Below are 144,179 nucleotides of genomic sequence, written 5' to 3' on the forward strand. Positions count from 1 at the left end.
GAGTAAGATTCCGACCTCCTGCTTGAGCCATCTAATTGGAGGATATAAACTGTAAACCACCGGCTGAAACCCTGTAAGAGTCAAAAGTGACGTAGTAACAGTACCAGGGGGAGGGGAGAGAGGGGAGTTGGCAGAATTACTCTGGTTGGTGCTGACCGGGAAAAATCAGCGAATATTTGACGCTGTTGATTACTTCCCCTCTCAAACGCACTCTTGGTTTGTGTCCTCTTGACTTCCCCTCTCTTTTGCCATATTTTCCCGACTTCGTTTCACTTGGTTTTTCTCTTATCTCTTTGGCCATTCCTGGTTAGCCTCCTTTGTAGGCGCCTCTTTAGAGAGTGCCTTAAATGTTCTCGTCCCAGAGCCCTCTTTTTCCATAAAGGAGCTCTCTTGGGCGATCCCCTTCACTCACTTGTTTTCAATTTACCAAGGCCTTGGTGCTGATGACTTCTGAATCTGTATCACCAACCAGTTCTGTTTCCTGGGGCTCCAAGAAATTACAAGAAGCCTGGATCAATTCCATTTTTTGAGGCTTCCAAGCACATTAAAAAAAATTTTTTTTTTAAATGCCGAACAGGATGACACGAAGCTACAGTAATTCTTTTAACACACACACATAGAGAAAGACACTATTCACAAGATATTTACAAGGTTTAACCAAAAACTCATTACTTGTGTGCTGTAGTGTATTAGTGTGTATATTGCTTCATTTGAAGGGGATGGGAGCCCTTGCAGGCCTGTACCCCTCAGCCCTTCACCAGCTCCAGATCTGCCTGCCTACAGGACATCACCACTTGTATATACTTTAGGAACCTCAAACTCACCTGTTTCATGATATTCACAGCCCTTCTGCACTGGCACAAGAATGGATCCAGGAGCTATCTAGGAGCAGATTGCTGACCAGATTCTGTCTCATTCTCTCAAAAGTCCTCCTTCTTTTCTTTCCCATTTTTCTTTTTCCCCCTTCTCTTTCTCTTCTTTCCTCAAGGTAGATTTCCCAGAACTAAAGCACCGTGTACAGAAGGAAAAAAGCAAAGAACAGGAGTGCAGAGTTCCAGGCTAATTTACAGCTGTGCCCACTGAGAAACTTGGAACTTGCTCTTCTCAGCTCTCTACACCTCACAGGCCCTCCCTTTCCCCTTCAGACATGCACCTCTGGACCAGAATAGGAGATGAGGTCTCCTAGTGAGGGTGGTGGAGCTACCTTCCATAGAAGAGGAGGATGTGAGTTATGAAACATATCTGAGCTGTACCCCAGAGAGTAGTATGCCTCTGTGTGTGTGTAAGCCTGAGACTGCTATCCTTAGAAAGGCCTGCTTACAAGGTTGGCCTTTGGCTGGCACTTGGGAACTTGACTGGTAAACAGTTCCCTACACTGATATTACACTTTCCCTAAATGGTAAGGATGGCTCACTGTGCCTGAAATGCTTTTTACAAACAACGTGGTTGATAATGAATATCTTCTGACAGTCTGGAATCTTGACATGTGCTCGGTAGACGGTGCATATGTGACCAGCCCCCAGTAACAACACAGGCTTCTCAAATGAGCTTCCCTGGTAGACATGTGTGTGTTATTACAGTTTGATGCTGGGAAGGAATTAAGTGCATTCTGTATGACTCCAGAGGGGAAGGACTCTAGGAAGCTTGTGCTTGGTCTCCTCAGGATTTTGCCTCCTGTGCCTTTTCCCTTTGCTGATTTTACTTTCTATCCTTTCACTGTAATAAATCATAGCCATGAGTATGATTATATGCTGAGTCCTGGAGTCCTCCTAGCAAATCATTGAACCTGAGGATGGCTTTGAGGAACCCCCAACGCAATGTATGTATTTTTTAACCTTATAATAGAGAATTTCAAACACACATAAATGTAGACAGAATAGTATAATGAACTTTCATTATGTAACCCCGATAAGCACTAACACGTGGCCAATCCTGTCCCAACCACACACCCCATCTGCTTTTCCCTCTCCATAGTGATTATCTTAAACTTTTTATTTTAGAATCGTCTTTTAAAATAGTCTTGCAAAAGGTAGGATAGAGTTGTCATACTCTATGCCCATTTTTCCCTATTGTTAACATCTTACATTACCACAGTACATTTGTCACAATTAAAGAAGGAACTTCAGTATTATTAACTAAACTCCATACTTTATTTCGATTTCAGTAGTTTTCCCCTAATGTCCCTTTTCTCTTCTAGGATCCCACCCAGGATACCACATTACATTGAGTTGTCCTATCTCTTTAGTCTCCTCTGGTCTTGCAGTTTCTCAGAATTTTCTTGGTTTTGATGACATTGACAGTTTTCAGGTATACGGCTCGGGTATTTTGCAAAATATTCCTCAGTTGGGATTTGTCTGATATTTTTTCTCATGTTTAGACTGTAGTTAGGGGGTTTGGGAGGAAGACCATAGAGGTAAAGTACAGTTCTCATCACTCCCTTATGATTTTGAAGCACATCCTAGATATCATATCATTTCATCTGTAGATATGTCAGAAGGCATCTCTATAAGATAAGGGCTCTTTTTCCTGAGACATATCTTTGGCCGGGCTGTAGCAGTACAGGTTGATGATGCTGATTCTTTTAAAGCTAATTGTAATATTTTCCTTGATTACCAACACTTCAATATATTTTGAATAAAACCAGCAGATTAAATTTTTACATGGTTTAGGTGGTGTACAATATTCAATAATATATTTATCAAATCATATGATGAAATATTTTCTTCCAAATAAAGTCAATCCTCATCTTATAAAATATGTAATATATATTACCTCTTATTAACTAAACAAGAGAATTAGATGTTAGCTGCTGATCAATTCGTTTTTAGCAGTACATGATTAAATGCCTTTTTAGTCATTTGCCTTCCACTTTAGTTACTTACATATGAGAAGTTTGGTCATAATGTGTAGCAAAAGTAGTGGTGAGGGCAGTGGTAATGATGGCAGTTTCTACTTTATATTTTTATATAATACTTATTTAATTTTTTCCAAAGGTGAGTGCCATAATTACACACACACACAGTTACTGCAAAAATATTTAAAACTTTCATTATATTTCTCAATTTATTATAACATCATTTTGACCATACTTATATTACATTATTATACTTCAAGAAAAGAGGAGCAGCATATAAATTTATTCTTGTTTTTATAGCTATTATGAAAATGGGTAATTTAATTATATTGGTATTATTTTAATATCAATTGACTGCTTTTAATCATTAGTTTTACAAAATGTCTTCCAGATTTTCTCTCCCAGTGTTTTTTAAGACTATTTCTTGAAACAATATTAATATTTTTGTTTGCATTGAAAAACGAAGTTGGATTTTTTCTAACAGAACAGTAAGTGTGATTTAGCCAATTCATTTACAATGAGGACAGGCTTCGCTAAGTGTTATGGGGTGGATATTTCTGGACATTGAATGACCTAAATCTTGAACTCTGAGGTTTTGGCCAACATTTATCTAAAGAACATTATAAAATGAAAGAAGTTTATTTTCAAAAATTGTATAAGCAAAGGTTTGTTGAAATTAACTTTTTTTTTCTTCTCAAGTTTAGGAAAGATTTGGACAGCAGAAACAGAGTGAGGAATCCTCAGAAGAGATGGTAGGGCAGCCTTAGGAATAGATGTGATCACCCAGAGAGCATCTGAAGAAAGAGAAGAAGGTAGGTCCAAGCATGAGACCCTGGGGAATACCAGCATTTAAAAGGAGGCTGAGGGGCATCCTAGGACTTCCCTGGTGGTCCAATGGTTAAGACTTCACACTTCCAATGCAGGTGGCCTGGGTTCAATCCGTGGTCAGGGAACTAGGATCCCACATGCTGCAGGGCGTGGCCAAAAAAAAAAAGGAGGTTGAAGAGGAAAATGCCATGGGAGAGACTGGGAAAGAACAGCCAAAGAAATAGGAGGAGAATCTGAAAAGCCAAAAGAGAAGACTCTGGAACTAGTCATTGTCAGTGGTAAAGGCTGCAGAGTGGTCAAGGAGGACAGAGACTAAACATGGCAGAAGGAGCTTCAGTGATGTGGAGGGGTGGAAGTTAGATTGCAAGGGAGTGAAGAGAGCAGAGGAAGCAGAGTGAGTGGCGACCACTCCTTACTAAGTTGGGCTACAAAGACAGAGTGGATTATAAGGGACGTGCTCTGCTCTGGGTTGAGAGGCCCTTGACACAGGCTTTGGTGCTTTTGAAACAGTTGGCTGTTGGAGCACAGGTGCAGGGAGAGAGAGCCAGTCAGCAGTTACTCTCTCCCTCTGGCAACTGAGGAGAAGAGGGGAGACTACATGGCCCCCACCATTTGCGATGGAAGGGGTTATCTCACTCCACAGAGGCCTCCTGTTACACCCTCTTCCACTCATACGGCCAGGGTTACCACCTATGGTAGCAAGGCTGCTGAAACCCAGTCAAACTCTACCAGCCCAGCCAATCGCCCTGGTAGAGAGCTTTGTTCCAGATTGCACAGAGTTACTAGATGGGCTAGCAGTTTCCCTGCATATAGCCCTTCTCCAAGAAAATTGGCCTTAGCTAATCCTACTTGTCATCCCCAAAAGGCAAATATGGGGAAGTCTTTTACTCTGCAAAAGTATGTACAATAAAGGAGTACTCACTCAGAACCTTGCACCAGAATCCAGTTGTACCTGGAAGGACGTTTTGTATGCGGAGTAATTGGCATAGCTTCAACAGTTAAGCACATGGGCTCTGGATTTGAGTCCTGGCTCCACTACTTAAGTGATCTTGGGTAAGTTACTTAACCTCTCTGTGCAATAGGTTTTCTATCTGTGGGACAATAATAGAAACCATTAACAGCACTATCGTTATAAAGAGTAAATAAGATAATATGTATAATGAGTTTTTATCTGAGGGGTAATAATAGAACCTGCTAATAGGGCTGTCATTGTAAGGATTAAAAGAGATAATATGTATAAAGTGCTTCATAATATGTGCAAATATGCCTGGCACATATTAGATATCATACTCATATTCTATTTAGCCCTCCTCAGTACTGATTCATTATAATGCTATTTATCTCTGAAATATTTTCCATAAAAATATATTTGTAGGGGAATTCCCTGGTGGTCCAGTGGTTAAGATTCCGTGCTTGCACTGCAGGGGGCATGGGTTCGATCCCTAGTTGGGGAACTAAGATCCCGCATGCCACGTGGTGTGGCCAGACCAAAAAAAAAAAACATATATATATATATATATATATACTTGATGACATAAATACACTACGGTATAGCATGTGTGTGCTCTGTGTGTGTGTGTGTGTGTGCACGTGCGTGCGTGTGTGTGGTGTGTGTAACCTTCCTTTAAGTGCTCCTATGAGTGCTCAGCCAAAGAGAACTGTGTACTCTGTGTACTGTGTACTCTGTACCAGTAAAGGTTGGTTAGCCCACCACACCGCAGAACTGCACATCGCCATCTGCCGAAGTGAGTGTGTTCTGCAACTCACCGTATTAGGACTACCAGCTGGAGATGGGTGGAAGATGGATGTTATGAAGGGCTTCATAAACATCACTGCCACTTGGGAGGAAAGATCAAGAATGATATGACATGTGCCTGGGAGAAACTTTGGCCCAAGGCATGTCTTAACTTCAGAGTTATTGAGGAGATCCAAGAGCAAATGCCAGTGTTCCAGGAATGCATTTCCCTAAGGACTGTGCTATGAGGACCCAAGTAGGGCTGATGTGGCTGGCATTCCCATTTGCAGGGACCCAGAGACCCCTTGGCAACATGGGATATGTGTCCATTATGATTAGACCTGTCTCCTTACTGTCTCACCTCCACCGTGAGACTTTCTGACCTCCCAGCCTACAGTCCTCTCTCCTTTCTCTGAACTCTGGAAACATTCCATCTCCCAGTTGGCACACGTAGTTTTCTGCGTGATTAGGTTGGGTTTTTTTCAGGCTGTTATCTTTTGGCTTGATATCAAACATTTTTATTGACTGATTAAAACTGGGAACTTGGGAAGACTTAACATCTCTAAGAAACCAAAGGGCACATTTTCTTAAGAAAAATTTTTATTATAGAAAATTTCAAATATATTAAAAAGTAGAATAGAATTATGTACCCCTATGTATCCATCACCTAGTTCAATCTTATTGGATCTATAACCCCACCATCTTCTCCTGACATTAAATTATTTGGGAAATTTCTGACATTGTATAATTTCTTTTGTAAACAGTCCAGTATGAATCTCTAAAAGACAAGCATTCCTGTAAAAAAACATGCAGCCACTATATCAGATGCTCTTATGTACCCCTTCAGGTCCTCACCTGTCTCTTGTTCCAGTTCCATGAGGGCTCTGAGCCGCTTGATGGTATCTCCTGCCCTCTGTGCCTCTCAGGTTTCCCTGTTGTCACCACAGAGGAACTGGCTCATGCCTCTTAGAAGCACCCTGGAGGAGAGAGGGAGTCAAGGTCACACAGAATCTTTGATCAGTGGGAGAGGAGAGTCAGTGGTTAAATTGCTTTCCCCTAACCAATCCCTTACATATGGGTATGTAGGTTAGGTTAGGGTTTTTCCCCCTCCCTTCTTCCCCTTGCCCCCCATTAGAAACAACAGTGCAATAAACCTCTTTGTATGTGCGTATTTCTGGAGGATAAATTTCTGGAAGGGCTGGTCCTAGGTGAAAGGGAATTAATATTTTCGATTTGCCTAAACTGCCAAATTGGTTTTCAATAAGGTTGTACCAATTTATTCTCTTACCAATGCACAGGGCATTTTCATTTTAAGTGAAATAAGAACCTTAAGCCAAATGGGTTAAATTCTGAGCTTAGAATTACAGGTTGCGGTCTGTCAGTGAGAAATGATTATTTGGGTAATAGAAGCTACCTGGTACCCCAAAGTCTCAGCAATCCCCAAACTTTGCTCCATTCATTCATTTATTCAATCATGCAACAAATATTTAATGAGTACCTACTGTGCATCAGTACCAAGGTACTACTGATACTGCAGTGCCTGTCTGTTGTGTAGCTTATATTCTAGGGGGCCAGGCTGAAGTGGAGCACACTGAAAACTTGGATAGGATTCATTCCTTCTTGCTGTTGAACCTCAACCAGGTAAATTGTTTCTGTTACAGTTAGCCCAATAATGACCCAGCGTTTTATAAAGAGATAAAACCCATCTTCTTGGCTTGAAATTGAAAAAGGAAATTTTACAACCCATTCTTCAAGACAAAAAGAGATTCGTACTTTTCACGTGCAGTTGTGGCAGGCTATGCCGGCATCAGGGGCTAATCATCCATCTTTTATCAGCCCCAGGAGACTCATTCTGGGCCTATAAGACTGGTGGGTTGACAGGCAGCTCAGAAAAAGAGGCACTTACAAGCAGCTCACATACAACCAAATGAAACATTTTTCTGATCTGAATGCAAGTCCACCAGGTTATTGTGAATAATTAAGTGAAAGAAAACAAAAAAGAAACACAAAACCAAAAAGAACCCGTGCTCCTTTCAGCGGTTATAGAGGATTGTATGACTGATAGCAATGTTTAGAAAGCATTGCATTGCACAGTTATGTGGGAGGCAATAAGGACAGCTAGTCTGATTCCTAGCATGGCTTCAACTAGAATATCTGAGAGTGTGTGGCATGTGTGGGTTTTGTTGTTATATTTTTAATTAACAGGAACAAAGGGCTGTAGTGCTTCGTGCTGCTACTGGTTCTTTCTGTGCTACAGCTCAGTGTATGAATCCTGTCCTTCAGTCATCAGTGTGTTGGGGTATCCTTCAATGGGCAGACATTTCTGTAGATAGGGCTCTTAGAAACTTACAACCTAATGATGGAGGCAGGATATGAATACAACTAAAAATTGCAGAAAAATGCAAGTATACCAAAATACATAAAATATAAAGTGATATGAAAGTAGAAAGTTGAAATGGAGGATTCTAATTAGGATATTTTCTGTAAATTGAGATAACCTATGGGGAGGCAAAAAAAAATCTTCCATTCCTTATTTTATAGTAAATTATAATTTTAACAATTGCAAGTAATACATATTCAGAGGGATACAGATAAATAAAGGCAGAGAGATATAGATAAATGAAAAGACAATAAAAGCCACCCCAAATTGTATCACACAGAAATATTATTGGTTAATATTTTGATAAATATTGGGTGGGCCCAAAGGTTCATTCGTTTTTTTCTGTGAGATGGCTGTAGTAGCACTTAGGTGTCTTTAACTTCATTCGAAACAATTTTGTTAGATTGTATGTGACAGCTGTCGTATCAGCGTGCATTTAAAAAAAGACTTATCAGAATTGGTGAATTTTTTTTTTTTTTTTTTGGCTACGTTGGGTCTTCGTTGCTGCGCACGGGCTTTCTCTAGTTGCAGCGAGCTGGAGCTACTCTTCATTGCGGTGCACGGGCTTCTCATTGCGGTGGCTTCTCTTGTTGTGGAGCACGGGCTCTAGAGCACAGGCTCAGTAGTTGTGGTGCATGGGCTTAGTTGCTCCGCGGCATGTGGGATCTTCCTGGACCAGGGCTCAAACCTGTGTCCCCTGCATTGGCAGGCGGATTCTTAACCACTGCGCTACCAGAGAAGTCCTCACAATTGGTGAATTTTTGTGTAGCCATTTTAATATTGAAGATGGAAGAAAAAAAGAAACATTTTTGGCATATTATGCTTTATTATTTCAAGAAAGGTAAAAACGCGACTGAAACGCAAAAAAAAGATTTGTACAGTATATGGAGAAGGTGTTGTGACTGATCGAACATGTCAAAAGTGGTTTGCGAAGTTTCTTGCTGGAGATTTCTCGCTGGACGATGCGCCACGGTCGGGTAGACCAGTTGAAGTTGATAGCGCTCAAATCGAGACATTAATTGAGAACAATTTATGTTATACCACTCGGGAGATAGCTGACATACTCAGAATATGCAAATCAAGTGTTGAAAATCATTTGCACCAGCTTGGTTATGTGAATCGCTTTGATGTTTGGGTTCCATTCAAGTTAAGCGAAAAAAACCTTCTTGTCTGTATTTCTGCATGCGATTCTCTAGTTAAATGTAATGAAAAATTTCCATTTTTAAAACAAATTGTGACGAGCTATGAAAAGTGGATACTGTACAACAATGTGGAATGGAAGAGATCGTGGGGCAAGTGCAATGAACCACCACCAACCACGCCAAAGGCCGGTCTTCATCCAAAGAAGGAGATGTTGTGTATATGATGGGATTGGAAGGGAGTCCTCTATTATGAGCTCCTTCTGGAAAACAAAACGATTAATTCCAACAAGTTCTGCTCCCAATTAGACCAACTGAAAGCAGCACTCGACTAAAAGCATCCAGAATTAGTTAACAGAAAACACATAATCTTCCATCAGGATAATGCAAGACCGCATGTTTCTTTGATGACCAGGCAAAAACCGTTACAGCTTAGCTGGGAAATTCTGCTTCATCCACCGTATTCACCAGACATTGCACCTTCGGATTTCCATTTATTTAGGTCTTTACAAAATTCTATTAATGGAAAAAATTTCAATTCTGTAGAAGACTGTAAAAAGCACCTGGAACAGTTCTTTGCTCAAAAAGATAAAAAGTTTTGGGAAGATGGAATTATGAAGTTGCCTGAAAAATGGCAGAAGGTAGTGGAACAAAAGGGTGAATACATTGTTCAATAAAGTTCTTGGTGAAAATGAAAAATGTGTCTTTTATTTTTACTTAAAAACCGAAGGCACTTTTTGGCCAACCCAATATATTTCAGTATTATTTTAATGGCTATCTAGATTACTATAAAGTCCACCCCTGTAGTATATTTTTACAAATTTAATTTAAATCTTTAGATTTTTTGAGGAATTAATGAGTCAAAGGGGAAAGCATTTTAATACTCTTGATATGTGTTTTCAAACTGTCCTCTAGAAAAATGATACACTCTCTCCAGCACTGTGGTAGTACCATTGCCATTTTTTCCCTCCTTGCCAATTTAAAAAGAAAAAATGAGACCACATTTAGTTTTTACATGTATTCTAACGATTTTCTGGGGAACCTCACCAGCTTTCAATAAATACAGTTCAATGGATTGCACTAAATCCGGATTTCTTTGATTGTTCCATTGTGGCTTATACAAGGGTATGCTCTCCTGTTGCATTTCACACAGAGGGTGAAACTCTGAGACTACATCTTCCTCATTGTCTTAGTCCTTAGAAATGGATTCTGAGACAGAGATTTCTGTGCAGGAGATTTATGGGGGAGTGCTCTTGGCATCAATACCTAGTGGAGTTAGGGAAAGCACAACCGGGTAGAGGGAGAAATTGAACTGCGATGCAGTTGCAACAGAGACCTCAGCTGATCCCACAGATAGCCCTGGAGGTCAGATGGCCCCTCAGAGCTGTCCCAAATAGAGGCAGGGGACCGGGCCTTTGACCCCAGCATCAAGCAATCATTGGATGCAGGCTGCCCTTGGGGAGGAAGTGTAACTTTAGGTGGAGCACCTTCCTTCGGTCAAGGGCAATTCCTAGAAAGGGATATGGCTGTGAGTTTTCAACAGCCAGCACTCCTGTGGCTGGTGGTGAATGAGGTCCTGAAGAGGGTGTCTGGGTGGCACGTCACAGAATCCACTACAGCCCACGCTTGCACCTCTCAGATCCACTTGCTTCATATGGTAAGTAACTCTGCATCTGGGAACAGCATCTCCAGGATCCTGGTTGGCTCTTTTCCTGGAGAAACTTACAAGAGGAAGGTTAGTAGGATGAAAGACAGCCCTTGCAGCTGAAGCTGATCTTGAGGCTACAACTGATACTCATCATGACTCCTCCTCTACCACTCATTCTTATCTTTTTTTTTTTGCGGTACGCGGGCCTCTCACTGTTGTGGCCTCTCCCGTTGCGGAGCACAGGCTCCGGACGCGCAGGCTCAGCGGCCATGGCTCACGGGCCCAGCCGCTCCGCGGCATGTGGGATCTTCCGGACCGGGGCACGAACCCGTGTCCCCTGCATCGGCAGGCGGACTCTCAACCACTGCGCCACCAGGGAAGCCCTACCACTCATTCTTGATTCCCCTCACTCTCAGCCAGCACCTTTGCTGTAGGTGGCTTACCTGGTGCGGTGACAGAGAACTTTGTACTTGAGGGACCTAAGCTTTTGGTCACCATACCTTTCTCAGGTCATGGCTAAAACTGGTTAGCAGATGTACGAGGAGAAGCCCTACTGGATTATCTGATGTCAAACATTTTCTTCTGTCCCAGCTGCCCTTCCTCCTGCCAATCAGATCAAATAAACCTGCCAATATCGTGTCTCTTCCTTGTCTCCTGCTTTCTGGCATGAGGAACCTGAAATGGCCAAACAGCAGTTACAGTTTCTAGTTTATGGGGCTCTATTGTGTCTCCTGGTGGAAGTGCTAACTCTCTGGAATCCAGGACCTCTAGATCCACACAGTCTCATTCTGTGGGGAAGAGAGCACTAATTTCCCAGGTGGACCACTGGAAGAGATGGGGAGCAGGGCCACTCCTTTCACCTCTTGTATCCCGGACCCTTGTATTCTACCTTATGGGCACCGTGCATCTTGCAGTGGTTGTTAACTTAAGGTGTATAACATGTGCTGGAGGTGGTACCCCCTCCTTGTACAATATCTCCACACTGGCACCTTGGTCGAGCTTTCAAAAGGTCCCTCTGTCCTTCTGTAAGACTTGAAGCTTCTGGGGACGTGCAGTATGTAATAGATCAGTGTTGGGAGCTCAGCTGAGTTGGGAAAGAGCTAAACTGTCAAGTGTCTGAGTAGCTGAATAATGAAATAAGCCAAAAATGAAAGAGCTAAACTTGGGCCTCTCACTGTTGTGGCCTCTCCCGCCGCGGAGCACAGGCTCCGAACGCACAGGCTCAGCGGCCATGGCTCACGGGCCCAGCCGCTCCGCGGCATGTGGGATCCTCCCGGACCGGGGCACGAACCCGCGTCCCCTGCATCGGCAGGCGGACTCCCAACCACTTCGCCACCAGGGAAGCCCCAGAGCTAAACTTTTAAGCGCTTATTGTAATGGTGTAAGCAAGAGGCTAAACCCAGAGAAAGCAGATTCCTCTGTTCCTTTTCCCCCACGGAATGATGAGTGGTGGATCCGTGCAGATGTGGGGGTCCTCATTGTTGAGGAAGCCTTGAACAAAAGGCTATGATAGTTTTAGGATCCTGAGGTGGAGGGTGGGGTCAGAGGGAAGGGCTCGGAGGGAAAAAGTCCTGGGTACTGAGTTGGAATGGGAAAAGACATCTTCAAGGTCCACCCTCCTTACCCCCAGCCTGCCACTTCCCCCTCAACCCATCTTCTATTAGGAGGTCTCAGCAAAGCTGCCTAAAGAAGACTTCTGCCCAAGGCCTCAGATAAAGAGACTTAGGAATGAAGGTGCCTGGGCTACGGATGTAAATATGTGGAGTATGACCAGCCAAAGGGGTCTGCATCCTTGACTGCATCTCCCTTCAGAGACTGCAGTGCATTCACCGTGCAACAACTCTGGTGCGGGGAGGGCAGCTTTCTCTGTCAGGTAGAGCTTTTGTAACTGGGTCTGAAAAATCACCCATAGGTTTTTAACCAGAAGCCAGACTCCTCAATCAGTAAATCCCATGGTATGGTGCCTAATGCTTTGTTATAAAGTGGGACTCAGTCTGAGTTTTAGTGTGGGATTCCATGTTGGTGGATCAAATTTGGTAAGCCCCTGGACTGCTACTAGATGCCATGTGGGCAGGAAAGGAAAACTCATAACCTGATGTATGCATTGAGTCAACTTAAGGTGAATTGCTGTTCTCTCCAGGGTGGAAAGTTCCAAATGTATTCAACTTACTAAAAGTAAAAGGTTGGTTTCCTCAAGATATGGTGCCGTACTGTGGCTCAGCATTGATTTCTGTGCTGGCCTAAAGGACATTTAGCAGTGGGAATAATTAGCTCAGCCTTGGTGAGTGGAAACTAATGCTGGGCTCAAAGCCTCTCTCTGCCACCTGGTTACTCTTTCACGAGGCTATTGTGCCAGGCTTGCAATGGCTGACAACAGAGGCTGGCTGACATCAACTGGCCAAGACATTCTGTCTACTAGTGCCTCTTGTGTGGTGGATATTCTCTAGTGGGCATTAACATGTGTTACTAAGATCTTTACATTTTGTGCCTATGCCCATAGATCTATCCATATGCTTTTTCTATAAGCCTCCTTATTGTCAAATTTCCAGTCTTTTTCCTGGCCTCTGACTAATCAGCCTAGCCATTCACTGATGCCCACAAAGGTTATGTATGGTCTTACATTGGACCACTTCTCTTTCCATACAAAACAGACAGCCAGAGGCACTGTACTGGGCAGGTTTCAAGCCTTTCAAGGCCACCCTTGAGTGGTAGTAGTGCAGCAGCAGCAGCTACTTGCCGAGTCAGCCCAGCCATGAGCCAAACATGGCCCCTTTCCTCCTCTGCCAGCTGGTCTTAAGGAAGTCTCCTTGTCCCCCATGCACGGCCATAAGTTTCAGCAAGGAGAAGCACTGAAGCAACAGTGGTGATGACAAGGGACTCTGGGAGTCCTGCCTATCCGGCTTACTTGGGCCCTTTTCTATTCATGCCCAGTCTCAGACATACCAACCACTATCTTATGATGGATTGCCTTGACCCTTATAATTTGGTGGATCTGATAGAACACATAATGGGAAGGTCCGGCTGCATGATCACTTGATGTCCTATAGTCACATGCTCTATCTCCACCAGGGCCCTGTAGCAAGCCAGGGGCTGTTTACTGAATGGTGTATAGTTCTCTGCTGAAGATGACATAGCCTTGCTTCAAAAGCTAACGGGTCTATGTTGTGATTCTCCTATTCAGGCCTCCTATAAACTCCACATGGTACCTTTTCTCACCACTGATACTATTACAACTGCAGGTTCTACTACTTGAACCACAGCCTGGAGCTGCTTAAGAGCCCTCTCCTGTTCTAGGCACCACTCAAACCTGATAGCATTCCATATAGATGGGTCAGAGCGAAGTGTGAAGTATTCTGTTCAACAGTTATTAGTTCCATGTATACTAGACTTAGAAAGTAAAAATAAATTAGGATATTATTATTATTACACTTTTTGAATGTCTTATAAAAAATGGGGCAAACATAAAAATGTTATGGAGGAAATATCTCTTTAATCCACAATCATAAAACCAGCACGGTGCATTCTGCAAGTACTGCTGTGTAAACTGTCAGGGCAAAGGGAAGGAATTCCAGGGAACAGATCTTCTTTTAGGATGCTCTTCTATGATAGGTTTCTTTCTTTCTCTTTTTTTGTTTTTGCTGCACTGGGTCTTTGTTGCTGCGCGTGGACTTTCTCTAGTTGTGGTGAGCAGGGGCTACTCTCCATTGCGGTGCAGGGGCTTCTCATTGTGGTGGCTTCTCTTGTTGCGGAGCGTGGGCTCTAGGCATGTGGGCTTCAGTAGTTGTGGCACGTGGGCTCAGTAGTTGTGGCTCACAGGCTTAGTTGCTCCATAGCATGTGGGATCTTCCTGGATCAGGGATCGAACCTGTGTCCCTTGCACTGGCAGGCAGATTCTTAACCGCTGGACCACCAGGGAACTCCCTATGATAGGTTTCTTTAAAAACATTCAAGAAATGTTTTACTTTCTCATCGCCTAAAATAAAAATTAAAAAAAGACCCAAACACACAGAACCTTCAGCATTTCGAATGATAAAGTCACACAGGCATTTTCAAAATCCATTTTGTGTATATGTTTAGCCCCAGCATGTCTGCTTTGCCTTTTTAAATATTCGAGTGACAGTAATAAGAAAACAAAAGAACTTTGGAATTAGCATTTTAATGCTTCTCACAGGTGGAAAATACAATTACATCTGGTTCTGAAGGAAATATTAAGTTGGATATATGGAGGCTGTGGCTAATAACCAGTCAGAGCAGCAATAAATCTATGTGTGCATGTCTACGGTTTTCCTGCAAATTGGAACATGTTAGCTATCCCAAATTAGATCCAGTCACAGCCCAGGTGCAGGAGTCTGTAAGGGCATAAAGCATGTTCTGAGTTACGCTATTTAAGAAAACCGACAACTAATCTCATTTAATTCCTAAAACTTGTCTCTGTTCAGCAATTTCTTAATATGAATTGCTGCACGATCAGCTCTTCTTTGTTAGAACAGCTTTAAAGAACACTCATACAAAGATATGTCTGGCTGAGTATGTTAGAAAAGTAGAGTGGTTAATTTGGAAACTTGTATAAAGATCTGACTAAATTAGAGAAATGAATAACTATTTTGAAGCTCAAATAATCCATTAATACATGTAATCCACTTATTTTTAAAAGCAGACAGGAAAAAGGCAAAGGGCTAAAAACAATGTTATGTTTATATCCTTTCAGACCTCTCTTGGAGTGCATATACATATTTGGATATGTACATATAGTGTTCCATAAACAGTGTGACGTGGTATCTAGGCTAGGGTCCTGGTGGGAAACATGGCACACTCAGGAGGAGTATGCTTGAAGAGCGTTTTGTGAAGAGGCCATAAACAAAGGTTTGGGAGGCTTTAAAGGAAACCAGGAAGGGATAGTGAAGCATCCAAGAGCCAGCAACCATAGGAAGCTATTACCCACTTTAGGCCTGAAGGGGCAAAGAGAGGGAGCAGCAATGGGACCTGAGAAGAAGCTGTGGTTGTAGGGAGGAAGCTGTGACCTTCTGCTCCATGGAAGCTGTAGCCTTCAGGAGAAGAGAACAGCCAAGGCCAAAATGTAGCCCAGCAGAGAAGAAAAATAAATATCCTGATCTTTCTCTTCTCCCTCCACCAGATCTCCTGTTGGTGGCTTCCAATGACCAAACCCAATTAGAAGACATTGGGAAGGTTACCTGGTTGATGTAGTCCATAGAAGTTGGCTTCCCTGGGCACACAGCAGAGAGGAGAAGGGGCAAATAATGTCCAGCTCCCAAGAGGAGTTTTCAATGACAATGAATACACATATATGTAGTCCTAGTTTTGCATGTTTCTGATAAGTACGATTTTCAGTTTCAACTGTCTTGTTAAATCACACCAGTCCCCTAACAACGTGGTTCAAATTTCAGTTACCTTAAAATACAAACATGATTACTAGCTCTTTAGTCCACATATCACTCCGTAAATAACAGATGTTTGTCATGATCTGTGACCAATCATGTCACTTCTTTCAAAGCTTGTCAGTGACTGATCACTGCACGTTATTCAGTTCATACAGAGAGCAAAGCATGGTAGTTATGTTGTCTCCTACTGATGAACCCATGTGATATTTTGCAAAAATAGAGAATTGAAAGTGGGAATTGTCTAACAAAAATAAAAGTGTAGCAAAGAAACAGAGTAAAATTTGAATCAAACATAAATGGCTTTATAGAGGAAATGAGAACATGGGAGTGTTGACACTGCCACCATTTGAGAAACTCCAGATATGAAGCTAGATGAACTTCTTGACATAAACAAAGAAAGTGGCTGTGATGGAGAGGATGAAGATATTTCACATGAAATGATAACAGCAAAAAACTTCACAGCAAAACAACTCTTGGAGATATTTCATGACATTGAAAGTACAAAGGGTAAAGTGTCAGAAGCTTATCTGAATTTAAGAAGTAGTATGAAAATTCACCAAAACATAGGAGAGGTGGCCACTCCATACTAAACAAGAAGACGGGAAACACTGTCCAAATTACTCTTAATAGATTTTTTTTACAAAGGACTAAAATTTTAATTCTTAATGTTTCTAATATTTTAAATTGTAATGTACAATTAAGTAAATATTAATTTTACTATTTTTAAATTTCCCTATACACTTGTAACTAACACTAAGAATTTTTAATACTTGACAGATTTTTAAGGTCACAGAACAATCATATTTTCCCCCTTTGATTTTTGACATTGCTTTGCACAGTTTGGGTTTGTATGTTCATTTTTAGGGTCCTGCACAACTATGCAAAGCAAGGACTGCCTGTATTGTGCTTTTCAATGACTGATTAACATTCTATAATATGAATAAAACATTATTTAATGACCTATTAATGGAAATTTAGGTTGATAACAATTTTTTTCCCACTGGTATAAACAATGCTGCAGTAAGTATTCCTATAACATCTTTTTTGAGTGTTAAATTCTAAGAGTGAATGTTTACAGGGTCAAAGGCAGTGCACATTCACATTTTGGATAAATTCTAAGAGTGAATGTTTACAGGGTCAAAGGCAGTGCACATTCACATTTTGATACATACGGCTGAACTGCCTTCCGGAAAGGCAGGCTGAGGGCCAGTTTACACTCCACCAACAATGCCTCAAAGTTCCCAATTCTCCATCCTGTTGCAAACAATAAGCATGTCTTATCATCACTGCCAGTTTGATATCTCACTGGTGTTTCAATTTGATTGCCAGGGAAGTTGAACATCTTTAAGAGATAAGGTTTTAAAAAGTTATCTGGAAAAAGAGTTCCCTAAAGACTACATTGAAAATAGACAGAGCATTTACTTCCTCTAGGGACATAATGACATCTTTTTTTTTTTAATTTATTTATTTTTTTAACATCTTTATTGGAGTATAATTGCTTTACAATGTGGTGTGTTAGTTTCTGTTTTATAACAAAGTGAATCAGTTATACATATGTTCCCATATCTCTTCCCTCCATAATGATATCTTAATCTATGAAAAACAGAGGCAGCCACTAGTCCAAATTTCTGGGCAGCAATTAAGAGTCTGGCTCACTTTAATTAAGCAAGGTACAAACAAACAATGATTTGAAGAGAGAGTATATTAAAAAAATGGCAAGACTTCACAAACTGGTGGCTACCACTCTTACCTAGATGGCTTGTTTTAATTTTTTTTAATTTATTTTTTATTAAAATTTTTTTTTCTTAGAAAAGGTTTCCTTTTATTTGCTTAAGGAATACTACCCATTCCAGTTCTTATGAATGCTGGCCTGAACCTCAGATGCGTTTTGAAATTCAGTAGTCTTTAGGCAACAGAAATTTTTAAAATTAAGCCATTACAAACTGGAAGAAAATAAAGGCAATTTAACTGGTCTCTAGGTGGAAAAATGCATTCTAGCTAAAAAGTAATAGGAGATTGTATAATATATGTGTACATATGTATACATATTCCTTACACACACATATATATATAAGAAAATATATATCTATATATTAGACTACCTAAAAATTTAAAACTCATGTCAAAATATAAACAAAATTAAATAAATACACTTGTGATATTAACTCTTCAGTGTTTTTGTTGCAATATGATAGACAACAAATATGACAAAACGCTATTCGTATCGTATAACAAACCCATAAAAATCATGAAGAAAAATACTAAAATTTGAATTTAAAATATGCAAAAGACACACAAAGAAACATCAAGAAGGAACTATAAATGTCTGTGGTGTATTTTCCAAGAAATCTTTCCCAATATGATGTGGTGTCTGGTTTGTAAGGATCCGCATGAGGGCTCTCTCCCAGGTCTCTGCTTTTTCTGAGCAAATTTCTCTGTGAATTGTATACTGTCCCTGTGTCCTTGTTTTCAGTGATTACTGGGAACGTCAAAAACCATACTTAGCATGGGTAAAATATCTTAATACCACACCGTTTGTATATCCCCGGTTTTCCTTTCTTTTCTTTTCACCAATTTTCTCACTTATTATTATTTTGATATATGGTTTTATTTTGTAAACTACCTCAAATACATTTGGAATGACATAGGTTTTAAGTAAATCATTACATTTTATAACTTCTGCACATATTGCATAGCATCTCTCTGCAGTTTACCTTTGTAATTCTCTTGATTCTGTACACAGAGTTGTAAACAGTCATAGGTATAAAGAGCCAGCCTCACTCCCATTGTCCCACTGCTTCCCTTTCCTAGTCCAGCTTGGCGTTCAGAATGAAAACTCAGCTGTTCCTGTTTGGCACCACCTGGTGGCCAGTTTGGGGGACTCTTTCGGCTATTCTGATTCTTCCTCACAAGTAGCAGGTGGCAGCTTCTAGTTGCCAGCACGAGTGCAGCTAATCCAGTCCTCCCACCAACTTTCTGGTCTGTGCGTTATTATCTCCATTTACAGATGGGAAAACAAAGAGATAAAGTAACTTGTCCACAATCACAAATTGAAGAAAGGACAAAGCTAAGATTTGAATCCAAGTCAGCTAGTGTATTAGTTTTCTTCTATTACATAACAAATTATGACAAATTTAGGGACTTAAAACAACATCCACTTGTTAGCTCACCATTCTGTAGATCACAAATCTGGGGGGCTTGGATGGATGCTCTGCTTAGTGTCTCATAAGGCTGAAATCAAGATACCAACCAAACTGGCCTCTTCTCTGAAAACCCTTGGAGAGGCATCTACCTTGAAGCTTCCCCAGGTTTTTGGAAGAAATCACTTCCTTGTGGTTATAGGAGTAAGGTCCCCATTTTCTTGCTCCCTGTTTTAGATGGCTTATTTTTAAATAAGGCCTTTGGGTCACACTTTGGTGTTTTAAATAAATATACATTTTCACATTTAAATGAATACAATACACTGTCAGAGGTGAATATAAAAGTAAAATTTCTGTGTAAAACTCCTCTTTATCCTGGGTTAATTATTAACATCTTCTTTCCTGAACTGTCAAAATTAACCAGCCAATTTATAACTAATATCAGGCACATGTAATTTTGGGGGGCAGGGGTAGGGCAAGGAATAGTGACTTTATTTGGAAAGTCTTCTCAGCAGACTGAGAAGATGGTGGACTAGTGTCTCAAAGAACCATCTTCCCTGAGTTAGAATTCAGGCTTCTTTTATACTAAAAGGGGAGGTGGTAAAGTCCTGGAGGGGATATGCTAATTTCTTCCTTCCTGCAGCCTTTCACAGGCGAGCCTGGTCAGGATGTTTCCTGTGAGCCCAGCTAACGTGACAGATGAGTGCATGGTAAGTAACATTATGTGTCCCTCTTTCAGTCAGCTGAAGTTCAGGCCCTTGTTCTCTCCTGGTTTTAAGGAGGACTTGGTCTCTGGGTTGGAAAGGATGTAAGGCTACTTCAATTGGATATAGGCAGACCATACTGTAATAAGCCTGTTGGTCTATTCCTTGCTCCAACTACTAAACACTGGGGCTACTGGTGTCACTTCGGGGAATTTTGAAGGAAAGATCCTCAGGACAAGTGGTCCTGGCAGCTGCTAGCACCTTACCCCCAAAGTTCCCCAGCCAGGGCTGGCTGGCAATGAGCAGCCAGCCTCCTGGCTGACCTGGGAGCTGAGTCCAAGCTTGCACTGCTCACTGCATGACAGGCCAATAAATCAAGAGACAAGTTGTTCTAGCAAGAAATAGCGATTTTATTTGGAAAGCTAGCAGACGGAGAAGATGGTGGACTAGTGTCCCAAAGAACCAAGCTCTGAATATGGGGCTACAGAAAGGTTAAGACCAGGTGCCTGCCCTTAGCATTAACAATACCTGTTTAGTGAATACAATTTATATCTTGGACCTGTAAAAGAACTTTTACCTATGTGTCTCATTTAATCCTCACAATTCTGCAAGGTAGGCATTAACTCCACTGTTCAGATGAGGAGATCTGAGACTGAGAATTATTTTCCAGCCATTTTTTGACTCCACATTGCTACACCAAATTGTTTAAAAAATCCAGTTGAAGAAACAGCAGGAATGAAGAGTAACAGGAATTTTGGAGAAAAATTAAGTGCAAATCCATGTGGTCTTGATAGTAAGAAAATATAGTTTTCTTTGGGTTGAATACCCTGCAGTATAGTCAATTGCCTAGATCAATATTTATTTATCTACCTACCTATTTATTTATTTATTGGCCGAAACATCTATCTATCTATCTATTTATTGGCCGAACCACACAGCATGCTGGATCTTAGTTCCCTGACCAGGGATTGAACCTGTGACCCCTGCAGTGGAAGAGTAGAGTCCTAACCACTGGACCACCAGGGAATTCCTGATAGATCAGTGTTTATTATTATTATTTCATTGGGGTATAGTTGCTTTGCCATGTTGTATTAGTTTCTGCTGTACAATGTAGTGAATCAGCTACATGTATAAATAGATCCCTTCTTTTTTTGGATTTCCTTCCTATTTAGGTCACCACAGAGCATTGAGTAGAGTTCTCTGTGCTATACAGCAGATTCTCATTAGTTATCTATTTTATACACAGTAGTGTATATATGTCAATCCCAATCTCCCAATTCATCCCACCCTCCTTTCCCCCCTTGGTGTCCATATGTTTGTTCTCTATGTCTGTCTCTATTTCTGCTTTGCAAATAGGTTCATCTGTACCATTTTTCTGCATTCCACATATGTGTGTTAATATATATTTGATTTTCTCTTTCTGACTTACTTGACTCTGTATGACAGTCTCTAGGTCCATCCACGTCTCTACAAATGACCCAATTTCGTTCCTTTTTATGGCTGAGTATTATTCCATTGTGTATATGTACCACACCTTCTTTATCCATTCATCTGTTGATGGACATTTAGGTTGTTGCTATTTCCTGGCTATGGCAAATACTGCTGCAATGAAAATTGGAGTACAGGTCTTTTTGAATTATGGTTTTCTCAGGGTATATGCCCAGTAGTGGGATTGCTGGGTCATATGGTAGTTCTATTTTTAGTTTTTTAAGGAACCTCCATACTGTTCTCCATAGTGGCTGTATCAATTTACGTTCCCACCAACAGTGCAAGAGGGTTCCCTTTTCTCCACACCCTCTCCAGCATTTATTGTTTGTAGATTTTTTGGTGATGGTCACTCTGACCCATGTGAGGTGATACCTCATTGTAGTTTTGATTTGCATTTGCTAATAATTAGTGATGTTGAGCATCTTTTCATGTGCCTCTTGGCACATGTATGTCTTCTGTATGTCTTCTTTGGAAAAATGTCTACTTAGGTCTTCTGCCCATTTTTTGATTGGGTGGTTAGCTTTTTGATATTGAGCTACATGAGATATTTGTATATTTTGGAGATTAATCCTTTGTCAGTTGCTTCATTTGCAAATATTTTCCTCCCATTCTGAGGGTTGTCTTTTCCTGTTGTTTATGGTTTCCTTTGCTGTGCAGAAGCTTTTAAGTTTAATTAGGTCCCATTTGTTTATTTTTGTTTTTATTTTCATTACTCTAGGAGGTGGATCAAAAAAGAACTTGCTGTGATTTATGTCAAAGAGTGTTCTGCCTATGTTTTCCTCTAAGAGTTTTATAGTGTCTGGTCTTACATTTAGGTCTTTCATCCATTTTGAGTTTATTTCTGTGTATGAGGTTAGGGAGTGTTCTAATTTCATTCTTTTACATGTTGCTGTCCAGTTTTTCCAGTACCATTTATCGAAGAGGCTGTCTTTTCTCCATTGTATATTCTTGCCTCCTTTGTCATAGATTAGGTGACCATAGGTGCGTGGGTTTATCTCTGGGCTTTCTGTCCTGTACCATTGATCTATATTTCTGTCTTTGTGCCAGTACCATACTGTCTTGATTACTGTAGCTTTGTAGTATAATCTGAAGTCAGGGAGCCTGATTCCTCCAGCTCCATTTTTCTTTCTCAAGTTTGCTTTGGCTATTCGGAGTCTTTTGTGTTTCCATACAAATTGTGAAACTTTTTGTTCTAATTCTGTGAAAAATGCCATTGGTAATTTGACAGGGATTGCATTGAATCTGTAGATTGCTTTGGGTAGTATAGTCATTTTCACAATATTCTTCCAATCCAAAAACATGGTATATCTCTCCATCTGTTTGTGTCATCTTTGATTTCTTTCATCAGTATCTTATAGTTTTCTGAGTACAGGTCTTTTGCCTCCTTAGGTAGGTTTATTCCTAGGTATTTTATTCATTTTGTTGGAATGGTAATTGGGATTGTTTCCTTAATTTCTCTTTCTGATATTTTGTTATTAGTATATAGAAATGCAAGAGATTTCTGTGCATTAATTTTGTATCCTGCCACTTTACCAAATTCATTGATTAGCTCCAGTAATTTTCTGGTGGCATCTTTAGGATTTTCTATGTATAGTATCATGTCATCTGCAAACAGTGACAGTTTTACTTCTACTTTTCCAATTTGTATTCCTTTTATTTCTCTTTCTTCTCTGATTGCCATGGCTAGGACTTCCAAAACTATGTTGAATAAGAGTGGCGAATGTGGACATCCTTGTCTTATTCCTGATCTTAGAGGAAATGCTTTCAGTTTTTCACTGCTGAGAATGATGTTAGCTGTGGGTCTGTTGTATATGGCCTTTATTATGTTGAGGTAGTTTCCCTCTTTGCCCACTTTTTGGAGTTTTTTAATCATAAATCGGTGTTGAATATTTTCAAAAGCTTTTTCTGCCTCTATTGAGGTGATCATGTGGCTTATTCTTCATCTTGTTAATCTGGTGTATCACATTGATTGATTTGCATATATTGAAGAATCCTTGCATCCCTGGGGTAAATCCCACTTGATCATGGTGTTTGATCCTTTTAATGTGCTGTTGGGTACTGTTTGCTAGTATTTTATTGAGGATTTTTGCATCTATGTTCATCAGTGATATTGGGCTGTAATTTTCTTTTTTGTGTGATATCTTTGCCAGGTTTTGGTATCAGGGTGATGGTGGTCTTGTAGAGCGAGTTTGGGAGAGTTCCTCCATCTGCAATTTTTTGGAAGAGTTTGAGAAAGATAGGTGTTAGCTCTTCTCTAAATGTTTGATAGAATTCACCTGTGAAGCCATCTGGTCCTGGACATTTGTTGGAAGGTTTTTAATTACAGTTTCAATTTCATTACTTGTGATCGATTTGTTTACATTTTCTATTTCCTTCCTGGTTCAGTCTTGGAAGTTTGTACCTTTCCAAGAATTTGTTCTTCCAGGTTGTCCATTTTATTGGCATATAGTTGCTTGTAGTAGTCTCTCATCATCCTCTGTAATTCTGTGGTGTCAGTTGTAATTTCTCCTTTTTCATTTCTAATTGTATTGATTTGAGTTCTTTCCCTTTTTTTCTTGATGAGTCTGGCTAATGGTTTATCAATTTTGTCTATGTTCTCAAAGAACCAACTTTTAGTTTTATTGATCTTTGCTATTGTTTCTTTCATTTCTTTTTCATTTATTTCTGCTCTGATATTTATGATTTCTTTCCTTCTACTAAATTTGGGTTTTCTTTGTTCTTCTTTATCTAGTTGCTTTAGGTGTAAGGTTAGATTGTTTATTTGAGATTTTTCTTTTTTCTTGAGGTGAGACTGAATTGCTATAAACTTCCCTCTTAGAACTGCTTTTGCTGTGTCCCATAGGTTTTGGGTCGTCATGATTTCATTGTCACTTGTTTCTATGTATTTTTAAATTTCCTCTTTGATTTCTTCAGTGATCTCTTGGTTATTTAGCAGTGCACTGTTTACCCTCCATGTATTTGTGTTTTTTACAGTTTTTTTCCTGTAACTGATTTCTAATCTCATAGCATTGTGGTCAGAAAAGATGCTTGATGAGATTTCAATTTTCTTAAATTTACTGTGGCTTGATTTGTGACACAAGATGTCATCTATCTTGGAGAATGTTCCGTGTGCACTTGAGAAGAAAGTGTATTCTTCTGCTTTTGGATGGAATGTCCTGTAAGTATCAATTAAGTCTATCTGGTCTATTGTGTCATTTAAAGCTTCTGTTTCCTTATTAATTTTCTGTCTGGATGATCTGTCCTTTGGTGTAAGTGGGGTGTTAAAAGTCCCCTACTATTAGTGTGTTACCGTTGGTTTCCCCTTTTATGGCTGTTAGCATTTGCCTTATATATTGACGTGTTCCTATGTTGGGTGCATAAATATTTATAATTGTTATATCTTCTTGGATTGATCGCTTGATCATTATGTAGTGTCCTTCCTTGTCTATTATAACAGTCTTTATTTTAAAGTCTATTTCATTTGATAATGAGTATTGCTACTCAAGCTTTCTTTTGATTTCCATTTGCATGGAATATCTTTTTCCATCCCCTCACTTTCAGTCTGTATGTGTCCCTAGGTCTGAAGTGGGTCTCTTATAGACAGCATATATATGGGTCTTGTTTTTGTATCCATTCAGCCAGTCTGTGTCTTTTTGGTTGGAGCATTTAATCCATTCACACTTAAGGTAATTATTGATATGCATGTTCCTATTACCATTTTCTTAATTGTTTTAGGTTTGTTTTTGTAGGTCTGAAGTTGGTCTCTTACAGACAGCATATATACGGGTCTGTTTTTTGTATCCATTCAGCCAGTCTGTGTATTTTTGGTTGGTGTTTTTTTTGGTTGGAGCATTTAATCCATTCACATTTAAGGTAATTATTGATATGCATGTTCCTATTACCATTTTCTTAATTGTTTTGGGCTTCTTGTTGTAGGTCTTTTTCTTCTCTGGCGTTTCCCGCCTAGAGAAGTTCTTTAGCATTTATTGTAAAGCTGGTTTGGTGGTGCTGAATTCTCTTAACTTTTGTTTGTCAGTAAAGCTTTTGATTTCTCCGTCGAATGTGAATGAGATCCTTGCTGGGTAGATTAATCTTGGTTATAGGTTTTTCCCTTTCAACACTTTAAATATATCCTTCCACTCCCTTCTGGCCTGCAGAGTTTCTGCTGAAAAATCAGCTGATAATCTCATGTGGATTCCCTTGTATGTTGTTTTTTTGCTTTTCCCTTGCTGCTTTTAATATTTTTTCTTTGAATTTAATTTTTGTTACTTTGATTAATATGTCTTGGCGTGTTCCTTCTTGGGTTTATCCTGTATGGGACTCTGTGCTTCCTGGACTTGGGTGGCTATTTCCTTTCCCATGTTAGGGAAGTTTTGACTATAATCTCTCAGATATTTTCTCAGACCCTTTCTCTTTCTCTTTTTCTTCTGGGATCCTATCATTCGAGTGCTGGTGTGTTTAATGTTGTCCCAGAAGTCTCTGAGACTGTTTCTTTCTTTTTTTCTTTATTCTGCTCCTTGGCAGTTATTTCTACCATTCTATCTTCCAGCTCACTTATTCTTTCTTCTCTCAGTTATTCTGCTATTGATTCCTTCTAGTGTATTTTTCATTTCAGATATTGTGTTGGTCATCACTATTTGTTTGTTCTTTAGTTCTTCTAGGTCCTTGTTAAACATTTCTTGTAATTTCTTGATCCATGCCTCCATTCTATTTCTGAGATGTTGGATCATCTTTACTCTCATTACTCTGAATTCTTTTTCAGGTAGGTTGCCTATTTCCTCTTCATTTATTTGGTCTTGTAGGTTTTTACCTTGCTCTGTCATCTGTAACATATTTTTTTGTTGTCTCATTTTTTTTTGATGGGTGGGGCTGGGCTCCTGTCTTGCTGGTTGTTTGGCCTGAGATGTCCAGCACTGGAATTAGCAGGCAGTTGGGTGGAGCCAGGTCTTGGTGCTGAGAAGAGGACCTCTGGGAGAACTCACTCCTATTAATATTCCCTGGGGCCTGAAGTTCTCTGAGTCCAGTGGCTTGGACTTGGCGCTCCCACCATAGGAGCCCAGGCCCGACTCCTGGCCTGGAAGTGAATATCCTGCAAGCCATGTGGCGTGGAAAGAAAAGGGTGTGTGTGTGTGCAGAACAATAACTAAAAATAAAAAATAAAATAAAATTAGAGAAATTTTAAAGATTTAGTAGAAAAAATAAAAAATATGAATGAAACAATAACATGGTAAAACAGGACTACAACAGCAAAAAAAAAAAAAAGCTTTTGACAAAATCCAACATCCATTTATAATAAAAACACTTAATGAAGTGGGTAGAGGGAATATACCTCAACATAATGCTATATATGACAAACTTACAGCCAACATTATATTCAATGGTGAAAAAAGCATTTCCTCTAAGATCAGGAACAAGCCAAGGTTGCCCACTTTCACCAATTTTATTCAACATAGTACTGGAAGCCCTAGCCATAGCAATCAGATAAGAAAAAGAAATAAAAGGAATTCAGATTAGAAGGACAGAAGTAAAACTGTCACTGTGTGCAGATGACACGATATTATATACAGAAAATCCTAAAGACACCACCAAAAAAACTATTAGAATTGAATTCAGTAAAGTTGCGGAATACAAAATTAATATACCGATATCTGTTGTATTTTTACACGCTAACAATTAACTATCAGAAAGAGAAATTAAGAAAACAATTCTCCCTATAATTGCATAAAAAAAGAATAGAATACCCAGGAATAAATCTAACCAAGGAGGTAAAAGACCTGTACTCAGAACACTATAAGAAACTGATGACAGAAACTGAAGATTACACAAATGGAAAAATATACTGTGCTCATGGATTGGAAGAATTAATATTGTTAAAATGACCATACTTCTCAAGGAAATGCACAGAACCAATGCAATCCCTAGCAAAAGACCAATGGCATTTTTCACAGAACTAGAACAAATAATTCTAAAAATGTGTATGGAAACACAAAAGACCTGAATAGCCAAAAGAATCTTAAGAGGTGGAGTTATCATGCATCCTGATTTCAAACTATACTACAATGCTACATCATCAAAACAGTATGGCACTGGCACGAAAACAGATACGTAGATCAATGGAATGAACAGAGAATTCAGAAATAAATCCACACTTACATGGTCAATTAATTTATAACAAAGGAGGCCAGAACATACAATGGGGAAAAGACAGCCTCTTCAATAAATGGTGGTCGGAAAACTAGACAGCTACATCCAGAAGAATCAAACTGGACTACTTTCTCACACCATATGCAAAAATAAACTCAAAATGGATTAAAGACTTAAATGCAAGACCTGAATCCATAACTCCTAGAAGAAAACATAGGCAGTCTGCTCTTTTACATTGACCTTAGCAATATTTTTTTGATATGTTTCCTCAGGCAAGGGAAAGAAAAATAAACAGATGGGACTACATCAAACTAAAAAGTGTTGCACAGAATAGGAAACTATTAACAAAATGGAAATGCCATCTACTGAATGGGAGAAGATATTTGCAAACAATTTATCTGATAAGGGGTTAATATCTAAAATATACCAAGAACTCATACAACTCAATATCAAAAAAAGAAACCCAATTAAAAAATGGGCAGAGGATCTGAATAGACATTTTTCTAAGAAAGATATACAGATGGCCAACAGACACATGGAAAGATGCTCAACATCGCTAATCATCAGGGAAATACAAATCAAAACCACAATGAGATATCACCTCATACCTGTCAGATGACTACTATTAAAAAGACAACAAATAACAAGTGGTGGTGAGGATGTGGAGGAAAGGGAACCCTTGTGTACTGTTGGTAGGAATGTAAACTAATATAGCCACTATGGAAAGTATGGAGATTCCTCAAAAAATTAAAAATAGAACTACCACATGATCCAACAATTTTACTCCTGAGTATTTTTCCAAAGAAAATAAAAACACCAACTTGAAGAGATATATGCACCTCTTTGTTCACTGCAGCATTATTTATAATAAGATATGGAAGCAACCTGCATCCATCAATAGATGAATTGATAAAGAGGATATATATATATATCCTCTTTATCCATTATATATATATGTAACCTCTTTATCCTCCAGTATATATATTTGGTATATATACAAAATGGAATACTACTCAGCCAGAAAAAGGAATAAAATCTTGCCCTTCGTGACGAGTACCTAGAAGATATTATGCTAAGTGAAATAAGTGAAAGAGAGAAAGACAAATACTATATGATTTCACTTATATGTGGAATCTAAAAAGCAAAACAAGTGAACAAACAAAACAGAAACAGACTCATAGATAGAACAAACTGGTGGTTGCCAGAGGGAAGAGGGTGGGGAGATGAGTGAAACAGGTGAGGGAGATTAAGAGGTACAAACTTCCAGTTGTAAAGTAAGTCATGGGGATGAAATGTACAGCATCGGGATATAGTCAATAATATTATAATAACTTTTTATGGTGACAGACGGTAACTAGACTTATCTTGGTGATCATTTTGTAATGTATAAAATATAAAGTCAGTACATTGTACACCTGAATCTAGTATTATAAGTCAATTATTAATTTAAAAGTTAAAAATTAAAATTTTAATTAAAAAATAAGGCTGACCCATGGGCAAGACAACTGTAATGGTCTAAATACTTCCAGATATGTCAATTATATCTCAATAAAGCTGGTAAAAAATGAAAACAAACAAAAAACCCCAAACCTTCCAGAGCTTACAGGAGCTTCTGTGCTGAAAAATATATTCCTATCTGATCCATCTATACAGTAATGTACTGTATATAACAGTCACTTAAAGGAAAAATATTTTTTAAAAGTCTTAAACATGTTTCAGCTTGAGTTAACAAAGTTTGACTTCAGAAAGTACTGTTACTATAAGTTAAAGAGAAAAAGAAATCTGAAATGCAGGAAGTCATGCAATACAAGAGATGGGTCTATGACAAAAGCCTCATTACAAATTTGACTCTACTCTAGCAGAGTGCTTTGTGCTCCATGCAACAGCTAGACAGAACTTCCTGTGGAGCCTGCTACACTCAGCCACTGCAAATGTCAACTGGTAACAACTTAGTACAAAAACTACTGTACTAGGAGATAGCATCTATTCATTGTTTAAGCATTATTTTCTTCTTTCATATTATAGTCACCTTCCTCAAGATGGTCCAATGAGTTTACATGTGATAACCCCTTCTATGTAAACACGTGTCAAGAAGAGACAAAAACAAAATTAGACACAGGCAAAAATATTTTGTAGTACAATGTAATAAAAACTGAAAGACACAAATGATGGCATAATTGTCACCAAAGAATGTATGAACAAAAATAGACATAAATGAGATAAAAACTAATTAGAAGCTTTAGACGTGAAAAATATAGTCATTGAAATAAAAAAATACAACAAATGAGGTTAATTTTAGACAAGGCATATTTGAAGAATAATTAAATACATCAGAAGACAGGACCAAGGAATTCATCCATACACAGAATAGAGACAAAGATGAAAAATATGAGACAATAGAATGGTTAGAGGCCCAAATTTAGCTGTTGAGAGTTTCAAAAAAAAAAAAATGGAGAAAGTGGTGAAGAAGCAGTATTTGAAGAGAGACTTGCTGAGAATTTTCCGTAATTGAAAACAGATATGGGTCCTAGACAAAAGGCACACTGAATACTGAACAAGATGAATAACTGTCAAACAGATCATAAGGAATTAGTAGAATATCAAAGATAAAGAGGCAAGTTAGATGCTACCAAGGAAAGAGGCCAGATTATCTACAAAGGAAAAACAACTATACGGTACTGACAGCAAACTGTTTGTAGGCAACAAGAGGATTTAATAGTGTAAAAAAAAAAAATAAAGAAAGAAGCAGAAAGAAGAAAAATGATACAAGAGCAGAAATTAATGAACTAAAATACAAAAAATAGGATTAATAGAATCAAAAGTTAAAAATGTCAGCTGAAGAGATTTTAACAATAGATAAATGTCTAATAAGACAATTTTAAAAAGTTAGAGAGAAAAGGCACAAAATGATAAGATTAATTTTTTTTAAAACCATGAGAATACTATGATTATTCCATTAAATATAAAACTCTCTCTTGGGAATTCCCTGGCGGTCAAGTGGTTAGGGCTCTGTGCTTCCACTGCAGGGGGCCTGGGTTCGATTCCTGGTTGGGAGAACTAAGATCCTGCAAGCCGTGTGGCCTGGCCAAAAATCAAAACAAAACAAAACCAACTCTCTCTTAAACTATTTCAAAAATCAGAGACTGATATGCCATAGATATCCAAATTGAAAGAGAACAACATGAAAAAGAACACAGACATAAACATAGATATAAAATCTTTAAATATAAAATTAGCAACTATTAAGTGGACTGTAAATGTTAAGAATGTATATTATAATTATTAGAGCAGTCACTAAAAAAAAATAGAAATAAGTTTACTTAAAATGCCAACAGGAAAACTAAAGTGAATTTCTAAAAACTATTGAAATAGTCATTTAAAAAAAGACAGGAAAGGAAAAATAGATAAAAAAAAACAAGAGGGAAGGAGGAAACAAAAAATGGTAGATACAAATCTAACCATATAAATAACTACATTAAACCTTTTGGGATAAACTCTCCAATTAAAATGTAGATTGTTAGAATGGATAAACAAGATCCAACTATATGCTGTCTATAAGAAACTCATTAAATATAAAGACAGAGGTGGGCTGAAGGTAAATTATGGAAAAAGATGTACCATGTAAACAATAACCACAGGAAGATGGGAATGGCTATATTACTATCAGATAACACAGATTTCACGAGAGAGCATTACTGGAGTTATAAAGTGGCATTTCATTAGATAAAACGGCCAATTAATCAGGAAGACATAACAATCATATAAGTGTATATTCCTAATAACAAAGCTTCAAAATACATGAATCAAACATTTACAGAGTTACAGGGAGAAATAAGACAATTCCAAAATCATGTTTGATTTCAGCAATTGAAAGAACTAGACAAAAAACCCAGTAATACTTTTTATAAACACTCTATCACTACAGTCAACAAGGACAGAATACACATTCTTTCCAAAAGCACATGGTTAGATTTACAAAGAGGTATGATGAACTAGTACACTGAAAACTAAAAAAAAATATTACAAAAGGAAATTAAAGAAGACCTTAAAAAAAATGGAATGTTTTATATTCATGGATTGGAAGACTCAATACTGTTAAGATGGCAATTTTCCCCAAACTGATCTATACAGTCAGTGCCATCCAAAACAAAACCTCAGCAGGCTTCTCTGAAGAAATTGATGATATAAAAATATAAAAGGAAAGGCACAGGACTCAGAAGAGTTAAAATAATCCTGAAAAAGAAACAAGGCTGGTGGACTTAAACTCTCTGATTTCAAGATTTATTTAAAACTGCAAAAATCAAGACACTGTGGTTTTGGTGCAAGCACAGACACACAGATCAATGGAATAGAACAGAGTTTAGAAATAGACCCATATTTATATAGTTAACTCTTTTCCACAAAGGTGCCAAGTTAATTCAACAGGGAAAGGATAGTCTTTTCAACAAATGGTCTGGATCAACTAAATATGTACATGAAGGGGTGGGGGGTAAGAACCTTAACCCTTACAAATACCGTAGACAAAAATTAACTCGAAATGGAAAACAGATGTAAACGTTAGAGCTCAAATTACTAAAATTATAGAAGAAAACATAACAAAAAATACACGTGACATTGGGTTAGTTAGAGATTTCTTAAATAGACCACAGGAGCACAACTATAAAATCAAAAACTTCTGCTCTTTGAAAGGAAACTAAGGAAAAAAAGAAAAGGCAAGCTTCAGACTGGGAGAAGCTAGTTGCCAAACATATTTGACAAAGCACTTATATTTAGAATATATAAAGAGCCCTTATCAAGTAGAAGACAATCAACCCAATAAAAGAAACGAGCAAAAGATATGAAGACAGTTCACCAAAGAAGATATACAAATGGCCAATAAGGACATGAAAAGATGCTCAACATCATTAATCACAAGGGAAATGAAAATTAAAGCCACAGTGAGATACTACTATACAACCACTAAAATAGCTTAAGTTAAAAAGACTGACATTTCTGGGACTTCCCTCATGGCGCAGTGGTTAAGAATCCACCTGTCAATGCAGGGACATGGGTTTGATCCCTGGTCCAGGAAGATCCCACATGCCACGGAGCAACTAAGCCCGTGTGCCACAACTACTGAGCCTGGGAGCCACAACTACTGAGCCTGCACGGCGCTACTGAAGCTTGCGCGATGTAGCGCCCGCGTGCTGCAACTACTGAAGCCTGCGTGCCTAGAGCCCGTGCTGCACAACAAGAAAAGCCACCACAATGAGAAGCCTGTACACCACAACAAAGAGTAGCCCCTGCTCACCACAACTAGAGAGAGCCCGCTTACAGCAGTGAAGACCCAATGCAGCCAAAAAAAAAAAAAAAGACTGACATTTCTAAGTGTTGGTGATGATGTGGAGCAGCTTAAACTCTCATTCACTACTGGCAGAAATGTAAGATGCTACAGCTACTTTGGAAAATGTATGGCAGTATCTTATAAAGCTAAATGTAACTTCTTATAGTTCGCAGAAATTTCACTCCTAGGTATCTACTTAATAGAAATGAAAACAGGCCTGCACAGACTTGCAAGCAAATGTTCATACCACCATTATTCACTACAGATTAAAAACTGGATGCTACTTATATGTGTATCAACTGGTAAACAGATAAGCAAATTATGGCATATCCATCCTATGGAATACTACTGATCAATAAAAAGAAGTACACTATTAATATATGCAACAACATGGATGAATCTCAAAAACATCATGCTTAAAGAAAGAAGTCAAACACAAAAGACTATATATTGTTCCATTTATATGAAACTCTAGAAAAGATCTTTGTTGCCAGAGGTGGCAACTATAAAGATGCACTGTGGAGATTTCTAGGGCAATGGAAATGTTCTGTAGTTTGATTAAGGTGGAGGTTACCTGACTATATAAAATTACCAAAATACATCAAACTACACACTTAAGATGAATGAATTTTGTTGTATATATTAGCAAGTCTAATTCAGTAGTACAGACACAAAATAAGACATCATAATCAAGTAGTATTTATTCCAGAAAAATATCAGGAATTTGTATTACTATCATCTGTCATATTCAAAACTAAAGGAAAAAAATTGCAGCAAATACAGAAAAAGTATTTGACAAACTCAAGACTCATTCTTTTTTTTTTTTTTTGCGGTACGCAGGCCTCTCACTGCTGTGGCCTCTCCTGTTGCGGAGCAAAGGCCCTGGACGTGCAGGCCCAGCGGCCACGGCTCACGGGCCCAGCCACTCCACGGCATGTGGGATCCTCCCGGACTGGGGCATGAACCCGCATCCCCTGCATCGGCAGGCAGACTCTCAACCACTGCGCCACCAGGGAAACCCTCAGGACTCATTCTTAACAGAAACTCATTAACCTGATAAAGGGCACCATACACTGCAATGAAGAGTAGCCCCCGCTCGCTGCAACTAGAGAAAGCCCATGTGCAGCAACAAGACCCAACACAGCCAAAGAAAAAAATAAATTAATAAAAGAACATGGATCCCAGCTTCAACTTAAAAAAAAAAAAATTCAGAAACAAGAAAAGCATACCCACATCACTGCTTTTATTCAACATTCTACTAAAGGGCTTAACTAATACAATAAGTAAATACGACACAAGAATTAGACAGGAGGAGCTAAAACTGTCTTTATTTGCCAGACACTATTCTATGCGCCAGGTGTTGTTCTAAGAGTTTCATGCTTTTTAATTCCCACAGTAGTCCCATGAGATATGATTATGAAAATAAGGAAAGTTGAGGATAAGCAAGTTACCCAAGGTTACATAGCTAGTAAACAGCAAAATCAGGATCTTAACCCTAACCCTAATCCAAGTAGTATAGCCACAGAATCCATACTTTTTACTACTATGCTATCCTTCCTTGTATCTGGTTGTCTACTTTGAAAATACAAGACACTCAATAGAAACTATAGAACTAATAAGAGTTCAGGAATGTTGCTGCATAAAAAAAGTAAATAAAAACTGATAACTGATAGTGTTCTTATGCCTAACAATTTAAAAAAGAGAAAAACAAGGTCCCATTTCCAATAGAAAAAAATGGTAAGGTTTTCTAGCATAAACGAAAAATTAAAAAGTAATTTATTTAATTTAATTAAGTAATTTATTTTTGGCTGTGCAGCGCAGCTTGTGGGATTTTACTTCCCTGACCAGGGATCGAATCCGGGCCCTGGGCAGTGAGAGCATGGAGTCCTAACCACTGGACTGCCAGGGAATTCCCAATTAAAAAGTAATTTTGAAAGATATTAAAGAACATCACAATTAAAGAAAAAATAACAAAAAAGGAAGGAATATACCATGTTCACTCATTAGTAGACTGAATAGATGAAAATTCCAAGTCTTTTCAAATTATTTATAAATTCAAGGTAACTCCATCAAAATCCCAGAATACAGATATCAAATAAATCTGCAAAATACTAGACAATGTTTATAGAAACAAATATTTAGTTAAAATATAAAAACATGGAAAAGAGTTTTAAAAAACCCACTGAATTGATATAGTAGTTACACTAGGTAGGAAGGAATAGGATCAGGGTGGGTAAATGGGAAACCTTAACTGTATCCACTACTTTTTCTCTAAAAAAGAAAATAAAATATCTGAAGCAAATATGACAATGTTAAGATTTGATAACGCCTGGTGGCAAGTATAGGGGTGTCCTTTTTATCATGCTCTAATCTGGTTGACATGTTTGAAATACTTTATAAAAAAAAATTACATACAAAGATTACATCATTCTAAGACGTTATAAACCATTTATTTTGAAAGAAGCTATAATTCTATGAACTTGAGAAGAATAGCTCTAGGGCTGTTATTATTATACTATTTTGGGGCTTGGGGATTATGCAATACAGAAAAAAATAGGTATAGTTCATTTTATTCTTGGTGTAGCTTAAATGTATTTAACACTTCTGGGGTGCCTACCAAACTCAAGATACTTTGGTAGGTTATGAAAGAAAGATATAAAAATTGAGTCTCTACTCTCAAAGAGCTCATAATCTAGATGGTGAAATAAATTAACTTTAAAAAATAATGGGCAGGGCTGCCCTGGTGGCACAGTGGTTGACAGTCTGCCTGCCAATACAGGGGACATGGGTTCGAGCCCTGGTCTGGGAAGATCCCACATGCCGCAGAGCAACTAGGCCCGTGAGCCACAATTACTGAGCCTGCACGTCTGGAGCCTGTGCTCCGCAACAAGAAAGGCCGCGATAGTGAGAGGCCCGCGCACTGCGATGAAGAGTGGCTCCCGCTTGCTGCAACTAGAGAAATCCCTCGCACAGAAACGAAGACCCAACACAGCCATAAATAAATAAATAAATAAACTTTAAAAATAAAAAAAATAATGGGCAGATATTTATGATCCAAGGTAATGTTCTACCTTTCTGACCCTCTTACTTTTTTCTGTATTATTTTTCCTTTTCCTGTAGGAAATATCTGCATTACATTATTTTGTTCCTCACCATTATGTGTGGTTCACCATAAAATTAACATCAGCATCAACATATTTAAAACTCTAGAGGAAAAGTGTTTCTAACTGTAATTCTTAAACAGAAATTTCATTTTGGGAGGGAAGTGGGAGTGCATTTTAGTGACATTCACGAAATGCCAGTACCAGTTAAAAACAAAAACAGAAAATTCTGCAATATTTAAAAAAAAAAAAATTTTTTTTGTGGTATGCGGGCCTCTCACTGTTGTGGCCTCTCCCGTTGCGGAGCACAGGCTCCGGACGCGCAGGCTCAGCGGCCATGGCTCACGGGCCTAGCCGCTCTGCAGCATGTGGGATCTTCCCGGACCGGGGCACGAACCCGTGTCCCCTGCATTGGCAGGCGGACTATCAACCACTGCGCCACCAGGGAAGCCCCTCTGCAGTATTTTTTAATCTATGTGAAATAAACTATTAAAGCAACCCAAGCTTTCAGCTTTAAGAACTGTATCCTTACACCCATCTGAATTTACCTCTTGATTAATACATGTTATGCATATATCAGTTTTCATTTGCTTTTAATCATTTGCATAAACGGGATGTCTATTTTTTTTCTTCTCCCAAATTATAAATGCCAAGAACCAGTTATAAAATCACATTGCCATGAAGTTACACAGAAACAACTATAATTAGCTTTAAAATTTTATTGAAATTCAGGTTTAGATTTAACAATGTATTATATTATATATTTTCTAACCAGTATTCTCACCTGCTTTACATTTCTGAGCACAATTTTTAAGAACTGATATTTTCTGCCTAATTTTCCATGATATGCCAATTATACATTCATTAAAATCTCAGATACTACCCTAAAATTCTTACCTCAACGTCAGAATTTAAAAAAATAAGACCAAATATTGAAAATGTAAGACATTAATATTGTAGCCACTGCAATATAGAAAAGAAAATTTACACAATATTAACTGTTTAAAATTGCTGTTAACATTTATTGTAGTAATGCAATATATGAACGTTTAACATAACAATATGAATTTTTCATTAAAATGTTCAACCATTTCCTACTGAAGCATGTCCAAAGTTATAAAAATCTTCTCTTTTAAAGTAACCATACTGAATTAGTCCAAAAGTAATTGTGGCACTTTGGATAAGACATTTATTTTATTGCATATTTTAAGTACCTAAGGTACAGCCTGATTAATAGCAGGTACTGGAAAGAATAAAAAGCAACAGTTTCCTTAAGGAGTAAGTCGTTTGGGGTCACGGGGAAACATTGAGGTCTGACGAACATTGTGCAAGCCCAAAAACAGCATAGTCACTCGTTCCAACCCTGGAGAAAACAAAATAATCATTAATTCATTTTCTGAAAATCTCCCAGGGTCTTACCTATTGAATACTACCAAAATAATATCACTGATCAACAAAATGCTTTTCCTTGTTAGGAAGAAAAATGACTTCTATTATTTTGAGTTTAAAATGGAATATTTTGGGTCTGATTCAGAAACAGATGATGCTGTATGTGGGAAGGACTAAATGAGATATTCTTAAGCTGTATGGATTCTGTGAAATGTGAACTACAAAAATCTATGTAAATATCCAAAATTTATGATCTAAACAAACAAAAAATATTTTATAAGCCTATTATTATGTTTTCAAATGAGACCAGATTTTAATTATGTAGTCCAGGCCATCAGTGTAAGACGAAAGTCATAAACTTGTTCACGGAAATTTGATTTAACAGAAGTTACCAGAAATTTATTATAATTCAATACACATGAAACATGATGGTTCCTAGCATAAAAGACTCTATAATACATTATTTACTAAATGTTTTGAATGTAGAAGAGTCTGATTTTGACATGTGACTTAAATACTATTATTACTGACAAGAATTAAGAACAAGTTATCACCTGGGAAACACAGCAAAACTAGCAAATGAAACTTTTTGTGTGCAATATGATATATCTAGTTCACTGAATTGTAGCAAGCTAATACATCCCACAAAGAAGGCAAGGTCAAAGAATACTTTTATATATCAACAACTTTTAAGTTTAATACACTTAACATCTAAAAGTAATATAAATAAAAGAATTAATACTTATATTTCTATTCCTTACTCAAAAACATCTGCAGACGTAAATTTGAACCTTGTATTATAGTAACCTAACACTAATCAAAAAAAAGAAATCACCATATCCCATCTTCCACTCAAATATTAATTAACAAAAATAGGTAGTATTTTGATAACCATTCAAGTGTCTTTCTTCATAAGCACGATGAAAATTTACATAGTCAGTTACAAAAGTCTGTAAAATATCATGCAAAATGCACATCATTCAATATTCTAAGAGAAAATAGCCATAAATTTCCCATTGAAATTTAAACTATGTATATATTCAATGTAGCATTGTTTGTAATAACAAAAGGCTGGTAATACCCTACATTTCTATCAATAGGAAGCTGGTTAACAAGATTACCATGCACCCTTTCAATGGATTCTATGTAGTGATTAAAAATGAATGAAAAAGCTCAAGTATTGATAAGGAACAACTTACAAAATATAGTAAGTGAAAAATGCAAGGTATTGAATGGTTTATATAGTATACTATAATTTGTATAAAAAATGTATTTTAAAAAGTGCATGTAGCTTTGCATATTAAAGATTATCTTTGCAAAGGCAAAGAGGAAACTAGAAACAATAGTTTTCTGTAGGGAGGTGAATGTACACTCTTCTATATGCTTTGAATTTGAAATTTTTGTAAGTATATTACCTGTTTACCAAAAACCCCAAAACAAACAATAGAAAACTTAAGAGTTTTTGATACGGACATCCAAAAGTTGAGTAAGTTAAATATTTACCCATTTTCAATCATAGAGCAGCATCTTACATATACTCTAGAAGTGGTTCTAAAAGCCAATGAAATGTTACATTTCAACAAAAACATTTAGCAGCAATCTGAACTAACCTGAGGGAGAGCTTTAATCTGGGCTAACCTGAATGAACTCATGGGTACAGAAAGAAAAGAGGATACTCAAAATCAAATTTTCATTTAGTCGTAACTCACTTAAAAAATTCTTATAATTCAAATTTGTATTACACTTAGCACTTGTGAACTTATTTGTAAGCAATAACAATATACAGAATTTACTTTTTGGAGTCTAATGCTGAAGAAATTTCATTAGAACTGAATGAACACTTTGACAAATGAAATCTGGGTTGGAAATATTGTCATAATACAAAGAAATATTACCAATGCCTCCACCAGCATGAGGAGGGGCTCCAAAGCGGAAGGAATCAATGTATGCCTTAATTTTCTCCAAATCTACAAAACAAACATAAAAAAAACCCCACATAATTTATCATCTTATTTAGCTTAAAAAAATTGCAAAAGCAATTACTGTACAATGAAGATTAAAACAAATGACTGTTTCTGAAAATTCTTTAAAGGGTTTTAAAATTTATTGTTTTCAGAATATACATGGCCCTCCTCAATATATTTAAGTTGTTTACCAATTCCATGATGTAAGGCTCTCTCTGTTAGCAGCTGAGGATCATGTATTCTTTGAGCTCCTGACAGTATTTCTTCTCCTCTCATGAACATATCATAAGAGTTGGACAGTTTCTGCAGGAAAAACAAATAAAAAAATACCACTCAAGTGGCTATCACCCTATCACACATATGTGGAAAAACACCCTTTGTTGCATGAAGAGCAAGTCCATTTTTTCCTACAATTAATGATGGAACCTGCTCCAATAAACATGATTTGTTTCTCTAAAACAGGATTAAACTAGTGAGGGTTGAATAATAAGTTCTTCCTTGCCTCTATCAGATTTTATGTTCCCCTTCTCCCACACCTTCCAACAACAAATCAGAACATTATATCTTCTTTCAAGAAGTAGTGTTGATTCTTATTTCACTTTATCATCTGAAATTTTTTAAGTGTGATATGATTTTGAGATCACTTTTGGAACTTCAAATTATCAACAGGTGTTAGTCTTTTTAACTTTTAAAACGTCATTATTTTAAGGAAAGTAAATTGAACATCAATTTACCATAGCTCAAACTATTCCTTATCAGGTTTTAACTTCTTTCCTTGTCTTTCAATAAACCAATCGTTCTCAAAGTGTGATTCCTGGACTGGTAGCTTCAGTATTACCTTATCAGAAATACCAGTTATCAAGCCCCACCCCAGACCAACTAATCAGAAAGTCTGGTGATGGGGCCCACCAATCTGTGGTTTAAAAGCCCTCCAAGTGGTTCTGATGCCCACTAAAGTTGGGGAACCAGTGCAGAGGAAAAACAATGAAAAGCCACAAGACATTATTTAGATTAACTACAAGGATAGAATGTGAATTCTTAGTTCAAGGTCAATAATAAAATGATTTGGTAAAGCCTTCAAATCTATTAATAGTATTTGTTGTTTATATAGTGTTACTTCCTCATATATCTTTAAAAATGACATGAGGAACTTCCCTGGTGGCGCAGTGGTTAAGAATCCGCCTGTCAATGCAGGGGACACAGGTTCGAGCCCTGGTCCAGGAAAATCCCACATGCCGCAGAGCAACTAAGCCTGTGTGCCACAACTACTGAGCACCTGCGCCACAACTACTGAAGCCCACACGCCTAGAGCCCGTGTTCCGCAACAAGAGAAGCCACCACAATGAGAAGCCCACGCAGTGCCACAAAGAGTAACCCCTGCTCGCTGCAACTAGAGAAAATCCTGCACACAGCAAAGAAGACCCAACACAGCCCCCCACAAAAATAATAATAATAAATTAAAAAAAGAAACACATGAAAATTATTTTCAATACAGGTTCTGTGGACTAATTTTCTAGAATATTCAAATTTCACAGTATCATTTTGACCTGACAGAAACTAGTAGCAATACATATAAAAACATGTCCATCAAAACTGCAAGTTACTAATGAAAACCATTATTCCCATTGTACAACTTGACACAGTGACAATAAAGTTTTCCCTCTTCCCCCAAACAGGTTATTTAAAATCAAATTACTTACAGGATTTCTTGGGTCAGGCATGGTATAGAAAGGTCTTACAGCCAATGGATATTTATCAAGAATATAAAAATCTGTATCATACTATAAAAAGAATAAATATGATTAAAACAGATTTTTAAGAAGTTTAATTAAAGTAAAAAGAAGGCTACCATTTCAATTAACTGTCTTTTTTTATACATGTTTTGTTCTTCAAAATTACTGTAATTACACTCTATATACAGTAACTATTCTGCTTCTTTCAAGTAACACCTGTATCCTACAGTATTTTGCCATGTTATAAATTCTTCCAATATACTTAATTTTTAGGAGTTGTTGACTATTCGATCATAGTTCAAATATGCATTTTTCATTTTCTTCTTTTGGACATGTAATATCTTTATAATTTCTCCTCCATTGAAAATTATGCTGTGATAAACTTCTTTGATTTTCATTTTTTTGCATTGCAATTCTAGCTCATTTAGTTTTTCAGATGCATTTTATAACTATTTTTGTTAAATTATCCCAAATCTCATTGGGTATTACAAAAACTACATTAAATCTATAAATTATTTTGGGAAACACTGACGTCTTTTACTATATTCATCTTAAAAAAACCTTGATTATTCCCCCCAGTAATTTAAATTTTCACTTAGATATCTAATATTTTAGATACTAATTTGGTAGTTTTCTTAGATGAAAACTACAATTGAAATAAATAACATTAACATGAAATTATGATACTTTTGTTAGAAAGAATATGTGACCTACATTTAGTTAAAAAGAAACCAGTCACGTTTCAACTGTTTTGATGTTAAACATTTTTCCTAAAACTGGAGCATAGAGAGAATGTCAACAGAGCTGACAAATTAGAAATGGCCCTACTGAAACATCATTTTAAAGGTATAAACTCAGTACTATGCAGTTTCACAAACAGGCTAGTTCCCCAGTCATTTGAACAGTTTTGAGTGCAACCAGCAGGAGGGGCTCAAGGACTGTTTTTATTCAATTACACAATTTTCTTAATTTCTTTAAAGATCACACTAAGTTTAGTTTTTCTCTTCTTTGGAATTTTAGAAAATGAGATAGGAAAGTAGCTTTCATGTAAGAGGCATAAAGGAAATTCATTCACCCTCTAGTCCCATGAATTAGCAAGGGTAGTCAGGGAAGACCATTTCTAAATAATTTAAAATCATCTTGAGGTCCTCTCTAACTAATCTGACAATCAGACCTAGACATCACTTTAGAGGTACCTCAGTACAACTTATACAAAAATGAAATACTGAGCTAATCATACCATTTGGGCAAAGCCTGTCTGAGTACTTTTTATTTTCCTAAGAATTAAAAAAAATATATTATCCCCCTTGGTTTTTATTTATTCTGGAATATTACCATTCTAGGAAGATTAGCCCCCCCTTGCAACTGTTCTCTAGTTCCAGGGTATGTTTCAAATTTATAAAAAGAAATCCAGCATGTACAAGAGTCCTTACCTTTTCCTTTACCAAACGACCCAACAGTTTTTCATTTGGTGTACTGAAAAAGAAACAGGAAATCAGATGTTTGAATATCAAACAGCAACTTAAAAGAGTTTTAAGTTAATAAGGAACCTCTTCTATTTGAAGTTCTCAAAGGATAAAAAATTTAGCCAAAATACATAGTTGTCTATTCTGCTCCTTTTTAAAAAGGCAACTACTACTGGAAACCAGTTATGAGTGCACCTGGTACAGTTAGTAGGTGCTGCTCAATAATATTTAAATAAATAGAATTTAGCAATTCACTGATTCACAAATAGCATGGATGAAATAGTTTCCTACAATTACAGATAATGAAAGTTTACCATACCAACATAGGCTTCTCTTGCCATTAAATGGTTCTACTTCAAAATGGTCTCTGCTTTTTTACTCTTTATCAAAGATTTACAAAACAAAAATCAGTATTTCCAAGTAAAATGTAACAGTGTATATATATAAACCAATTACATTTCTATAGCCAGGACTTTGCTACTTTAAGTTCTATCCTATTTAAGAAAAATTTCCAAAATACTTACAAAAATATTATCCAACTTAAAGTAATTATAGGATTTATGGTTTTCCTTAAAATGTCATCTAGCAATGTACAGGATGATTAAAACAATATATATACATATGTGTACACACAAACACATATATATTTGTTAAACAAATAAAGGTAAATGAAGGGTTTTGGGTGAAATATGTTTTTAAAAAAACCCTAAAAAAAAAAACCCTCGCTTCCTATATTGATATGAATTATTGTGTTGGCTTAAATATTTTAACTTAAGAACCCTTGAATAAAACATAAGTAGACAGAAATCTCTAATCTTTATTAAACTATATAATTAATTTCAAAATTATAAATTGTTTGATCTGAATTTAGATAATATAATACAGTTATATCAAAGATCAGTGACTAGTATAACTTTTAGAGATCTTTAAAAGTTTCATACCCTAATCCTGTATGGGGACAGATTTAGGCTGTTGTCTATACCCTCTAACACCACTGATTTAGAAAGAGAGTTCACATATTAAATGATAAAATCACAGGCAAAAGGCCCTATATTTTCTTTAAAGCATTACAAATATGAAGCAGGGGGGAAAATGCACAAAAATGGTGTTTATAAACAAAAATACTGAAGCTTAGGCAAACCACATTAAACATAACATTTTTTTTTTTTTTTTTTTTGCTGTACGCGGGCCTCTCACTGTTGTGGCCTCTCCCATTGCGGAGCACAGGCTGCGGACGCGCAGGCTCAGTGGCCATGGCTCACGGGCCCAGCTGCTCCGCGGCATGTGGGATCTTCCTGGACCGGGGCACGAACCCGTGTCCCCTGCATCGGCAGGTGGACTCTCAACCACTGCGCCACCAGGGAAGCCCTAAACATAGCATTTTATTTCAGATCACACACTGAACAAAACAAGCATGATACTATATACCAAAATTAATAAAACTGAAGTTTATCAACTGGGTGAAAAAACCATCATTCATCAGTATATTTATTCTTTTGTATCTTAAATCTAATTACTAAAGTTTTAAAAATCACAAAGACAAACAAACCTTAGATCTTCTTCATCTCCCATTTCAATTCCAGCTTCCCTAAGCATAGCTAATGCTTCACAATACTCCAGTCTTAAAGTTGGCTCCAAAAATTTGAATGGCTCACATGGGAACTGTTTATTCACCGTCTGAATTTCAGTTTGAAACCTATTTGTACAATGATTAAGAGTTAATAAAAATGTATGAAATAAATGTTTTCCCCACATGAGGTCACTGTGGCAATACATAAATGTAAAAAAATTTTTTAACCAATACTGGTGAAATAAGGAATATACAGCTTTTTTTCTTCCACACACTCAATACACATTTTTTTCTTAAACAAAGAAGCAACATTTTTAACATTTCATTGGAGTTATTATATGTGCAGTGACTTGAACAGGTTCTGGGGTAGAAACATGCCCTTTCCAGCTGAACGGGCTCATTGCCACAGATCTCCTAGCTGTCCCGGGAGCCTGTAGTCAAGCGGCCAGGTGACATGGACCCAAGAGCCTATATACTATTAGTTCCACGGTTCCACTGATAACAATTTTGAATTCAGAGACAACTCAAAAGGAAATGCTTTTAGAGCAAAGCTCTTTCATGTAAAATCAGCCTCAGTATAGAAATTGCCTCAGGGACTTTTAGGCTCTTCAGTAGTAGAAACAGCAGCTAAGAAAAAATATCTGATAGGTATTGAATATCTGTTCATGTCACATAAAATCATGCTTTGAAACAGTGTATGTACCAGAAAAAAACTGTTATCAAGAAATTAAGTTAAATAAGGAGATTTAAATACTTAAAAAATATTTAGCACCATTTCTCAATCTCATTTGTCATCACAGTGGCATTAAAGGATAAAAAACTTTTATAATTCATATCAGCTCACATTGTTAGAAACATAAAATACCCATTTTATGAGGCATTAAAAAATCTGACTTTTTAATACTTTAATAACACTTGTTATCATCAAGGAAGACCAAATTAATGAACACTTATCTTCCCCCATTCCCACTATACCGTAAGTTTGTTTAGGAGAGTGCCTATTTCTTTCTCATTTTAATAATCACTATAGTATGTTTATTGTCTACCTTCTAAACAAGAGGCACAAGACAAATGTTTACTGCACTAAACTGCTGCTGTGGAAGATGCTAAGATTGAAAAGGTATATTTTTACTAAAGTATTTATGGATGAAATGATAGCTGAGGTTTGCTTCAAAATAAGAGGGCAGGGGGGAAATGGGTAAAACAAAATTGGCCATGGACTGACATGGTTGAATTGGGTGATGAGTATATGGGGTTTCATTAGGCTAGTCTATCTACTTTTGTAAGAGATCTAGAATTTTCCATGATTAACAGAATTGAAAAAAGTATGTTTACATTCTATGAAAACAGTAGAAATAAAAACACTACTACTTCCTGATTAGTCTTAACGTTTTAATGGAAGTAATAAACTTTAGCCATTGATTTATTCAAATCTTGATATAAGTAGGGTTAAGATGTCCCCAATAATTAATTTTTAAATTGCTTTGCTTTGGATATTAACCCCTATTCATGTTAATCAATGGTAATACAAAAATATGAATATCAATATTTTAACACATTATTGACCGGAGATGTATTAATACGTCTTTTGTTACTCATATGTCATTGACCAGAGACGTATCAATATGTTTTTAGAGAGTGATACAATTAACATCACCGTGCGAAGTTGTTAGAGCTTAAAATTGATCAAGGACAGCTTATGATTGTCATTATCATTCACATTTTGCTCCATTAGGTTTTTGTTCCAACTTTGTGTATATTATAAATGCAAGTTTATTACCATAAAATTTTCAAAAATGATACATCACAAAATTTTGAGTGAAGAAGAATTTTTCAGTGAATTTTATGCAGATACTTTTTCTGACTATCCGAGCGACATATATACTAGTGTCTCAGAAGACGACAGTTCTTCAGAATGTAGTTCTGATTTAGACGTGAATATCAGACCAACAAAAAGACAAAAAACCTTAGTGATTGATCCTAATAAGGAAAGTGAAAATGAAACTCAAGGTGCTAGAGAATGCTCCTTTGCTTCTACAGAAGAGTGGATTGAAGACAACATTTCACGAAAATTGTAACATTTTACAGATGTGTTAGATGTAACTATTAATGTAACAACACACAAAGTGTTAATGAAATAACAGAATTAATTTTTGGTAACAACTTTTTCAAGCTGGTTGCTTCTCAAACAAACTTGTATCGAACACAGAATGAAAAATCATATAAAAAGTATGATAAGGCTTTAAAATGGACAGATGTAACCAATAGTGACATGATGAAGTTTCTTGGATTAATAATTTTGATGGGACAAATAAGAAAGTCACACTGGAAAGAATATTGGTCAACTGATCTTGAAACACCTATTTTTCCAAAGATTATGACAAGAAGAAGGTTCGAACAAATAATGACATTTCTTCACTTTAACAATAACTCAGAAAGTCTACTTCCTGCAGACAGAATTTCAAAAGTTAAAACTTTTTTGGATTATTTTCTACCAAAATTTCAATTGATCTATATACCCAAACAAGAGCTATCACTTGAGGAGGCAATGATAAAGTGGATAGGACGACTCAGATTCAAAACCTATAATCACAGAAAACTTACAAAATATGGAACTTTGGTCAGGATGGTTAGCAAAAGTGAAACTGGATATATATGCAACCTTGCGATTTACATGGGTGAAGGAAAGAAACTGCAAGAAACTATTATCGGTCCTACAATCACCTTGGTTCATGGCACCATGTTTACCAAGACAATTATTAAAACAGTATGTCCACATCTGAAATATTGTTGAAAAATAAAACCAGAGTTTGTGGGATTATAAGAGAGAATCGTGGTCTACCACACCAATTAAAGGAGAAATCTAAAAATCCACAGGGGGAGAAATGACATTCTTACGGACGGGAGAAGTAATTCTTCTTACGGAAAGACAAGAGGCTAGTCCACACAGTGACAACTATTCATGATGCCTACACAGCATCTACAGGAAAGGAAGACAGGAGGACTGGCCATTAGATAACTAAGCCCACCTGAATATTAGAGTATAATAAATATATTAAAGGAGTTGATCAATCTGGTCAGTATCTGGCAAACTTCAATATCCTCTGGAAAACTCAAAAATGGTATAAGAAAGTGAGTTTCTATTTGAGTAATTGTGGTTTATTCAATGCATTTAAAATTAACTGTAGCATTAATGCACAGAATAAAATGACTTACAACCAATTTTTGCTAGCAGTAGCTAGAGAATGGGTAAGTGACCATTCTGGTGAATATAGTGGCAGTTCTGTACCTGGTCTTTCTGTGGCATTTCTAAAAGAGCCCCCCACAAAGATCCACCTTGTTGACTATCAGGTAAAAGCACATATTCTAGAGGAAATAATACCCACAGGACTAAAAAAAAAATGCCGCCAGAAAGTGTAGAGACTGCTCTTCCAGGGGAAAGTGCAGTGAAACACAGTACATTTGTAATAGTTGTTCTGTTCCCCTGCACAGAGTTGACTGCTATACTGCCTATCACACTCTAATGAAATATTAGAATGCTTTAGTAAGACATGTACAAAGTTTCAAATAAATACATTAAGTGCAGGGCTTCCCTGGTGGTAGAGTGGTTAAGAATCTGCCTACCAATGCAGGGGACACGGGTTTGAACCCTGGTCCGGGAAGATCCCACACGCTGTGGAGCAACTAAGCCCGTGTGCCACAACTACTGAGCCTGCAAGCCACAGCTACTGAAGCCCGCACGCCTAGAGCCTATGTTCCGCAACAAGAGAAGCCACTGCAGTGAGAAGCCTGTGCACCACAACGAGGAGTAGCCCCTGCTTGCTGCAACTAGAGGAAGCCCGCGTGCAGCAACAAAGATCCAACTCAGCCAAAAATAAACAAATAAATAAATAAGTTTATTAAAAAAATACATTAAGTGCAAAAAAAGTTGATATATACTCAAACGTGGGTGTTTCAATATTCACTTACATAACAAATCGCTGGCCACAGGCGTTCGTTTCTGCAAAAATCCGAGTCAATGATGTGTTAAAATACATTTGTATATTCTTCTGTGAGAGATAAGTACTAATGATAAACAGGAGAGGGATACGACAAAAGCCAGATAACCCAGTTTACAACTGACATAGAAACTTAAAATTCCTAAATGCTATATAGAAGACAGAAAGAAGACTTTTATTTCCAAGTTGCCATGTTAAGTCTACTGAGAAAGCCCAGTGATAATGGTGTCTGAATCTCTAATTTGTAAGTAGAGATTTGATTTTAATCCCAAGGGCCCAATTCATGCTTGGTCTGTTGTTACAAAAACCAAAGTGGAAATTTCATATTCCAATATTAAGTAGCGAAGATGTCAATACCTAAAATAAATGAGTTTCACAAACCTCCTTGAATTATAAATGTAAAAAGAAAATGAGAAAAGCTCTATTCCTTCATTATAGTTTCAAAAGATATTTTGTTTTATAGGGAAACATCTGTCGTTCTGTTGACCATCTGAATGAAAAGTTGCTTAAAATAAACTCTATTGAAATGTTTCAGAGAACAAAGGTTAAAAGAAAAGGCTGGGAGGACTGGCCAAGATCGTAGAGTAGGAAGACCTTGAATTCATCTCCTCCCATGGGCACACCAAAATAACTATTTACAGAGCGACTATTGATGAGAACAACCAGAAGACTAGCAGAAGAGATCTTCTACAACCAAAGATATAAAGAAGGAACCACAAAGAGATGGGTAGGAAGGGCAGAGATGTGGCATAGTCCACAACCATACTCCCAATGTAGGCAACCAACAAATAGGAGGATAATCACAACTGCAGAAATTCCCCCCAAGGAGTGAGAGGTCTGAGTCCTATATCGGGTTCCCCAGGCTGGGGATCCTGCACCAGGAAGACAAGCCCGCTAGAATGTCTGGCTTTGAAGGCCAGTGGGGCTTGCATTTGGGAGAACTGAAGCCCCCACGGGAAACAGAAAATCCACTTAAAGGGTGCATGTAAAATCTCACATGCTCTGAGACCTGGGGCAGAAGTGGTAATCTGAAAGGAGACAGGGTCAGACCCACTTGCTGATCTTGGAGAGCCTCCTAAACAAGCAGAAGGCAACTGGGACTCACCCTGGGGACACAGATGTTAGCAGCAGCCTTTTTTGGGAGCTCATTCTATCGTGAGGACACTGGTGCTGGCAAGCGCCATTTTGGAATCCTCCCTCTAGCCTGTTAGCGCATGGACAAGGCCCAGCCACCAGCCAGTCAGCACTAGTCCTGGGAAGCCCCAGGCCAAGCAGCCAACCACACAAGGATAAAGCCCCATCTACCAGCAGGCCAGTAGTAGCTGTAGACCCCTTTCCTCCCAAGCCCCCAGCCACCCTAGGATCTGGCCCTGCCCACAAGAGGGCCCAGGATTGGGCCCTGCCAAATAGTGGGCCAGCACCAGTCCTGGGACCTGTGCTGCCCACCAGTAACCAGCAGGCTCTGCACTAGGTAGCGCTTGGCAACCAACTGGGCTGGGGGCCAGCCAAGCCTACCAGCATGCCCACAGAAGTCAGCCCTGCCATAACAGAAGGGCCTACACAGCTCATACCGCAGGCACCCCCTAGAGCATATCGCTCTGGTGAATAGGGGTGAGTGTGTTGCTGGGCCCTATACGATGTCTCCTACATAGGGCCACTTCTCCAAGATCAGGAAACATAATCGACCTACCTAATACATAGAAATAAAAACAGAGAATCAGGCAAAATAAGGTGACACTGGAATATTTTCAAAACAAAGGAACAAGATAAAACCCCAGAAGAAGAGCTAAGTGAAGTGGAGATAAGCAATTTACCCAATAAAGAGTTCAAGGTAGGGAATTCCCTGGTGGTGGTCCAATGGTTAGGACTTGGTGCTTTGACTGCGGGGGCCTGGGTTCAATCCCTGGTTGGGAAGCTAAGATCTCATAAGCCATGCAGCATGACAAAAAAAAAAAAAAAAAAATCAAGGTAATGGTCATAAAGATGCTCAATTCACTTGAGAGAAGAATGGATAAACACAATGAGAAGTTTAACAGTTATTAAATATAAAGAAGAACCAAACAGAGATGAAGAATATAGTAACAAATAAATACACTAGAAGGAATCAACAGTAGATTAGTTGATACAGAGGAACAATTTAGTGAACTGGAAGACAAAGTAGTCTAAACCACTCAAGTTGAACAGAAAAAAAGAAAGAATTAAAAAAAAAGAGGACAGTTTAAGTGACCTCTGGGACAACATCAAGCAGACTAACATTCACATTATAGGGGTCCCAGAAGGAGAAAAAAGTGGCAGAGAATGCATTTGAAGACACAATAGCAGAAAACTTCCGTAACCTTGGAAAGGAAACAGATATCCAGGTCCACAAAGTACAGAGAGTCCCAAATAAGATCAACCCAAAGAGGTCCACACCAAGTCACAGTGTAATTAGGCAAAAATTAAAGATAGAGAATATTAAAAGCATCAAGGGAAAAGTAACTAGATACATACAAAGGAACTCCTATAAAACTTTTCAGCAGAAACTTTGTAGGCCAGAAGGGAATGGAACCATATATTTAAAGTAATTGAAGTTAATAAACCTACAATCAAGAATACTCTATCTGGCAAGGGAGGCTATCATTCAAATTTAAAGGAAAGATAAAGTGTTTTACAGACAAGCAAAAGCTAAGAGTTCAGCACCACGAAACTGGCTTTGTAAGAAATGTTAAAGGGACTTCTCAAATGGGGAAAGAAAGGCCACAACTAGGGAATTCTCTGGCGGTCCAATGGTTAAGACTCCACACTTCCACTGTGGGGGCCCGGGTTCAATCCCTGGTCACGGAAGTAAGGTACTGCAAGCTGCGCAGAGCAGCCAAAAACAAACAATCAAAAGGCCACAACTAGAAATAGGAAAATTACAAAGAAAAATTCTCATTGGTAAAGGCAAATATATGGTAAAGGTAGTAGATCAACCACATATAAGGCTAGCAGGAAGGTTAAAAGACAATAGTAGTAAAATCATCTATATCCACAATAAGTAGTTAAGAAATACACAAAATAAAAAGACATAAAATATGTCAAAAACATTAAATGTGGGGGAGGAGAGTAAAAACACAGGGTTGTTGAAATGCATTTGAACTTGAGAGATCATCAACTTAAAATAATAATGTATGTACATAGGTTGCTATATATAAACCTCATGGTAACCATAAGCCAAAAATCTATAACAGATACACACACACAAAAGAGAAAGGAATTCATATTAACACTAAAGATAGTCATCAAATCACAGGGAAGAAGAAAGCAAAAAGAAGAAAGAACAAAATAGAAATACAAAAACAACCCGAAAGCAAGTCACAAAAAGGCAGTAAGAACATACCTATCAATAATTACTTTGAATGTAAATGGACTAAATGCTCCAATCGAAAGACACAGAGTGGCTGAGTGGATAAAAAAACAAGACCCACAAATATGCTGCTTCCAAGACTCACTTCACATCTAAAGATACACTCAGACTGAAAGTGAGGGGATGGAAAAAAGTATTCCATGCAAATGGAAATGAGAAAGATATTACATAATGATAAAGGGATCAATCCAACAAGAAGATCTAACAATTATAAATATATATGCATCCAACATAGGAGCACCTAAATACATAAAGCAAGCATTAACAAACATGAGGGAGAAATTGACAATAACACAAAACAGTAGGGGACTTTAACACCCCACTTACATCACTAGACAGATCACCCAGACAGAAAATCAGTAAGGAAACACTGGCTTTAAAATGACACATTAGACCAAATGGACTTGATAACAGATGTATATATATATATAGAACATTCCATCCAAAAGTAGCAGAATGCACATTATTTTCAAGTACACATGGAACATTCTCCAGGATAGATCACATGGTAGGCCACAAAACAAGTCTCAGTAAATTTAAGATTAAATTCCTATCAAGCATTTTTTCCGATCACATGCAATGAGACTAGAAATCAACTACAAGAAAAAAACCTGCAAAACCCACTAATACATAGAGGCTAAACAATATGGTTCTCAACAACCAATGGGTTACAGAAGATATGAAAGAGGAAATAAAAAAATACCTGGAGACAAATGAAAATGAAAACACATCAATCCAAAATCTACAGAATGCAGCCAAAGTAGTTCTAAGAGGGAAGTTTATAGCGATACAAGCCTACCTCAGGAAATAAGAAAAATCTCAAACAAGCTAAACTTACACATGAAGAAATTAGAAACAAGCAAAACCCAAGGTTACTATATGGAAAAAAGTAATAATGACCAGAGTGAAAAATAAATGAATTAGAGACTTAAAAAAAAAAAGGAAAGATCAATGAAATTAAGAGACGGTTCTTTGAAAAGATAAAATTGCTAAAACTTTAGCCAGACTCATCAAGAAAAAAAGAGAACCCAAATCAATATCATCAGAAATGAAAAAGAAGTTACAATCGATACCACAGAAATACAAAGGATCGTAAGAGATTACTATGAATAGCTATATGCCAATAAAATGAACAACCTAGAAGAAATGGACAAACTCCTAGAGATCCTATAAAATCTCCTATAAAATCTCCCAAGACTGAATCAGGAAGAAACATAAAACATGAATGGACCAACTGACTATGATGATATTGAATCAGTAATAAAAAAAACTCCCAACAAACAAAAGTCCAAGACCAGATGGCTTCACAGGTGAATTCTATCAAACATTTAAAGAAGAATTAACACATATATTTCTCAACCTATTCATAAAAAATTCCAGAGGAAGAAACACTTCCGAACTCATTATATAAGACAAGCATCACACTGACACCAAAACCAGACAAAAAAAGAAAATCATATGCCCATATCCCTGATAAACATAGATGCAAAAATCCTTAAAAACTAGCAAACTGAAGCCAACAATACATGAAAAGGATCATACATCACGATCAAGTGGGATTTATCCCAGGAATGCAAAGATGGTTCAACATCCACAAATCAATCAATGTGATACACCACACCAACAAACTGAGGAATAAAAATCATATTATCATCTCAACAGATACAGAAAACCTTCTGACAAAATTCAATATCCATTTATGATAAAAACTCTCAACAAAGTGTGTACAGAGGGAACATACCTCAACATAAGGCCATAATGACAAGCCCAAAGCTAATATCATATTCAATGGTGAAAAGCTAAAAGTATTTTCTCCAAGATCAGGAACAAGATAAAGGTGCCCACTCTCGCCACTTTAATTCAACACAGAATTGGAAGTCCTAGCCACAGCAATCAGACAATAAAAAGGTATAAAAGGAATCCAAATTGGAAAGACAGAAGTAAAACTGTCACCGGTTCAGATGACATGATACTATACATAGAAAATCCTAAAGACGCCTCCAGAAAACTATTAGAACTCACCAATGAATTCAGTAAAGTTGCAGGGTACAAAATTAATATACAGAAATCTGTTGTGTTTCTATACAATAATATTTAACTATCAGAAAGAGGAATTAAGAAAACAATCCCATTTACAATTGCATTACAAAGATTAAAATATCTAGGAATAAATCTAACCAAGGAGGTAAAAGACCTGTACTCAGAACATTATAAGACGCTGATGAGAGAAAGTGAAGGTGATACAAACAAATGGAAATATATACCATGTTCATGGATTGGAGGAATTGATATTGTTAAAATGACCATACTACTCTAGGCAATCTACAGATTCAATGTAATCCCTAGCAAAATAAAAGTGGCATTTTTTCCACAGAACTAGAACAAATAACTCTAAAAGTTGCATGGAAACAGAAAAGACCTGAACAGCCAAAACAACCTTGAATGAAGAACAAAGCTGGAGGTATCATGCTTCCTGACTCAAACTATACTACAAAGCTACCATCATCAAAACAGTATGGTACTGGTACAAAAACAGACAGACCAATGGAAGACAACAGAGAGCTCAGAAATTAACCCACACTTATATGGTCAATTAATCTACAACAAAGGAGGCAAGCATATACAATGGGGAAAAGACAGCCTCTTCAATAAATTGTGGTGGGAAAACTGGATACCTACTTGTCAAAGAATTAAACTGGACTTTCTCACACCATATACAAAAATAAACGCAAAATGCATTGAAGACCTAAATGTAAGACCTGAAGCCATAAAAGTCCTAGAAGAAAACATAGGCAGTACGTTCAGTGACATTGGCCTTAGCAATATTTTTTTGGATCTGTCTCCTCAGGCAAGGGAAACAAAAGCAAAAATAAACAAATGGGACTACATAAAACTAAAAAGCTTTTGCACAGTGAAGGAAACTATTAACAAAATGGAAATGCTGCCCACTGAATGGGAGAAGATATTTGCAAATGATATATCTGATAAGGGGTTGATATCCAAAATATACAAATTACTCATACAACTCAACATCAAAAAACCAAAAAACCCAATTTAAACATGGGCAGAGTATCTGAGTAGACATTTTTCCAAAGAAGACACACAGATGGGCAACAGACACATGGAAAGATGCTCAATGTTGCTAATCATCAGGGAAATACAAATCGAAACCACAACGAGATATCACCTCACACCTGTCAGAATGACTATTATCAAAAAGACAACAAATAATAAGTTTTGGTGAGAATGTCGAGGAAAGGGAACCCTTGTGTACTGTTGGTAGGAATGTAAATTGATACAGCCATTATAGAGAACAGTACAGAGGTTACTCAAAAAATCAGAAATAGGTACGATCCAGCAGTTCCAATTCTGGATATTTTTCTGAAGAAATAAAAACACCAATTCAAAAATATATATACACCCCTATGTTTACTCCAGCATTATGATTACAATAGCCAAGATATGGAAGCAACCTAAGTGTCCACTGACAGATGAATAAAGAAGATGTAGTGTATATATACACAGTGGGATATTACTTAGCCATAAAAGGAATGAAATCTTGTCATCTGTGACAACATGGATGAATCTAGAGGGTATTATGCTAAACGAAGTAAGTCAGACAAAGACAAATACCATATGATTTCATTTATAAGGGGAATCTAAAAAACAAAAGAAATTAAGAAACATAACAAAACAGAAACAGACACCACAGAGAACTAGCAGACCACAGTGGAAGAAGGGGGTTTGGGGGATGACTGGAATAGGTAAGGGGGATTAAGAAGAATAAACTTCCAGTTCCAAAAAAAAAGTCATGGGGATAAAATCTACAGCATGAGGAATATAGTCAATTATATTGTAAAAGCTTTGTATGGTGACAGATAGTAACTAGACATATCATGGTGATCATTTTGTAATGTAGAGAAATATGGAATCACTGTGTTGTGCACTGGAACTAACACAGTGATGTAGGTCAATTACACCTCAATTTTTAAAAATGCATCAAAATGTTAATGATGGTTATCTCTGGGGGGTGGGATTATGGGTGACTGTTAATCTTTACTTTATGCCTTTATTTCTAGCTGTCTGCAATAAATATGTATTGCTTGTATTAATAAAATCAGGAAGAAAACAATAAATGTCATTAGGGAAAAAAAAAGGCTGTCTACAATTAACTATTCATCAAAGGTACAATGCAATGAATAGAATGCCTGGAAAATACTGGTGCTATGCTACAGTATTTTTATAAGATCAATGATTAATTTCTATGTTCTTGAAATTACTCATTAGACTTGCAATGGTGTAAAAAAGTTTCAAAATATTTTTGAACTCTTTAAGTATTAATGAAGCATATCCAAATACATCAACTAATAGTTAAATCAATGGCCTTCAAATAGAAATTTCAAATATAGTCTTTTGTCAGCTATCAAAGTGCTAGATAAATCTGTTATATCCAACTTAATACTGGCAGTACTGTCACAAGTATGGCAAAAAGAAAAAAAAAAAGAAAAGACTCTCTTGATCCCAGTTAACTTGCTTTCCATCTTCTTTTCTTATTTTCTCTATTGTAAACATCACAAGTAAACAACTTTCAATGTCCTTTTGAGCGAGAAACTATTCTGCCAGTTTAGAGGGTGTACCTGAAGTGAACATTTTACACAGTTCAATTTTCTGAACACCCAGAACATGCCTAATAATTTTCTATAAATGTGTCAATTCACCAGGCCCAAATAAGCTGAAAGTCCCTTCAGTATACTAGTTTCTAATCTCTACTGAGCACTCATTGTAAATATTAATTGATCTAAGAAATTAACATTCCTGACACAGGCTTAATTTACACAGATTCAGTAAAGATCAGAAACTGAAAGACTAAAGGGACTCTTGGCCTCTGAGTTAAGTAGTAATATTATCGTCACTTAAAACAGCAGAGGAAACTGAGGCACAGAGTTAACTTGCACAATGCCCACACAGATAATAGCAGAGTTGGGATTTGATCCCACAACCTGGATCTAGCTGAATCCAAGCTCTGAACCCCACACTACCTCCCAAATAATAAACTGCTATAAAAGTAACATATGCTCTATTTCTGAGAAATTCAGGATGTCACTATAGAGGAAAAAACAAATATAGTTAGGCAATTCACGATCTGGTAAACTTCTCCACGAAGATTAGGTTAACTAGCTGTAGTCCCAATTGGCTAGGATTCAGAAGTTACTATTTCGAGTGTGGATTTTTCCACTAATTAACTGATCAACCAACTGGCAAGTCTTTTTTTTCCTGTTCCCAATAAAAACTTAGTTTACATATTTCAGAACTGCTTTATTTTGAAGAACTTAAACTAATTTGAAAATTATACCCATCTAAGGTTATAAAATATATATTTTTTACCTTTCTTGAAGTCCTTTGAATATTTGTACTAAAGTGTCAGCAATTTCTTCCACAACTTCATGATAATGGTAATTAAAAGCCATTTCAATATCCAAGCCAACAAATTCAGTTAGATGTCTGTGGGTATTAGAGTCTTCAGCTCTGAATACTGTAACATTAATAAAAGAAATGCATAGTACATGTTGTTTAAAATTTTGGAGAAATTGGGATTCAAATATCAAATCCTATTTACTAGTACTCCAATGGCACTATTTTCATTATCATTATAGGGTTGGAAAAATCTTTGATAAGACATCTGTTTCAGCTTTCTCATGGACGGCAAGATCATTACAAATTCCTACAGTCACGTAAAAGCTGTAACAAATGTAAATTAATAAATGAGGCTAGTGAAAATCCCAAGAGAATGCAAGATACTGAAGTGCCTTCTCAATAATTAAAATAGATTCAATATAGTGAGTTCTCAATGTTATTAAAACTGGACTCAAGCTAAATGAAATCTGTGCAAATGAAGTAACATTATACACACTCTAGCCATTACCTCAGTCCAGTTCTTATTATCCTCACTGCACTTTCCTCCTTTCCAGTCTTCCTGACTCTAGCTCTGCTCCATTTTTCATACCACTGCAAGACTGATATTCCTATGACACATCCTTCCTCAGTAACTTAACAAATGGTTCCCAAATGACTACTGTAGTAAGACATAAAATGACAAAATGTCTAAAACCTTTATGCTTTCATAATTTAGTCCTACCCTGTATTTCCCATTTCTTAATATTAACTAGTCTTATTTTTATTTTCTCCCATGCACTTTACTCATCCTGCTTCCTCTGACTAGAATGTCATCTCCATTGTCTATATCTCCCACTCAGTACTTAGAACCTACTTCAGTATGAATTCTCTTTTATGGTGACTCTAGCAAATTCCATCTTCTCCCTTTTTTTTACACTATCTACACTATATAATTAACGCCAATCTGCTGATTGTACAGCACAATCTGATTTTTTGCTGTGAAAATCACTTGATTACTCCCTGTGAGTGCTCTATGTATGCATGTCTCATTCTGTCTTGGAAGCAGGGACAATGTTTATTCCCTTGTCACTCAAAGCATGGTCTCTCTGCAAATCAGCAGCATCAGCAGTACCTGGAAGCTTGTGAGAAATGCAGAATCTCAAGCCTCACCACAGACCTACTGGTCAGAATCTGCATTTTAACAAGGTCCCCAGGTGATTCATGTGCACATTAACATTTGAGAAGTGCTGGTTGATTCTTCTCTTATGTACATGGAACCTAGAGCAAGGCTGTATATGCAGCAGGTGTTCAACATATAATTGTTTAATGAATTCAGAAAATTAAGAAACTTAATGATCTCAGTTTCTCTATTAGCAGGTATTTAATTTTTATTAAGCTATCAAAAAACTTACATATATAAAGTAATTTGGTAAGTTTTAAAGAATGAGGTAAAGCTAGTTTTTGCTTATAATTAGCTTCATAAAAGAGTTTGCCGGACTTCCCTGGTGGCACAGTGGTTAAGAATCTGCCTGCCAATACAGGGGACACGAGTTCAAGCCCTAGTCTGGGAAAGTCCCACATGTCGCGGAGCAACTAAGCCCATGTGCCACAACTACTGAGCCTGCGTTCTAGAGCCCGCGAGCCACAACTACTGAAGCCCACACACCTACAGCCTGTGCTCTACAACAAAAGAAGCCACCGCAATGAGAAGCCCACGCACTTCAATGAAGTAGCCCCCCTTTGCCGCAACTAGAGAAAGCCCGCACGTAGCAACAAAGACCCAATGCAGCCAATAAATAAATTAATTAAAAAAAAGAATCTGCCACATGATTATGTGTCCATGTTTGACTTGTAACAACTATATCTTAAAAAACATGTTAATATAATCTATTAAATATCAGACATTTGTAGTAATTTCTAATGGACTTTAGCATATTATCAATACTAAGAACAGTATGAACAGTAATAGTAAAACATAACAGCTTTGCAATAAAATTGGTAGTGAAATAAACAGTGGCACATTTGTAAACTTACAACAGTAGTAAAGGAGCTATCAAGGACAACAAAATATATTATTTAGAATGTCTACCTAAGTACCTTGTCATTTTTACCTCAAAGTCTAGTGTTTATGTAGTCAGCATATAAAAGGATTTAAGCTTTCAAAATGTTTTTTATGTAAAATGTGTTTCTAAAACCATTACTATGGTACAATTAATGAATTTTGAGAAAACCGTAACTGCCAAAAACCTTACCTGGTCCAATACAGAAAACCTTCTCAAAATCAGCACAAATACACATTTGCTTGTACAGCTGTGGAGACTGAGCCAGGTATGCATTATTTTTAAAATATGACACAGTAAATACATTGGCTCCTCCTTCACTGGCAGCTGAAATGCAAACACGTTATAATTAACCGTAAGCTTATCAACGCAAACTTCCAGTAAAAAGTTTATACTTCTGATTCAAGTACTTCACTAAAACAAAACAAAACAAAAAAACTGGAAAATCAAGAATTGCAGAGAAACCATAATCTATATATGTCTTATACCTGATTCTAAACAGTTTATATTTAGGACAGACTTACTTCTTTGGCTATATCTCCATTTTACTTCTTTGGATATATATGCTCTCTTTCTGCATCAATTTCAAATCTATTAAAGCTAATCTGGAGTTGTAAAAAAATTTTTTTAAACCAAAAAGATATGATATTCTTAATAATTTTCTAATTATCAATAATGCAATGTTCAATTTTTAATTTATAATTAAATTATAACATACTTTTTCTTGTTATTTAAGTAACTCTAAAAAGGTTAAATGATTAAGAATGATTAATATAAGTTTCTCATGTAAGAATGAGAATTAATGAGATTTTCCCATCTGTAGTATTTAGTAATTTTACAATGTAGTTTATACAAAAAACAACTGCAATACCAATTAGAAAGAAACCTACATAAGGGAAGTAGTTTCTGGTGTACCTTACATTAATAAAAATACTGCTTCATGTGTTATTGCCTCATTTTATAATCATTATCACATAATGACTCCTGAAATAAGGGGATTTAGTATTACTGGTGTTAGTGATGTGTGATTGCTGCTATATAGCATAGTCTTCAAAATAGTCTCATGGCGATAAACCTCAAGGGACACTTGGGAGTCTCAAATTAAAAAACCAAAACCAAAACCTAATATGAATCAACTTGGGGGAAAGCAATTTATTTTAAAAAACTAAGAGAAATATCTTAAAGCATACCTGAGATGATTTTAGGAGTTTGGATCTCCACAAAACCCTTGTTAATTAAAGTTTCTCGGAAAAGATGGCAGATGCCAGACTGGAAACGGAAGACTGCCTGACTAGTTGATGTCTATAAGACAATAAAAAAAACCTAATTAAATCAATTTGACACATTAACTGAGATGGAGCATTTTCTAATCAGGTCACCTGCCTGGAAAGTTCAGAGAGAAAACAATTCACTATATGAGAGAAAAGTTAGGTTACATGACAATCAATATAAGGATATATCTTGGAATTTTTCATATTATAGAAGGAGAATGCAAATTTTGCCCTTTATTTCCAACCTCTCCAACTCTTGACTTTGCTAAACTGAGAGCCTATTAAAAAAACTGGTTTGGAGTTAAATTAGATAGTAGTTTAGACATAATCTAAGGTGTGTAAAAGATTTCAAGCTACTTATGTATAGAAGGCTTCCCAAAATGTAAAGTCAAAGTAGGGGTTAAAAAGGTGAATGCTTACAAGGGCCAGACAAATAACAAATGGAATGAATGAATGGTACTTCCTGGGTGGTGCAGGGCACGGTAGAGAACAGAATGCTCAATATAGAGTACTAGCTAATTTTGCTACATGGGTCCAGTATTGATGGGTTCACCTCCAACTTTTTGAGAAAAGCCATCTAGATTTAACGCGAAAACCCTCCGTTTTTCAATGATGGCAATGAATTTAAATTTTAAAAAAAATGTGGGTCAAAGAAAAATACTCTTCAGGCCAAATTCTAGAGGCACAACCAATAACTTGTGTGAGCAAATAGCAAATACAGTAGGATGTCTAAGTACTGTGGCCAAAATTATGAAAAACCTGAGGTTTCTAGGCAGTACCAAAAGGACTTGATTATTGCTAGCCTTTTCTATATACTATAAATTAAAATGGAAAAGGTAAAAGCAGACAAAAAGCAAATAATCAGGTGAAACACTGAGCGTACAATAAGGGCAGAAAGGTTGGAAAGAACTCAATGTGACAAAGCATTTAAGTTTTAGGTAGATTATTTAAGTAAAGGAGATGATATGGTCAAACATTAAGAAAGAGAGATGATATTGGTTTTACTACAATGATGAAACCACTGAACTCTTTCACTTGTTACCAAACCAGAAAGGGAAACAGAAGACCTATGAGATTACTATATAAACCACCAGGGCCAACTACTTCTTTGTTATTATTATTAACTCTGTGCTCAGATCAAATTCAAAGAGTTGAGGCATTAACTACTAATCTCCACCTGGTCGTTCTAAAATGTACACATAACTTCTTTCACAATTTTGTAGTGATATTAATGGTTATGTTTTCACTTGCTGACTACCTTGTTTGAAACAGGTACTACCTGGAAGCAAGACCATTTATTAGCTTCATGTTCCTTTGTCATTTTAACATGAAGCAAGTCAGTATCTTGTGAACTATTACTCAACTCTCCTTGTTGCCTACAATTCTTTTTAGGGGAAGGGTCAGTCAGAAAGGTAAATTACTTCTTGTATTATCATATTACATACAGGCAAATGCCGATTTTTTCTATAAACCTGAGTCAGGTATGGTATCCTTGCCCACCTTGATGTCAGCACAATCATGTCACTAAATAAACAAATGAGGCATACCCTAAGATCAATGACTCTGTTGTCTAATCTTGTATCTTGGTTAACAGTAGCTCTTCCTTCCTAAAAAAAGATGAAAAAACAGATTTTACTAATTTTTTTAAGGACACAAACAACACTTGCAGAAGCCACGTTAATTTTTAAGTAAGAATAGGTGTGTTCACGTGTGTTCATGTTATACCCCCAAATCAAAGATCCAAGATACAAGAAGTGGAGCCAGAGAGAAGTTATTGTTAAAAGGAAGAGCTGGAAAGAAGAGAAATGAGAATGAATTGAGGTTAATGCTTTTCTTCCACCTCCTGCCCCCAAACCCCTTGACTCATTATTGGGATATCAGAATAATTAACAACCGGCACCTTCATTGATCCCTGGATTTTGCCTGCTAGTTGAAGAGTGAAGGAACAGATAAAAGCTGACATAGTATGTTCAGGGCACCAGTGAAGGTACCCCATACACTTTCAGGGAGTCTGTTAAGTCACACTTATTTTTCATAATAATACCTTTTCACTCTCATTTTTTCCTGACTATACTGAGAAATTTTCCAAAGGCTTCATGATGTGTGCTATCACAACAGAATGAATGTAGAGGCAGATATGAAAATCTAATTGTTGTGTATTGAGCCAGATATTACCAACAATGTAGACATGTGACACAATGTCACTCTTGACACTAAATTATTTTTTGTTTTTGAAAATACTTTTCATAAAATGTTACTGCTGTTTTTATTATTTATATAGGAATACACAGACACATAATCTAATTATATTATTTTTAATAATGTCATAAATATTAAAAATTTTGTTTTAACTTCTAATACTGTAAATATTGATAGGTATACCTATAAAAACAAAAGCTTGTGGGGTCAATTATTTTTAAGAATGTAAAGGAATCCTGAGACCAAAAAGTTTGAGAATTGTTAATGTAAGAGTACGTTTAAATAAAAATGAAGCTCAAATCAATTCATAGGTACCCTTCCTACAAAAGTAGCACATCAAGTTTTCAATGTTTTGCAAACTAAACATACAGAGGAAACACATTATTTCAAAAGTGTAATTTTCACCTCTTCTCCTTCCACCTCAGGACGAACGGCATCGTCCAGCTGCAGGGGCAGGCGGGGTTCAGCTGAACTGATCACATAAATCTGAAAGTGAGAGATTACCAAAAATATCAAAAAACACACAAAACCTGTTATCTTGTGTTTAAAAAAAATCTACAGTTGACTTAACATGAGAAACAATGTTTGCATACATCTTTAACTGAAACTACTTGCTAAAATCAAAGATGGTACATGTTTTTTCACCTATAAAATGGGGATAATATTTCTTGTGTACATCCCTGGGTTGCTGGAATAGTCAAATGAGATAACATAGGTACAAATACTTTGTAAACTCTAAGGTGCACACCAATGTCTTAAAAAAGTAATAACTGGAGTCGAGGGCTCTGGCTTAAGGCCTCTCTTTGTCACATAAAAGCTGCTGTTAGGCAAATCACTTTACCTAGCGCTTCAACAGTCTTCTGTAAAATAAGGTCTGCGGTAAGAATCAAATGGAATAATGAATAAAAAAACACTTTGCTCGTTTGAAAGAGCCATTAACAAATAAGTTATTATAATTGTTAACAGCATCTGGCCATTTCTACCACTAGGACCAAAGTCAGCTCAATTCTGCTGTACCTCTCTTTCCTTTCCTCATTCATTTTCTAAATATCCCTCAATGCTTTCTTTCATCAAGTATGTTATAGCTCATTTCCTGCTGCTCTCCTGGCTGGGAGCTGCTGTAGAAAGTGTTCCTTTATGGTGTTAAAATCCCTAACTCACACTAACTGCACATTTTAGTGCTAAAAAGCAGTTAGGGGGCTTCCCTGGTGGCGCAGTGGTTGAGAGTCCGCCTGCCGATGCAGGGGACACGGGTTCGTGCCCCGGTTCGGGAGGATCCCACATGCCGCGAAGCGGCTGGGCCCGTGAGCCATGGCCGCTGAGCCTGCGCGTCCGGAGCCTGTGCTCCGCAACGGGAGAGGCCACAACAGTGAGAGGCCCGCGTACCGCAAAAAAAAAAAAAAAGCAGTTAGGTCATAAAGAATGAGCTTGGGTTTTTTTAGCCACTCTTAAAAAAACATGTTACCCTATTAGTTATTCCCAACTATGCCTGGAAAACCTGCTAAAGCACAAGAGGGAAAGAGACCTTATTTAGTTAATTCCAGAAAGGAAATTATATTCTTCCAGCTGGTAAATCACATTTAGCATTCAGCTCAGACACTTGAAGAAAAGGTGTCAGAAGGATACTCCAGTCCTCTTCATAGCATTAAAATAGAATTATTTGTCACCACCCCCTATACCTAAGTTGTCATGCTTCCCTTTGATGAGTTAACAGAAACTTGATCTCCAATGCAAAGTTGGAGAACTGGACAGCTACCTCTTTCATTTTTCTAACTACTGGAAATTCATCATCTCCATTAGGTCGTGAGCGCTTTCATCCCCAGAACTTCACATAGTGCTTGGCACAAAGTATACACTCAGTAACTGCTGGCTGAATAAATGATAAAAGAGAGTCACTGCTTATTATAAAATTCTATTTAGTATATAACATTTTATGCTTTGTGAGATACTTTATAATTATTTTTATTCAGGCAAAATTTGTGGGTAAGCTCTTTAGGCTTTATATTTAACATTTATTAAGGTTGAACCAAACACTAGATAATTAGAATATTTTAAAAATACATTTACTTGGGCTTCCCTGGTGGCACAGTGGTTGAGAATCTGCCTGCTAATGCAGGGGACACGGGTTCGAGCCCTGGTCTGGGAAGACCCCACATGCCACGGAGCAACTAGGCCCGTGAGCCACAACTACTGAGCCTTTGCGTCTGGAGCCTGTGCTCCACAACAAGAGAGGCCGCGATAGTGAGAGGCCCACGCACCGCGATGAAGAGTGGCCCCCGCTTGCCACAACTAGAGAAAGCCCTTGCACAGAATTGAAGACCCAACACAGCAAAAATAAATTAATTAATTAATAAACTCCTACCCGTAACATCTAAAAAAAAAAATACATTTACTTGCTCTACTCACTAAAATCTTATTTATTCAAGTGTTGAAAAACATGTTATTCGAAGATAGGGTTTGTTTTTTTGGTCAGCACATCTTTAGGTCAGTTTGCCTTTATTACGTTGCAGACTTCATGGTGGGGTTAGTTTGAAATAAGACTTACACAAAGAGAACAAAGTAATTTGGCAAGTTAGGTTAGTAAAAAATACAAGATTTTCTAAGTCTTGAAGAGTTCCAAGACAGTCAATTTCAATTAAATACAACCTTACTCCCAAATTACTGTGTATGGATGAATCTGTCTTTCTGCATCTGTCTGTTTGTTCTATCCCATATATGTGTGCTCGCTCACGCGCGTGCCTAAACACACACACATACACACACACACACACACACACACACACACAGGGGTAAGGGTGGGAAAGGACTACTCTGTAAGAGAAATTCAATGATGAATATTGTAGATATAAACTAGACCTGGATCTGAGACTGCAGGTTCAAAATTGCAGGATTATTTCAATAGTATTAAATACATGTGAGTTCACTTATAAGATTTTAAAGGTCAATGATGGTGAGCATTTTTAGTTTCTATGTCTAAGAAAATGATGTGGGATAAATCTTGTATGAAAAAGTTATTGCTGGAATGTAAGTCCAATATAGTATTGTCTCTTGACTTCTTTATACTATAAAATATTAGAAATACAATGATTATAAGGAAATATAATGATTAAGAGTTAGTATAACTAATCAACCTTCAGAAGTACATCATTAAAAGAAAGTTCACAGCAAAATAGGTTCATAATAGTGAATGAAGCTTTTTAGATGTGTTTTATACTTTTCTGTATGTGACTATGGTAGATGTACCATGTCAACAAGCCTGGGCAAGCCTGCTGGATGAGGAGAGGCCACGGGGAGATGTCCCAGAAATATCAGTGACCCCAGGCAATGTCATGTGGTGCAGATGAGCCATCCCAGATAGGCTGACCCTCATTCCCAAACTGCACAGAATCATGAGCAAATAAATGTTTTTGTTGTTTTAAGTCGTTAAGTATTGAGGTGGTTTGTTATATAACAAAAGCTGAGTCAGTAATCAATTTATAAATCTCAATATTTTACATCAACTCTAATTATTAAGAACATATAGGGATTTCCCTGGTGGTACAGTGATTAAGAATCCTCCTGCCAATCCAGGGGACACAGGTTCGAGCCCTGATCCCAGAAGATCCCACATGCCACGGAGCAACTAAGCCCGTGTGCCACAACTACTGAGCCTGCGCTCTAGAGCCCGCAAACCACAACTACTGAGCCCACGTGCCACAACTACTGAAGCCTGCACGCCTAGACTAGAGCCCATGTTCCACAACAAGAGAAGCCCCCGCAATGAGAAGCCCGTGTACCACAACGAAGAATAGCCCCTGCTCACCGCAACTAGAGAAAGCCTGCGCACAGCAACAAAGACCCAATGCAGCCAAAAATTAATTTAAAAAAAAGAACATATAGACTTGATGTGACTAGTGATAAGAACTAGTTCATCTATTTCTGTATACAATTTTATATTTTGAAAAAAATTACCTTTTGAACATGTAACTCTACATCTTGCTGCGTACAGCTTCCAATTTTCTGATTCACTTTTCTCACAACACCTTCCACATCTATGATGCTCTCTTTGTTAATGCTGTCGAAAGAAAAAAATGTCCAACTTTAATCATCTCATCAGAGGTGTCAGAATTCATTTGGTGTTGCAACAGTGAAGCTGAATATATTAAACTCTTCTTTAACATAGTAAGCCACTTGAGATAAAGCCAGTCTCTTTAACCTATTTACAATAAGCTACTATGTAGCACATCTTGTGAGATTTCTTGAGGAGATGATTTTCCAGATTCCATAATTTAGTTACCATGTATAAAATACTCTAGACATCAGAGGTAACAGGACCAGCACTGAACTGTGAAAAAGTCTTTCAATTATTTATTTTATTTTATTATTTATTTATTTTATTTTAATTTTAATATTTATTTATTTTATTTGGCTGCGCCGGGTCTTAGTTGCAGCACGCAGGACCTTCGTTGCCATGTGTGGGATCTTAGTTGTGGCATGTAGACTCTTAGTTGCGGCATGCATGCGGCATCTAGTTCCCTGACCAGGGAACGAGCCCAGGCCCCCTGCACTGGGAGCTTGGAGTCTTAACTGCTGGACCACCAGGGAAGTCCTCAATTATTTATTAAAGAACATTTCCCTGCCTATAGTTGAAATTTACTAAGATCAGCATTTCCTATAAGGAGAAACACTGGCTTCAGTAAATACAATTACGGTATGTAATGGAATTAAATAATAGAAGGTCAACTGAAAAGATTTCAAGGTAATAAGAGGACATTAGGGTGCTGCGATTAAATCCTCATTGCCTGTAGTTTCTGAGTACACACTGTCATTGGATTTGTGACAGATAGCCTATTGGATTGTGCAATTCTAGTTAAGAATATCTATATGAAGCTTAATATATACTAAGAATAAAATAAATGCATCTCCTGACCAGTTTAATTCTATAACAAACTTGAATTTTGAACACCAGACACTCAAATTCTGAGATAATTTATTATTTGTGTCATAGTACATTTGTGGAAAAGGATAAGATTTAACTTTCAGATCTTGGAAAGTGATGTCGGTATGATGGCAGCTCAATAGGCCAAAGGCAATTCCCCATGTAAAACTATTAATTAAAACTCGCAGGGGCTTCCCTGGTGGCACAGTGGTTAAGAATCCGCCTGCCAACGCAGGGGACACGGGTTGGAGCCCTGGTCCGGGAAGTCCCACATGCCACAGAGCAACTAAGCCCGTGTGCCACAAATACTGAGCCTGCGTGCCACGACTAATGAAGCTCATGCGCCTAGAGCCTGGGCTCTGCAACAAGAGAAGCCACCGCAATGAGAAGCCCGCACACCACAACGAAGACCCAATGCAGCCACAAATAAACAAATAAATAAATAAATTTACTAAAAAAAAAAACCTCTCAGGTGGTAACTGGAGCTGTAGAAATGAGTTGAAAAGAGAAGGAAGGAAGAAAAATGCCGAAGTGACAACTGGGAGAGAGTGGACTTCCTGCGGCAGCTGATGTAACAGAAAGGGCAAAAATGGATTAGGAAAATCTGTCCTGGACTCCCTGTTTACCTGCTGTCATAAGGCCCAGTTAACTTTTGTGTTATGGTCTCATGGCTCAAGTCCCTACTTAAAATCCTGCAAGATGGATGACCAGAATCTAAACAAAGCAAAGCAACAACAAGATATAACTTTCCTAAGAAAAAGTCTATTCATTCTGAAAAGGAACTGGGTCCTTAGTAGTTGTGGTGCGATTTGACAAGATTCCAGAAATCTAACAATACTTATTTTACATAGGAGAACACTACAATCCATTTCAACAAACATTTGGGTTGGAAAAGGATCATAATGAAGATAATAGGTGAAAAATGGTGAACTAAGACAGAAAAATTTTCACTTTGCTACACTGCCTGGAGTTCTATAATGTCTGTTACCAACTACCTTAAAAAAAAAATCAACAGTACACATACCTCTTGCACTCTCATAAATCTTCTGCACTAAACCTATCACCTAATATCTAGCTAAAAATCTTGTGTACTGAAGAAACTCAAAATTTATTATGGTAAAAGAGGTGGTTGGTGAACTAAAATAAGACTCCTCTGAGACATGAGGGGATTAAGAGGCTTCAGTTAATTGATAAAAGGGCCTTCTAATACTGGGAATCTTTCTTCAGTATGACTGCCACCTACCATTGCTTCATCTGTTTGCATGGGTAAGCTTGATACCTGAGTATATAATTCAGATCTTGTGAGAATTCTGCTGCTTATCTCACATGTTTCTATGAGGAAGGTTTTCTCTTCCTTACTGATCAGTGTATTGCTTCATGGAGTAATCTGACCTGCCCCTACTAGACCCCACCCTGAGACAGTCCAGCTATGTCCCTGACTCACTTGGTTCTCTTATCTCACCCCCTTGGACTCGCTAGTAAGAGGCCTTGCATTATCAGGAAGTTTTCTTCAAGCCAACTTCATGTTAAACACATCTACTCTTAAGGATTGAGCACTAAGCGAGTGTCCTTCCAAAAAGAAGCTGGAATGTGGTCAAATACACTGCCCAAGGCTAGCTAACAGTCCAATCAAAGAAAACAAAATTTTCTTTTCTTCCTCTCTCAAAAGTAACCAGATGACGCCTTTTATCCAGAACCTGAAACTTGAAACTAAGACTACCTTTAGTTCATTAATTCAATATTATGTGCTAAAATACTTCATCAGCTAGACTAGAAAACTACCAATAGTTTAAACATTGTTTCCAGTACTAAACAACTGACAAAAGAACTTCTGAAAACCAGACATATTTCTAAGCTAGGGCCAAAGCTAAACTTCTGCTATCACAAATTGCTCTACTGCATAAATCAGAAAGAAGGTAGGCTTTAACTAGATATAGAAGATTCCTATAATTAATATTTTTGCCCTTCCAATCTCAGTATTTTTCCATATTATTTCTAGCAGCTATATACTATTAATAGAATAGTAGACTTAGATCTTGGTAAAATAATTTAGTTCTAATATCTCTATATCCTCATCTATATCTATCTATCCCTATTGTTGATGTGAATGAATTCAGAAGAAAAAACATTAAGACAAAATTAAAAAGAGTCAAATTTATGAAAAAGGGTGAGACTAGAACTTGTTAGTTAAAACCAGTAAAAGATTATGTGGTCTTTATGTGTATACGTGTGTGTATAATTAGACTCAATACAAGAGGTATTGGAATACTTGAATAAGCTAACTGCCAATAGAAGGATAAAATTCCACGTTGTAGAAAAAGTCTAACACGATTTTAACTGACACTGTGTGTTAAGATGGCTTAATACTATATTGTGTATAGACTACAGCTTGACTGCTGCCATAAAAAGATCCTATTAAAGTCTGTTTTACATTTTGAAACAAATATGTCACTATGTCTTGTTATGTATAACAGGCAACTAAAAGCCTTCGGTTTTTATAGACCATATGGCAGGAAAAAAAAAATCCATGGTGGAAGCTCCTGGGAGCTTCCTGGGAACTACTTTATAGTAGGAGAAATGGATGAAGTAAATTAAACATAGCTTTTCAAGAGCTGAGTCAGCTATTTTTATTATTACCAACACCTCCCAAAACACACTGTCACAGAGTTTTTTTAATACCTCTTCCATTTTCCAAATACACTTTTACCCCCTGCATATAAGGAACCACTCTACAAATAAAATTAGTAGAGCCTTGATATTAAAAATGCCTTAATAAGCACAAAAGAGTTTATGTCATCTATTAGGAACTGTCAACCGTTCAATTTCATTTGTTTACTTTGAACGTAAACTGCCTTTAGGAAAAAAAATGTAAAAATCACCATTCTTTATATAAAGTATATTATAAAAATATTTTGAGTGGGCTATCAAGTTTGTGGGCTTTTTCAATTTTTAAACAAATGATATAATGTATGAATTACTGAAGCAATTATAAAACACGCAACTTGGGGCTTCCCTGGTGGCACAGTGGTTGAGAATATGCCTGCCAATGCAGGGGACATGGGTTCGAGCCCTGGTCTGGGAAGATCCCACATGCCGCGGAGCAACTAGGCCCGTGAGCCACAACTACTGAGCCTGCCCATCTGGAGCCTGTGCTCCATAACAAGAGAGGCCGCGACAGTGAGAGGCCCGCGCATGGCAATGAAGAGTGGCCCCCGCTCGCCGCAACTAGAGAAAGCCCTCGCACAGAAATGAAGACCCAACACAGCCCAAAATAAATAAAATAAATTTTAAAAAAACAACAAAAAACCCCACGCCACTTGGGGAAAATAACAAACAGTACTCAGTTATCTGAAGGAATAAAATACCATCTTTCCAACATGAGTGCCATACGGTTTACTATTTAGGGCCTCCCTAATGACCACAGGGATACTTCTGTTATCTGTAGTTCTATCAATCTTGATTGTAAGTTTTCATGTCTATATTACATAAGAAGCGACAAACTAAACAAAAGTTTGTTGGAACTATTAGAAGTAGGCCCAACTGTTATATTAAGCAACAGCTGACTGCTGAAGAATATATATTAAAAAACAAAGCAAAACAAACAAAAACATGAAAGTGGCAAACAACACATTATAATCTAGCACAGTAATAGACGTTCACAATAGTGGCCTTGTGCCATTAAGAAAAAGGAAGAATGTAAAAAAACAGGCTTCAAAGATACTGTTAAAGTTGTCAAAATAGTTTCAGTACTTGAAGGAAGTAAGCTTCACAGTCTAAAATAATGCACTACTGCGTACTACCTTATTCTTTAATGTGGTATATCATCACATACACACTGCAAACCTACAGTGGGTATCATGCATTGTAAAGAGATTTAAAAAAAACAGATACACAAAATTTGACTATGAAACATTAGGGTTGATTTCTTATCAAATACAGCAGAATTTATCCATTTCTTATCAAATACAGCAGAATTTATCTAATACTGGCCTCTTCAAATTGACTACTCAAGGTAAGGACGTAGGGGTTATAAACACATTTCAAAATCAGCACTGCCTAAAACAATCTTAAAACAACTTATCTGGAATTACTTCTTGGTTTTGTCACACAAATCAGTTTTTGGGGGGCAAATCTCACTTATACCTATTGTTTACTATCTTTCAGAAATGCTGAAGATCATGACAGAACTCTAGGTGGGAGAGAAGAGACTTAAAAAAAAACCCAAAAAACTAAATGAATGGCATTAGAGGTCCAAGGAAGTAACATGTTTCAAAAAGGAGAGAATACTTAAATATATAAATTATAGGGTTAATAGACAGACATTAACCTCATATATACACTTAATAATGACAGCTATAGATAGTTAATGTATCAACTATAGGGTTGAGCAGCTTAGCTATAGATAGTTAATATATCAACTATAGGGTTGAGCAGCTATCTACAAACATTTTTTTTTTTTTTTTTTTTTTTTTTTGCGGTACGCGGGCCTCTCACTGTTGTGGCCTCTCCCGTTGCGGAGCACAGGCTCCGGACGCACAGGCTCAGCGGCCATGGCTCACGGGCCCAGCCGCTCCGCGGCATGTGGGATCTTCCTGGACCGGGGCACGAACCCATGTCCCCTGCATCGGCAGGCAGACTCTCAACCACTGCGCCACCAGGGAAGCCATACAAACATTTTTGATAATTTGATTTACTTTACCAGTAAAAAAAAATGGGGAGTATGCACCTCAATATGTATATATTTTATTTATTTTAAAATTATATACATGTAAATATTAGCTTTAGGCAAATATAAACTTGGGGAGAGATTCATAATTAGCAATAATGATCCATAATTAGCAATAGCAAATCCATACTTCACACAGTTTTCCTTATAATTTCTATCTAGCTAGGGGAGTACTGAAATCTTGTCAGATCTGATTGGATTATCATTAAAACACCACCACCACCACCACCACCACCACCACTTCATAATATGGCTGATACAAAGATCCCACACTGTAAGTGACAGTGTTAACATTTTCTTGTTGTGCGTATGTTTTAAGTTTTATCTTCATTCTATAGTCTCTTGATAGAAATCCTTTGTCCATTTTCTGAGGGTCAGTCTGTTATTTTAATAAATATACTCCCCCCAAACCAGTTAGCCAGGCACAGTAAACTTCAATTGGCTACAATATGCTGAAAGTGAACCAGAGAGTTGGGGTACCAGTGTTAGCTCCTTTGTGTTACTGGAATCCTGCAGTCTTCCTTCAGAGGCCTCACATGCTATAGGTGACATGTGACCTTCTGAGATGCAATCCAAGTGATAGGCCCAGTGTTTATCTATAAATTAACTATTAGAAAAACTCAAATTTTTGCTTACATTTTTAGATCAAAAAGAAAGGAAGGAAAGGAAAGAAACAAGTTTAATTATTTTCTTTCCTTCAGTGGGTAATCTTGAGCAAATCACACTTTGGAGAACACTGGGATAGGGCATAAGAATCACAATGACTGAGAAAAGGCCATTGGTGCGGGTAGCTGATTTATAGATGAAAAGGAATTTAACAGTATGGGACTCTAGTCAAAGAGGTCACCATCTTGCATACAAATGGTGGAGAAACAGATCTGGGAAAGAAGTACTTCATCTATTTTTTTGTCACTGGGTCCCAGTGGGAGGTTCTGACTCTGACAAGTCCTCTTGGAGAACAAAGAATAATCACCCCCAATTCACACTACCCCTCACCAGTGAGGGATGGAAAATGGCAAGGTTTGTTCTTATATTTTTAAGTTATTTTTTAAACAGTGTTTTCTAAACATTATTTCAAAAACTTATTTTTTATTGTAAAAGAATATACTTTTTTATTAACAATTCCAATGTTAAATAACGTGTAAATTTAAAATTTTAAGTTCCCCATCATATACCCAACCCCCTCTTCCTATAATCACTGTTTACCATACTCCTCCACATTTTTTCTCATTTGCAAAAAATATGGAATGCATCATAAATTTTGTGTCATTCTACTACATTAGTTTTGTTCATGTTCTCCGTATTTAAGGTTGAAGAAGCAGTTTTATTTTTACAGCTCAAACGAAATTGATCTTAATAGATACAAATACCTAAAGTATAATTATTCCCATGTCACTTTGGCAATTTCCTTTTATGTTCCAGTTCCTGTGTGAAGTTAGGTGCTACTAACAATTTATAGTTGAAAAAACTGAGACTCTGAAAGGTCAAGTAATTAGCCCAAGATCACACAGCTAGTAAGATCATGTACTGATTACTGCACTCGACAGTTCTGTTACAGACTCATAAATTAGCACCAAATTTTAAATACTCCAGAATGCAACATCAGCTCACTTTGAAATAATGCATTCTCATTTTTAGAAGCTCATGAGCTGCCAGATTCCTTTATAGCTTATGTGAAAGAAACTGAAAATAACAGGCCCTTCACAAATAGTTTTCAAAATGCCCAAGAATCATACTGCCTTCTCCGGTAACGCTGATGTATCTTGATGTTCTGTTGTTGCCAGCCTCAACATATATACATCAGAATCTTTGTATAAAAGAGAATAAAGTTATTACTTAAAGTTATATTTAGCTTAGAAGAATTAATCCCATAAACTAGGAACTTTTGACACCAGATTTTAGACCTACTTTTTTTTTTTTTTTTTTGCGGTACGTGGGCCTCTCACTCTTGTGGCCTCTCCCGTTGCGGAGCACAGGCTCCGGATGCGCAGGCTCAGCAGCCATGGCTCATGGGCCCAGCCGCTTCGCGGCATGTGGGATCTTCCCGGACCGGGGCACGAACCCGTGTCCCCTGCATCGGCAGGCAGACTCTCAACCACTGTGCCACCAGAGAAGCCCCCTAGACCTACTTTTAAAGCACATATTTATCAAAGTTTTCAATACAAATGTTGAACTGGACAGGGCCAATATAGTTCTGTTTCTGATCCAATAGATAAGTACCTCATTCCAACAAAGAGGTATAAACTATCTAGGTACAGTTGTTCAAAGAGCTGCAATCCAGAACAATATAATAACCTCACCTATGTTCACCAACTTATCCACATGATGCTCAAGGGGTACCCAAATGCCCACCACCCTCTGGGCCTCAATTGTGGATGATATATACATATACTTCCATCATAGGACCTGTAACATGCCTCTGCATGCAGTTGTTTATTTTTGTCCTGTCCCCAAATTAAGTTCCTTATGTGATATACAGAGTCACTGAATACCCAAGCCTAGCAGAGTGTCTAGACTGGAGCAGGTGCTAATAAAAGTTTTCTAAATCAATGAACCTTCTTCTGAGTATTATTTTGATATTTACAGTTCTAAAAATTAACGTATAAACTGAAAATTTAACCTACCAAGTAAGTAAAATAGTTATTTTCAGGTGAAAGATCTAGAAAGGAAAGAAAATAAACTTGTATGCAGCTAGGTGACTCATTAGAGAATGAGAAACATACTTGTGACTCACAAGCTACCAATAAATAACCTAACCACAATGACTAATATGAAGAAAAAGAAAATAAAATACATACATATACAAATATTACAGCCTGAGTAAGCCTTTTATTCAGAATCCAACATCGCTATGCTAGGGGTGGGAGATGTTACATAAGCACGAATAGCAAAATTCAGTTTTTAACACCTGCACTTCAAACGAACTGTAGCCTTTTACAACACTTTAATTTTAAACTTAAAAACCTGTGTTTACATTCACTATAGTGAATACAGTTTACATTCACTATAGTCCTTAATAGCAGTCAATACAAAAAGGCCTACAGGGCCACCTTTAAAAAAACTTGTCTTGGGCTTCCCTGGTGGCGCAGTGGTTGAGAGTCCGCCTGCCGATGCAGGGGACACGGGTTCGTGCCCGGGTCCGGGAAGATCCCACATGCCGCGGAGCGAGTACGCCCGTGAGCCATGGACGCTGAGCCTGTGCATCCGGAGCCTGTGCTCCATAATGGGAGAGGCCACAACAGTTAGAGGCCCGCGTACCGCAAAAAAAAAAACAACACTTGTCTTTTCAAGGCTCAACCATAACTAACACAAACTACTCTGCTCATTATTTTTAAATGGCACTAAATAAACAATAATTTTAAAAGGAAAAACGGGATGACTTCTTGCCTCAGCTCAAACACCAGCTACTAAACATTAGAACATTAATGTCAACATAAGATGGGGATCCAGAAACACTGGCCTGGATAGGTATCCCATCTTCCTGCTTCCAGACAAATTTCATTTAAAGACCTCAAACCATTTCAGAGAACACAATTAAGAATCCGTTCTTAAAGATCTCTAGGGAATGAGATGTGCCAACCTTCCCATGTAACTCATTTAGTTGTTTCATTTCTGTATGCATTTAACCATAAGAAAATTGATCTTTCCAACAAACTGATTAAAATAATGTGTTGAAGAGTCCTGTGGCACTTAAATCCAATTAGTGAGTCAACTTTTTGGATTAGTATTTTGATGAATTGGATATTCCTAGGAAAGATAATTTTGGGAAAACTGACCCCATATTAAGCTTTAATGTAGCTCTTAAGGAAAATACTAAAAAGCTAGAAACTGCTAGTGGTACAATCTAGTCAGTAAGGGAAAGATAAACACCTCAGATTTAATATCTAAAGTAAATGCTAAGACAGTTATCTATTTAAGATATTAAAAGTGACCTCACAGTTTGCCTCTTAAATGATTAGGAAACCCCAGCTGGAACTATCTGATTTGATATTTTTAATAGTGGAGTCCTTGCTTTTTTCCACCTGGTATATGGCCAGAGGGAATAGAGTTAAATGTAGGGCCTCATGGAATTAACATATAAATACCATTATTTCTCCCACTTTTTTGTGTAGGAGTTCACATGTTTTAAATGTCCAGCCTCTTTGGGTTGCCCTTCAAGACGGAAATACCTTGAGAATAAATAAACAGTCCTTAGGCACTCCCCTAGCACTAAAGATAATTACAAGCATTTAATATAAAAAAAGATCTAAGACAGTATGAAAATTAAATGAGGATTAGAAATGGCCTTTTCCTCATGAACGTATTTCTAGCTATGCTGTTTCCTAAACCAAAGATTCTAGCAGAATGTTTAGTTGGCTTACTAACTAAACTGCTAGCCTCCCAAAGTGAATGTGTTACTAAATATTCATTTGAATTATCTCATGTTTCACTGATCCTCAAATTTCTAAAGTAAGCTAAAAACATCTATAAGTAAGAATTTTTGCTTTATTTAATAAGTAATAGAAGCCACTAGCATTTATATGTTGCTGTTCATATGCTGGGTTTTTTTTTTTTTTTTTTTGCTGTACGCGGGCCTCTCACTGTTGTGGCCTCTCCCACTGCGGAGCACAGGCTCCAGACGCGCAGGCTCAGCGGCCATGGCTCACAGGCCCAGCTGCTCCGCGGCATGTGGGATCCTCCCGGACCGGGGCACGAACCCATGTCCCCTGCATTGGCAGGCGGACTCTCAACCACTGCGCCACCAGGGAAGCCCCCATATGCTGCTTTTAATCATAATAGAAGGCTGATAATATATTAAGCAATGAAACTCACAAAATTTTCCAAATTTTTATTTTATTATAATTATACTCAGAAACTAAGGGATAAAGAGGAATGAGATCCTGAAGAGTTCAGTGAAACAATGAAAAGAGGTGGCCTATAAACCTCTATTTTCATTACAAAAGTGGAATATATTCTACTGGTCCCAGCTGAGGAATAAAAATCAACTGTTCTGCCACAAATACACAATACACTCTTTAAGCTTGGTGTTAGATTATGGGATCAAGAGTATATGGGGCAGGGAGTTAGTAGGGCATCTGCAGGGCAAAAGAAACAAAGAGACAGAGAACAGTGGATAAGGATGCAGTGAGAGTAGTTGTAGGAATGGAACTGGCGTTGTGTGAGGTCAAAAGGGGACAGAAAAAAACAGGAGAAAATGGGGAGATTGATAAAAAAAATACAAGCCTTGATGAGGTCCAACAGAAGATTAGGAGGCATTAGAGGTAGAAAGGTGGAAATTATGGTTAGAGAGAATGGCTACTGGAGTTTAAAATGAAATTCTAAGGGGCAAAATCCAAGCTGTGGCCACAGGAGTGAGCTGTCAAAGTGAAGCAATGGTGAAGACAGGGGAGGAAAAGTAAGGAATTTTAAGGCCAACTTGTTCCATATAGTCACTTGAGAACATTTAGAATGAGAGGATGACTCGGAAGAGGAGGAGCAGAATCCTATCAGCCAGAAAAATAAAATGGTTTCAGTAAAACAACCTATTTCAATCTTTGGGCTTTTCATGAACTCAAAAGGTTGGAACTTCTCTCCAATTTACTCAAAATAGTAAGCAAGTTTAGGAGATACTACAGCTGTCTATCCAAATCCCTCTCCCCTTCTTCATTGCTAACAGAACCCCACCCCTGTTCAGTATCCACACTTTCCCTGGCCAAGTGCTCTAAGGGAAGCTGAGCCCATCCAGCTCCAGAGAGTGAATTGTGTTTAGTCCCAGCCCATCCTGGGAATTTACTCCAGATTGATGGTGTCTTTTCCAGAGTTTCTCGAACTAGAAACTCTGAAGTCATTTTCCACCTCTTTCTTTTCCTCACCTCCACACATAAGCAGTCAGCAAACAGATAAGACGCTTATATTTGGACCCACTCACTGCACAAGCATCATTATCTCTTTTAAGAGTATAGTTTTGCTTTAACACTTGTTCTGAAAATGTGAATTAATTCCAACACAATTGATATATTAGGTATCAATCTGAGCATAATAAGAATTTTGTGTTTGCCTATACCAGATTTCACCTGTGAGAAAAACTAGGTCAATGCAGACAACTGTACTCAGGTGAACTTAGCCACACAGGAATACATAAAACACACACCCCTCAAACATCTACCTGCGTTACAAGCCACACCCATCCCCATCTGGTGGTCCAACTTTCCTTCCAATTTCAGACAGCCTTCCTTGTACCACTTGATAATAATTTCCAAGCTGCAACTCTTCTGATACCCACTTCCACTCAGAAACAGTATGTCTTTGTAAAGATAAAGTGAGAGATTTATTGTATTCATGTATTTCTCCACCATTCAATATGTATAAAACTATTCTATGTTTTTAATAAAATTAGGTTCTTTTTATAAAACTATGTCACTGATGAAGGTTGTTTTTGTTTTTGGCTGCACAGTGTGGCACGTGGGATCTTAGTTCCCCGACCAGGGATCAAACCCATGTCACCTAAATTGGGAGTGCAGAGTCTTAACCACTGGACCGCCAGGTAAGTCCCTGAACTTTTTGACTGTTGTGCTATTTACCTATTTTCTGCACAAACCTTAAGGTTTTTATTTCATACTTTTGCATAGCACAGTATTTTTTTAGGAATACATTTATTACAATAACAGAACTGACTGAATATTAGCACCACTCTACAAAAAGTTAACCCAAAAGGACACCCATACCTCAATGTCTGAGATCTCCTCCTTTGCTGACAACAGAGCAATTCTAGCAGACAGAAGTTTAGTTTGTACAAGTGTGTTACAAAGAGCGTGATATGTTAAGGAACAGTATCAGTTATCCATACAGCCAAGCTCTTTCATTTCCTTCCTGAGTCCAGAATCTTGGTAAAGGATAAATTCCTATTTTAAATTCTGAGTGTGGTCTTATTTCCACATCACTTGCATACACCACACAGCTGCTTTGTTGAGTGACTTTGTGTTTTACTTCTCACAGCAAGAGCGATAAGAATATGTATAAGATGCACTGTGTGGCAGTGCTGATGATGATAAGGAAAAGGCAACAGATTAAGCAAAAGAAGATGTAAACTTGCCTAGTGAGCTTTAGGTTTCATATTTATAATTATAGCTATCAAATATTTTTATATTAAAATTATTCAAGAAAAATAACTGTCTTTGCAAACATGAAACTCTACTTTCTAACTACCTTCCCCCCACCCCACTGTTTTTATTGCATGCTTTTTAACAATGGGGTGATTCCTTAGGAAGGCAACTACTGCTTTATGCTAGAGGAGACAAGCTCATTAGCATTACTGATGGTTAGAAAAACATTTCATTCCTTCTTTGGAACTGTTTTTAGCATCAATTTATGACAACACAAAAATCTTTTTTTATTACTTTATTATCAGCTATACTTTTTAAAACCAAAATTATTATTTTTCACCAGTTTTCGTTCTCAAAAACTTGGGGACAGTATTTAAAAGTCATTATCACCCTCAAGAAAAAAAATAGCTATCTACTCCTTGAGGATATATACCAGAATAAACTGCACACTCTAGAAAAGATACTTTTGAGGCAAAAAGCAACAGGGTTTCCCTTTTCCAGTCACCAACGTATTTCAATGACATTAAGGTTGTATTCTAAGTGAGCTACATATAATGTGGAGGGCTTTGAACTAATATCCTTATGTAATCTTAGAGAGGCAGGATGACACAGAAGCATGAGCCTAGAGTCAAAGAGACCTTAGTATTTTAAGTATCAACGTTCTTATCTGTAAAAAATGAATAGACAAGAAAAACAAAAAAAAGACAAAATGGTATCCACACCTCACAGTACTGCTATGAGGACCAAGGGGGAAAATGCAAGTATGGCACTCTGCAGCTCCATACTTAGTATACAGTAATAGTTAGCTATTATTGCTGCTACTGTTGCAATCAAATCTGTTATTTCCCCTGTACATGAGATAGGGAAGCTACTGGTGACCACTGCACTGAACCTTTACTGGGGTGCACCCCATAAATATAAAAATTCATGGTAGATACTGGAAAGCTTGGCAAGATAAAGTAAGGGCAATCATCATACTAAATTTTAATTGTAGATTAAGTTTCTTAAATATTAAAAATAATTATTTCACATGCAATAAAAGTCCAAGTGTAGGTGTGTATGGGGGAGCTTTTTTCCATGGCCTTTCATTTAAAAAATATAAGGTCACTGAAGAGTACCCCATCATAATTTATATAATCTACTCAATATACACAAGATAATGATGGGAGGTTAGCAGCATACGCTTTGTATGAATAGTGTTTTTACCTTTTATTTTACATTGTTTCAGGCACCACAGTTTTAAGCCCCTCAAAGTGCTTTTTTATACTAGGATGTCACAATAAAGGCCTAAAATATGTAAGAAATCCTATTCTATATTGATATATGCTGACTGTTATTATTAATAGTACAGATAAACTTGAGAGTTGGTGAAAGCTAGGTGATGACCAAAATTATAATTTTAGGCAGTCAATAGCTCATACATTTCAAAATGATTTCCATTTGATTCTTATTTACCCCCTTCTCCTCTCCCCCTCAACAATGAATAATGGTGAAAAAGACATATTCTAAGCTTTTCTTTCTCATATTTACATATTCTAATAGCAACAAAAACTATTAAAATTTAAACACAGAAACTTGAGTATTAAAATTTTTCAGCAAAACTGGCAACAAATTTATTAGGTTTCTGGTTGTCAGAAATAATCTGTTGAATATTACTGTACTCAATGAGAAATGAGCTCCACAGATCTACATAGCTACCCATATTCAAATTAATAATTTTAAAATCCTGGGCAAGGTATAATAAAAGATTAGTTGAAAAGAGGACAGGCTATAAAGTTGCTACATACTAGTTTTTCAAGTAACGTACCAACATAAAATGCTTTGATGATATAAACTAACAATTCATTGAGGCAAAGAACTCAAAATGCCCAAACATGAGAAACCATGTATTTGCCAGTTAAATCAAAACAGCACCCGTAAAACATCAATTGTGTAAATATTTTTTGAAATAATAAACCACCTTTTCACAATAAAAATCTGTATTCCAATTCCGAGACAGGCACAAACTTGGTTTATATGTCAAGTAACTTCTTTCAATTACAGTGAATTAGTGCCACACCTAATCTCAGGCTTTAATATTTCCCAGGCAAGTAGAAATAAAAATGTTCAAAGAAGGGTCTTAGCTGTAAAGAATGAAGAAAGACTAACATACAGTAAACAATTTATGAAGTCATGTGCCTAGTCAGTGAGGAGCTGAGTCTCTGGGCCACTCTTACATTCCATTGCCCATTGGCACGTTGTAGAAGTTAAAGGTTTAAATCATCCTAGTAGTTCTATGATGACTTATTTTGTGAACCCAGTTTTCTTCACCAAAACCCCAAGAATTTTAAGTTCAAAATAAGCTTGGTAAGAATTAAGCACAACTAAATATGGCATAGATCAGTGGCCTCTCTTGGCAATATCAGGGACCCTCAGTAAACACTTAAATTAGTTTTATCATGTTACTTAAATACCTACAAATATAAAACTAGTAGAAATAAATGCCTTATGGTTATAGCCCTTAACTTGAAATCAAAGCGAATTTTTACAGTCTTTTTTTTTTTCCTGGGCCATGCTGCTCACCTTGTAGGATCTTAGTTCCCAGACCAGGGATAGAACCCGGGCTCACGGCAGTAAAAGTGTGGAGTCCTAACCTATGGACAGCCAGGGAACTCTCCTCAAAGCGAATTTTTAAAGAAAATTGAAACAAATATTAAAAACAACAAAATTCAAATTAACAATATTAATTTAAGGTTTGTTAAAACTAAATTGCTGACATTTGGTTTACTGTATAAAGCTGTAGCCTCATATCCAGCTCTAGATTTAATTTTCTGTATTTTTATTTTAATACTAGTAATATGAAGAATGCTTGCTCATAATTCCATAAAACATTAACTTTGAAGTTGACTCAGGATAATTTGGCCTCATAATTAACCAAAGTTCTGCAAAGAGCAACCAAGAATGACAATTTAAATAAAATATCAGCTGATAATTTTATAAAAGTATCTTATTCCAGTGAAAGTTAATAATGTAGTATTGTTAATTGAAATTTGAATCAAATGGGTATCTAATCTGATAAATACTAGAACTGGAAATAGAAACATTTTTCCTTATATGGAAACTATTGTACTATTAGTTATATGCTGCCCCTATACAGATGAAAATAGGATTCAATAAATGTGCTTGAGCGGCACAGGCTTTTAAAGTTCATAATACTTCTTAACTACCAAGTACCACCTAGTAACCCAACTTGTCAGCATGTCACTATTCAAACTACAGTGAAATCTTCATTTGTACAGAACATGGATATCATCGGCTTCAGCTGGCATGAACACAATTTACACAGCAGTTCTCTGCTGTAAGTTAGCCTATAAAATGATATGGCATAGTATCCTTATGGAACTTTAAGATAATCACCAAAATGTACACTAAAATTTAAAAAAATATAGAAAACTTCCAATCTCCCAAGAACACATTTGTGGACCCCAGAGAAATGAAAAGAGAAACCAATCAGTGAGGATCATGAAGAACATGGGCTTAATAATAAGCTAAGTGACAAAGAATGAGGATTTAATGAGTAAAACTAAAGCCTTTAAAATAAGAAGTAAAATTAGAAAAGAGGTCATTGTAGACATGGAGAGATTGTCCAATCTGAAGCATGTATATTGAGAAATAGTGGGAAATAACAGGGGGAACCAGCAGGTAGAATTAATATTGAACATGGTTGGAAATAGGAAGCCATTAAAGATTTTAGATAAAAATAGCACTTAGAAAGAAACTTCTGGCAAGTACGGACTTTTTTTTTTTTTTTTTACGGTACGCGGGCCTCTCACTGTTGTGGCCTCTCCCATTGCAGAGCACAGGCTCTGGACGCACAGGCTCAGCGGCCATGGCTCACGGGCCCAGCCGCTCCACGGCATGTGGGATCTTCCCAGACCAGGGTACGAACCCGTGTCCCGAACCTGTGTCCCCTGCATCGGCAGGTGGACTCTCAACCACTGCGCCACCAGGGAAGCCCAAGTATGGACTTTTTAAGAAAAGGATTTTGAAGGATGAAGAAAAAAACCAACACATCTTTTTCCTAAAAGTTCTGAAAGTTCTTTAGAATTTATACTACAATTTCACTTGATTTATTATTATTTATAAATAGAGCAGGTAATTTTCAAAGTAAAATTTTTCTGCTCTTGATTTTCTTCTTTAAAAATTGGTACTTTGAATATAAGATCATACTACTGCCTTTCTAACAGAAAGGACATGTGCTTTAGACTTGTTACCAAGGAAGATCAGGATTTCTGAACTACCTAGAAGTAGAGCAAAATCACATAAAGACAAGCTGACTGACATACCAGGAGCAACAAATCATGTTCCTAAGAAAATTATCTTATCAACCAGCCACAAAAATTAAAAACTCATCATTTTTCACCATAGGGAGTCATGAGAATTTTCCTTTTTCACAAGGTAGCAAAAACTATTATACATTTATTGTTAATAACTCAGGACAGATACCTTAACATATGAGTAGTGCCAAAAGTTAAATAATTGTAACTTAAGTTCTACATGTTAAACCTATTGTATAAAATTGGGTCCATTTTGGGGGCTTCCTTGGTGGCGCAGTGGTTCAGAGTCCGCCTGCCGATGCAGGGGACATGGGTTTGTGCCCCGGTCCGGGAGGATCCCACATGCCGCGGAGTGGCTGGGCCCGTGAGCCATGGCCGCTGAGCCTGTGCGTCCGGAGCCTGTGCTCTGCCACAACAGTGTAACACACACACACACACACACACACACACACACACACACACACACACACACACACACACACACACTGGGTCCATTCGCCTGTATATAACCAGTCAAAGGCTTTATAATATGCAACAGCTCTATTATGAAACCATCTTTTCCCACACATTACTAATTATATAAAGTCCAGTTTTTTAAATGAACTAAAAATAGCTACATTGTTCTTTGCTTTAAAAAAGAAATCAAAGTCACAACTTAATTGTTAAACCTGAATTAAGATTAAAATCAGATCTCAGGAATCCCCTGGCAGTCCAGTGGTTAGGAATTGGCTCTTTCACTGCCGGGGCCTGGGTTCAATCCCTCGTTGGGGAGCTAAGATCCCGCACGCCAAGTGACGCAGCCAAAAACAAAAACAAAACAAAGAGATTAAAATCAGATCTAGATCTTGATTGAGTTCCATCCACTTCAAGATTATGAAATCCAGGTTAAATTATCTAAATTCTTCCCTTATTCTAAAAAAAAGATCACGCATACACTATCCCTTTTAGATAAAAGCCATTCTTTAACATATATTATAAGGGCATTAGTGAACTAAGTTCTGTGCGCAAGTATCTTTTCCAGCTGGTAAGCTTTGGTTGACATCTGATATGGTCAACTGCTGTCAGTCAAGTCCCAGGAGTTTCTGAGAAGATCCAAAATAAGAAATAACTATTTGTGGACTACTTTAACATGTCTGCCTCTAGAGATATCAAATGAATTGACTGTTCTCTTGATAGTAGAATGCCTCTTAGTGATTAAGGGTAAATGGGATTTCCAAAAGACTTTCAGACGATAATCCTTTAAGAATGTAATACGGAGGTTATAATGCAGTTGAACAAAAAAATATATTCTATATGAAATATCAGCTTCATATATTAGTTTTCAGAACCAATTTAATATATAAAAGACAGAAGCCATAAAGTTTGTTGACTCGAAGTTGACTTTTCCTCAGTATTTTCCAGTATATTGAATATAATTTAGCATATATGTCTGTGGTTTTCAGGGGCTCTCTGTGTAGACAAAGTTTATTTCTAGGGACCACATTTACTATGTCCCACTTCATAGGATACAGATTGACCTGAAAAGGCTAGGTGACAAATGCACCCCACAAGCATATACCCTTAAGGACTAGGTATTAAAACAGCAAACCTAATCACCAAATGATACAGGTAGAAGAGATGAAAGTGACAGTCTCTGGGCAGCAGGACTGGGATATAGGGAGAGGTAGGGCTAATGGTACTGAGACCTCTGAGCACATCAGTAAATTGATGTAATTCATGGCACTGGAGTCTTTAAACCAGAGGGCAGGTATTGCTATGATACAATAAAACTAAATTGGATAAATACATCTGTTAACCAAAACCAGTTGCTAAGCATCCATTATATGTAAACCACTGTGCTGAGGGAGTCAGGGAAGGCCCAACCATAAATTAAGATATTAAATTAGATGAGTTTTTAGTCTCCTTCTAGTTCTAAAATTGATAATTCTATCTATATTAACTCATCTTTGAAAGCATATATATATATAAATAACAGAGATAAAAATCAATAGAAAATAGGGAGGGTGGGAGGGAGATGCAAGAGGGAGGAGATACAGGGATATATGTATACGTATAGCTGATTCACTTTGTGATACAGCATGAAACTAACACATCATTGTAAAGCAATTATACTCCAATAAAGATGTTAAAAAAAATCAATAGAAAAAATGTAACATTTACTCAACTGAATTTCTTTTAAAAAATATTTACGCCTATGAAGTACTCTACTACTTAAAATTTTCCATTTTTCTGAGTCTTCTTTGATCATTATCATGGAAATAAAATTTCAATTAAATTGAGAAAAACATGCAAACAAAACTAGCCACATCACCAACTCTTATAACTTTAGAGCTCCAGCAGGCACAACCACTACACTATCTCTGTATCCTGCCCCTTGAAAATTGAACAAAACAATAAGCTTCTATAGGAACCCTGAGCCAGCCAATAATACTTTTATGGGGGAAAAAAAGCAAACTTTACTTTTTTTTTTTTTAAACCTTTTTGGTGTCAAAGTTAAAAGCTGTAACATGTTAGCGCATTTGTTTTACTTCTTCAGGATGGAATCATTTGCAAAATCACATTCTTTTATTTTAAACACTTCTATTATTTAGTTAGAAAACTTGTTGCTTAACATGCAAATCTCAAACTAGGGGAGGGAGGGAGGAAATGAAGCTCAACAAACACAACAAAATAAAGTTGCTTTGCAGTGTTGACGCTGCCAGGCTTTTTGTAACTCTACTTGAAAGTAAATGTGACTTGTCTGTATAGAGTGCTGCTTCAGCAGTTCCAAATGAATTTCAAGTCTGTGCTCCATATTTTCTCTTTTATAACTTTAATGTATTCAGCAACACTGAACTGACAATTTAAATAACTACATTTTTAAACAAAGGAAGCGTTGATGTTAATGCATGAAAATGGTCCAAAGCCCTGGGAGCCCCGGTTCCCACCACTGTTTATTCTGACAACAGGATATAATTGCTTACTTACTTGGCAGCAAATTTAACCATCTGCTTGCTTGCGTGGTCTCCCACGGCTGCAAGAGCCTGGACATTAAACTGCTGCTGACGTAGGACTAAGAAGCACTGCTTCCCTGAAGAAGACAGAAAGTACGTAAGGGTATTAAGGACATGCTACTTCAGGTTTTACAAAGAAGAAAAATGCTTCTCTACTTTATAATTGGGCCCAAATCTACTATCCCCAGCAGGGACATACACATAGGTATCTGGCTTTGACAGCCAAAATTCCCATACTCAGTTAACAAGCTTTAAAGAAACCCAAGTTTCTCCTACGCTTTTAAAATGCTTGTTATGAGGATGTAGGCAAAGCACCAATTTCAAAAAATATTATCAACCAAGAAAATTATTTTGTCATTGTAGGGACTTATTAAACAAATTTCAAGTAACTTCAGATCACTTTCAACATTCATTCAATAGCTAGTATATTCTACAGGCAAAGGTACTATGCTAACCATCATAAGAGCCTCAATGATGCAACCATAAAAGTAGTAATAAAGTGCTTAGTCACAAGAACATAAACATTCTACGGGGGTGGTTCATTTTATTTCCTACCAAAGTACATTTCAAAGAGCATTTAGAATAACAGGCTAGCTTATTTCCTGTTCTATTTTTCTCATTTTTCCTTTATCGTCTTCCTAATTCTTCATCCTTTATAATAGTTCCACTTTTTTTTTTACTCCAAGTAGTTTTTTTTTTTAATTAAAAAAAATTTTTTATGTTTTTGGCTGTGTTGGGTCTTCGTTGCTGCGCAGGGGCTTTCTCTAGTTGCAGCAAGCGGGGACTACTCTTCGTTGCGGTGCGCGGGCTTCTCATTTTAGTGGCTTCTCTTGTTGTGCAGCACGGGCTCTAGGCACGCGGACTTCAGTAGTTGTGGCACACGGGCTCAGCAATTGTGGCTCGTGGGCTCTACAGCGCAGGCTCAGTAGTTGTGGCACGCAGGCTTAGCTGCTCCGCAGCATGTGGGATCTTCCCAGATCAGGGCTCGAACCCGTGTCCCCTGCACTGGCAGGCGGATTCTTAACCACTGCACCACCAGGGAAGCCCTACTCCAAGTAGTTTACTTTGTCTATAAAAGATCATTCTCTTTATGCCCTATAACTAGTTTAATTTCTACATAATACTGGGCCTCTTGACTCCCCCTCCTTTCATAAGCAACTGTCATGCCTTATTCTTAACCTTTTGAAAAATAATATTCATAACAGATCCAGTCACTCACCATCTTTGTGACAGGTCTTTTCTCCAAAGTATATCCTTTTTAAAAGTCTCTGATCAAGTTTTAGGAAACTACTTCCTCATAAAACATGTTAAATCTTTTCCAGACCACTTTTTTCATCAGATTGTCTTTCAAAACGTCAAAAGGTTTTGTTGTTTAAACTGAGAATTATTTTTACACTGAGAATTAGCTTTGCCTCCCCTGGTCCCACCAAAAAAAAGCAAAAACGTAAGCAAACTTATAGTTAATACTTTCAACATACAGTTTTGAAATGCAAATCTGAGAGCAACTGTGAGGTTAAAAAAAGGTTGCAAACAGAGTGCCAAGACAGACACAATCTATGGACTTCCAAGTCATATATGATTGACATATTTTTACCACTAAATAGATTTTATTTTCCCTTTCCTTTGGAGTATGATCCAGTCACTAAGTAAAATCTTAAAAAAGAAAGTTACATGAACTGAACAAGTTCAAAGGGATTTTAAGATGCTGAATGGATAGAGAAATCTGCAAATGAATCAAATGACATTATCCCAAGAACTACTGAAACCACAGCCAGATATTAGCCCACTTAGAACAGAATGTTAGCATGAAATGGAAGGTAACGTGCATGATTTAGTAAGTACTTTAGCTGCTCTAATAGTGCAGACAGAGGAAGCACTGACCTGGCTGCACTACAAAGCAATCTTGTGATGAACTCCAGTGCTACACAAAGAACTTGAGAGAGAATGGAGGGCTCTATAGTACTTATAAAGGGTGAGCACAGGAAAATATCTTTAGGTCAGCACTAAGGGATGACATTTAGTTTAAGGGTTTGGTAAAGAGTAAAATCTTTTTAATCAAAAGACATAGGATCATATCCTATCATTTCCTATGAAGGGGCCTATTGGAAAATATTAAACTAATTATGTCTCAGTTCTTCATCTGCAAAATGGGAGAAAATAACAGTATATTACTCATGGGGTTTTCTTGAGTTTTCATTTATAATCTTGAAGATTATATAAGTAATAAGTTTAGAGTTGTGACAGATACCCAATTAATGTTAACTGTGAATTAATGTTATTAATTAATATTAATCGTTATTACTATTACTAATAGCACCACTGCCACTGCCACCTACTTATCTGAAGACTGATGACCATTTCTGTTTCACAGCTGAATTACTACGTCCAAAAACTATGGTGGGTGCTGGGAACACAAAGTAAATATTTGTGACACTCATGACAGACTATTACGTGAAAATAGTGATAAAGCCATACAAAGAGTACAATCATAACTTTTCATAAGAAAGATATTAAAATTGACTGTGTAAGAAAAAACCATCAAAATGTGAAGTTGATAGTATAGGAAGAAAAACACCAAAATGTGGCTACTAATGGATGGGGAAATCACAGGGAATTATTCTGTTCTTCATATTTTCTGAACATTCTACAATAACCATGTACTACTTTCCAAATCAGAAAAACTATTTTTTAAGAGAACAATACAAAGAGGTAGGTACAAAAGAAACGTAAGGGTTGAAAGAAAATCGTGGCCATGTTCCAGATTCAACACAAGCAGTGAGTAGAACCTGGGAAGTTCAAGAGGCTAAACATAGAAGCAAATGCACTCCTAAGACCTGACATGCCTGCTAGGGAAAAGAAATCATGAAATCAATGGTTATGGGTAAAGTAAAGAATGTTCACTGTTCTCTTTTAATGTTTAATGTGTTTATTGTATGTAATTCTAAAAATTAAACCTTATTTTTTTAAAAAGCCAATAGATGGGAGGAAAAGGGTGGAGAGGTGAGACCTCAGCATATTATATTATAAACCTACAGTAAGTGAAAATGTACAGAAACAGCCAGATTAATGCAGCATAAGAAAGAAGTGAGAACAGACCCTATTAGAGCAAAGAGATTCTAATTCTAGATGGCATTCAGGAGATAAACTAAAAAACTGAGTAAAAACTGGAACTGAATATCAAACTGTACAATAGAAAAGGGGAGGACTTTCTAAGTAGAGCAAAAAAACCACTCTGGGAAAAATATATATAATTGCTGAATGACACATAGCCTATATGAGTTAATATCTTTAATACATAAAGATCTTAAAGATGTATGAGTAAAGAACACTGAGATCCCAATAGATAAATGGGTAATGGACTAGAACAAATACTCTAAAAGAAAAAGAAAAAAACGTAGTAAGTAAACATAAGGAGAAAAATATTACTGGAAACAAAAGTAATGCAAGTTGAAGCAAACAATGATGATGACACATTATACCGCTCATACAAGTAAAGATTTAAAAATATACAATATCATACAATGCTTGGGAGAATTAAGTGAAAACCGTTCCTTCATAACTTGTTGATAACAAGGTAAACTTGTACAATGCTTTCAGAGATCAATTTGGCAGTGGGCATTAAAAATGGGCTTAAAATGTTCTCTGATTCAAGAAATACATTTCTTAGAATATATGTTAAGGAAATTAAGTATGGAAAGTCTTAGTGACAAAGATGTTCATAAAAGAACTATTTAAATAAAAGAACTGAGGTTCTATTATTACTCTCTATTTATGTAGTCTTCAGTACTGCAACAGATGTGAACTCCAGTGCTATGGTCCCAAGATTTCCGTGTTCAAAGCACTTCTAAATACTAGAATCTTGAGATTTCCCTGGTGACACAGTGATTAAGAATCCACCTGCCAATGCAGGGGACATGGGTTCGAGCCCTGGTCCGGGAAGATGCCGTGGAGCAACTAAGCCCGTATGCCACAACTACTGAACCTGTGCTCTAAAGCCCGTGCACCTAGAGCCGGTGCTCCGTAACAAGAGAAGCCACCGCAGTGAGTAGCCCCCATTCACCACAACTAGAGAAAGCCTGTGCGCAGCAATGAAGATCTAACGCAGCCAAAAATAAATAAATTTATTAAGAATAAATAAATAAATACTAGATCCTTGATGGTACACTCAGAAAGACTTTTAAAAGACTTAAAAAATTAGTACTGGTTTCCTGGTAAACAGAGCTGTCCACTCAGACTACCTCTTATCAAGTATTTTTGACACCAAGTTCTTGAAAGGTGTTAGTAAACAAAATTGTTCTTTGTCTCTGGTCGGTGATACACTGTAATTCAATGTCTTGCAAGGCATTTTCTTACAGACATTGGTGAGTGATAACAAGGGGCAGTGTGTGTGTGTGTGTGTGTGTGTATGTGTGTGTGTGTGTGTGTGTGTGAGAGAGAGAGAGAGAGAGAGAGAGAGAGAGAGAGAGATCCCTTTTATGTAAATTTAAAAAACAAAGGATATGCTCATATTTGTAAATGCACTTTTTCCTGAAAGAATACACAAGAAACAACAGTGGCTATTTTGGGGGGAAACAGATTGTGATCTGACAGAGGAGCTAGATTTGTGAGACTTCTATTTGTCCTCTTTTTTTTAAAATTGAAGCATAGTTGATTTACAACACTGTATTAATTTCAGGTGTACAGCAAACTGATTCAGTTACATGTATGTATTTTCAGATTATTTTCCATTATAGGTTATGTATAAGATATTGACTATTGTTTCCTGTGCTATACAGTAAATTCTTGTTGTTTATTTTATATATAGTAGTGTGTATCTGTTAATCCCATGCTCCTAATTTATCCCTCCTCTCATTTCCCCTTTAGTAACTGTTAAGTTTGTTTTCTATGTCTGTGAGTCTGTTTCTGTTTTGTAAATAAATTCATTTGTATTTTTTTTTAGATTCCACATATAAGTGATATAATATTTGCCTTTCTCTGTCTGACTTCACTTAGTATGATAACCTCTAGGCCCATCCATGTTGCTGCAAATGGCAATACTTTATTCTTTTTTTATGGCTGAGTACTATTTTATTGTGTGTGTGTGTGTGTGTGTGTGTGTGTGTGTGTGTGTATGTGTTGATATATATATATGTATTGGCACATCTTCTTTATCCGTTCATCTGCTAATGGACACTTACGTTGCTTCCATGTCTTGGCTACTGTAAACAGTACTGCTATGAACATCGGGGTGCATGTATCTTTGCGAATTAGTTTTCATCTTTTCTGGATATATGTCCAGGAGTGGGATTGCTGGATCATAATGTAGCTCTATTTTTCATTTTATATCTTTCTATATATAGGAAGTTAATTTTTACTATAGCCATATATTGTTTTTTATTCTAAGGAGCAATTATGTAATTTCTCAGTTTAGCAAAAAGTTCTCACTGCTTAAGTTAGTAAAGGAACATTATAAGACATGTTAATCATCTGCTACGTATTATTCATCTTTCTTCATGGAACTCCCCAATCAGGAGAGAGTTTACAGAAAAGAAATGAAACTCAATGTTCAAAACAGCTGAATGAATTCACCGCTTTTAGGTATCTTAAATTTAAATCCTTAGCAGTTAAAAATTCGTGTTGCATTTTGAGTCGTTTTTAAAGAGGCAGTTTATTTCTTAAATTTACGCAAGAGGTCTGTTTTAGAAAAATGTAAAGTTGGAAACCTTCCTTTACAGCACCAGGTGCAATCTTTATTTCTAAGCTGAAGAACAAACATGGTAGGTTGCCAGAACAAAAAAGTTTACTCTCATCTCCATTTTGGTGATGGCTCAGTAAGGAAGTAAGCCTTGGTGGGAGAACTAGTTATCAAAGATGTGAGGCAATCTTATGTTTTCATCTCTTCCTACTGTCTTTTAGCTTGCCAAGCTCCTGAATTTATTATTTAGATAATGTACCTTCACTTCCTAATAACCAAGATTAACATTTTCCTTCATCGCTTATGTTAATCAGTTATGGAATAAACAGCAAAGACCTAAATGTTTTAAAGTAGTTTCCATTTGTTATTTTCCCTGAAATATTCTTGTATGGCTATAAGTTGATGTTCTGACCTTTGGTATTAAAAATCCTAAACTATCTGACTACCTAAATAAAGTAGCTATTTTGGAAGTATATGTTAAGTTTTTAGGAAGAATAGTATTGAAATAGAATTATCTTGTGCCAATGACTTCCATGTAGTATGTATAAAATTTGAAAGGAACCGTAGATATTTCAATTACTTTTTCAATATGCTCATAAGCTTTCACAATCGAAAGAAAGTAATGTTAAGGTATCATTAAGAGTTAAAAATTTCTCCTTGCTCCTATATAAAACTCTTGATTTTATGGGTGTGAAGCATAAACCTATTGTAAGAAATCTGATTTTTAATCTTTAAAAATGTGTAAAACACTGCCCTTAATTTGAGGAGAAATATACAGATATTTGTTATATAAACAGACTAGGTTTTGTTTTTTTTGCTTAACAGGATTCTAGTTGTCATACTTTTGACACTATGATTTTGACACTTTCATTTCCTTATTCATGGTTTTTTCAGAACTTTGCTTTACTTGCAATTGCCAGCATAGGTTGTCTGTCCAAGTCCAATTTTAATGTGATACTACTTCTGGAGTTAGAACACATGAATGATTCCAAATAAGTCATATTTATTGGTATAATTTTTTCCATGTAAGGAAGAAGGGAGTAGCAGCAATCAGGGTTCTGCAAACTCAAAGATTTTATTCATTTTTTCAGATAATCTTCTTTGGCAGAAATAAAAAACATTGACAATCATTACTGGCAAGAATGTGGAGAAAGTGGTACTGTCACATACTTGTGGGAGTATCATTGAGTATAGCTTTTTTGGAGGGTAATCTGGTATTGGAAAATTTTAATATGCATATGCCCACCCTTCAACCCAGCAATTTCACTTCTAGATATCTATCCTACAGAAACACTGCCTTATGTAGATCTATAACTAATATCATGGAAGTATCTCCAAGAAACACTGTTAATTGAAAATAAAAAAAGTTGCAGAGTAACATGTAAAAATACGGTATCATCCACATAAAATAAGACAAAACACACACAAAACAAAGAACCTTTATGTATTTGTGTGTGTGTGTGTGTGTGCACATATGTGCATTAAAAAGAAAGATTTTTGGAAAGACAACGAACAAATTATTAAGAATTAATAGAAAAGGCTGGGACAAAAGATAGGCAGTAGAGAAGAAAAAGGAATATAATTTCTGTACTCTGAAAAATTCATGTGAAAATACTTTGTATTACTTGGGTAACTTACAACTTAAACACACATACACATACATACAAACTTAAAAACAAAGTAGAATTTTCCAAGTAAAAATTATGAAAACCAGATTAATGCAAAATTCCAAAAAAAACATATTATTGAAACTTAGCTAAAAGAATACTACCCACACCTTTACCAAATTCAGTTTATTCCAAGAATCCAAAAATGGTTCAATGTTAAGAAATCCATTATTGTAAATCACTAGAATTACATACAGTTGATTCTTGCTATTTGTGGTACTTATGTTTTATAAAGTCACCAGAACAATAAATTAGCAAATATTGAGCCATTGCTCCTAGGGGAAATATAGGGTGAGGTTTCTGTGAATGTCTGGTTATAATATTTTCATCAGTCCATCAATACACAAATTTGTTCTGTATGTATTTCTGTTTAAAGACACCTTATTTAAAATATATATAGTTGATTCATTAACATAGAACTCACAGCCAACAGCACTATAACTCATGCTTGGACAAAACTTAGCTAACAACTAGTATTTTCTCCATAATGCATATTATGACTCTCTTGCATTTAGGAACACTAGAAAACACTTCAGCACTATGCTTGGGGGCCATTTTAAACAGTCAAATCACCAACAAAAAGCACAAGGCTGTGAAGAACGTGGCATTAAATAGACTGTGAAAAGGACACTTGTTTATGAGAGCTGATACAAGGCAGAGCTTCACTGTTTTTAATCTCAGCTGAAAATGTGTGCACTGGGAGACTCAAATTTCTTACCACTCTGCTCATGCGAATGTCTGGCATGTCTGTGAATGACAGTGAAATCACTGCAAGTACTGATTTTGGGGTTACAAATACATGTTAGCAAGTAGGTGAATTTGCAAATATACAATCCGTGAATAATGAAGATCAACTGTATTTTTAATTTTTTTATTATGTGGAAAATTTCAAACAAACACAAAAGCAACGAGAATCGTATAATGAATCTCTGTATAAATATATTCAGCATGATTTTTTTTTTCCAGCATGATATTTTGAGGGAAATAATTTCTGGAAAAGGTCTGATAAAATTTAATACCTGCTTCTGATAACAGAAAACTTGGACTAGAAGAAAACTTCTTTTGACCTACTTTTTAAACTTTGGCATTGTTTTGTAATGACATTTTATGCAGAACACCTAAAGTCATGAAATAACTCAGCAGGAATTTATATCTCCACTGTTTAAAAAATTCCTCATTGTGAGAATCCCTGCAATACTGGAGAATCCACTGATTATTGCAGAGAAACAAGAAATAAGATAAACATTTGAAAGAAAAGGACAAAATGATCGTTATTTGTAAATGATATCAACACCTACCTACAATCCTCACGTACCTCAACAGTTATCAATTCATGGCCATTCTTGTTTCAGCTTTGCTCCAATCCACTCATTCCTCAATTTCTGCCCCAATCCACTTATCCCTCAATTCCTGTACTATTTTGAAGCAAACCCCTGCAAACCCTCTATTATTTCATCCATACATAATTCAGTAAGGATCCCTAAGAGAGAAGATCTTTTTAAAAATAATGTTACAACAGTACTATTATTTCAATTAAAAAATAAATTTTTTAACACCAAATATCCAGTCAATGTTCAAATATCCAAGTCTCAGTGTCTTTTTTTTTTTTACTGTAGATTTAAATTAGGATCCAAATAAGTGATTGGTTGAGAGATATCTTAAATCTGTTTTAATCCATAGGTACCCCCTTCCCTTTCAATTTATTTCTTGAAGAGACCAGGTCGTTTTTGCCTAGTAGTTTACTACTAGACTGTGCTGATTGCACCTCCATTGTCATTTAACATGTTCCTTTGTCTTGTAAATTGCTGGTTATTGCTAAAGGCTTAATGAGATTCAGGAACAATTCTTTGGGCAAGACTACTTCATTGGGTGGTATTGTGTTCTTTCATAAATAGACATAAAATATTTCTGGTTGTCTCTCTATTATGTCGTTAGCAATCACTGATGATCAATGTCTAGATAATTCACTGGGGGCAAAATGATGATGTTCCAAGATTCTTCATTTTATTAGCTGGACACTTCTCTAAAGAGACACTTCCCCGTATCTACCATTTGGTTAGCCAGTGATATACAATTCATACAGAAATGATACTTCCACTTTAGTATTTACCAGATTTGAAAATAATGAGCTTGTTCCATTGATGACCAACTAGGTTTTCTGTTTGTTTGCCTTAGCATTATTATAAACTTAGGGATTTAAACATATCTGATGTGTTTCAACTCACTGCAGTTGTCCTTACTCATATTCAAACTGTTCCATTTTTTGGATGAGTGTGAAGGGAAGTATTTTTGGTTCAGGCTTACATGTAGCGTGCATTCTATCTTTTAATTTGCTAAATAATTATGTTTAGGAAACAAGGTGCCAGTTTGGAGAGCATTCTATCTTTTAATTTGCTAAATAACTATGTTTAGGAAACAAGGTGCCAGTTTGGAGAACAAAGGTTCCTAATCCAATGGGAGAAAGACAAGTAAATGAAGGATTACAGTACAATGTGATTATCTATTGGTCAAATAAATGGCCCAACCTTTCAGGAAGGCAAATCAACTAGCATTCTTCTCAAAGTCCAACAGTATTCATCTATTTGGGGGAGGATACTGGAAGAATAGATAAACTCTTTTTTTTTTTTTTGCCACGCCATGTGGCTTGCGGGATTTTAGTTCCCTGACCAGGGATTGAACCTGGGCCCTTGGCAGTGAAAGTGCAGAGTCCTGGGACTTCCCCAGTGGTCCAGTGGTTAAGACTCTGCACTCCCAATGCAGAGGGCCCAGGTTCAATCCCTGGTCAGGGAACTAGATCCCACATGCTGCAACTAAAAGATCCCGCACGGCAACAAAGATCCCATGTGCTGCAACTAAGAACTGGCATAGCATGCGTGAAAGAAAGAAAGAAAAGAAAGGAAGGAAGGGAGGGAGGGAGGGAGGGAGGGAGGGAGGGAGGGAGGAAGGAAGGAAGGAAGGGAAGAAGAAGAAAAAGAAAAAGAAAAAGAAAAAGAAAGAAGAAAAAGGAAAGTGCAGAGTCCTAACCACCGGACTGCCAGGGAATTCCCGATAAACTCTTAATAGTAGTGATCCTGACAGAGTAAGATATATATGTATAAAATGTTGGAATTTAAAAAATAATGGGCCTGTATTAATTCTATAATAAATATTTTAAAACACAGAGTAAGAAATGCTGTACCACAGAATGCAGTAAATAGTACAGAAGTAATTAACTCTGCTAGGGAGACAGAAGGTGTCCTAAAAAGCTTCTGAATTCTTTTCATATTCCACCAATTACTATGAGAGTTTGGGCAAGGAGCTTTATCATTCTGAGCCTTAGTCTCCTCATTTATAAAGTGGAATAACAGTGCCTATTCTGCCTACTTCACAAATTTGTGGGGATGATCGAGTGTGAAAAACTGTGTGAAAAGTATAAAGTTATAAACCAATATAAGTGTCACTAATACTTTCAGACAATTTGGAACACTAGGCTAGGACAATTTTCCATAAGGAACTGAGGTTTGTCTAAACTCCCCTAATATTTCTCCTTTGTTGTTAATGCTAAATTCTTAGTACTGTCCAAGAGAACTTTCTACAATGATAAAAATATTTTGTGGGCTTCCCTGGTGGCGCAGTGGTTGAGGGTCCGCCTGCTGATGCAGGGGACATGGGTTCGTGCCCTGGTCCGGGAGGATCCCACATGCTGCGGAGCGGCTGGGCCTGTAAGCCATGGCCGCTGGGCCTGCGCGTCCGGAGCCTCCGCAATGGGAGAGGCCACAGCAGTGAGAGGCCCGCATACTGCCAAAAAAAAAAAAAAAATGTTGTATTTGTCCTTTCTGTCCAATACAGGAGCCACCAGCACTCAAAATACAGCTGGTGACTGAGATATAGAATTTTAATTTTAATTTAAATAGCTAAATGTAGCCAGTGAGTACTAGACAACCCAGTCTTAGCCTTATCTTTCTCCTAACTCTCTCCCTATCTAAATATTACAAATGTAAGAATATTAACAAATGAAAAACTTCTGAAAAAACACTCTTTACTTCAAAAAATTAAACTTTTGAGAGGTGCTAGAAAAGTACCTTAGAGTCTTAGATTTCATCTGAGTTTTAAGGCTAAATTGTTTTTAAGGATGTCTTATAAAAACCTAAAATTAACTAACCATGGACTAATAGTTTATAGTGATTTAAGAAGGAAAACAGGTGTTTTTGTTTTGTTTTTAAAGATTTACTTTGATCTGTGAGAAATCTGCAAAACAAAAAATTCAATGATTACCAAAAAAGCTGTAATCATTTAATCAATCTTACCTTTAGCTCTGCTTGTATGAACCCTTGCACGCACCCAAACAACTTCATCAGCTTTTTGTACTGTCAAGTCACTAATTCGAACCAAAACTCGATCTGCAGCAAATAAATGAAACAATCTTGTAATTCAGAATTTACAAAGAGATCAAGATCAAAATTATTTTGATTTGACAGCTAGCATAGTACTTGGTATTATCTTAAATGATTCTCAATATCTAGCAACACTTTTTTCTTTTGCTTTTCTTTTTAATTGGTTTATAACATTGGTTTATAACATCATGTAAGTTTCATGTTTATAACATTGTATTTCAACATCTATACACATTACAGCATGCTCACCACCAAAAGTTTACTTTCCATCCATTACAATACAGTTGACCCTGTTACCCATTTCACCCTCCCCCCATGCTCCTTCCCCTCTGGTAACCACTACTCTGCTCTTTATCTATGTGTTTGTTGTTTGGTTTAGTTTGTTCATTTATTTATTTACTTACTTTTACATTCCAAATATGAGTGAAATCATACAGTATTTGTCTTTCTCTGTCTGACTTATTTCACTTAGCATTATACCCTTAAGGTCCATCCATGTTGTTGCGAATGGCAAGATTTCATCTTTTTTTTTATGGCTGAGTAGTACTCCATTAAATATATAGACCACATCTTCTATATCTATTAATCTGTTGATAGGCACCTAGGTTGTTTTCATATTTTGGCTATTGTAAATAATGCTGCAGTGAACATAAGGGTGCACATATATTTTCAAATTAGCAAAAGCCTTCTAACTGGCAATCCCCTGACCCCCTAATTCAGTCTACATTGGAGTCAAAGAGATGATTTCAAAATGCAAATCTCCTGAACACTTCAATGACTTATAAAGCCAAATACAGCCTGTGTTGAACTGCCTGTGCCTAAGTGGACATGGTATTTTTGCTTGCCTGCCATAGTATGTAAGTCAGCTAGCCACATGGGGGAATTCTCTGCCAGGCCTGGACAGTCATAGTACCTCGTTCCCCAGGACACACTGACTCATCCAGAGAAGGGCATGTTACTCAAACTGAGCTAATCAAAGTCCTTCTCTGGTACTTAATATACAGATAATGGGAATGAACCTGTCTTCCCTGGGGTCGCTGAGCTGAGATGGTGTAAGCCCAGGGCTGCAGCCACCATCTTTCCTACTACCTGAATTTGCAGGATCAGAGAATGAGGTCAACAGCCTAATGGATGCAAAGCCAAGAAGTAGACAGAAAGCCCCACAGATAATGCTCAAACCTCTAAATCCTATCATGCCTTATGCCATCTCACACTTTGTTTCCTACAGGTATGTGAACCAATAAATTCCCCTTCTGGCTATCGGTGAACCCCAACAATTATGCCCCCCAATGCTAATAACAAAGTACTACATCTATCTAGCATCCCCCAAACAGGAAAACTGTGAAAAACTACGATGTGAAGATAGTGATGCAAGGCAATCATGATCCCAAAATGATCCAGAAATTATTCTATTATTGTTCTAAATATGCAATAATTTGAATATTAAAGAAAAAGATATAAGTATTAATTTTAAATATTTTAATAGAAATGATACTACAACATCATGAATGATAAAAGACCACTATTCTCAAGGGTTATGGTGCCTAATTGTAACCAAATTTGTCAGTATGACATGTAGTAAATCCTAGTTACTATAATACTAAAAATACCTTTGTGGGGGATATTATAATGAAATCAAATTATAAATATATTTTACCTACTTTGTCTAAATGTATTTATAATTTGTCTCTTGAAGTAAAGATGTAGCTTAGAGAGACCCTGATTTACAGGAGAATACCATAGATTTCATCACCAAAAGCAAAGAGAGTGAATGAGAAATTTTGAAGCATTAGGCATCACAAGAGGATTTCTGCAAAACTCTGTCCATGGACCTTATGAGTTAAGCCAACTTCCATGTCTGCTGTGTAAACTCAGACAAAACCAAGTGTGAAAGAGAAAAGACAGACAAAGCAATTTTAAAAGACAGATCTGAAAATGCCAAGATTGAAAAAGCAAACGACTTACTAGGCAATCAAAACTCAAAACCAAACAAAACAGAAAAACATAAGTCTAAAAGAATAGACTTATAAATAAGTGGCACGATTATGGTAATTTTAATAGTACTTTGGAAAAGAAAGAGTAATGGCCCTTCTTTCATGTGTCATTCCAATTAATTAGCATAGGGGTTCTCAATCTTTAACATATCCACACATACCTGAGGCGCATGTCACACTCCCACCAGTATGACTGGCCGAGGCAAAGATCAGTGGCAGTAGGGTTTCAGTTTGAAAAACTACTACCTCCTCCACGGTTAAGTCACTGGTATTAGAATGAAAGAATGTGGAGAAATGGAAGCAGACAGGAAAGAAAACTTTATGTTGAACAATGTATTATGATTTTAACAGAGGTAAAACTAAGCACAGAATTTTACTGTTAGTTAATGTAATCAGATTACGTAGGTAGTTTATCCTCCTTTTGGTGGGGAGAGCTTGTAACTGGAAGACTCTAAGTAGTCTGGATTTGCTAGCTAAATAGGAATAGTAATCATGGCAAAGGGTGACTGGGGCTTATGTAAGAGACAAATTCCAATAAGATTTTTTTGCATTAGAGATCAAGGAAGTCCAATTCAGGAAGACAGTTAAGCCGAAAAAGAGTCTCATATGACCCCTCCTGCTTGTTCTGGCAGGGGTAGTCCTCTCCTGTACTATATTGCTTGTATCCCATTTTATACTCAATTACTTTACTTCACTATCTTTATTTTTCGAAATGGTTTATTCTTAGCAACCTATTTTGCCCTTTCACTGCACACTTTTCCAACAAAGTTGGAAAGGAAAAGTGGTTTTGTGATCACGCAATAAATTAAATCCAAAAATAACAATTGAATTTGACTTGGGGTATATTATTTTCAAAGCATCAAATTCACAGGCAGGCATCTAAATTAGAAGTACTTAGTGCTTCCAATGGGCCAGAGCTTAAAGGTCTGCAGTTGTACCAAAGTTTGAAAGACATAATTTGGGGTGTCTAACAAAAGAAAAATGATTGTTAAATAGTTGAGTAGGATAACTTTGTTGAAATCGCATATATAAAATAGAAACAAAAGGAAGACAAATGTTTACAAATAGAAAACCTACAGGTCTGAGAGAAACAATTAACAAGTCAATTTCAAAGAAATATAATAAAGTCAAGGAGGAAAGTAAAGGAGGTAGCTTCACAAAGCATGCAAAAAAGGTTGCATATGATGAAGGCAGCTACTATCTATCTTTTATCTCCTAGGCCAGAGTCAAATCTTTTACATGACTACCTAGGAATACCTTTGTAATATAATTTACCATTTAAAATATACTAAAAATAAATAAATAAAATAAAATAAAATAAAATATACTGATTTAACATATTTTCTTCCTTATCGAGATTAGGGACCCTAAATTGACAATGTCTGTGCAGGGTTATGGCATATGCTTGGCATTTAAGCTTTTCAGAACTATGCCTTCAGTTATGTCAACCTTACTTAAAACTTCATAAAGAACTTTCCTGGAATTAAAAAGAAAAAAAAACTTTTTTTATCTCGTAACTACTAACCTGGTTTTTCTTGTGATTGTATCATTGAAGATACTCCATATCTTTCTTTTGCATAATCCTACAAAAAACATTTTTACATTATGACTTTTTATTTAAACACTAATAGCATAGTAAACACAGAAATACAAATAACAGAAATAGATGAATTCATTTAAACTTTCAGGACCATTTTATCAATTCAGAGTAGTAGTTTTAAAGTGTGGAAATCTGTCATATCATTTACATATGCACTCCACAGACCCAGCTTCTGGTTAATTTGTTTTGGAGATCACCACTCCTGGATCGATATACCATACAAAATAGCACTCTCAAATAAAATTTACACACATGTACAACACATCTTAACTACTTTCTTCAAAAAGGAGATTATAAACTACTTCAAAGCAGAGTTATAAATTTCCTCTGTGAAGGGAGAAGGATGAGGTACCACAGTTTTATTAACTTCCTATTACAGGAAGAGATGTTCAAAGAGAACAAACATTTAGGGGTAGGCTTTCTGAGTACCAGATGTCCAGTTTTTAGAAATCAGAGATGCTGGATATAAGCTAACTACAACTTTCCTTTTGTAAAACATCATCAAAAAAATTCACCAGCTTCCTGTTTCTAAAAACCATCTTCATGATTTCAGGTTTAAGTGGTTCAACACTGACAGTATGACACCAAAATTCTTGTTACAGATTTTAAGTCAGGAACAGGAGAAAGGAGACCTAGAGTCCAGACTGTTATTAACAAACTATACTTATTAAATTGGTAAGTGGCCTTTTATTTTAATCTTACTTTATCTAGAAAATGATCTCTTAAGATCCTTCTAGCTATAAAGTTATATAACTCTGCCACAATGTCTACCTTATAGATAGACCTACACTATCTGCAAAGGTGGTTTATATAACTAATCAGATCAAGAATACACAAAAATGGTTTCCTTAAAATTTACAAGGTAACTTAGGATGTGGATGAAACAATTAGTTTCTGTCACTACAGCTATTTGTTGGAATCCTCTCCTTTAGATTTGGAAGATATTAGATTTTGTGTTTATACCAAAACAAACCAGACAACATGTTAAGGTGTTTAATGAAGTTTTTTCATTTTTTTGCGAAATAAAAAAAATACACCTTAAAGACGAAGATAACTTCAACCCTAACAGAAAGATACAGTCACACAATGTAGCAGGAGGGCAGCATAAATAGGTTACAGCAGGTGAACAGAAAAAAGGGGGTCGCTTATTAGTACTGTTCATATCTCAGCATCCCTTATTCCATCTAATGTTCTTAAAATGGCCTTACGCAGTTTATCACAAATTCATATTTCCTCAAAAGAAAAATAAGGAGCCAGGTAGGGATCCCAATTTCACTAAGAGCACACATAACTTGTAGAATGGTTTCAAACTTTCACTTCCGAAAAGCACTGAAGGACCACAGGGTATTATGAATTACATAGATGATTTTGGGTCACATCATCTCAAAGACTTCAAACGCATTCTCTGCAAACTTCCCTACCTACCTTACTTGGGTTACTTAGGGGAAGAAAGAAAATAAAAATGACAAGTGTTCTTTAAAGCTGTCACATGGAAAATGGTCATTAAAACATGCTGGCAGATCGTTTTACAAAGTACTGTCATTACTTGAAAAACATTAGCAACACGAGGGCAGAGCAAAAATCGATTACTAGTGGACATTAAAAATTTCCAGGGAAGAGATGGATTACTCGAAGGACGTGCCTAACTCAGGGAGGTTAAATGTCACCCCGCCGCTCCTACTTCCGGGGCAGTTGGTACTTTACGGCGCCCCCCCCCATCCCCCAGTCCCGGGACACGCTTCCTGCAGGCCAGGTCTCCCAGGGGCCCCAGTGAGAAATGCGATCCGGAGTGGGTCTGGCCACGCTGCTCGGACAAGGGCCCTGGAGGCCCGGTGAGGGCTCTGGGCGCCCGGATCCCAGGCTCGCGGCCTGCACGCAAAGTGCTGACAGGGATCCAGAGGCTAGGGCCCCGCTCACCATACTCCCTCCCTCAGCGCGGTCCGGCCCAGGGGTCTGTCCTCCCAGGCCCAAGGAAGGAGGAAACCCACTTCCGCCGCGTCCATGATCTCCCGCAGCTTCTCCTGACTCTTGCGGCAGGCGCTGGCGCTGGGCATCTGGGCACCTGGACTACGCAGCGAACGCCGCCCTCCCTCGCAGGCTTCCGTAGGGCAGGCCAAAGGGGATTCTCCCTCCCGCAGAGTCAGAACCCTCCCTGCCCTCCCGTTTCGGCACACGCACTCGGAATCCTTGTGGAGGGTCGGCTCCGGAAAGATCGCGAGAACCGCAGTTCTCTCGAGATCCCGGAGTGCTGTAAAGCGGACGGCTGCGCGCCGACGTCTTTCTTCTTTCCCCGCCCCTACGGGTGTTTGCCTGGAGTTAGAGGGAATCCCCGGGAATTATAGTCTCGCGGGATTGACTCTGAGGCGACGGGTCCCACGGTACCAGGAGGCGCGCCCTTGTAAGCCTTCACTTTTCAGCCCTGTCACACCTGCGAAGTCTACTGTGTTGTCTTTCAGCCCTATTATTTACTCCTCCGTGCTTTAAGAGCGGCTTGTTCACTAAAACATCCACCCATGCTCAGAACTCGACTTTTCCTCCCTTGAACTTCTCCGCCTTCAAGACTCCCCAGTGACAGTGTAGCTGCCTGGACTCATGGCAGACCTCGTCGCAAAAAGCTGCTATGTACTGGGACACAGGAGTGCTGAGTTATAGGCAGTTGGCTTGCTAAGGTAGGTTTGGGTACTGGTACCCAAGTGATAGGTGTAAACACAATGGCGGAAACCCACACATAATTGCTCTGATTGCCTGGACCTGTTGCACAGTTAGAGGCGATGCAAAATGTTGGTTGTCCAATGGATGAATCTCCCCAAGTTAGGCTTAAAAAAAAAAATTGCCATCCGTGAGCCTCTTATTGCAACTGAAAGTAATTTGGGGGCTTGATTAAATACTATTTCCTCTGCTATGCTTCTTTGCACTTTGTCAAGTTTTAACTATACTAGTAGTCTTAGCCTGGCACAAAGTGCTACACTTTATACTTGTTCAGGAGTGCAGATGGAGCCTAGTGCAAATGAAAGGGCTCTGGAGGCTACTGCATTCAGGTCCTGGGATACAATAGTGAGAAGACAGGCATGGTCCCTGCACTTGTGTAGCTTATCATCTAATTGCAGGTATGAAGTAGAGGTACCAAGTGCTATGAAAGTTTCTTTTAGGGCATTCACCTCAGGCTTCTCTGAGGAAGTGATGCTTCATCTAAAGTAGAAGTAGGGGTCAGCCAAATGAAGAGGGGCCTAAAGTATATTTAAGCCAGAGGGAGTTAGGGAGAGAAAGGCCATGGCTCAGTTTTGGATATAGTACATATGAGATGCCCTTGAGACCTTCAAGGGGAGAATATCCAGGTGACCTCTGGCTTTGTGGGATCTGGAGCATAGAAGAGAGGTCTGGGTTCCAGATAAAGATGGGCAAGACACTGGCGGGTAGGTGGTAGTTGAAGCACTGGACTAGGAAAGAGAATGTTCTAAGAAGAGAGTGTTAACATTGTCAACTGCTGCCTAGACCTCAAGTAAGATGATGACTGCAAAATAGTTGGATTTAGCAACATAGACGTCATTGGTGTTCTTAGTAAACACTTCATGGTGAAGTGATGGGATCAGAATGGGCTGAAAAGTGAGTGAAAGTGAAGAAATAAAAGTAAAAGGAGTATAGCAAATCTTTATATAGTGCTTAATGTGTGCCAAGCACTGTTGTTGGTGTTTCACATATATCAATACTAACTCATTTAATGCTTACACCAGAGAGATGATATTATAATCTTTTTGCATATGGGGAAATTGAGGCAGAGGGAGGTGAAGTAACTTGCCCATGGTCGCAGAGCCATTAAACAATGTGTTTCAGATCAAGTAGTATGGTGCCAGGATCCATGTTCTTAACCACTATACCTCACTGCTTTTCCTCTCTTCAGGAGATAATGAGAAGATTGGATGAGAGGGGAAGGAAAAATATAGGTTGTAGCTAATGGGGAATAAGTCAAGTGAAGCTTTTTGTAAGAGAATACTTGAGTGCATTTAAAATTAATGGGGGGGGGGCTTCCCTGATGGCGCAGTGGTTGAGAGTCTGCCTGCTGATGCAGGGGACACATGTTCGTGTCCCGGTCCGGGAAGATCCCACATGCCGCGGAGCGGCTGGGCCCGTGAGCCATGGCCACTGAGCCTGCGCGTCCGGAGCCTGTGCTCCGCAATGGGAGAGGCCACAACAGTGAGAGGCCTGCGTACCGCAAAAAACAAAACAACTAATGGGGGGACTTCCCTGGAGGTGCAGTGGTTAAGACCTCTCCTTCCAATGCAGGGGGTGTGGGTTCAATCCCTGGTCAGGGAGCTAGGATCCCACATGCCTCGGGGTCAAAAACAAAAACAAAAAACAAAACGTAAAACAGAAGCAATATCGTAACAAATTCAATAAAGACTTTAAAAATGGTCCACATCAAAAAAATATTAAAAAAAGACTAATGGGAAGGATTCATGAAAAAGTAGATGCATATGCGAGAGAGAAGGATTGAGAGATGGTGTAAGTTTTTTTTATAAGGGAGAGTTAGGATTCAAAACAGGAGGTGGGACAAGGGGAGGAGGGACGCTTCCTCTATCACAACTGGAGGTGAGGATAGGATATTGTAGATACTTGTTTTTAGGAATATGAGAGAACTCCCATGTGATGACTTCTATTTTCCCTGGAGGAGGCTAAGTTATGAATGTTGGGGTTAGGGGTTCGAGGGGAGGGAGAAAAGGAAGATCGGTGATTTGAGGAGAACAGGAAAGGTTAGAATTGTCCTGGAGGTTGTTTGGTATTTGGTATTATTTCTGGGCATTTTAAGGACCCATTTAGGAAGAACCCATGAACTGGTAATGGAACTGAGACTTCTGCAGTAGCACGTGGCCGGTATGGTGCAGTCACAAAGAGGCAGACAGTTACTTCAGTCAGTGTGGGGATTTTGGTGCTGACACTGCTCAGCAGAAGGGAGCCCAGAAGAGATCTGCCATACAAATGCCATACATATCCCAGGCAAATGAGAAGGAAATTTTTACCTGTAGGTTTTTGAAAGGCCAACATTGGGCATATCATTTATTCTTAAATCAGGATGGAGGAAAGGACAGAGATGCAAATAGTTGAATGTGGCTATGCAGATAGATAGGTGGCCCTGAAATTTGAGGAGTGCAGTTTAAAGAAAAGGAGTAAATTTTATTCCCCTTTTAATTGATCAGTGATTATTTATAAGCATCTACTTTGTGCCAACCATTATGCCAGGTTCTGGCAATAAAAAGATAAATTAGGATCCTGGTTCTCAATAATACATGTTCCACTTAGACAGTGTTTAACTAATGATAAAGAAATGTGAAAATCGTTGTAATATTGGTAAGTATGTGCATTCCCAGAAAGAGCCCTAAGACTCACTTTGAATGGGCCAGTTAAGGGCACGTGTCCACTACTGACCTAATCCTTATGGTCAGGGAAATGGAATGTTCTGATTGGTTTAGCCTAGGTAGAATTTCCCCTGGAGCTTGGGACAGAGTTAGCTTTACTGGAATCATGTGGAAACCACTGTCAGAAGCTATGGGACAGGGAAATGGATCCTGGAAAGGCAACTACAAATGTCCACTGCAAAGGCCAAGAAGATCTGGGCTTTGGGCAGATAAGCAGACTCTAAGGGAGAGCCTCCTCTTATCTGGTCAGGATTGCTTAGACATGCTGTGTTAGTTACTAACAGACTGACGCCCAAATCTCAGCAACTTAAAACAAAACCTATTTATTGCTCATGTTATGTCTGTAGTAGGTTAGCAAAGGGGCTGTGCTCCTGTAGTCACTTAGGGATCTAGGTTGATAGATGCTCCGTCTTGACACATGCTTCCGTGATCACAGAGACAGGTGAAAGAGAACCTAGCTCTTAAAGTGGCTGCCTGAAGGTGACATATTTCACATTCTACTCCTATTTCATTGGCCACACAAGTCACATGGCCATTCTTGAGTTCAACAGGGCAGGATAATTTACTCATTCCTCAGGGAGCAGCGCTGAATCTTTGTGATCAAGGAAACATTCTATCATACTCATGAGATTCCAACATAGAAGGAGGTCTATGAAGCTGTTCCATCTTAGGATTTTTTTTAAAGCTTTTATTCCCTCCATTAGGTATAGTCCTAATATATGAACTGATGGTCAGAAATTTGAGTAAAACTCCCATATAGTGTCCCTTAGCTAGGGTAGGAATCTTAACTTCCATCTTTCCATTGCCCGTGAAGCCTCTATGTGAACTTCTTCCTTACCTTGATCCCCTTACCTTGATAGATTATTCTTATTTAGGACATAGCCCTGGGGCAATACTCTTGCTTCTGGCTCTCCTTCCTGATGGTGATGGGAGCAAAAAATTTGCCAGATCAGTGGCCACATACCATGAGGTCTTGTGAATCTGCTCTAGTGAAGATACAACTGCAACTAAAGCTACGACTTGGTTGAATTTGCAGTAGTCAACTGTCAACCTCCTGGATTGGTCTGCTTTTCGCCAGAGCCAGACTGGTGAAAACAGGAATATGATGGGGACTGTCAGCTATCAGGTCTTCAAGGGTTGCACTCAGAGACTGCCATTCCCCCTGGGGATGTGATACTCTTTATGATTTACTGTCCTAGCTGGGGACAGGGGAAGCAGACTGAAGAGTTTTCCTATTAGCTTTCTGCAATATGATACCCTTAACCCACAGGCCAAGGAGGTATAAGGGAACAGTTCTGCCTTGTCACCTGACCTCCTTGCAGGTATCCAAATAAGCCACATAGGCAAGGGCTGACTTGAAGTGCGGCTAATCTGTCTTGGAAAAACACCTTGTGATCCTCCTATAACAGAAGGGGATGAGAAGCCATCTCCCACTGGCTTCCCTGTCTCCTCTGGGAGGCTGTCTGATCAAGTATGGGACTTTCAGCCACCCGCCTCTCACCAGTGGAGCTACACAGTGTAAAACTCCATAGCTGAAGTCCAGCCTCCTCAGCAACAGGGTGTCCCATGAGTCACGTTGCAATCATCTGGTCCCTTTTGTTTCAGTGTTATCCTTTTTTGGTGTGTAGGACAAGGACCAAGCTGGGGTGGCACCTTTGGCTATTCTTTTTACTGTAAGTAAGTAGCAAACTGTTTAAATATAAAAGTGGTTGTCATACCTTTACTGAGCAAATCAGTCAGGGTTTGAACTTGGCCTTGCTTGTCTTGTGTGTTCCTGTGTTGTCAGGAACCAGTGTGGGCTTCTGCCAGCTACCAAATGTGTCCATTCCAAACTATGCACTTAGGGACCAGGAAAATGACCATGGGACCCATGGACCCATTCTAGGTGTTGCTGTTAAAAGGTTTCAAGCACCATTGTGATTCCTAATCCTTTGTATGTGATGCTTTTTCCCCTGGGAAAAAGAAGTTTGCAGGATATCTGCTATGTAAATTACCACTGGTCCTTTGCTTTGTTCCTAATTCTCTGGAATTTCACAATGTGTACCATCCTGTGGGTCTAAGTTCAACATTGTGCTGGACACTCAGCAGGCTTTTCAATCTGAACTTACTTAGTTCTGGGGCATTTTCTTGAAAATTTTCTTTAATGATTCTCTCCCTTTCATTTCCTCTCTGCTCTCTTTCTTGACTTCTTATTATTCAAATATTGACCTTTTTGAGCTGGTCATCTTATTTTCTTATCATTTTTCTCCATTTTCCATCTCCTTGCCTTTTTGAACTGCTTTTGGGGAGCTTTCTTCAACTTTATCTTCTAATCTTTCAGTTGAGATTTTCTCATTTCTGCCATCATGTATATAATTTCCCCAAGTACCATTTTGTTCTCTGAAATTGTTTTAATAGAATCCTGATCTTTTTACCTGAATGCAATATCTCATCTTTCTGAGCATATTAATAAGGTGATTTTGGGGGGTAAGTTTTAAAGTATTCTCTCTGCATAGCCCATGTCTTACAAATTGCTTTTTGTTTGTTTTTGGTCTCTATCTTCCATGTTAGAGACCCACGTTAGCTGTCTGGTGAATCCTTATTTATTTTAATTTGTATGTCCTGTATATTGTGATGTTTTAACATCCGTCCATTCATTCACTCATTTGTTTATGGGTGAATCTTTGATTGTCAGTTCATGTTAAAAGTGGGGACTAAAAAGCTAATTAGAAGCTCTGAGCATTTGACTGGGGTTTGCCAATTTCAGGTTTTACTGTGTAATGATCTGGTTGGGCCATTTGATCGGTGACCCTAGGTGTCAGTATCTTTAGATCTTTCCCCCTCTCTGGTCAGATTGTTCAGGATAAAACTCTTCTAATCTCCTGCCTGAAGAGTAAAGGTCTGCCAGTGTTCTGGGAATATTCAGCATTCGACATGCATGTGGTCACTGAATCCCCCTAGTTTTGGTGCAGCACCCAGTTCCTAAAGTCCAAGGACCTACTCTTTCACCCTCTCTAGAGAATACATCATGTCAGAGTGGAAGAGAACTGTTGCCAAAAGAGTGGAGTTAGGAGGGATATAGGAATCATACTTCTCATGTAGTATTCCTTATTGTAACTTCTCCTCCCCACCTACATTTGCAGAGGTAGTTGGTGCTGCTTGTCCTGAGTCTTCTGAGGTTTCTTTGATATAAATTAGGTTGATTCTCAGCTATCCTGACTACTACCTTAGGATTCAGCTTTTCACATCTGCAAAGTTGGTTACCACTGCTCTGTCTGCTCTCCAGCTTCCTGAATTTTGGGGGCATGGTTTCCCCTTCTGTCTTCCCATCCTTTTGATTCTAGTTTCTGTAGGATTAGGGGCAGGAGCAGAACTGGATCTGCCATCTTAGCACAGAAGTCATTTTTCACATTTTATTTTATAAACTCAATGCATATAACACTTTTAGCCGATGACTAATGTTCATTCGTTCTCTCAACAAATAGTTATTGAGTGCCAACTATGTGCTAGGCATTAGTCTAGGCATTTGGGATACATCAGGGAACAAAGTAATATAAAGATCCCAGGTTTTGTAGATCTTACCTTTTAGAGGGGAGAGGCAGACAATAAAAAATAATTATAAAAAGTAAGTTCTATAACATGTTAGAAAGTGATAATAAGAAAGAAGGAGGAGCTTCCCTGGTGGCACAGTGGTTAAGAATCTCCCTGCCAATGCAGTGAACATGGGTTTGAGCCCTGACCCGGGAAGATACCACATGCTGCAGAGCAACTAAGCCTGTGTGCCACAACTACTGAGCCTGCGTGCCACAACTACTGAAACCCGTGCGCCTAGAACCCATACTCCATAATGAGAAGCCACTGCAATGAGAAGCCCACGCACCACAACGAAGAGTAGCGCCCGCTCGCCGCAACTAGAGAAAGCCTGTGTGCAGCAATGAAGACCTAACACAGCCAAAAATAAATAAATAAATAATAAATTTTTTTAAAAAAAGAAAGAAAAAGTAGAGAAGGTAAGGGAAATGGGAGTGCTGAGGGGTGGGAGGATGGGGTGGGTTGCAATATTAAATATGGTGGTCGTGGTAGGCTTCATTGAGAAAGTGACATTTGAAGATTTGAAGGCAATGAGAGATGTGGCCATGAACATATCTGGGGAAAGAGCATTCTAGGCATGGAAACAGCCAGTGGGATTTAAGGAAAGAGGAACAATGCCAGTGTTCTATACAACAGAGTAATGTCTTCAGGACCTCTGAAGTGTGGCCTAAATGACTCCAGTTTGCTAAGCTGTTTTTAAAAATTGTGATTAAAAAACCACATAATGTAAAATTTACCCTCTAAACCTTTTGAAAGTGTACTGTTCAGTAGTGTTAACTATATTCACATTGTTGCATAATGGATCTGTAGAACTTTTTCATCTTGTAAAACTGAAACTCTATGCTCATCAAAAAACAACTCACCGTTTCCCCCTCCCCAATTCCCTGGAAACCATCATGCTAGTCTCTGTTTTCATGATTTTAACTATTAATATTTTAGGTGTTTCATATAAGTGGAATCATGCAATATTTGTCCTTTTGTGAATTGCCAAGCTTTTTGAGTTCTTGTGTTGCAAATTTATTCTGGCTCCAGCCTTGCTGTCCTTCTTTCTACTATTACTTCTCTCATGACTACATGTAATTCAAATCTTAGCACCCCTCTTTCCCGCCTGAATCAGATAGGATGCCTTTAGCTGCAAGGAAGAGAAACCTGACTCAGGCTGTTTCCAACGGTAAGGAACATATTGCTCATATAGTACAGAGTTTAGAGGAAGGGAGAGCTCAGGTTTGGTTGATCCAGCCACTCAGCAATGTCATCAAGGACTGAGCAGTTCTTTCTTTTTCTCAGTTCTGCAGGTCTCATCCTTAGCCTGGTGGCAGGATGGCTGCAGCTAATTCAGGCATCACATCCAGTCATGACAGCATCGGATTTCGTACTCTCTTAAACACGGAAACCTTTCCTCAAAATCCCTGCATGAAACTTTCCTTCACATCTAATTGGCCAAAATTAGATTACATGCCTGAACCAGTTACTGGGTTGGATTGGGAGTGTTGCCTCCGTGGAAGCACATGGATAGATGGGAGAGAGATGGATACTAAACAAAATCAGATTCTGTTAGAAAGGAGGAAATGGAGAATGCATGCTGAGTAGACAGCTGTCATATTGTGACAGAGTAAGAAATATATATTTGATCTTCATCTTTGGTTCCTGGCAGAGAACTACTAATATCCTTGGAATTTCCTGAGTGATAGAGGTGATAGGAGTGTCTTTTGTTATTCATAGCAAGCCCCTTTCTACCACACCTGAGTGTATGTTAATGAGGTGATTGGTGGCTGAAAGCCCCTAGGTAGTTCCAGGATGGGGACTGGTTGCCAGGGGAACCAACAAGATGATTAGAGGGTTGGAACTTCCAGCCTCACTTTCACCCCCCATCCTGGACCTCTGGGGAGGGAAGAGGGTCTGGGGATTGAGTTAATCACAAACTGCCAGTGATTTAATCAATCATGCCTACTAATGGAACCTCCATAAAAATCCTAAATGAAGGGGTCTGGATAGCTTCAGGGTTGGTGAACACATCCATGTGCCGGGAGGGTGGTGCAACCCAACTCCATGGGGACAGAAGCACCTGTGCTCAGGATCCTTCTGGACCTTGCCCTATGGACTGCTTCATCCGGTTCTGTTCAATTGGATCCTTTATAATATCCTCTGTAATAAAACAGTAATAGTAAGTAAAATGCTTCCCTGAGTTCTGTGAGCCATTACAGCAAATTATCAGAACTGGGGAGGGGGTGGGCTTCCCTGGTGGCGCAGTGGTTAGGAATTCACCTGCCAGTGCAGGGGACATGGGTTCAAGCCCTGGTCTGGGAAGATCCCACATGCTGCAGAGCAGCTAAGCCTGTGCACCACAGGTACTGAGCCTGCGCTCTAGAGCCCGAGAGGCACAACTACTGAGCCCACGTGCCACAACTACTGAAGCCCACATGCCTAGAGCCCGTGCTCCACAACAAGAGAAGCCACCGCAGTGAGAAGCCCACGCACCGCAACGAAGAGTAACCCCTGCTCACCGCAGCTAGAGGTAAAAAAAAAAAGCCTGCATGCAGCAACGAAGACCAATGCAGCCAAAATAATAATAAACTTAAAAATATATAAAATGTGAAGGGTAATTTCAAAAACAAAAACTGAAGAGGGGGTCATAGGAACCACTGATTTGTAGCCATGAGACAGAAGTGTGGGTAACCTGGGAACCCACTACTTACAACTGGTATCTGAAGTAGGGGGCAGCCTTGTGGAACTGAGCCCTTAACTTGTGCTAACTCCAGATAGTGTCAGAATTGAATTGAATTGCAGGACACCCAACTGGTGTCTTCAGGAAGCTGCTTGGTATGGCAAACCCATACATTTGGTGTCAGAAGTGTTGTGAGTAGGAACAGATCATAGTAGTAATAGTACAGGCAATAGTGTCCTCTACACCAGCTGTGTGATTTGAGGAAAGTCATTTAACATCTCTAATTCTCAGTTTTCTCCAGAAAATGAGGATAATGGTGTTTCTCTCACATGAGGTTTTACTTCTTCTTTTCCAATTTGTATTCCTTTTATTTCTTTTTCTTCTCTGATTGCCGTGGCTAGGACTTCCAAAGCTATGTTGAATAATAGTGGCGAGAGTGGACATCCTTGTCTTGTTCCTGATCTGAGAGGAAATGGTTTCAGTTTTTCACCATTGAGAACGATGTTGGCTGTGGGTTTGTCATATATGGCTTTTATTATGTTGAGGTAGGTTCCCTCTATGCCTACTTTCTGGAGAGCTTTTATCATAAATGGGTGTTGAATTTTGTCAAAAGCTTTTTCTGCATCTATTGAGATTATCATATGGTTTTTACCCTTCAATTTGTTAATATGGTGTATCACATTGATTGATTTGCATATATTGAAGAATCCTTGCATTCCTGGGGTAAACCCCACTTGATCATGGTGTATGATCCTTTTAATGTGCTGTTGGATTCTGTTTGCTAGTATTTTGTTGAGGACTTTTGCATCTATGTTCATCAGTGATATTGGCCTGTAGTCTTCTTTGTGACATCTTTGTCTGGTTTTGGTATCAGGGTGATGGTGGCCTTATAGAATGAGTTTGGGAGTGGTCCTCCCTCTGCTATATTTTGGAAGAGTTTGAGAAGGATAGGTGTTAGCTCTTCTGTAAATGTTTGATAGAATTCGCCTGTGAAGCCATCTGGTCCTGGGCTTTCGTTTGTTGGAAGATTTCTAATCACAGTTTCAATTTCAGTGCTTTTGATTGGTCTGTTCATATTTTCTATTTCTTCCTGGTTCAGTCCTGGAAGGTTGTGCTTTTCTAAGAATTTGTCCATTTCTTCCAGGTTGTCCATTTTATTGGCATATATTTGCTTGTAGTAATCTCTCATGATCCTTTGTATTTCTGAAGTGTCAGTCAGTTGGTACTTCTTTTTCATTTCTAATTCTGTTGATTTGAGTCTTCTCCCTTTTTTCTTTTTCTTTTCTTTTTTTTTTTTTTTGCGGTACGTGGGCTTCTCACTGTTGTGGCCTCTCCCGTTGCGGAGCACAGGCTCCAGACGCGCAGACCCAGTGGCCATGGCTCACAGGCCCAGCCGCTCCGCGGCATGTGGGATCTTCCCAGACTGGGGCTCGAACCCACGTCCCCTGCATCGGCAGGCGGACTCTCAACCGCTGTGCCACCAGGGAAGCCCCCCTTTTTTTCTTGATGAGTCTGGCTAATGGTTTATCAATTTTGTTTATCTTCTCAAAGAACCAGCTTTTAGTTTTATTGATCTTGGCTATTGTTTCCTTCATTTCTTTTTCATTTAATTATGATCTGCTTTTTATGATTTCTTTCCTTGTACTGACTTTGGGTATTTTTGTTCTTCCTTCTTATTTGCTTTAGGTTTAAGGTTAAGTCGTTTATTTGAGATGTTTCTTGTTTCTTGAGGTAGGATTGTATTGCTATAAACTTCCCTCTTAGAACTGCTTTTGCTTCATCCCATTGGTTTTGACAATGTTTTCATTGTCATTTGTTTTTAGGTATTTTTTGATTTCCTCTTTGATTTATTCAGTGATCTCTTGGTTATTTAGTAATGTATTATTTAGCCTTCATGTGTTTGTATTTTTTACAGTTTTTTTTTCCTGTAATTGATATCTAGTCTCATAGCATTGTAGTTAGAAAAGATACTTAATATGATTTCAATTTTCTTAAATTTACCAAGGCTTGATTTGTGACCCAAGATATGGTCTATCCTGGAGAATGTTCCATTAGTACTTGAGAAGAAAGTGTATTCTGTTGTTTTTGGATGGAATGTCATATAAATGTCAATTAAGTACATCTTGTTTAATGTGTCATTTAAAGCTTGTGTTTCCTTATTTATTTTCATTTTGGATGATCTGTCCATTAGTGAAAGTGGGGTGTTAAAGTTCCCGACTATTATTGTGTTGCTGTCGATTTCCCCTTCTATGGTTGTTAGCATTTGCCTTATGCATTGAGGTGCTCCTATGCTGGGTGCATAAATATTTACAGTTGTTATATCTTCTTCTTGGATTGATCCCTTGATCATTATGTAGTGTTCTTCTTTGGCTCTTGTAATAGTCTTTATTTTGAAGTCTATTTTGTCTGATATGAGAATTGCTACTCCAGCTTTCTTTTGATTTCCATTTGCATGGAATATCTTTTTCCATCCCTTCACTTTCAGTCTGTATGTGTCCCTAGGTCTGAAGTGGGTCTCTTGTAGACAGCATATATACAGGTCTTGTTTTTGTGTCTATTCAGCCAGTCTGTGTCTTTTGGTTAGAGCATTTAATCCATTTACATTAAGGTAATTATTGATATGTGTGTTCCTGTTACCATTTTCTTAATTGTTTTGGGTGTGTTTTTGTAGGTCTTTTCCTTCTCTTGTGTTTTCTGCCTAGAGAAGTTCCTTTAGCGTTTGTTGTAAAGCTGGTTTGGTGGTGCTGAATTCTCTTAACTTTTGCTTGTCTGTAAAAGTTTTAATTTCTCCGTCAAATCTGAATGAGATCCTTGCTGGGTAGAGTAATCTTGGTTGTAGGTTTTTCCCTTTTATCACTTTAAATATGTCCTGCCACTCCCTTCTGGCTTGCAATAGTTTCTGCTGAAAGATCAGCTGTTAACCTTATGGGGATTCCCTTTATGTTATTTGTTGCTTTTCCCTTGCTGCTTTTAGTATTTTTTTCTTTGTATTTAATTTTTGATAGTTTGATTAATATGTGTCTCGGCGTGTTTCTCTTTGGGTTTATCCTGTATGGGACTCTCTATACTTCCTGGACTTGATTGACTACTTCCATTCCCATATTAGGGAAGTTTTTGACTATAATCTCTTCACATATTTTCTCAGGCCCTTTCTTTTACTCTTCTTCTTCTGGGACCCCTATAATTTGAATGTTGTTGCATTTAATGTTGTCCCAGAGGTCTCTGACTCTGTCCTCAGTTCTTTTCATTCTTTTTTCTTCATTCTGCTCCCTGGCAGTTATTTCACCCATTTTATCTTCCAGCTCACTTATCCTTTCTTCTGCCTCAGTTATTCTGCTATTGATTCCTTCTAGAGTATTTTAATTTCAGGTATTGTGTTGTTCATCACTGTTTGTTTGCTCTTTAGTTCTGTTAGATCCTTGTTAAATGTTTCTTGTATTTTCTCCATTCTGTTTCTGAGATTTTGGATCATCTTTACTATGATTACTCTGAATTCTTTTTCAGGTAGTTTGCCTATTTCATCTTCATTTATTTTGGTCTTGAAGGTTTTTACCTTGCTCCTTCCTCTGTAACATATTTTTTTGTCGTTTCATTGTTCTTTTTTTTTTGTTTGATGGGTGGGGCTGTATTCCTGTCTTACTGGTTGTTTGGCCTGAGGCATCCAGCACTGGAGTTTGCAGGCAGTTGGTTAGAGCCAGGTCTTAGTGCTGAAATTAGGACCTCTGGGAGGCCTCAGTCCAATTAATATTCCCTGGTGTCTGAGGTTCTCTGCTAGTCCAGTGGTTGGGACTCAGAGCTCCCACCACAGGAGCTCAGGCCCAACCTCTGGCCTGGGAACCAAGATCCTGCAAGCCAGTCTCTGGGGGTTCCTCCCGTCCTCTTAGGTGTCTGTGGTCCCCCACTGGTGCGTGGTGCCTGGTAGGTGCCCTAGTTGTGCGGAGACACGAGTTCCATGTCCTCCTAGTCCGCTGTCTTCTAAAGTTTTGTTTTTTAAGCCACCCAGTTTGTGGTACTTTGTTTTGTCAGCGCAAGCTAACTAATATACCTGGGAACTTGTTAGATATGTAGTCTCTGGCCTTGTCTCAGACCTTCTAACATCAGAAACTCTGAGGGTGGAGGTCAGCACTCTGTGTTTTTTTTTTTTTTTTTAGATGTTGGGGGTAGGAGTTTATTAATTAATTAATTAATTTTTGCTGTGTTGGGTCTTTGTTTCTGTGCAAGGGCTTTCTCTAGTTGTGGCAAGCAGGGGCCACTCTGCATCGCGGTACATGGGCCTCTCACTATTGCGGCCTCTCTTGTTGCGGAGCACAGGCTCCAGACGCGCAGGCTCAGTAGTTGTGGCTCACGGGCCTAGTTGCTCCACGGCATGTGGGATCTTCCCAGGCCAGGGCTCGAACCTGTGTCCCCTGCATTAGCAGGCAGATTCTCAACCACTGCGCCACCAGGGAAGCCCTGAATCTCATTTTAAATGGTTGGGTTTGGAAAAAGATGCTAGCCAAGCTTATTGGAATTACTTGTATAGTGAGGACCTGAGGACTCCCTTGAGTAAAGTTGAATACTCCCACCCCCAGTTTGGCTGCTTGAAACCCTTTTTTTCTTACTTACTGGTTTATGATTATGATGTGAAAAACATAGATGGTGCCAAGTTCTTTGGAGTTTATGCAAATAATACATAGCACACATTGTTATGTTGCTCTTCATCCTCTATGAAGGCCCCTTGTCATCAATTTTATATCCTGTTCCCATGAGAACTTTACCTTTTTCTCTTCTTTACATTCTGTTCTTGATGGATTGTCTAGTTTCTCACTTAGACAACTTATCCCTTTTCCCTGACAGCCCATTTAAAACTACCTTCTATTAAAAAAAATTTTTTTTTTCCATTGAGGCATCTAGATACACATTTCCCTTGTTTTTCATTTGTCTTCTGAGATGATTCCAATTGTTTTACGGTGTGCAGCTGTCACTAGATACTAATGATATTTTCACTGGGTGAATTGCATTTCCCCACCTTGTTTCTGTATATTTCATTGTCTTCTGTATTTTATGTGAGTTGTAAATACATTGGGTAGAAACAACTCAATAAATGACAAACAGTAAAATGAATAATAAAAAGTTATAGTCCCATATAAAGAGAATGAGTGGGAGCCCTTTCCCAAATAGAAGTAAGCCAGGGATATCAGTATGTTCTGAAAATGCTGGCTAGCTGCTACTTTGCCTTAAAATATTCTTTCAGTCGCAAACTTTTTTTTTTTTTTTTCTGTACGCAGGCCTCTCACTGTTGTGGCCTCTCCCATTGCGGAGCACAGGCTCTGGACGCGCAGGCTCAGCGGCCATGGCTCACGGGCCCAGCCGCTCCGCGGCATGTGGGATCTTCCCAGACTGGGGCACAAACCCGTGTCCCCTGCATCGGCAGGCGTTCTCTCAACCACTGCGCCACCAGGGAAGCCCCACAAACTTATTTTTGTAATCTTCCCCTGCAATACACAATTCACTTTCCCTTCTATTTTCCTTTTTAATCACTCTAGGAAACATAGCCATTCATTTATTGTCTGGGCCCCATTGGTGCCATTCCTTATTGTTTTCTCTTCTCCCCAACACTGAAAAATCTACCAAAATCTTTCTGCTGTTGCCTTTTCCACATTATCCATTATCAAATTATCTCAAAGACCAGAAGTTGTACAATTGTGGGGAACTGGAGAGTTCAGGGTAAATAATAATTCATTTGGCTAGATTATCTCCAATCTATTTTGTAATTCCATGTTTGACTGTAGCAATATCCAGAAATTCTATAAAGGCCTTAAACTCCCTCCCTGCAATAAAGTGAAATGTTAAATACAAAGCAAATATAAAGTATATTACACTTTTAAAAGAACTGTACATGAGGTAGGAGGTGGGGAAACAATCAAATTCTCAGTAATAGCAATTATAGAATACTCGTGGGCCTCTTGCTCTTTGTTCCTGTTCATTATTCATGTGCCCTTGCTTTCTGCTTTGTTCACTTTAACATAATACAGTTTTTCACTATAAGTTCACTATTGTCACTATTCAGGGAGCATGTGGTTTTATCATCTACCTCTTCTTTAAGTAAAATATTTTTTCTTTTAAAAATGTTCTTCACTGATAATTATGTTTTCTAGCCTAATTCCTTTATCTATTCTCATTAATGTTTCTGAATATGACTTTAGACCCAAAGGAACTTTAAGTAGCTTATAAACAAGTTATACTAAGTTAAAACACTTAATTCCATTTACTTCTCCTTTCAATGGGTAACTCTGATCCAAACTCAGACTGGTCTTCCTAATTGAGTCACTCAATCCAAACGTTGTTAAGAAAATCTAGTTGCTATTCCCTGAGCTGTGGTAGGTCCTGTTTCTGAAGATGGCAGCAACAATATCTCTCATCCCATATGCTCTTTTGCAGTATGACTGTGCTACTTACTCCCTTATGAAGAAGTAGAGGTTATTTTCACTCCCTGTGAATCTAGACTGGCCAGTGATTTATTCTGACCAATAGGATACAGCAGAAATGATGCTGTGCAACCTCCAAGGCTGGGCCTTAAGAAATCTGCAGGTTCTACCTTCATGGCTTGGAATGTTCTTTCTTGGAACAAGCTACCATGCTGTGAGGAAGCCCAAGAAGCCATGAGAAGAGGCTTCCTGGAGGAAAACCAAAGACATTGACCAAAAACCCTTGCTGAGTTCCCAGTTGGGATGTGAATGAGGCCATTTTGGACATTCCAGACATCTCAGGACCCTAGCCAACACTCTGAACTAGAACTGCCTGATCAACCCATAGAAACATGAGAAATAATAAATTGTTCCTTTTTTAAACCACTGTATTTTTGGGTGGTTTGTAATGCAGCAGTACCTAACTGGACCACTGGGGCTCTAACCACCTTGTTTTAAGGCCTTGCACCAAGTTCATTTGCTTACCTCACCACCTTCAGACCTTTGCAAGAAGTATAACTTACTTTCTGGGTCTTCACAATCTCCTTTTGGCTCTATGGACAAAATAGTTCACCCTTCATTGATTACGAAAATGGCCAAATGATAATCATAATAGTCATAGCACTTTTTGAATACTTATCATGTGCCAGGAACTGTCTTAAGTATAATATATTTATTAATATATTTAACCTCCAGAAAACTTTTTGATCCGGGTGCTATTATTATCTCCATTTTACAGATAGGAAAAGCAAGACACAGAGAGGTGAAGTAAGTTGTACAAAGTCCAACAGCAAGTGATGGAATCACCAGCAGAACCCAAGCATCAGATTCCAGAGCCACATACTTAGCCACTGTGATATACTGCCTCCCACAAATGATGCCTCAAGCTCATCAGGTTATCCCTAAAGTGACTTGGGTGAGTGGAGTTTCTTTCACTTATGTTACTTGATCCTTGTACTTTAATTAAGAAAATCCATTCAGGCTTTGATTGCCTCACTCACTTATAATAGACTCTGGGCTGTGCCCCATGCTGCCACTTACACTTGGAAAAGTGTAATGTTAGAAAAGTCTAAATGCTTGACTATTTCTACATTCGCAATTCAGGGTAGGATAGCCTATTTGCTCAGTTTTCACAGGTTCCTCATCCCCATGTGGCCGCCAGAGAGGGCAGCAGAGTGACAGGCAGGCAGCGACCCTGAGGAGATGGCAGAGAAGCAGAGCTGGCAGGGAGGACCTAGGCGGTGCCGGTGTGGGGCGGAGCTCTTTACAGTCGGATGGGGAGAGCTGCATGGGAGTGCAGCACAGAGTCCTTCAGCACCCTTCAGAGTGAAGGAGGGAACAGCTACTTCTTATAACAGAGGCCAGGGGCAGCCAAAGCCGTGCCAGCCAGACTTAAAGTGGGAAGAAGCTTCTGAGTTTCTTATGTGACTGCAGCCTTAGGATGAGGTCCCAGTGCCACTTTCCAACTGGACGACTGCCTTCAGGTTCTTCCTAGGCAGCCATTCTAGAGATGGCACTGCAAGGAAGGGGTGTGGTTTTGCTTCAAGTAGCCTTAAAGTCCTTCTCCTCCCTGTCTGCCTGATAACTGCCTCAAGAACTCTGAGGGAAATAAAAAAGCTAATTATAAAATTGGGTAGGCCTGTGATCTCATGCCATATTCAGAGGAAGGCCTTTGGAGACACAGTTTCTGGAGCCAGAGCCTCGTCTCTGCTGCTTAATTGCTGTGTGGCTTTGGGAAAGTTTGCTTTCTTCTCTGAGCATCAGTGTCCTTAGCTGTAGAATGGATTAGTGATATTTACCTTGTGTGGTTGTTGTGAGGAATAAATAAGTCCCATAGGCAAAGTTCTTGGCTTCATGTATACCAAGCAACCATCAGGGTACCTATTATTTCCATACACCGTATATACAGACATCTGGATAACCATTAACCACCATGCGACCTTAGAATGGAGTATAAGCTGCAAAGATTGGAGCTGGTGTTTCATGCTCTGCTATACAGTGTTCACTCAGGAAAAAGACAACTGCCACAATTTATTTTAGAAAAGTGGTTATGAAATGTATCGTTATGAAACTAACTTCTATAAGTTTAAAAAGTATCTCAGTCTCGATCACATGTTCTTAATCTAAGGTTTCCTGGTCTCCAAGAGTCCATGACCCCCTTGAAATGGTATGCAACATTTTGTGTGTCTACACGTATGTGCACTTCTGGGGGGGAAATGATTCATAATTATCAACAGACTCTCAGAAGGGTCCATGCTTAGACAAAAGACTAAAAAACTCTAATATAGAAACAGGCTTTTAAATCTTTTCTTCTACTGAAAGTAACTTGGAGGTCTTCCCTGACTTAAGACAAAGCAGGCACAGCTCTGGAAAGCACTGGAAATGGATCCCGTCTTTCAGCCAGTCTCTTTTCCCCAGTGTGTCCCTAACAGAGTGGGAGGCTGGCTGCTCCCACTGCCACAGGTAATGCCGTAAAGACAGGACCATGTGGATGAAGAGGTGTTGCCTTCTCTAATTAGAGCTGACAAAGGCCAAAGGCTAACCTCAGCTGCACCTTCTGTCTCTGGGAAGTCACTTATGGAGTAGACCTATAATGAGGATTTGCTACCTGCAGTGTAATTCTCAAGATGGCGAATATCTAAATTACGTCCCCAGACACATACCTGACGCAAAGCCCTAAGGGCTGATGCCCACAAGGGGTGTGTGTGGCATTCTTCACTCAGTGGGGATTAATAAATCCCCGATATCACTCAGAATCTCAGAAGGGGCAGGTGTCCAAGAGGCCCTTTTGGCTTCTGCAATGAGGCCTGACAGCTCGTGCGCTGGGCTCTGTAATTTATGCCTCCGGCACAGAATCCACACAATGCAGAGATGGCCACATCAGCATTTGGGGATTTAAGGCCAGCTTCTCTTATCTGCAGACCCTCCCCCCTAAACTGTAAGGAGGATTCTGCTCATTGATAACACTATTTTTTTTAATACAGAAAGCGTCAACATTTTACTATTAAGTTTAATGTTTGCTCATTTCTTGTAATATGTCCTAATTTTCAAAAAAAATTTTATTGGAGTTGACTTACAATGTTGTGTTAGTTTCAGGTGTACAGCAAAATGATTCAGTTATATATATATATATATATATATATGTATATATATATATATGGCTGAATATATATATTCTTTTTCAGATTCTTTTCTATTAGAGGTTATTACAAGATATTGAGTATAGTTCCCTGATTCTACTTTAGTTTTTAAAGAAAATGAGTGTTCGTGTATAAAGTAAATGAAAATACAGTCCTGGGGGAGGGGATTTAAAGTAATTTAAGAGTTCAATGGATGATGACTAATTTTGTAACTGTTATTATTACATCTCTTTAATTAACAGATAATCCATGAATTATGGAGTATGCAACAGACTATGTTAGGGAAGCATTTTTTGATTTGTGTAAATAAGTTGAGATAAATAGTGGGTGCACCTGTTCCTAGTGTGTCCGGGGAATATATGAAACTCTGGCACAGGATGAATGTCTGTTGGTGTCAGTGTGACAATAACAAAACAAAGCTGGCACTGGGGTCAGGAAGTCTTTGGTGGGCAGGGAGCTACTGTCTGCAACCAGAGCCCAGTACGGCTGTGTGTTCTGATGCCCATCAACCAGGAAAGGGAATCTAAGGTTTCCAAATGATTTTCCCCTTTCACAAAGCTGTTGTAGAATAAAATACAAATCCTTCCTGAATGTTCCTAGCTTTCCTTCCTTTAGGAAGTTTTCGGTCAATGGGAAACAAAGCCTTATTCAAAGGATTAAAGCCATAGTCATTCTATTGTTTACAGCTTCAATAATGTGGCTTTCCTTCCATGGACAACATTTTCAATTCACAAATCATCTAAAAAACAGGAAATTTGGGGGAAACACGTGCTTATGATAACAAGAGATCTATCGTATGGTGTAGAAGTTTACGCAAAGAGGCATCCGATTTTATTTAAGTTTTTTTTTTTTTTTCTTTTACTGTGCTGTACTTCTGTATGCATTCGAGGAAGATTATTCCTTAAAAGAAAAAGCCATATGGCTTATAACATAAAACTACTCAGTTCCCGCCCCTGCGGGAGAGCGGGAGCGGTGGGGAAGAGGGGAAGCAGATTCTGACTGTTATTTCCAAGGCTACACAGCAGGCAGTCCTGTAGAGGCAACAGGCATCTTCAGTACCCTCTTCTCCCTGCTGTCCTTAGTCCTCTGCTTCCCCTCTCACCCCAGCCAAGTCCTGGGTCCTTTCCAAGCGGATGGAGGGAGAAGGGCTGGCAACACTGGTTAGCAGGGTTGGAGAGAATGTGGCAGGCAGCTGTGAGCTCTGGCTGTGGGCGGTAGTCACGGGGAGCCACAGAGCATTGCAGAGGCAGTGGAAACCGTCACTACTTTTGCAAGCAGGGGGATAGCAGGGCTGTTGGGGGCCTAGGATGGAGCAGCAGCACGCAGCTTGGGCAAACTCATTCTGGAAATCTATTCTAGCTGCTTCTAAATAAACTACCAAGAGAATTCGTATTTTATCTAGATTCTTTATTTTGGTGACAGTCTTTTACACTTTTTATCTGTACACAGTAGATCCTTCTGAATAATTTTTAGTGTCTGGAATTCCCCAACATCATGATTTTTCCTCAGTTCCCCATCTCCTACCATTCCCTTTAACTTTCATCCATACTCCCAGGGAAAATACCACTTCTCCCTCAATGAAGGATGACAGAACCTATTTACTTCATAACATTTTCTTCTGTGCTCTTGCTATGCAAGGTGCGGTCTGGATTCCAGCAGCAGTAACAGCAGCAGCTAGCTTGGTAGAAATGCAGACTCTTAGGCCCTACCCTATGACTACTGAGTCAGAGTCTGCATTTAAGGGGATCTTCAGTGATTTGCATGCAAATTAAAATTTGGGAAGGGCTGGTCTGTATCACACCACAGACCTAACTGTTAATTCATGCCACCAAGGCCTGAAGGATCCTACATTCTCTAGCCCACCTGCTCCTCCAGTCTCCTCCCACTTTACTGATCATTCACTAGTTCTGGCCTCTGAGCTTTGGCACCCACTGTCCCCTCTGCCTGGAGTGCTCTTGCCCCCTCTTAGTATGTGGTTAACTCCTTTATTTCATTGCCGTGTCAGCTTAAATGTTACTTCCTTAGAGGAGGCTTCCCCAGCTACTCTATATGAAGTACCACCCTCAACCCAGCCACTCTCTATCCCATTACCCTGTTTTATATTTTTATTGGCACTTATTGTTATCTGGAATCATTTTATTAATTCATGTTTGGGTCTGTTTTGTTGAGGGTTGTATTTTCAGCGCCCAAAACAACGCCTGGCACATCAAAGGTGTTCAGTAAATATTTACTTATTTTGTTTTAATTTATTTTTTTTAAATCTTATTTTTTGGCTGTGCCACATGGCTTGCGGGATCTTACTTTCCCGACCAGGGATTGAACCCGGGCCCTGGCAGTGGAAGTGCCTAGTCCTAACCACTGGACTGCCGGGGAATTCCCCTAAATATTTATTAATGAATAAAGTTTTGGGGATCATGAACAGTGAGCACCTATGCCCAGACAATTCTAAGGTAAGAGGAAGAAGCCTCCGAACCAACTCAACAGCTATGTTTTTGAGTTCCAGATCACTGGTTCTCAAATCTGGTCCCCATACCAGCAGTATCAGCATCCCCCTGGGAACTTGATAGAAAGACAGATTCTAAGGCCCCACCCCAGACATACTGAATCAGAAACCCTGATTCAGCAACTTACAATTAAATTGTTAAATCCAGCAATCTGTCTTAACAAGGCCTCCAGGTGATTCTGATGCACCGCCCCAGAAAATACCAACATCTTACCTGTATAGAGAACCTGCAATGTTCAAAGCCCTTTCACATATATCACCATATTTCTGGACTTCAATAAAGCCCTGAGAAGTAGACAAGGCAGGTGTCATTGGCATTTTATAGATTTTATAGGTGAGGAAACTGAGCCCTAAGAAATGATTCTGTTTGCCTATGGTTTTATCAGAATCATCTGGGGAACTTGTTAAAATTGCAGATACCTGGGCTCTACCCCAGACCTACTGAATGAGAATCACTGGGGCTGAAGCTCTGAAATCCCGAATTAAAAAAAGAAAAAAACTTCCTAGGAGAATCTGAAACTCCGAATAGTTTGATAACCGATTATGCTAGAGAATAGAGGAATGGGAGTTAGAATACATAGCCCCTCATTTCTAATGTGCTGCTGTTATAGAGTCTTGAGAAGAGTAATTGCAAATGGTTAGTCTTTAGTGAAAATAGTTAAACCAAAGTCTCAATAATTATGTCACTTTTATTAGACCCTAACTCTATTTGCTACCCTTATAAGCTAGGGAGAATCAAATCCAATGACAATGGGCCGTTTTTGATATATGATTTAGTTGTGATTATTATGGAATTAGCTAAATGGACCATCAATTAAGGTTTGGTGGGTTTTTTTAGTTTGAGATGCAGGAATTAAAAAATAATTCTTTTCTGCTGAGGGTGTTGTAAGGTATATGACCTATTTGGTGTACTCCTGCAGTCCTTTACCAACTGCTCTGCTTCCTTTCCTTTCCTTACATCTTCTAATTAAGAAGAAAATTTTAGAAAAAGAACAATTTTCAAGCCCAAAGCTACAGCTGTTTAAGCAATCTTTTTCAACCTCAGACATGATTTATTTACCTGGCTAGCCTAGAAAAGATGAACTTCTCCAAATTGTCAGGTAACTCCCAAATCTTTCTCTCCTGCCCAACCAACTCCATAAACGCCAGACTCCTAAATTCAACTGCATGTGGAATAATTCTGTTCTGAATGTCCTGCAGACTCCTCAGACTTGGAGTGTCCAAAACCAAATTCATTACCACGTCACCCATTCTTCCTCCTGGACACAGTCTATGTCCCAGCCAAAAATCTAAGCATTGCCTCTGGATCCTCCTTGAAGGAAGGGAACATGTCTTATTAATGTTTGAATCACCACCTTGTGGCACAGAACCTGGTCAGTTAGACAAACAAACATACGTTCAATGAATACCTGGCTAGATTTCTGGATTCCAAACATGGCTAAGGGTAAGAGGAACTGAAATGTATTGAGCAACTATTATGTGTAAAGAGCTTTAAACACCCATTATTTATCTAGTTTTTAAAGATAATACTTTGAAGTAAATGTTATTCTAATTATGTACATGTTGAAACTCAAGTCTCTAAGAAATTAAATTACTTGCTTGAGGTCTCAGTTAGTAAATGATAGTGCTTGGAGTTGAATTCAGGCTTTTCTAACTCCAAACTCTATGTTCTTCTACCTATCCCATGTAGTCCCTAGAGTTACACTAGCATAAGCCATAGGTTTTAGAAAGACTTCTCACTCTTCGTTTGCAAAATATTAAAACATTTGTCTCTGAAGAGTAGTGGTGATATCATGTGTGGTAGGTAGTCTCCAAAGATGGTCCCCAATGAGCCCTGCCTCCTGGTATTCATGCCCTTTTATAATCCACCTCCCATGTATCTAGGCTGGTCCTATGTAGCCAGTAACATGTAGCAGAAGTTGGTTCATAAGAAGCCTCACAATGTCCACCTGAAATATTTGTTCGGGGGGGTAGCCAGCTGCCATGTAAGAGATCTGACTCCCTGGAACCACCAGGTTGTGAGAAGCCCAGCCTGTCCTCATGGAGAGAAAGAGATGTTTGACCAGCCCCAGCTTTCCCTGCCATCTCAGTTCAGGTACCAGACGTGTGAGTAAGGAAGCCTTCTTAGGTGTCCGGCCCCGGTCACCATCCGATGGCAACAGCACCAAACACCCCAAGTGGGAACTGCCTAGAGGAGCCAAGCGTTGTTCTCTCTCACGGAACCATGACAGATAATAGTACATTGTTCTTTGAAGCCACTCAGTTTTGTGGTGGTTTGTTAGGCAGCGATAGGAAACTAGAGCACCATGACCTTTTTTTTTTAAAGAAAATAACTTAATATTTATAAGCACAGCTTTTTAAGCTTTTTTTGTTGTTGTTATTTTTCCTTTATAGACTACACTCTGTAATATAAGTAGATTTCTAGGTCAGTTCTTAACAAGGTTTTTGACCTTGAGCAAGTCTCTTTATAGTAATGTCGCAGAGCTTCACGTGCCTCAGTTCTAAAATGAAGGGTTGGACTAGTTAATCACTAAAGTCCATTCTAGTTCCAAAACTGTATCATTCCCTTCAGTCTGTCAGAGAACAATCGAATCTTCATCTGACAAGTTTTTAACTTGCAGTAAAATTTTATAGGCATAAGAATTTTCAGCAAAGCAATGAAGGCCAGGGAAGTACTGACTCAGCACAATGCCGTCTGTTAGCAGGAAAAAAAAAAGTCAGGAGCTACTATAAATCTCCTTTCAATGCTTCTCCCCGAAGCAAAATTCAAAAATATGATTATCTGTGACAAAAGACTTGAAAGTGAATTCTTTCAACACCCCCCGCCCCCGACAAGCTGAGAAATCTGTTACTCAAGTCTGCGAGTAACTTCAGGACCTTTGGCAGAATACTCAGTGTTGCAGAGTTGAATCAGTCTCCGGAAGATCCCTGCGCACAAATGCTAAGTTTAGGGCCAGTGAACGAAGTGATTCCTAGAGGAAATAAACTCTCGCCTGAGAACAACAGCTGAAGTAAAATCCCATAAGCCAGGAAAACAGCCACACAATCACAGTAACAGGTGGTCGGTTTCAAAACACATTTCAAGGTCCGACTCTCTCGGCACCTGCCCTAGAACCACAGACGGCGGCGTAACTCTGTCTGGGTCTGAGTTAGTCAGCCCTGCCATGCTAGGAGGAAGATTAACTACCTTTATTAGTTGAGCTGAGTCATGGTAGGTTAGATGACTGCCTCTCTGTGGTAGTAACTCTTCTATTCCCTGCCAGAAAGGCAGAGGGAATGAGAGAATTTGGGAACCAGAAGGGAACTTGGAGATTAAGTAGTTCAACCCCCTTGATAGCTGAGCAAAGTGAAGCCAAGACAGTGAAGTAGAAACTAGCTCAAGGTCACACGACCTTTGGAAGCAGAACATCCCCACCCCAACCCCTCCGCCCCAAGTTTTGTTATGAAAAATTTCAAACACACAGCAAAGTTGGAAGAATTTTTACAGGGAATACCCATATACCTGTTACCTAGATTCTACCTTTACCATTTTATTAAGCTTGTTTATCATGTATCTCTTCATCTATCCATCCCTCTATCATTCTACCTTATTTTTTGGATGCATTTTAAAGTCAACTGCAGACAGCTATACTCTTCCCTTAAATCAGCATGATGCTTTATCATTATTTGTCTAACTATTTGATACCCCAATTTTATACACATTATGGAACCAGAAAAATTTACCAAAAAAAATCACTGGACACAATAAATGTAAATTAGCATCAGCTAGCCTGAAAGGGAACCCAGCTTCTTAACTCCAAGGCCCTTGAGGATTCTTATTAGGAGCAAATTCAGAGAAGGCAAAAATATTGGTCAATGCACAGAACTGCTTATGCTGTTCCCTTTACCTGGAATCCCTATCTTTCCCCTTCCTGTTGAAATCCTCCCCATTTTCCCGAGAATGATCTCAGACGTCTACAAGTTAACACAGCCTACCGTTGGACATGTATTCCTATTTTAGGGAAAAAAGTTATTCAAATCTGAAATGCCACCTCCTTCCCAAAGCCTTTCCTGAACTCTGAGTTTTAATCTTTCTAATTTGAATGCTCACAGGCCTTCCTTGGCACTTTCCCTACCTCATTCTACCCTGTTACAATTTAATGTGTATTTGTTTATCTATCACTACTACTGCCACTGCTACTGCTACCACTATTACCACTACTACTCTTGTGGTTAATTCCTCTTTGTAAGGAACTGTACCTTAAGACATTTCTGTATCTTCTGCAGTTCCTTGCATAGAGTCATCATTGAATGTTAAGTAACTTCAAATTTCAAATCAACAAAATTATGTTTGGGCAGCTCTGTGAAACTCAGCTCTTGAGGCCCTCCTGTATCAGAGCCACCTGAGAGACTTGTTTAATGTGAAGGTTTCTGGACCTCCTACCCTCAGAAATGCTGATTCAGTAGGTTCGGGGTGGGATCCAGGAAGCTACAACTTCAGCAAGTGCCTCCCAATGATTTCAGTGGGGGCAGCGCAAGGATTGTACTTGGAGAAATCTGCTCACAGGTCCAAATAACCAATCTTATTTTATGTCAGGCCTGTAATCATTTTAAAACCAGTAAACCAAATCTGCCTATCCCTTTGATAGATTCCAGATAAAGGTGTGGCAAAGAAGGTGCCTGCCACAGTGGGGTGTGACAGTCAAGGCATCACCCCTCACCACATCGTGTGCTGCCAGTCACCACTTCTGCTGTTGCCACTCACCCCCAAGTTTCCCTTTGTCACTTCCCTTAGCCATCACCAACTGCCACTACCCCTCGGGCCGCTCCCCCTCCGAGGCTGAGTCAGATCCATTGTGGAGCCCTTGAGGAAGCACATGAGGAAGCACATTTTGGAAGACAGGTTGAGGACGTTCTCATTCTACATTCACATCCCAACTCTGGGAGCAAATGAACACGTACTTCTGACCCTGGCTTCTTGAGGAGCTCTGCAGACCTGGTTAGAAAGTTGGGCCCGTGGTTTGAATTTCCTTCTGCCTTTGATTTTACAATGAGTGGAAACTGAAGTTGAGTAACAGATCTCTTGCCCAAGCATTGAGGGCCACCACAAAGCATAGAGCAATGGGACAGGAGCTGGATGAGATGTGGTTGCTTCCCTCCTTCAGGCCAAGTGTTTCTCTGTAAGGAATGTCATCTGCAGTCATTTCCACTGTCAGGTCTTACAGAGTGTTTTTCACATGTGCCGAAAATAATACCTAGATAAACTGTCGACCAGAGAGTTGTTTCATAAAGCATAACCTGAAGCTTTGAGTTGAATATTCTTGAAGTCAGTTTCCCTAAGACATTCACGACATTGTCATTTTTAATTCAACATATTTCTGTATTGTGGTGGTTCCCAAACAGGCATCAGATTCACCTGGAGGGCTGGACCTCACTCACAGAGTTTCTGATTCTCTAGGTCTGGGGAGGAACTGAGAATTTGCATTTCTAACAAGTTGCAGGATGATGCTGAGGCTGCCATCCTGAGACCAGGCTTTGAGAAGCACTGCTCTGAGAGAAAACAAAATGGTCCTACGGATTAGACCTCTTGCCGATCTGCCTGCCTGCCTTCTTGTATCACAGTGGCTTATAGCAGTGATTCTCAGCCCTAGCTGTCCATTACAATCACCTGTGAAAACTTTAAAACATAGGGTCTGGGTAGGATGACCAAATGAATCCACAGCTCTGGCATGGGGCCTGGGTAGTTTTGAAAAAGATCCCGAGGTTACCGTGGTGGAAATCCAGGGTTGAGAACCACAGGCATGTAGCAAACTCTGTCTCTATTCTGTGTTCACATATGATTCTCTTTTGACATACATTTATTGACCACCCTGTATATACCATAGAAAATGATAAAGTGTCAGAGAAATGGTCCCTGACTTCAAGCAGAGATAGATCACATACCCAGACATTTAAACAGAAAACTGGTGTGTGGCGAGTGCCAATTAGAAGAATAAACCATTACCGAAAACAGAAGGCTGGATGATTCAAGGTAAATCAATGCTGCAGTGGAGCCTCACATTGTTTGTGATAAGTTATGTATGCCTTTGCCACCCAGGAAACATATCCCTTTGGTGGGGGAAATTGCTCATTTACTGGTTCATTGACGATGCTCCATCTGATTCACCATGGTAGGCGTGATTGAACCATGGAAATGATGGAACATTAAATCAATATCTGGTCAGCTGGCAACTATTCCTCTGTTAAGTATGCTATTAAGATTCCCTTTCAGAAACCTGTGCTCAACAGAGGTGAATCTTTTCAGTGGAAAAATAAAACATACATTGTTTAGAAACTAATTCAGTATTCCTTACATATGTAAAATAATCCGAATTTATTTGTGAATCAAAAGATAAGTACCTTAAAAATATGTATGTACTTACATCCACTGGAATACAAAATAATTCAGTGGTTCAGTTACAGCTGACCCACAAAGGGGAAAGTTTCTAGAAAGGAGAAAATATCCTCCTCAGGTGTTACTTATGTATTAAAAGCATTGTTTAATTCATTGTGCTATTTAATTTGGTGATATCTTTTTTGAGATTTTTTTTTGTGTGTGGAGGAGTTTTTCCAAGAATAAGAGATCCCAATGACAACAAAAGAAAATTGTTTTCAAGAAAAGGAAATACTTTTTAAGCTGTTACATTTATTTCCATTTGAAAATAGTGGAGGCAGATTTTAGGCATTGTGGGAGAACCTGAATATGACCAAGTAACTTGCTCTCAAGGAAGCTTATAACCTAGTAGAAGGGAAAGATAAGTACCTATATGAAGCAAAATATGATACATGCCTTTAGAGAAGAATAAATTTGAATGAGGCTTCAAAGAGCTGGAAGCAAAGGAGGTCAAGGTTCAAAGAGCCTAAGATAAGGCGTACAACTGGGGCCGTGGTGCAGTGCCTTATTTCATGGCCAATTTTCAAAGGCCAGCTGTTCACAGTCAGATGAAGACAGAAGATGGGGGTAGATGCAATCAATGTGAAAATCAGGGCGCCCTCCCTTATTTTCCAGGCAGTGTAGTTTCGAGATCGATAAGTTTTACAATCTCATTTTAGGAAGCAAAATGAAAATGAATCTGATGCATTCTTTTTAGTTCACTTCTTACTAATAAAATCCAATTTAAAGGATTTTATATGTTGGCTTGTGGCCACTAATATTTGGTAAAAATATTTAGCCTCATTAGTGATTAAAAAGATGAAAATTTGAACAGTACTACAATAACTGTTTTTTGCTTATCAAATTGATAAAGATTTTAAATGGCTCCCAAGTGTTGGGGAGGATGGCAGGAACAGGCCTTTTCCTCCTGCCTGTGAAGTACTTCTTGGTTCATCATAGCTGGAGGACAGTCCATGTGCTACAGCTCATCAATACTTCTAGGAATATATTCTAAGGAAACAGTACAGATATGTGCAAATACTCATGTACCAAAATATTCCTCAGTGCTTTGTTTACTATTGGGAAGAACCAGTAAAGAAATAAATGCCCCTAAACAGGGTAATATATATAAAAGATATTGCATTATAGTAGGAAGGAAATAGTCGTGGTCCACTCACCTGGAAACCTAGAAACCATGGTCTGGAAAAAATCTTCCTGAGTGTAAGTTGGTCTCCCCAAGGTCAATCCCTTTCCCTTCATTTCCTCCTCTTCCGATATTCTGTACACCTGCCAAACAGGGCCACTTGCTTTTTGTGCCCCGAACTGACCCTGTATACTTTCTTGCCTCCCTGCCATTGCTCATGCCTTTCACGCCGTCTGAGGACCTTTCCTTAATCTCTGAGGTTTCACATGTTGAAGACTCAGTTTTGTAAGCTGCCTTACGTGATGTTACAATGATGTTCTCCTACATCACTCAGACGGAGGATTTATTCCCTTCTCTGTACCCTCATGGCAATTTGGTTATCTTGCTGTAGGTGGCCCTTCTTACCCTCTGTCCTGTATTAGAATGATCTGAATATAAATTTTATTTTCCCCATTAGATTTCGAACAGCTTGAGGACAGGGTCCAGTCTTCTTCAGATTTATATCCCCCGTAGTTATAAAGCATGGTGGGTATGGTTGTTGAATGAATGACTAAGTGAGTGAGTGAATGCAGAAGTGTACTTGGAGCTGATTCTAATGATCTCCACAGGCATGGGATGAACTTGGCAAGTGCAAAAGATGCTCTTTGGTGCCTCCCTTTTTGTGGCAGGGGGCTGATGTCTTCCATCTGAGCCACGTTGATGAGAATAGTAAAGACCAGGACTGAAAGGAAAGGTCTGAGAGGGGAGTCAAGGATGAAGAAGCAAACTGCAATCTCCCACCCATCCTCACACATACGCCCCTGCCCCCCCCCCCATTTAGTGGAAGAAGGGGAATCGATGAAGACCTTTGCCAAGGAAAGTAAGCACTTCTGATCAGTTATCAGTTCCCTTACCATCCCCAATAACATCTGTTTTAATCAGCAGGTCTTAAAGACAGCACATTTGCAACAAAATGAAGTGATGAGGATTATCCAGATAATTGAGGGGAAAAATAAAAATAAAATATTTTCAGTGGGAGAAAAATGAATTTGAGTTTTAGTGATGCACATTTATTTATACATTCCCAGACTCAATAGATAGCATAAATGCCATTCATGTTGATGGTGAAAATGCCTTGACACTGTCAGTGAGGAAGTTAATAAGCTGAGCAGCTGAACTACTGTTCAAAATAGTCAAAATTAAGTCTTGCTAAGGCATTTTCTGTCCCCACCTGGTACAACCCATACCTACATGTTATATTGTATTAATACTTACCAGTACACATGCTGGCTTTTGTGGGCCTTCAGGAAATGCCTTTACTTCCTGAAGAACGCAACAAACTACAACCCAAAACACCACTGCAGTCAGCTGACACCAAACTGTGAACTGTGGTTCCCTTTGTGTCAAGGATTAGGTACTTGGGTGATTAGTATTTGCTGGTTATGCTACAGCCAAGTTCATAAAAGAAACTCTTATATAAAAAAAATCTATTTAAAAAATTATTTATTTATTTGGTTGCACTGGGTCTTAGTTGTGGCAGGTGGGCTCCTTAGTTGCAGCAGGCGGGCTCCTTAGTTGTGGCTCACTGGCTCCTTAGTTGTGGCTTGCCGGCTCCTTAGTTGTGGCATGTGAACTCTTAGTTGCGGCATGCATGTGGGATCTAGCTCCCTGACCAGGGATCGAACCCTGTCCCCCTGCAGTGGGAGCATGGAGTCTTAACCACTGCACCACCAGGGAAGTCCCAAAAAATTCTTATAAATATGGAGAATCCATGTAGTATGGATTCTACCGTATAGGTATGTATGAATCCATGCATGTGTATATGTATGTATTTATAGTTTTGGGGGGGACCATTACTCTTTTTTTTTTTAACTTCCTAGTGTGGCAAAATTAAGCCTCACTGAATTATTTTTATCAGTAAACAACAACAAAAACTACCTTTCACCAAACAAAGGTCCTCTCCCTCTGCCAAGTAGCAGTGATTTACAGACCTAACATGTGAGCAAATGGGAAATACTATATTTCCAGACTTGGGTAATGAATAACCTCTGAGGGCTTGAACTCTTCTCCGTTCCCACAGACTGCATCCACAGAGCAGTGTTCTTGCCCTGAAAGGAAGGATTTGCCCGGTTTGGAAGGAAGTGGAATAAATAGAACTGGAAGTGGCAAGGTCATCTTTAATATCCTATGAACTGCCTCTTAACAAGCTTCACAATTGCTTTGTTTCTTCCTCCTGCAGTGCTATAAACAGGCAAAGTCGAAGCAAACTCTTAGAGCACGCACGGTATGGCGGAGGAAGCTCCCAGAGCCGTGAGGAAGGGGAGGCTGCAGGCTGCACGGGGCCCATCCCACACGCTAGGGTTACAATTGTATTATGGTGTGGTGGCCAGAAGGGAAAACTGCTTGTTTATAAAGGAAGGGGTTATATTGTCCTAAATTCCTGTGTATAAAATACAGGACAAACAAGTTACAGTGGGAATATTTAATTGGAGTATATGGAATGTATGGCATATTTGCCTTTCATTTGGCATTTCCCTACTAACTTTAAGTATCACATGGTAGTTGCATAAATACAAACATGTTATTTTAAAATTCCCTCTCCCGAGGACCCTGTTCAGTTGGCATTCCAAACACAGTGCAAGCTCTTTACTGGCATCCTGCTTCACAGAGAAATTTTTCTTCTTTTCCAAGCTCCTTCAGGCACATGCATACCTCTGTCTCGGCTGTTTCCCAGCACTTCTTTTTGAATGTCTGCCTCCTGAGGGGAGGGGAGAAAATCTAGGAGGTATGGAAAAGGCCCTAACAAGGTTGGGATGCCAGAGGGTTCCAACCCTGGTTGGGTTCCAGACAGGACTGGAATTTCAGCGAACTGGCTTTCAGTAATTCTTAGATAGTCCAATATATGTCATCTTGGAAGACCAATTATGTGGGCAGCACTGCCATTATCAGAACAGAACAGAATGATTCAGACTGGGCTTCGAGTCTAAGAGAGGGAGCCTCACATGGCTTAAATGCAGCTGGTCAAAGGGAGCATGAACCAACCCAAAGCGAGCTGGTACTTTGTAAATTGTTACTTACCCCTCTGTGTGGACTCTCCACATTTGGCAAAGTTGTCCAGGAAAACCTCTTCCCTCATATTTTGAAAGTGCCGTAGAGCTATGAACAGTTATAATTTCAGAAAAGTGTGATTAAAGGGATATAAGAAAGATACAGTAAAAGTCTCTAAGGGGTAGAAAGAGAAACCCAAAGGGCAGTCTCTGTCTAATCTGAATTTTGACTACTTCTTCACAATTCCGAGATCAGATGAGTTATTGGCATTGCATATAATGGGTCAGAGCTGAGATGTTGTAAAAACTGCTAGATGGAGCTAGAGCTGTTGCGTGGCCAAATACTTTGATCTGTGGATAGCACTGAATATCTAGAGATCCTGATCTCTGGTAGGGTTCTTAAATTAAGTGTCTGGGGAGAAGACATTGAGGCACTAGTCCAGAAATTCTAACAGCTGTGCTCTACTAAAATGCTATGCTAGAATGGACCTGACCAGGCTAATCATCCTCTCAAGTGCCTCCTGCACTGTAATGGCTAGGAGACATTTTCTCCTCGCCTGTAGGGGGGTGGGGTGGGGGATGAGCTCTTTGTCCTCTGACCACCTGGAACAGCATGGCTGATTTGCTTTGTCTAGCAAATAAGAATCCTCACAACATATTCAACTGTGAGGTTGGGTGCATGCACGTGCACACACACACACGCCCGCTCACATTCACTTTGTACATTCACCTTTTTCAGCTTTTCTAAAATATGAAAGTGGTGAATCCAGATTGAAACTCACCACGCTTTTCAGTCAGACATTCCCTTTCCTCCCAGGACAGCAGAACCTCATCCAAATGTGTTAGCTGTGCAGTTGTGCTGTTCTTTCTTTCCAGATGACAGAATAGCCACACATATTATGATAATGAAACCCAGTTTTATTTTTTCTTTTCCCTTGTAGGTCTTTTCCCTTGTAGGTCCCTTGTAGGTCTGTCTGACACCATTTACTCTTTGGACAGAAAGTCCCGCAAGTCTGAACTATGAGATTGTGTGAGCCCTGCTCCCTGTTCATTAAAACTGCCCCCTCTGAAATGGAATTGATGAGTTTTCAGTGGCCATTTGTAGCATTTGAGATCCATAGGTATCAGGGTTTGATGCATGGCCCTCATCTCCGTGGGCTCCTGTGCAATGATTCTCATCTGTCTTGGTTACAAAGTGAATTAATCTTGACCTTGGCCCCTGGGGTGTGGTTCTCTGTCCTCTCACACATCTTCAACTCACTTCTTTATCAGAAGCACTTCTTGTTTCAGGCCCAGGCTCCACTAATTTCAATCAAATCTAACCTTTTGTCTTTCAATTACATTGCTCTGATTTTAAACAAAACCTGTGTATTTCTATTATTATATATTATATTTCTAGAAAGTTCTCATTCTGAGTTATAATTTAATTATATGGATCATTAAAGCTTTGAAGGATGCTAAAGGGCAGAAAGGAATTAACAAAATGAAAGTTATTATTAGGAATTACAAATCACTTTGCGTTTCAACATCACACATCGGATGTGGGCATTTTGTTGAAAGAGACAGTGACAGTGCAGAAGACCTACGATAGAAACGTGCTTCCAACTTGAATTCTATTGTTACAGCACACATAGGAGATTATCAATTATATTTTATATTAATAAGGTAATAGATTTAGAAATATTACTAGCAGAAAACTTGATGTATTAGTCAGAACTACACCACCTCCGGCCAACCACTCAACTGGATTTATTTCATCCATACTTTCTTTGGATGTAAATGAAATTGGTGTTTCACAATGAAAGTAGAATTGCTGGATATTCTTGTTTATGCCTTTGGTGGGCTGAAGAGTTAAACCACAGTGATAGCACTGTTGGTTAGGAAGGTAATGAAAACTCCAGGCAGTTTAGGATCACTCTTATTCGCAAGCATTAGCTAAAAGCTAGATTTAGGAAGAAATTATCTTAAGAATGTTAAAATTAGGAAGTTAAATTGAATACTTATCCAAGTATTAAAAATACTCGAACCATGCCATGCCGCAGAAGGTTAATAGTGAAACATTGTATGACTACACTAATATTTCTACCAAATTTCATTGGGTTTACATATTCAATTTTTGTGCCTTGAAAATACTGCTTGTTTGAAATCAAGGAGAGAAAAAATGTTTCAGGTACACAGAAAGTAGACAAGGCTGGAAAATCACAGATAAGTGGTTAGTTATTCATGCCGGGTTTAAAGCTGTCAGGTTCTGCTGACAGGCCATGCAGAGCAAATGAGAGAAAGAGAACAGTTTCTAATATGAACATTTACCACTGCTGCACCACCTCCCAGCCATTCCCACTCAGTGTGCCCTCATTTGATAGGCCCCCTTCATCCAGGCCACTGCAGGGAGGGGTGCCGAACAGTGAGGAGAGCACGCTCACCACTCTCTGGCCTTCACACTGGCCATCAGTTCCATTTGATATGGCTGTAAATTGATATGGCTATATTTTTGAAAACAATGGGGATTATGGAGATGGTTCATGCTGAGTTGCAAGCCGTTGGCAGTGTTTTCCAAGAAATGACCAAGTTCTGTGATAACATATCCACAGAGAGGAAAGAATATGGATAGATGTAACAACATAGAAAAACACCCTCAGCTTGTCCTTTCGATTTTGTACCATCCAGGCATGTAAGGGGGAGAAAGAAGATAAACTGTGGTGGTGGGAAAACATTCAGACAGGGAGAAGTAGAGAAAGAAAAGAATTTGGGAGGTGCCAGGAAAAAAGAGCAGAAGAGGGAAGCACAACCAAACACCAAAGAGTAAGTGGAATTGCTGTCAGAAGAGATTTTCCTTTGAATAAAACACTGAGGTACCTTCTAAGTATAAAAGAAATAAGAAAAGAGAAACAAACAAAAACATATTGAGAGGTGCAGTTATCCAAAAACAGAGGCGGAAGGTAGAAAGAGGCAAAGTGTGTAAAGACTGTAGCGAGTCACTTTTGATGTAGTAGAAGGTTTATTTTATTTCTTATGACTTATCCTTTAAAAAAGATACCTGCTTTATCAGTTCAGTGACCAAGGAGCTAATTATAGATAGCTACCTCAGAGAAGACTTGAAGTAAAGGGCATCTTCCCTTTTAGAACTTAACACGTTATTTAAAGATTGCTCCAGAGTGCATAAATTCCCCTAAATTCCAAATTCTGTTAAACTACTTCGAGGAACTGAGAGTTATATTTTTATGTAATCCACACACCAGAGTAATTTGTGGAGCCCTGGAAGGGAAATGTGAGTTCTGATGGTATCTCAGCTTGAAACACACAAAGCAGAACCTGAGGTCACACTCATAACCTATCAGGAATTAGAGGAAGTGATTCCACTTGAAAGACCCTAATGCATGTCAAGACTAGAGGAGATAGGTCCCTCTCCGGAGAGGGGAGAAAGGGAGAATAAAGATGGAGAGATGACCAAGAGAGAAAACAGTTACATGCATTGTGCCTGGGGAAGTGATTATCCTGTTGTGTCCTAAATTCTGAATCTGGATGTCATTGATATCCTGTTCAGGCTTCCTCTGAATCCCTTAAACCATTGAAGCCTCTGCTCAGTTCCTGCACCAAGCTCACAGTATAGGTTAATATGTGTTTTTATTGGATTGGGATCTCTGTGGCTACCAAGGCTGAAAAGAGCAAGATGAGGGAAGGTGAGATTGACTTCAGGCTGACTCTAACCCCTGGAGAGCACTGGGCTGCATCTGCCACATAGACCTTACCAGCAAATTCTTCATCAGCAGCAAGTGCTTGCTTTTGGTTATTACTTTGAAGAGCACAGGCTGGGTTTAGAACTAGTTGTCCCGCCTCTTCTTCCTTAGATTCTGTGCATACCTCTCTGATCACTTCTCATAGCTTATTAGAAGGTGGTTACCCAAGTACTTAATTAAGAATATGGCTTCTGGACATAGACCACCTGTGTTCACATACAGGTCCACCCTGTACTAGATTTGTGCAAGTTACTTAACCTCTCTGAGCCTCAGTTTCCACATATACAGAATGGAGACAGTCATAATATCTACCTCCTAGAATTGTTGGAATCAATAAATTAGTAGTATAACATTTTTTAGAACACTGACTAAAATGTTAGCTGTTAATGTTATTATAAATCTGTTTTTTCTACTAGAATATAAGGTCCTAAAAGGCAGGGCAAATTTGTATATCCAACCCCTAGCATAATAGAATATTCAATGTTTATTGAATGTTGCAGCGTAGCTTAGGTAGATTTGGTTTTAGAGATATGATCCATATTTACTATTCATTCACTTAGTCACTCAACAAATGTTTCTTGAACTTCTACTAAGTGCCAGGGATCTTGCTAAGTGTTGGGTGAACCAGAGGGGGGAAGGTCTCTTCCCTTGGGGAGTTTAGTGGTCGAAACTATCATAAAACAATAAACACAGGGCTTCCCTGGTGGCGCAGTGGTTGAGAGTCCGCCTGCCGATGCAGGGGAAACGGCTTCGTGCCCCAGTCCGGGAAGATCCCACATGCCGCGGAGCGGCTGGGCCCATGAGCCATGGCCGCTGAGCCTGTGCGTCCGGAGCCTATGCTCCGCAACGGGAGACGCCACAACAGTGAGAGGCCTGCGTACCGCCCAAAAAAAAAAAAAAAAAAGAATAAACACAAAAATAAATTTATAAATTTGTCTTAAGTGCTTTGAAGGAAAGGACTAGAGAGCTATGAAAGAGAAGAACCTTTTGTTGTCTTCAAGTCCCTGATCTGCAATACAGTGGGAAAAATACCAGAAGATGGAAGAAAAATATGTGTATATAGTGTTAATAAATATGGGTGATCAAGTTAGAGACATCTGTGTAACTGATCTTTTGCTGGTTCTTCTTATGCTTTGTCTTAATCAACACATAATGCTCTCTGATGTCCATGCCTGGTTAGCTCATTTGGTTAGCTAATGAGGTCAAGGTCAGAGGCCAGCATGGGTCAGTGAGCTTTTCTCCTTTCTGTGGCCAGATTGCACTCTTAACCTTAGTCATCTTTCAAAATTGTGTATTTGGTCACAGGAAGGCTGTGTCAAGAGAATGTGGGTAGAGGAGTCCTAAAACTGCCCCAAATGCAAGCCTCACCGATAGTAGGTCTCTTGGCATTTTCTTATACTACCGATAGCATGCTGTATTTTATTGTTCTCTGACACTAGCGAGGGTCTAGTCCCATTAGTGACAGATGTAGCCAGTAATTTCTACAACTTTTTTCCCAGAAAACTGCCCTTTCGAAATAAGCAAACCACTTTTAAACATCACTTCTACTGGATGGTTTCTGTAGACTAGAGCAGTGCTTCTCCACTGGTCATAAGAATCACCTGGGTTATTGATAAAATGCAGATTCTGGTGCAGTCGGTCTGGGTGGCACTTGAGATTCTGCATTTCTATCAAGCTCTTAAGTGGTGCTGTTGCTGCTGATCCATGGATCACACTGCGAAGAGCGTGGGGCTAAACAGGCATGAATCAAAGCTAAGTCTAGATTTTAAAAGTACAGCAAATACTAAACACAGTGAGCTCGACCACTGGTACAATTTGTTGGAACTGTTTACTGTTGAAGGCACTTCATTGTTTACAGATAAGTTCTCCCCAAACAATGTTTCCTTTCAGCTTTTTTTTTTTTTCCCAGTGTGTTCTAATTTCCTGGGGCGGGGGGTGGGGTTAAATATAAGACAGAATTCAAAATTCTTTGTTTTAGACAATATATTTATATAAATATGCAAACCTCAAAGGGCTGGAGCTGGGGCTAATTCCATGTTATGCAACATAAAATGCCTTTGAAACACACACAAAGCCTTTTATTTTATGGAGGAGACTTTAGTTCCATCTTCAACTTACTCCACCATATGTGACAAGTGTAGTGAAAATCTTTTGTGTCTTCTGTATTTATTTTTGGTAATAAAAGGAGACAGCTCCTTTTCCCCACTGCCCAGAAGAGGCCTATTGCCCTGCTGACATCTCAGAATTCCCATTGATACTAAGATGATCGTGAGCATGGGACTGCCAAAGAAACTGCTTCTCTGAGGAAATTTCCATGGGTGTGAAATCATGGGAATCAAAATTAATGGGAAAGTCCCTCCAAACTTGTGAAAATTGCCAGGATTCTTATAGGAAAAGAGCCTAGAAATACCATGATTATCTCCTTTACCATTTGGTGAGATGCATTTCTGTTACCTTTGGAGAAAACGGTCAAGATCTGCTCAGTGCCAAATGCTTCATGTTTTTTCTTCAGATGCTTTGGGTGGATATACATTTGTAAAATTTGAATGTTTATACCTTAGATTATTTAATCCAGCCTCAGTGTTGAACAGGCAAGGACACCAAGTACAGAGTAACTAAATGACCTTTCTAAGGTGTTACATCCAAGCTAGAGGCGGAGCCCAAGTCTCCTGGTCCTTTCGTTTGCGCTTCCCTGCCTTGGTGTCTTCAGATAGTCCCAAGGGCAGAAACTCTAGGGCCCAAGGCCCTAGGCACACTGATATGAAGAAAATAGTCCCAAGGACACACTGATTTGAAGAAAAGTTTAGGATGTGCACATACCCTGGTTCCTCAGTTTATTTAAGCAGTCAACCAATAAATATTCAATTAGCTTCTACTCTGTGCCCAGGACTGCTTTGCACAATGTAAAGCAATTTAATATTTATTTATTCGCTCAGCTTTTCTGTCAGTAAACTACTCTGAGGTGAGTTCAGCACTGTGAGTTGCTGAGTTAACTCTTGGAACCCACTCGAGAGCTGTTGATTATAACAAACCTCGGCAAATTTGAAACCTCCCTCACTTTTTACTCCTTCGTCTCATATCCCCCACATAAATCAGTGGCTAAGATTCTTTCTCAAGTGCCTCTTACATCACTTCTTTCCTTTCTTCATCTTCTTGTCTTGAAGGCCCTGTTACACAACTGCCACCTCTAGCCTGTGGTTGAGGCTTGGGCCCGAGGCCCCTCCTCTCAGAGCTCCTTCATACCCCTGACATCCCTATTCTTTTTTTCTTCAAAACATGCTTATGCTATATTTGTTCTCCTGAATTTGCTAGGTAACTGAAGCTAGTTTACTCCATCACCCTGGTTTCCTTCTTACAGCCTTTGACTTAGATTCTTCCAAACTTCTCCTACCCAGTGACCTTGATTGCCTCATTTTCTCCCTCCTATTTGTCCTGCACATAGCTACTAAATCCAGGTTTCTAAAGTGTGGTCATCTGTATGAGTGACTGTATTGCCTGGAACCATACCTGAAACACTGCAGGCAATTAATAAGTGTCTCCCTCTTCTTTTCCTGGAGAAAGAAGTACCTCATAATTCTTTATATTTCATGTATGTAAAATGGGGAGAATAATAGTACCAATAACTTCATAGGGCTGTTGTAAAAATTTAGCTATTATTATTACTAAGAAAAATTCCAAGCTATGAATAGTTAATTTTATTGTCTTCTATCAATTGGTATCATTTCATGTATGCTAGTTTCATTTTTTTCAAACCAAATAATAAATAACTGGAGGGAAAGACAATGCTTTGCCTTTTGGAACTCCCCTCACCCCCCACTCAGTTGCTTGGCATGGATTTGTGATCCTCGTGGGTGTCAGCAGTAGTGTTCAGTGGCTTCATACCCATGCAGGCTACTGGCCGGGGTCCATGCTCATTGCTAGGGCGTCTGTTCTGATGGGTCAGTGCTTGTGCCACATCAGTTGACAAATAGTTGCACATCATCCCTGCTTGATTAACTTATGGTAGCTGAAGTTTGACATGATCCAACTGAAAAAGTTAAAATATATTAAAGACATACAGGCTTTTGCTCTCTCCCTTCCACCCCCATAATATGAATTCTGTATTAAAAGTAAGTTGTAGGGCTTCCCTGGTGGCGCAGTGGTTGAGAGTCCGCCTGCCGATGCAGGGGACGCGGGTTCGTGCCCCGGTCCGGGAAGATCCCACATGCCGTGGAGCGGCTGGGCCCGTGAGCCATGGCCGCTGAGCCTGCGCGTCCGGAGCCTGTGCTCCGCAACGGGAGAGGCCACAGCAGTGACAGGCCCGCGTACCGCAAAAAAAAAAAAAAAAGTAAGTTGTAACTGTATAGGTTGAATCCCTCTCATGACTTACCTTATTTCGTTGTGCCTGGGTCTTAGCAAAATATTATGGGGAAGGGAGTGGGAATAATGAGAGAAACACAAAGATGTCCGGAGGGTGCAGGTGCAAGGTACATCTGGATCCCCACACTGTCATTAACCAGTGTGCTGAGATTT

At 38.3% G+C, this 144,179-nt stretch overlaps 1 protein-coding gene across 2 annotated transcripts; it reads right to left on the reverse strand.

Annotated features, from left to right (window-relative positions):
* Nucleotides 1-36,572: 36,572 nt before the first annotated feature.
* DARS1 (aspartyl-tRNA synthetase 1) lies at nucleotides 36,573-103,828 on the reverse strand. 2 transcript variants are annotated; one of them, XM_082840733.1, is made up of 16 exons: nucleotides 103,813-103,828; nucleotides 101,560-101,617; nucleotides 97,954-98,046; nucleotides 86,301-86,403; nucleotides 66,243-66,345; nucleotides 62,697-62,777; nucleotides 61,640-61,699; nucleotides 60,012-60,123; nucleotides 59,014-59,148; nucleotides 56,753-56,900; nucleotides 43,964-44,110; nucleotides 42,382-42,424; nucleotides 40,916-40,996; nucleotides 39,407-39,518; nucleotides 39,147-39,218; nucleotides 36,573-37,225 (listed from the first exon to the last, which is right to left on the reverse strand). In XM_082840733.1, exons 2-16 carry the CDS (start codon nucleotides 101,582-101,584, stop codon nucleotides 37,134-37,136), a joined length of 1,407 nt encoding a protein of 468 aa, XP_082696859.1. In that variant the 5' UTR covers nucleotides 101,585-101,617; nucleotides 103,813-103,828; the 3' UTR covers nucleotides 36,573-37,133. The 2 variants fall into 2 exon arrangements, with proteins under 2 accessions (XP_082696859.1, XP_082696858.1); XM_082840732.1 differs by lacking the exon at nucleotides 103,813-103,828 and adding an exon at nucleotides 103,623-103,801.
* Nucleotides 103,829-144,179: the final 40,351 nt, after the last annotated feature.

Source organism: Leucopleurus acutus, assembly GCF_964270905.1.
Source record: "Leucopleurus acutus genome assembly, chromosome: 6".
Taxonomy (NCBI): Eukaryota; Metazoa; Chordata; class Mammalia; order Artiodactyla; family Delphinidae; genus Leucopleurus; species Leucopleurus acutus.

Excerpts from the sequence above, each read along its gene's own strand:
- DARS1 (XM_082840732.1), bottom strand. The coding sequence starts at position 103,688 with ATGCCCAGCGCCAGCGCCTGCCGCAAGAGTCAGGAGAAGCTGCGGGAG. Across the intron at positions 60,124-61,639 it reads ACAGAGTCATTGATCTTAGG|ACATCAACTAGTCAGGCAGT; the intron begins GTATGCCTCATT and ends ATTGTCTTATAG. Across the intron at positions 39,219-39,406 it reads AGCCTTACATCATGGAATTG|ATTTGGAGAAAATTAAGGCA; the intron begins GTAAACAACTTA and ends TTTGTTTTGTAG.